The 124,060-nt window shown below is 39.1% G+C and overlaps 1 protein-coding gene across 1 annotated transcript; it reads left to right on the top strand.

The window, feature by feature from the left end:
* Positions 1-36,201: 36,201 nt before the first annotated feature.
* On the top strand, positions 36,202-101,560 carry LOC129726094 (titin). The gene is made up of 6 exons (XM_055682713.1): positions 36,202-36,870; positions 71,136-71,327; positions 99,424-99,704; positions 99,775-99,942; positions 100,099-100,934; positions 100,998-101,560. The coding sequence occupies exons 1-6, from the start codon at positions 36,778-36,780 to the stop codon at positions 101,018-101,020; spliced, it is 1,593 nt and encodes a 530-aa protein (XP_055538688.1). The 5' UTR covers positions 36,202-36,777; the 3' UTR covers positions 101,021-101,560.
* Positions 101,561-124,060: the final 22,500 nt, after the last annotated feature.

Below are 124,060 nucleotides of genomic sequence, written 5' to 3' on the forward strand. Positions count from 1 at the left end.
GTCGGTGTGTGGACCGTGAGACCCTATCACTGGTCTATACATCACTTCCCTACCAACCTGGACGTTCATGTCCCGTGGCGAGCGGATGTCGTATGTTGCCTCCAACAGTGCGTAGAACGAATACTTCTCGTTGTCAGGTCTACCTTCGTACGGGTAGTGCACTTTAATGATGCTATAGTTGGAGAAACGACCTTTAATCCTTAACAAACACATCCTCTCGTTGATCGCCATTCTGCCCAGCACACAAAAACCCGTTCCCAGCTCGTTGGTTACTCCACCGCTCTGGTGCAACTAGGCCTTTGCCACAGATGTCAGATGCCGAACTTGCGGGGTTCTTACTTCAATATAGCTATAAAGAAGGTTAATTGAAGCTGTTGTGCCCTAGACGTTTTAATTAAGGTTTAAACAAATTGTTGTAAAAAAGCAATGATTACAATCATCGGAATAACAATGTTTCTCGGGTACGAAAAGTCATATATAATATGACATCAGTGGAATACGATGATATAAAATACGTTTCAATGCTACAGACCTATTTATGTGTGAGTTATTTAGTGTAAATCGTCTATATCCAGCAAAATAAACAAAAACAAAGCCCTGTTTTGTTTGCATGGTACGTTTTGAGCAGCTGGACAAACACTCAGTTAGACGCTTCTTGCATGTCTTAAACTCGGTTTTTAATATACCTACTTCATATCCGTGATTTGGAATCGAAAAAAACTGTAGCAAAAGTGATAAAAAAATGGGATGATACCAGATCTCGACGCTTCATTCATTTGTAAGGCAAAATCGAAATAAGAAAAACCTAAATTAATCCACCTAGCGGTGAGACCCAGCCTTTCTCCTTCGAACTTATAATTTGTTAAAATAGATTTACTCCAACACTTAAAAAACACACCTTGTTTATTTCTGCTGAATTTGTTATTCACTCTAAACAACAAATTTTTGGTAGCCAACAGCAGAACTATACCGAACATTTGAAATTTAACATATCATCGGCTTCGTGCAACACTGGCACAACTCAAAATTTGCATTTTTGAGTTTTTGATGACAAACAATGCCAAATACTGTTAAATTTCATCACACGAAATCCCATTTCGAAAATCACGAAAATTCCAGAGTTATGAGTAGAAGTGCCTTTGCAGCACAAATCGGAATTTCTCCATAAAGTTAGTAAAAATAAGGTTTTAACTTGGACAACGTGAGCACGTAATATGTGCATAATAGACTCAAAGGTGTTAGATAAGGATTGGTAGTCTTAAACTTCAAAGTTTTCTCGAAAATCGAAAAATAAATTTTCGACGCAAATGTTCAAACGCGTTTTTCTCGAAACTATGTTTTTTGAGTTGTGCCAGTGTTGCACGAAACCGACGGTATGGATATAAACTAACACATATACATGCAAATAACATTAAATTCTTTCGACTATATTATACGATTTTGTTTTTGATTGTGGTATAATCGATTTGTACTCATATACTGCCTATAAATATTCGGATTCTTTGAGTCAACGTTAGTCAGTAGATTTAAAATAATGTATAATTAAATGTTGTTCCTTATACATTAATTTGAATGATCTTATCAATGATATTGAAATTCTTTAACGCAGTTGATATTACTGTCCGTTTCTGAGAGGCATCCAATGAATGGCCAAATACCAATCAATATGGGTTCTTGAAACCTGGACTACACCCAGTGGCCAGAATCCGACCTAAAACCCAATTTTCAATCCAGATGACCACTTCTGGTTGCCTGATAATCATACTATCATAAAATTCATCATAAAATTGCCGAACTGCCTAATCAGGGTATTTCTATGGCGAAGATGGCGACAGTTTCCGATCAACAGCCTAAAGAGACAAATATCATCCAATACGATTTGAAGAAGCGGTATGATACCCTGAGGCCAGAAATCATCTTCAGACGCCATTTTAAATTTCTAGACAGTAGCTTCCGGTTTCTACCAGTCTAAAAGGGACAAACATTATCCAATGTGAGTTTTTCAGTACCCGGGATGATGCTCAGAGACCAGGAATCAACTTCATACTTCATTTTGAAATCCGAATTTGCGACACCTGTTTTCTTTGAATAAGTCGTGTAACCTTCGAAAGAAGAAATTTTCAATATTTTTACAATTTAACACATAATGGATTAAATAAAAGTCCGATTACACTGGCCAACACAAGTGTTGCCCCGAAGGTCAAACTAAGAAAAAATGAAAAATTATAGCTTTTCCTGTGATTTTTTTTCTTTCTGGGGCAACTATTATCAGCTTTAAAACAGCATTTTTTTCGATTTTGTGTTTTTACCAGTGTTATAATCAAATTAAATGGGTACCAATAAAGCAACTAAACCTTCAATTTAAAACTAAGATTGTTTAAATCAGTGATGCCATCTTTGGCAAAACGAGTGAATTTGATAAAGTTTTCTGAACACGTTTCTTTTCATAACTTTCGAACTACATGTTCAAATCATCGTTCATTTGAAACCTATTTTGTTCAAATCGTTTCTGAGATAATGGAGTTTCATAACTTTCACATTTTGATACATAACAGACAAAGTTACAGTCCGATTATAATAAAATTCAATAGAGTTTTATCAGGCAACTAGACCTTTCTATTTCAACTTATTTTGTGAAAATCGGTCTATCCATCTCTGAGAAAAGTGGGTGAGTTCAAACAGTCTTAGAAACATGTTTCTTTTCATAGCCTGATTTCACATTATTATACATAACGGACAAAGTTAAAGTCCAATAACAATAAAATTCAATAGGGTCTTATGGGGCAACAAGACCTTCCATATGACACTTATTTTGTGAAAATCGGTCCAGCCATCTCTGAGAAAAGTGAGTGAGTTTAAACAGTGTTTGAAACACGTTTCTTTGCATAACTTTTGAACTACAAGTACAATCATTATAAAATTATTTTACAAATGGTTCAAAAAACAAGCCCGTTCTTTTGATACCAATTTTATTCAATTCGGTTTTGTAGTTTCTGAGATAATTAAGTTTTGTGATTTTCACATTTTGATACATAATCTCGAAACTATAAATCTGAATACAATAAAATTCAACAGAATCTTATGGGGCAACTAGACCTTTCATTTGCAATTAGTTTCATGAAAATCGGTCCAGCCATCTCTAAGAAAATCGAGTGAGATTGGGAGACCGTTACATACATATACACACACACACACACACACACACACACACACACATACACACACACATACAGAAAATGCTCAGTTTGTCGAACTAAGTCGATTGATATACGAGATTCGACCCTTTGGAGCACTTTTATACCTTTGGTTTTTTCAGTGATTGCTATACCTTTCTAGGAGAAAGGCAAAAATCGATTTCGGAAACTCTATGTACGTCAAACTGTAATCGCTAAGCGAAGTACAATTGAGCTCAAATTTTGCATGAGGATTTTGTTTCGAGAATACAAAACTGTTGAGCTCTACCACTTCTTGAAATTCGATTTTCTTCGGCACCCTAGTAGGAAAGGCATTTTTTTTAATTCATGGTGAGATTTCATGGAGGTCTGAACCAAAAACTTTCCACTGGATCCAAAGACGTTACAAATTTACAACCAAATGTTTATTTGTTGCAACTGCTAGAGCAGGGAAATTTTTAAATTTTAGGATAAGGAAAATTACATAGACTTGCGAAACAAAATAATAAAACAAAAGTATAGCAAACCAAACTAACGAAACCGTTCCTTATCCGCAATGCAAAAATCACATTTAGTTTAGTCTATTACTGAACCAACACCAGAAAGATATCTTTTTTTTTTCGCGTGGTGTTATTCATTCGGCACACGTTCTGTGCTGAAGACGCACTGCAAATATTTTCAAAACATTTGTTGGTTAACCAGCAGAATGTCCGAGCATCTCGCAACTAGAACGTGCGTATTGTTTAAAGTAAACAGCAATTTGTGTTTTTATTTACTTATCTATTAAAAATAATAATGGTTGCTTAGTCTGCGACTTTCCTGAGGCCAAATTTTTCCTGAGGGCAAATTTTTCGGACAAAATGTTTGGACATGTTCTACAACAGCGCTAACGAGCGATTGAGACATATTAACTAGGCCTTAAGGGTGCGAGCGTGACAATAATCTACATAGCAAAATTTACTTTTATTTATCGAATTGTTTTCTTACAATGATCTCGTCCCCATTTCATCCGGAAGGAAGCATTCATATTCCTATGCTTTATCAATACTCATCATATCTGCATATAAAAAATTGAAACTAAATATATTGTCAATATTGTAATATTTGCTCTGATTTACTTAATACGAATTCCAAATCAAACGAAGACCATCGATTCATAACGAAGTAGCGTAACGGATCCAATTTCGTTTAGTAACTGGATGTCGCAATGCGCTCGTTTGCGGACTTTATGTTTCAATCCATCGAATCCCCTGCAGTGGAAACGACGTCGATTAAAACCTCTACAGCAATTGGATGACTGGCAGCGCATGTCGTAACGTTTTTCTTTTCTCTCCAACTGTAAAAACAGTCAGTCCATTTCCATGCAATGCACCGCGAAATTTTCATAAACTTTTGCCCGGACGACGGTTGAATGGGCCGCAGTTGTTCCCGGGTGAGAGCCGCATCATCGCAGATGGTACCTAAATTATTCTTCTAAGCTTTGTATTGTTTGCACGACTTTTGCCACCGCCTCGACCTCACTTATGTAAGACGCGCCGGTCAATGCAGTTGTTAAGTCGCTTGCAGACGACGACGCTTTCGTATAGGGTTATCTCGACTCATCATCTGCTTCATCATCATCATTGTTCTCATCATTGTCGTCATTACCCGAAGGGGGGCTCACCTTTAGCCTCTCGTTAAACCGAAAAGCAATTTTTCATCTGCCATGGAGTTCGGCTTAAGCGAGGTAACCTTTGCCAGCGCGTAAAAACTTAAGTCTATAGTGAAGTGAAAATAAGCCTAAGTTTTGCCTCACTCAAACTATACAAAGTCAAGAATCTACGCAATTCGCAATCAACTGGCAGTTAAGCGAAGGCTTCACTCCCCTTTTGGAACGGAATGGATTATGGGATGCGCTGTATCTAGGGTGGTTTACCGGTAAAACAAAAACCGGTAAAACCGATATTTTTTTCAATACCGAAATACCGGTATTGGAGAGACGAAAAAACCGGTATTTTCGGTATTTTTCTTAAAATGGAAAAAAAACTTCCCACAATATTCATAAATCTTTGTTAGGCTAATGAATGCTTCTCACTTAGGTAGTCGTTACAAATCCCATGACGATGTATACAGGGTGTAAGGTAGCTCACTTTTAATCAAATCCTTCAAGGGATAGAGGACCCTATTTGATGAAAAAAATTCTACGCATATGGTGAAAATTTAACTACTGCAGAGTAATTCTCTTCTTCTAGTTTTCGGTTATGTTTACCTTTAACGAGGTCTATCACAAGAAGTATGATAGCTAGCTCAATTCTGTTGGTTTTCTTGAAAAGCTGAGAAAATTTCGTAATCAATAGTGTCTCAAAAATGTCGAATTAGGAAGAAATCAAATATTTTTGAGAACTTCACAGCAATTTTCTCTCTGAAATGTGTAATAAACATGGAGTTTGTTGTTAACCAAATTAAACATTGAAGTCTACTCTACTAGTTGTTCTCTGACACCAAGCACCTAATCCTTTTAGTTTAGATACTATTTCACTTTAAAAGCAATCAGCTGCGCCTTCGTTTAGTGTGGTAGAATTCACAATTTTCTGCTCGATTAAGGCAAGTGAATAACTCTGCAGTAGTTGACTTTTGACCATATGAGTAGAAGGATTTTTTTCATCAAACATGGTCCTCTATCGCCCCTTGAAGGATTTTAAGTGAGCTCCCTAATATAATAAATACATTTAGACAGAAGCAACATTATATATATTAATTTTCCCTCACCTATTCACCAACTTTTGTTATCTTTTTGTTTGTTCTGCTCGGATTCAGACAATGTGTTTGTATGTATCGATAATTTGTCAAAAAACTTCAATAAAGCATTTATATTTTAAGTATAACAGCTTATCTCTTCACACACTCATACTCACAGAGGCAACGCGTGGGTAGGTTCAAAACCTACCAGTTTAACTACAAATTATGAGGCAGTAATTACAATTATGTCAGCGAAAAGACGCAAGACATTATTCATTTTGTGCTATTCAAAAGTAAAACTAATAAAAATATAAATAAATATAAATTTGGATTAGGAATTTATTTTTTGTTGAGACAAAGTGTTATAATCAACCAATAAAGATTTTATCCTAAAAATTACTGCTCCTTGAAAAAGTGAAATTTAAATAGCTGTAGCATGGTCAAAGCTTCGTCGCCCGTACCGCAGCGGGCTTTTATTAGCAACTAGCTGAATGTACCCGGCCTCACTCGTGTACAAGTTTCTGCTTTTTCTATTTCAAATATTAATTTCCATTTCAGTTATTTCAAATATTTATTTCTATTTCAGTTACAAACTTGTTCATATGCCACATTTTTCGTTTCTCCATTAGAAGCTACACCCAACGCAAACGGGGAACATTTTATTACTTTAGGGCAATTTTTTATTACTTTTTGTGTCTTATGACTGCGCATTATACACAAAAAGTAACAAACAAAAAGTAATAAAAATTATGACCGCCACACGCTTGTATGTGTTTCTGCAGGAGAACATACAGCCAAGCACCGCAATGCATGTGTTAGCAAGACTTCACTCGCTGCATTTGTATTGATGCAGCGATCTGGTTCATTTTTGTCTCCTTCATCCACACATAATCAGAATCTCAACCGTCAACCTCAAATGTCTAATTAGAAACACTTTCGTTTCGTCCCCCAGTGTTTACTTGAAATGGAAATATGTAATACTGTCTGACCAGAGTTGCCGAAGTTGCGAATATTGTTCTGGATGGGCACGAGTTTTGTATTTTCAAACAGGTGCAAAAGAGTTTCCATGAACCAATGGGTATGTGTTTTAGATATCTTGCAGGAAAGCGAATGTTTTTGTTTATCTCTAACGCAGTTTACAGATCGTGATGTCATTTCAAGACGCATTTCAAGTCTTTGAAATCATCAACGTTTGCATACTCTATGGCGGGGAAAATGCTGCTTGGCAGCTCTTGTCATATTTTTCCTCTACTCCGTATGCATACAACGAGCGAACTAATACACGCACACCGGATGAATTGGAGATTGAAGAAACTTGTAACATGTACTACATATGCAACGGTGTGTGATTTTTTTTTTACTTGAGATGGAAAGGAGCAGGTTTCGACAGAAAAAAATCCTGCATGTGGTTGAAACGACCATTATTAGATAGTCGTACTTCCGTAACACGTGCTTAATATATGACAGTATGTGTTGTTACTTGAATGGGGAAGAATTTTATTGCCTTTTAAGTAATAGGTTTGTTACCTAAAAGGCATTTTTGCGCTATTGCTTCTAAAGTAATAAGGAAAAGTTTTGCGTGTAAAATTAATAAAATAATAATAATAGTAATAAATAATTTGGACGAATTGTTTAAAGAGCATCGAACAGAATAAAAAAGTATTTACCTTCGATTCATTCGGATTCGTAAAAAATGAATTCTGGTCTGATCGTGATTTCTTTTTTTTTAATTCATTCATATACTCTTCTCAACAGTTTCAAATATTGTTTTTCTACGAAATTTATTGTTGTTCGTTAATTTGAAACTAAGTTTTGCGATGTGAAAGAAAATTTAAATAAATATCAGCATGTTTTTTTCGTTATTACATTAGTTTCGAAATTATGTTCTTCGTAATCATATCACTAGATTCATTCATTGGAGTTTTTTAAACACTGTTATCCAGTGTTGTATCTGGATCGTATACCACAAGAGATCAAAATAATGGTTGCAAAGGTCCTAATCTTAGATAAAAATCTGGATCGTAATGAAGCAGAGGTACTCATAAATGCAAAAACATAATCATGCAGCGACACGTCCATACATAGATGCAACCTGAGACGCTAAGCAAAAAATAAATTTCAAATCCAAATTTATGTAGATAACGATTTCGGCAGTGGCTTACTTCGGCAGGTTTTTGCATAAGACTGCGGCAGAAAACCACTACCGAAGACGTTCGACACCCCATATCTTTAATTATTTTTCAGTTTTATTTTTAAATAGTACAGGGAAAATGACTTGCGTTGTTTTTCTTCGCGGACAATCATCATTACTTCCCCGAACTATGATTTTAAGAACTTTGTAGTTGAAAAAGTAGGTTTAAAGACCACGAGTCACCCCTGGTTTGTATTAATCCGAAAGAAATAAAAATACCGGTTTTTTACCGGTTTTATCGGTTTTTATTTTTATGAATACCGAAATACCGGTTTTTCGAGAAGTCGGTAATACCGACCACCCTAGGTGTATCGCACCGTCATTGCCGCGCCGTACCGAAGCCGTAGAACAATTATTGGGACGCAAGAGAAAAGTTGATCGAGCCGAGAACAACACATTCCGCGTTCAAGCAAGACTGATTTTTGTTATGTTTTCCGTACTCGTATGCTAGTATGTATATGGTGCCGGAAACGTGCATATCTGTTTTTATTGCGTCTTTTATTTTCGCTACACTCTTGTATCTATTTATAAACGGTGCTAATAACAGAGGTAATGTTGAGTGAGATTTCGCTAGTTTTTTTGCCTTCCCCTTTAGAAAGGTATAGTAATCACTGGGCAAACCGAATCTTTCTGAGATTACATGATCGATTTGAACTATAATTAGTGTCAAATGAAAGATCTGTCTTATGAACCCTTAATTAATGAATTTCATAACTTCGAGAGTTACGAAATGAGTTTGTAGCACCAGTGGATGAGGAAATCAATAATTTGTCTCTTATAAGAAAAAAAAATATTTAGAGAGTCTATAATAGTATGATAACAAAAATTCTCTGTAGCAGCCCAACAATTGATCATATTATAGATCATATTTATAAGAGTTACAAAGATCTGAAGTGGATGGGGGTTTACCGATTATTTCATTAACACTGATCGAAAAAAGTGAAAACAAGAATTCCGCCGTGGTTATCAAACTAGAAAAATAAGAGAGATTATAGCTTTTTGACCTTTCCTGGGAATTTTGGTGTCCTTAGTTTGGTTAGAAATGCGTCAAAAGGTCGCAGAGTAATCGCTCGCCGAATTCGTCGATTTCAACGTTTGCTTGCGGGATCTTCATTTAAGTTTCTGAAGATTTTACGCACTTTCGATAAGACCACCATATAAAACAAAATTAAAATAAGTGGAAGATTACAGCTATTAAACCATTCCTGAAAAGATAACTTTTTTAGAGACTCAAATGAGTTTTCCTATAAACACAGACCAACGTACTCTGCTGCACTTTGACACACTTCTGCATACTCCAGGGGCATCAAAATTCACAGGAATGGTTACAATGGTTGTGTTGCATATGACGACTATTTTTTTATTTGCGAACGTTTGGCTTGAAAATAAGAGCACCCATCTCGAAAATTGCTATCGCCAGAAAACTGAAGCGATTGATCATTTATGAGTCGAAAAACAGAAACAGAAACCGCGTATGAAAACAGTCATATCACGCCGCTGAATGAATTGATTCATTTTGTCTTCTCTTTTTTTGCTATGAGCTATGAGTATCCACACTCCAAACCTACCAAAAACGGCAATAATTACTTTGAAGACAAGCTTGAACACGTCATCAATAATCTAAATTTTGAATTGATTTTGAAAAGTCAGTTCGCTTGTCAGTTGTTGATAGTCATTTTGCTATTTTTTCGGCTGGAGCAGAAAAAGTATGGAAACTCTGCCAAAGAACAAACATTTTCTTTCCATGATCAATGATGTAAACACACATTATGACCCTGTGACTTTGAATAAACTACAATTTCCTAGCATAGTTATAGGAACCAGTTTTACCATCACTATAACCAATCACCGATCATAACCATAGGAGCGACATCACGGGGTGTCATTCGGGTAATTTTGCAAAGCAAAATGATCGGTCGGTGAGGTCAATGTATTGCGTGGATACCACTGCGCTGAAGGGTTGGACATACTCCAAAGCCAGCGGCTCTTCGTAGCCGGTAATTTTATATAATCTTCGATGTGGAACTCTGGCTGAAGTGGACTCGGTCCCCGGTCCGTGCGCTTGGAATGGGTGACATTTTTTGTTTTGTGGTGAACATTCAATCTGCTTCAATGAGCGCACCGAGTAAAGAGCGATTACTTCATAATAATCAAAGTAGTGCATTGAGCACTACGTCAAGCTGACTGTTGCTGTTGCTACTACTGCGGCTGTTGATGGTGATGATTATGATTATGATGGTGGAAGGCAGCGGCGTACCTGTTGGGATGGAGGGTGGGGTGTTTTCCAATTCGCTGAAAATCAGTCATTTATCACATCCATGTCGGTCGCATGTTTTCCAAGGCTGTCGATCTGGCGGATTGTGTATCGTATTGTGCAGAGAAACAAAGACAAAAAACACACGGTGTAGAAAGCATGCTGGAAATTATAATATCTGATAATAGACCCAGTTTTGTTCGTAGCCGCTTGGAAAAAGAAAACCGTAAGCCTTTACGCCATCGTCATCTGCTATAATAATTGCGCAAAGGCAACATGCAGTCTGATTGTGCCCGACTAAGATAGACGGTGTCAGCTAGGGTGGTCGGTATTACCGACTTTTCGAAAAACCGGTATTTCGGTATTCATAAAAATAAAAACCGGTAAACCGGTAAAAAACCGGTATTTTTATTTTTTTCGGGTTTATACAAACCAGGGGCGACTCGTGTTCTTTTAACCTACATGTTCAACTACAAAATACTGAAAATCATAGTTTGAGGAAGTAATGACAATCATGTCCGCGAAAAACGCAAGTCATTCTCACTGTACTATTTAAAATAACACTAAAAAGTTTACATGAATTCTAGTTTTAAATTTATTTTTTGCTCAGAGTCTCAGGTCGCATCTATGGACGTGTCGCTGCATAATTATGGTCTTGCATTCATATGTATCTATGCTTCATTGCGATCCAGATTTTTTTTTTTTGTAAGATTTGGACCACTGCGACCATTGTTTTGATCTCATGTGGTATACGATCCAGATACAACACTGGATAAATTTAACAGTGTTTGGAAAACTTCAATGAATGAATCCTGTGATATGATTACGAAGAACATAATTTCGAAACTCATAGGAACAAAAAAAAAATGCAGATTTTTATTTCAATTTTCTTTCACATTCGCCAAAATGAATAACTTCAAAATTCTTAGAGAAACAATATCTGAAACTATTGAGAAAAGTAAATGAATGAAGAAGAAAATTAAATGATGATTAGACAAGAATCCGATGGAACCGGAGGTAAATACTTCTCTATTCTGTTCGATGTTCTTTGAACAGTTCGTCCAAATTCAGTTGAACCCGAGAAAGCATTTTTCTCAGCTAGAAGTATTGCTAATTAAATCCGCTGCGGTATGTGCGACGAAGCTTTGACCATGCTGTAGCTATTTAAATGTAACTTTTTCAAGGGGCAGTAATTTTCAGATGAAATTCTTTATTGATTGATTTTTTCATCCAGTAAACACTTTGTTTCAAGAGCAACTGGTCCATAACTAGGTTCAACCTGTGCAATGCACATGGAGATGCCAAACATAAAATAAATTACGAATCAAAATTTATATTTATATATATTATTTTTTAGTTTTAGCTTGAAATAGCACAAAACGAATAATGACTAGCGTTTTTTCGCTGACATGATTCTGATTACTACCTCAAACTAGGATTTTCAGAATTTGTAGTTGAACTAGTTGATTCGAAACTCACTAGTTGCCCCTGTAAGTATGAGTGTGTGAAAAGATAAGCTGTTTTATTTAGAAAATATATTTAAATTCAATGTTGCTTTTGTCTAAATGTATTTATTATATATACCGTTATGTGATTTGTAACGCCTACCTAAATTGGTAGCATGCATTAGCCCTATAATGATTTATGAATATTGTGATAAGTTTTTTTTTTCAATGTTAAGAAAAATACCGAAAATACCGGTTTTTTCGCTTCTCCAATACCGGTATTTCGGTATTGAAAAAAATATCGGTTTTACCGGTAAACCACCCTAGTGTCAGCCCAGTCGACTGAAGTGCAAATTATTTCTGAATATGGAGGAAATTCAGAAATTGCCACTAGGCGAAGCTTTGTAAACCCCGGCTCAAAAGTAAATATTGTCGAAAGTGTGACTTGGTTTTGATTCCGAAAGTAGCTCAAACCGCAGCAGTTTGCCAAACTCGATTTGTCGATTGCTCGCTAAGTATTCTCCGATTTCGCAATGAATATATTTTTAGGTCTTAAAACTCAATTAGACTATCGGATGTCTCCGCTCATGTGAATGCAATTTCTACAAATGTAGTACTTAGATTGCCCCGTCATAAAATTTGATTACGTATTAAGGAAAGTATCATGCCGATTCTGTGCAGTTGCATACGATTGGTGACGCCCTCGCAACTGCGGGAGTATAGTAAATGAAGCAAAATGAAATCCTTTTACTGTGGGTCGAGTCGAATCACGGCGAAAAGGCTTTCAACGATTGACTGCTGGTTGGTTGCGGGGTCGAGTCTTACTCTCGAGAGTGTATTGACTGACTGGCATTTTAGCAGAGCAACTACTACAGGAAAGTGACTAGCAATAACAAAAGTTGTCGTTGTAAACAAGCGATTGATGGTGATGGAATGATTACGTTTTATTATTCGATATGCCAAGATAATCCTATAGGGGGATTAATGTAAAATAGTGATTTAAGTTTACAATCACAACATGTGTTTCGAATAACACAATAGTTGATTGAAATCGTTACATGAATGTAATCTAAATTCTCTGTCCCCACTTCACTATTTTTTTTCTCTTTTACTGTAAACATTCATGGTTGTAAGCTAAAACCTTCACGTTGTTCGCCTTGATTACCAGCTGCTCGTGATTTAGGGCGCATAAAGACAGATTAAATAGAGATAAAACGTGTTACAATTACACTAGAATATTCACATTAGTAGAATGGATACATTTTCTAATTGTTTGCGATTTATATAAACTATGCACATAAACTTATTTATTTATTCTTGATTATTTATTTGACTTTCCGTCATAATGACATGGCCTGATTAACGAAAATTCTCCAATTCACTCCGTTATTGGCTGCCACTCTCCAATCCCAGGGATGAGTTAGAAAAAAAATTGAAAGCTCTATCAGTCAAACTCTAACTGTGAGGGCGAATAAAATGAAGCTTCTCCGTTCAGAAGTGTGCGCGTTTAAAAAACGGTACCCCGCCGCGTCAAAACGGACATCGTGAGGCACTTTGTGGACGCCGGGTATGCCCGTTCCGGCATCTACAACATCTTGACATTATTGAACAACGACCAGAGCATTGAAAGAAAACCCGGTTCGGGACGGCCAACCACCCTGAGCGACAAGAAGCTTCAAAGGATGCTGAAGAGGAAGACCGAGGGAAAAGTGGCTAAATCGCTGCGTGCACTTGGCCGGGAGGTTAGTGCATGCGGTAAAACAGTGAAAAAGTATCTGGAGAACATGGACATACATGTCAGGAAGCGGCAGTCCCGTCCACTGGTCTCGGAGCTGCAGACAATAACGCAGCGACAGCGGTTGAATAAGATGGTCAAGTCGATTTTCCCGGCGAATCGTGACGTGACGGTGGTGCTGGACGACGAGACATATCTCTCCCTGGATGGCAACGACTGGCAGGGTACTTCGTATTTCACTTCTCCCACGAAGGAAGTGAGCTCCGAGGTGAAATTTATTTCACACACCAAGTTCCCCAAGAAGGTGCTGTTGTGGCTGGCAATCAGCGAGAAATAAATGTCAAAGCCGCTCTTCTTCCGCTCCGGACTGACCGTGAACGAAGAAATTTATAGTACAAAGCGCCTGTCAGTAGTTGCGTCGTTCATCAAGAAATACCATAAGGGCGAAGACACAATGTTCTGGCCAGATTTGGCGTCGGCCCACTACTCAAAGCGATTGTTGGGGGAAATGGAGCGGCTGAATATCGATGTGGTTCCGAATTCGGTGAATCCGCCCAACGTCCCCCAGCTGCGTTCCATCGAGAATTTCTGGGCAAACTTGAAGCGCAAGATCTATTCCAATCATTTTGTCGCAAAAACGGAGGAGGAATTAATGAAAAAGCGAGAAAAGAGCTTAAAACATGCCAAACGCATGTTTTCGTCCGCCATGGCGCATTTTCTGGTTAACTGCCGGAAGGCCGCTCGCAAGGGCGTCGATTTTATTTGCAAATAAAATAATATAATTACCTTTAATGGGAAATTTATCCAGCTCAATTATCTGTCTTATTTTTTTTTTTTTCATCACCATCTGAAAAAAGTTCATTTTTTACCGCAAACGTTATCTTGCCCGCTGCACCCCTGGTCGTCTTCTTCCTACAGAATTCGAGGCAAACACCATATTCGCAGGGTAGTTGTCCGGCATTCTTGCAACATGCACTGCCCAGCGTATTCGTCCAGCTTTAGCGACCTTTGAACACTGGGTTCGCCGCAGAGATGCGCGAGCTCATGGTTCTTCCTCCGCCTTCATATTCCTTTCTCATGCACGCCTCCAAACATCGTCCTTAGTGCCCGTCGTTTGAAAACTCCGAGCACACGCAGGTCTTTCTCGAGCAATATCCACGTTTCATGCTCGTGGAGAACAACCGGTCTTATGAGCGTTTTGTGCAGGTTACACTTCGTACGGGGGCTTAGTCTGTTCCACCTTGTGGAGCCGCAATACGCCTCCGGATCTCACGGCTGGTATAATTGTCCTCAGTTACCAGTGAGCCAAGACGGACAAATTTGTCGTCTACTTCGAACTCATCGCCGGCGATCGTAATGCTATTGCCAAAACGTTGTCGGTCGGTTTCGGTTCAGCCGACTAGTACATACCTTGTTTTAGATGTATTTATCTGCATCAAATCTCCACTGTTACAGTCTAGTGTATTGTTCTGCCACCACCACAGTTGTTCTGCCGACAAAGTCCATGTCATCAGCAAAGCAAACGAATTGGCAGGATTTTTTGATAGTGTCGATAGGGTCATACGCGGCTTTGAGGTTGATGAATAGGTGCCTGGGGTAGAGCTGCACCGAATATTCGGCCGGCCGAATATTCGGGCCGAATATCAGCAAAAATTGGATTTTGCCGAATATTCGGCTCGCCGAATAGTTAGCTTATTATTCGGCCGAATAGACCGAATAAGCCGAATAGTGGCCAATAATTATCAGAGAATAATATTATAGTATAGTGCAAAGTTTTATGAACGGGGGTAAATGAAAACTGGAGATGTAACTTGGGCTCAGAAAGGAATATATCTCATTAAAACGGAACACGAACCAAAATCTCCACACAATAGTTAATGTCTTGTCCGGATGAAGTATATTTTTTCTGAGCCAAAGTCACATTCTCAGTTCTTGTTCATTTCGCGCATTCTATACATTTGCATGCACTGCTTGCTTTGCAAAAACACTTAAAATGTAGTTGTAACACAAACTTTCAAATTGTGTTAACCATAATCCTTAAAAACATTATTTTTAAACGACAACTCAAATAAGAACAAAAGTAGGTGCGCCACGGATTAGCGTGCCTCATTCCATAGGCGCAAAATTAATTATTTCTTGTGCAATAATTCGGACAATTTTCAATCATTTTCGTACATGAACAGTTGAAAAGCGAAAGAAACAATTTAAACTTCGAACAATGACCATTTGGTTATTTTGTTCTCCTACGATCAACGTTGTGTTCAGCCGAATATACGGCGGAATATTCGGCCGAATATTCGTCTCACCGAATAATGGAAAAAAGGTTATTCGGTATTCGGCTGAAGGCTATTCGGTGCATCTCTAGCCTGGGGGTTCTGTATTCACGGTATCGGTCCGTCCGTCGTAGACCGCCCTTCCACGAAGCCTGCCTGATAACTTTCTACAAATCTGTCGGCTAGCGTTGAGAGTCGGCGAAAAATGATTTGGGAAAGCTCTTTGTAGGCGGCATTCATGACGGTGATCGCACGATAGTTCCCGACAAAGGACGCCTTTCACATACATAGGGCAGCTAACTCTATTCTTTCATCCCTATTCATCTTCATAAACTCCGCTCCAAAGCCTGCTTGATGGCATCCTTAACTTCGACTGTAGTTACATTCGCCGATCTTCATTACGCTGAGCTTTCTTTACCAAGTCCTTTTTCGACAGCGCATCTTCGAGCGAATGCGCGTAGTTTTCGGTGACGTTAGACTGCTTCAGTCGTGTGAAATCTAACCTAGTCGGGAAATTTTCGGGTAGGTACATTTTAACCATCATCAGGTCAGTCAGCATCAGTCGACGTCAGCGCTCCTATAGGATCTAACTACGATGATGTCTGAGAAGTGCCGACAATCAATCAAAACGTGGTCGATCTGTGTTTCTGTCATAACCTTCCAATCACCTATTTCCTCCTCCTGGCCGAACTTGTTTGAAATCCTTGATGACGATTTCCATATTCCACCCATCACTATAAAAGCATTCCCCAGCTCATGCTGCCGCAGCTTTAGTAGGTTGCTTAGCCATCCCAGAACGAACGTACCATTGAACCCTTCCAGCACTCCTTCTGTAGTGCTACGACGCCGAACCTGCTTTCAATACTTCGGAGCATGCTTGGTTTCGCTTTTTGAATACTCATTAGGCTATAGTTTGTTGAGGAGGCAGATCAGATCAGATTACAATTTTCTGCATTTGGACGGGTGTTTAGATGACTTTCCAATCGATTGCCGCAAAAATGACGGAAATCGGTTTGAAACTGACTGAGTTTAACACGTTTGAAAGTGGACAATTTTCGTGACACTCTCGATGTGTTCGGTTGTTGGAATTGGATCTCTGTATTGAAACTGGAGCCCTGTATATGTTGCCGTAAGACATAATTCTACGTCAAAAAGACAATTTAGATTTAAAATCGATCGTCAAAACATGTACCCCAAAGTACTTTTCTGAATTTCACTTTTTCTTTTTATTACGTACGTAACTTACGTTTTCGAATGATACCTCTGCAATCAAAAATGAGCAATGTATCGTACATCTGTCCCTTATTTTTACGTATATCACGTAAATAATATGTTAAACCCATAAAAGATTCCCAGACAAATGATATCTAGATGTTGTGCAATAGTAAACCGTGGGTAAACATAATTGATGGGGAAATTAATAAAAATAAAAATGAAAACTCATGGGTCTGGCGTTTAGGTTACTTTTTTGTCGCCTAAAACTTATTCAAACATGCTTTTCAAACCATCTTGGAATGGATAATATGCTACGCAGTTTACCATTTTATGTTTCTATATGAAAAATGGCGTTTGAGACACTTTTGCGATCAGTTATGCCACATTCGTCGTTTATGTGTAGTAGCTTTCATCAATACTAAACATATTTCGTGTTACACCAATTGAAAAAATGGCCTGAATGGCTGCTTTGATTTTCGTCCCGCATTCCCATACATTCAACAAACTGCGTCGTCAGCTTGTCTACTGGTGCATAGATTTTGCGATAATCGAGACTAGGTTTCTAGAGGAACCCTTTCACGACCAACTTTGCCTTGTACCGCACAACATTTCCATTTTTTTGCCTCAGAAAATCTCCCGGTGTCGGCCAGGATTGAATCTAGACCAACTAGGCCCCCGCCTTCATTGGGTGACGATGGATTCGGTTTGGAAATCAAGTAACTTACCTCCTCCCGTTTGCTGCGCCATGCGCTGACTCCGGACAATGTTCGCTTGTTAATTGCGAAGGGAGCACTCCAGGGTTAGTTTCTTACGATGTTTTGACTTTTTATGAAACACTTCATCGTCGGATTAGAAACTTCATCATCAGGATTTGGGAAAGATCGGGATCACTAGAGGGACTTAACATGTCTGTTGAATTTGCCTAGTGTAAGGGAAACGTTCTTCGTTGGACTTGTCTTTTTTTGCAAAAACGATTTTGCTCACCAATTTGTCCAAAGCTGGTACCAATTCGTAGCGTAGCCAACCATTACTATCTCCCGGCTTTTGGGGTCTAATTTCGTTTCTCTGTTAGTTCGGGATACATATGAGCCGTTGAGAGCAAAAGTGGTACATGTGCAAAAGTGGTACAATGGTACAAATTGATGCAGAACGTAGTAATGTACTAGTATGTCCAAGAAAAACCAAGATCTGACAACCTAAACCAAAGTTATAGCCAAAACAATTTTTGGTAAATAACATAATCACCATTTCGTTGAGAGCAAAAGTGATACATGTCCAGTCTGTGCATGTTAGATGAATTGTAAGTCGAGGATTTTAGGCTATAAAACAATCATGTCTTCAGCAAAGTTGGTCAAGTGGTTGAGTACTTTCAGATGAAGATCTGTCTGCTTTGGAAATTTCTCACTACGTGGCGCTAGTGTTTCACCTATTTCAGTATCAAATTGTACGCTGTTACCAAATACATATACACTAGCGCCACGAAGAGACAGAATTCCTTAACAAACAGATCGTCATTCAATAGTACTCAATCACTTGGACAACTCTGCTGAAGACATGAATGTTGTCTTCAGATTAGAGAGCTATAATGCATCTTTCATGCTCACACTGGACATGTACCACTTTTGCTCTCAACGTTTTCTGGTTGTCATTATTTTTCTCATAGAACAAAAGTGGTACATGTTTTTCCATTAAAGTTTCTGTGAGTTTCTCAACCAGAACTCGTTATGTTTTCATGTACAGTCTGTTGAAACCTTTCCAGCAATGATTTGGTGCAGTTATGTTGGAAAAAAATGTTGAAAATAATTTACTATTTGAGTGTTTCCGTTTATCGCGTCTCCTGAAAAAATTTACCTAATGGCACATGTACCACTTTTGCTCTCAACGGCTCATATGTCATCGTATTACATCCGATATCCGTTACTTATCAAGGTTTGGTTTCACGTTCATCCTCTTCTTAGTAGGGATTACGTTTACAGCCAAAGCCACCGTAGCATCAGGTTGAAACGTTCAGCTATCCCGTTTTGTTGTGGGGTTCTTCGATTCTTACAGTAATTGAATTGCTCATTCGAAAAAAAATCTAAAGTTGTTCAGGAGGTGAAGGGCTTTCAGTTGATGCACAGTTTGTTTCACAATTCAGCCGCTACGCCGCTATAGTTTTGAGAATTATGAATACCGAGATCTGACTCATCATCTCGTGGATTCCAGCAAAGTTTGGTATGCAACTCAGTAGCTACGTAACACTAGTTTACGAGAAGTTTTCAGTATTTAAAAATTTAGTATTTAGTAAATAGGTTCATCCACTTTGAAAGTTTTTGCCTCCAGCAATGTTGTTCAAGAGGTCAAGGTCCTTTAGTTTTTAGGCAAATTGAATGAAAATAACACTACTACTTTCAAGTGCAATGAACTAAATTTTGCTCAGCGATTAAAATTTCTCAGAAGAAATTATATAATTTCAATAATTTTGCATTCACTTTCCGTATGAACGATTGATTTACTATTTTTTCTTATCAATTTTTTTATTACGGCTGTTGACATGATAACCCCGGGTATTGAATAGGTTTTTCAAGCGTTTTCTCCCCAAATTTCCAGCAAGCACTGCCACAAATGGTAAAGGGTTTGGGACCGTATCTTCTTCAGCTGACGGTCCAGCTCACCCCAAGAAGTTCGATTGGATTCAAGTCAGGAGGCCGAGCTGGCCGCTGTATGTCCATGTTCAGTTTGTCTTTTTTTGACGTAGAGTACGTATTACGGCAACAATTACAGGGACCCAATTTCAATACAGGGATCCAATTTCAAAACCGAAAACATCGAGAGCGTCACAAAAATTGTCCAATTTCAAACGTTTTAAACCCAGTCAGTTTTCAACCGATTTCTGTCATTTTGCAGCAATCGGTTGGAAAATCATTTAAGAACCCGTCCAAATGCAGGAAATTGTAATCGGATTGTTCAAACTATTGTTATATTGAAAATTGTTGAACATTGTCGAAACGCAAATGTCGACTTTTGATTGGTCGCTTGCTGCCTTTCCTTAAAAAGGACGACAGAATGGAGTACCTAGTTAGCCGGGAATGCACTCTTCGGGCTGTATAAGAGACTGTTTCTCCTCAACCAAATCAGTGTACTAGCAGCATGCAGCAGCAGCGGACATCAAAGCCGATGGCAGTAGGCGAAGCGTGGCTTGCTATATAACGTGCGGCTAGCGTGCGTTGCTTGCTATATATGCTATATAGTTTATAGCACGTGTGGCTTGCTTTATAACGTGTGTGGCTAGCAGAATAGCGATTGAAATTTTCATATATACATATATACATAATTATCACTGTAAATCATCTAAAACTAGATAAAAAATTTGCCACAATTAACCTCAAAGTTTATCTGAAGAATTTCTAAGCTAGTGAGCCTGAATCACATATTTTTTCGCGCAAGTCTTACTAATTGCAGCAATCAGTTGTAAAATTATCTACGCTATCGTAAAATGCAGAAAATTGTTATTTGAATATCATAGATGGAGAATGCGCTATTTGCCCTTGTCTATAGCCCCTTCGTAGCCACTGCCCAAATTAAGATATCTTAGTGCAACTTGATACAAAAGACAGCTACAAAACAATTCAATTTTATTCTTGTTTTGGATACGGCAGCAAGTGAAACCGCGGTGCCGGCTACAGAGGTAAACGTCATCTGGAGCAAAAAGACTATTAAATTATTTAACCTCAATTGAGTGTATTCCCAAACCTATTCCAAGAAAAACATTGACATAAGACAGGCTGTCGTATTCTACGTTACCTCTACGGTCGTGCCTTATAAACAACCTCTTCAACTTTTTTCCAGATCGCCCAAGCATCTACGATAAAGATTTGGAAGAGTGCAACTTGTTACGCAATCTGAATTGTGAGATTAGTTAAGGTCTAAATATAAAAAATTTCGTGGATTCTGCATTAAGCCGTCCATCAGAAGCACCTTTCAAACAAGTTGCCTGAAGACCACAAATTTCTATGCCGTCGAAAACACGAGCCTTTTCAATGTGATGCTTAATTGTATTTTAGACTGAGCTGTCTCAAAAATGCAGAACGATTCGTTTACTAGTATTCGACGTTTCGTCTCTGACCAGTGACATCTTCAAGGAAAATATATCTAGTTCCCCTGAAAATGTCACTGATCACTGACGAAACGTCGAACAGTATGAAAATAATCGTTCTTAATTTTTGAGACTGCTTTCTATCTATCTACTTTCCTCATAAACATAACCCGCACGAAACTCCAATCAGGTGCTTCTTCACTTTCGGATTTAGTATTGCCTAACGATTTTAGAGCATCACCTGTAAATCCTAATGACTACACAGGACAGAAATTTATTCCACCTTAAAAACTCACGGAAATTTCCGAGACGTAAAATTGGAATTGTTTAGCATAAATCGTTGCTCTATATTGGATATATCATCACCTTTGCTCTATACCAACCAACCAAGAACAATAATCCATTCGAAATTTATATTCCTGTGTATCGAGTGCACAATATTATAACGCTCCACGAAACAGATGAAACGCTTGGAGCAAAAGCCAGAAACTCGTTCTCGAATAAGCTGATGCTAAAAATATATTTTATCTCCAAAATTGTCTTCCACTCGCGCTATTGGGAAGAAAACTTCATTCTTTCATAAAGAACCAATAAATAACTAATCGGAATAAGTTAAGTTTGAGATATAATTTCGATAGGAAATCCCGTTGTGTCGAGTATATAAGAACAGAATCTGACAAATATCAGTGAAAATCATTCGATCAACCTCTATACGTGACAGGGCGAAAGCTTCAGCACAATTTATCCATAACTGAATTCAAATAAGTCAACCTGAAACATGTTTTTTATTGGGTCGATTTCAGCGAAACATGGAAAATGTTTACCCAGAATAATCATGCACCAAAAGCCCCTTCTCTCTATATGATGCCAAACAGAAATATAAACCCATTTCAGCGAAAACATCCACTTCCATGTAAAAATAGAGACTGCATAACTCAATAACACCGACACCTATGTAAACACGTGTTCCACCAGTGCAGTTGGTGCAATGTACAGCGCATCGCCGCCACCGCTACGATGCGCCATGCTGAACTGAATGCCTTCGTTAGTTCGTGTAACACGATTTTAATCGAAATGCACAACTATCGAGACGTTCGATGACGACGGTGGCCGTCCCGTTAGCATAAGACACGATCGTAGAACTTTACCGTGAGTCCAATCGAATCGTCAACCTCGATGCTCCTACTCTGTGCTACTCGGGCCCACATAATATGATGCTCCACAGTCTCAGGCCTCGACCAAACATGGACGGGGTAGTAATTGCATTTACGACCAGAAACACTTGCGTTCATAAAACCAAAATGCATTTCGCGATCGTCTGGCGGAATACGGTTAACTGGCTTGTCCATGGAACCAAAATGAAAAGGGAATTCGCATAATTACAGCGATGCAACTAATTTAATTTTCAATAAAACTAGTTAGTGACTGCAATAATCGGCGACGCGATCGGCGGTTGCCCAGTACAGATTCATCAAGCGGTCAGTTATCTCTCGCTCGGTCCTTTCACCGCAGCGGATAATCCCCTAAGGTGGTGCAGGGTTTTGAACTCGTGGAAGTTACTGAACAATCCAAAAGTAGTTGCCCAAGTCACCCGAGTTTTTCAGGTTTATCTTCTTCGCTCCACTGTAACCAATCTCGGGTCAATTCGAAGCACAAAAACTGTTCTCGCGAATTATTGACGTTATGCATAATTGATGATTTCTACCGCCAATGAAATGATCAAGATTGCTTCACTAAAGTGCATGCATATATATATGGAATCATGAAGGAAAACTAGTTTTCTCGTTCAATCGAGGAGAAAAAAAACATCAATTCACACAGAGCAACGTTATGACAAATTGATTACTATTCACATATGAGTGTGATCCCTATCCCAAAAAAGACTAGAATCACTTAATGACTTTTCTAAACATTTCGTAACAAATAGTGAAATGTAAAAGGTTTTTTTTTAAACAATGAACATTACCCGACTATAAGTTGCTTTATTTATTGGTCTCGTTTGGAAATTTACACCACTAACTTTCCTCCCTCAAACCATTTCGTCAGGCGGAAAAAACTACTAAAAGTGCAATGTGGTTTCGATTCGAACTATCCGCTCTTATTTTCCCTTTCCTTGCGACCTGTTATAATGGTATGGTTATATAGTTCCAACCGCACTGAAGAGAGGCCCATAAAACGAAAGGGAAAGGAAGACCAGTTGTGCATCTCACAACGACGGCCGATTGCTTCATCTATAACACGCTGATTGTCGTCTCCGTTATTTTCATTCCAGACCCAATGGTCCCGGGCTAGGTACCTGTCCCCCGCGGAACGTAACCCGATCACCCGCTCGGTGCAGTGCAGTACATTGTGGAACCCTTTAGGTACCCGAGGGAACAAACAAAGCAGCACTCATCGCACACTGTGTGCCATTACTGTGCCGAGTTTGACTTGTTTACACGAAAGACACACGTATATGGAAGCACACTGTTTATATGTTCTTCACATATATAAAGTCATATCATTCCGGGTTTTAGTACCTGGCGCTCATATAGTACGTAGGTACCAGGTTTGACAGTGTTGCTTTGTGGGTACGTTCGAAGTGTTGTTTGGTTAGGCTGGTATAATTGGATTATCACTGAGGCGAATGAATGCTACAGCTAATAAATTACGTTACTTGTTCAAAGTACCAAAGCGTCTCAAAAGCGGAAGTGCTAATTTGAGGTGAAAATAAATTAGATTTTTCCTCATTGAGTGGTCATCGCACATGCAACAAAATAAAAATTTTTTTTTGTTTAAACTGGATTTTCCTCCATTACGTAAAAGCCTTTCCTTTCGGTTTTCGGACTCAGAGGGAAATTCCGGAATAGAATAGCCATTTAGTTTCCAAAGAATTTTTTAGAGCTCCGAGCACCTCACTGATAAAAATTTCAGCTACATGTGGGCCAAGCAACAAAACTGGATTAATTAAAGTTTTATAGCGCTGTTTTGGCTGTATTAAACTCTATAAAACTCTGGTAAAACCAATAGTGTTACTAGGGGGTGAACCAATTTACTTCGAACACAAGTGACAACTTTTGATTTTAACAGTAACTTATAGCTAACTTTAGATTGAACAATTACCTTGTTTACTCAGACTGCCTATTGAATGTAAGAAAAGATTTTTGTAATTCCATGAATATCCTCTAAACTCTTTCAACTAACCAATGAACAGCCTTTTGCCATTCAAATATCATTACTTGTTTGGAAGCTTTATTCCATCGACATCAGCAAGAAAAGTTTCATTGTCAATATTAATATCAATCCTGAAAACACCCCTTGTATTACCTTTGTTTTTTTTTCTAATTTAAGTAAAAAAATCATTGTTATTTTAGCAAAAATTGGTTTATTGGAGGGTGTTGCTTGTGGTTAAAGTTCATATAATGCTATTTAATGAAAAATAAGGGAAAAGTGTCAAAAAATCATTAACAATTTGATTACGTGCCTTATGGACGGCCCCAAATAAAAATTGGATGCCAGATTCGTACTCAACACCCCAAAATTATGTAAATACCATGTTTCTGTCTCATTTACCGAAACTTTTTTTGCTTGGCCAGCCTTTGTATAGAGTCGCCCCACTGTGCATAGACTCAACAGACAACAGTTGTTTCTGGGGTGATTTTGTCCAAGTTAGTTTAAATTATCTTCCGCAATTGCTGGATGCTCGTTGGTTTTTGCCCCTGGACTTTTATTTTCAGAATTGACAAAAGAGGCTAGATCGGCTTAGTGTCGGGAGACTTTTCTGACCACTCCATAACCTTGGCACGCTTTTCCTTGAGTAACCGCGAAACCAGCTTGCGGTGGGTTTTGAATCTCCGTCTTGATGGAACGTATATCTGCAACCCAACTCTAACTTTTGAGCCAACGATGATAGTTTTCGCTTCAATATGTCCAAACAAACCTCCTTGATCATGATTTCATCGATTAACTTAAGTTCTCCAACGCCATATGTAACCAAAGTTCCCCACACCAAAACTACAAATGCAAAAACAAAGTTAAGCTCAGTTGGTTGAAAAATCAATGTTAGTAGAATAACTCACCACCGCCATGCTCGACTACAAACACTTCTTTTTCAAACTTCCACCGGTTCGCTGCCATTTTCTTGTGATAACATCAGACCAAATAGGGCAGACCCGCGTTAATTCAAAAACCTGCGTAGAAAAACTAGTTAGTTTTAAAACCCTCGTAAAAAAACCGCGTTATTTAAAAATGCGTAAAGCCAAGATATTATTTAGAGAAAAAAACGCGAGACGCTTTACGATAAGTATTAATCCTATTCTGCGGTCATTCGGGAAACTTCGTAGAGCGGAGGTTTTCTTTTTGAGTCTTTTACTCAACAAACACTTTGTCGCTTTTTGGTTTTTTGGTTAATTCGAAAGTTTTAAGCCCCCCTCTAGAATTTTCCAGAGAATGGTTGTATTCAATATAAATACATTCCATACTTCTTAATAGAGCATCAAGCATTTGGGCTGTGTTTCTCCAGTTTCCCAGACGATCCAGAGACTCATTACCCGCAAGTCTCTATCAATCTGGGGTTGTGCAGGGTTGCTGAAGAGAAGTGATTTCCAAGGCTTGTCGGCATTCTTACGACGGACCGGCCAACCGCAACCTATCGACTTTCGCCGAGTGTGCAATGGGGTTCTCTCCAAGCAGCGCGTGCAGTTCATGATTCATGCACTGTCGCCATTATCCGTCGTCCGTCTGTACTCCCTTAGACCTTAGTCTGTACCTTAGATTAAAGCCCTCCATCAGAAGCGTCGTTATATTGATTCCGTAGAAGACTGCCGGTCGTATCAGGTACATCGTCAACATTATGCTTCGTCGCACTAGACTCGATTTTAGCATGCTGCTTTACTAGGGCTGCGATGCCTAGTCTCGCGACGAGGCCACCGCATTTCTTAGCGAATAGCGAATTTCTTTATTCCATTGTGTTCGGGTAAATCTGCCAAGTAATAAAGAAACGATATCGCAATTTACGACGCATATGAGAAAGAGATGCCAGATAATTGTTTACGAACTAAGCACATGCGGTGGCGGGTTGAAGCTGACAAATTTTACAGTGCGCTTCGGGCAGCACGCCAGGTCAATGCTGGGTCAATATCGAGCAAATAAAGAAGAGTTTTGACAGCTGTTCGGTTGCTTGCAGGTCAAAACGAGGTAGGCTGGTGGAATAAAGAAATTCGCTATTAGTTCAACAGTCCGCTGCGGATCAGCCACTGTTTAAGCCGCTCCTATCCTGGGGAACAGACGCTCAAACAAGCTGCTCACCAAGGAGAACAGCTACCCCTTCCTTGTCAGCATACGACCAAGTTTCCACCGGTTCACCGATGTTCCCTTGGTTATTCGTATTCCAGTCGGTAGTACGTAGAAGTATTTTTGAAAAAGCGTTACGCATTGACGCTATGGTCAAGATATTCAATACATTTTTGGAGATTCAATCCCGATTGAAGTGATTTTTTCTACTGTTGCGACACTATTTTATTCGTTATTAAATTAGCGCATTTTAACTCTTTTTTTCTCCTTTTTTCAAATGAAATGTATGAAAACTAGTCCCCCCTAGAAATTTTCCTTAGTTGCGCCCATGGTTTTATCTTTGGTAATACGAGGTCGAGCGTTGTCATGCAGTAGAATCACTTTTTCGCATCTGCTAGTATTCAGGCCGTTTTCCGCGCAGTACTCGCACTGATTACATCAAGTGAATTCGATACCGTTCCCCAGTGATAGTTTCGTTCAGTTTCAGTGGCTCATAATAAATAACGCCGACCTGGCCGATATGAGCTGACCACGATTGTGAGGAGAACAAAACGCCAGCAAAAGGACAGAGATCGTGGAGAGCTGGAGCAACTGTTTCGAGCTAATGACACACGTAAGTTTCACGAGAAAGTGAACCAATCCCGGAAGGGCTACACACTGACTCCAGATATGTAAAGTGGTCGACCGGTGCAAACGATTTTTTTTTTTTTTTGATGAGCACCTCAATAGCGGAGTAACTAAAGAAGCAGAAGAGAAGTTAACCTTGGAGTGGAGTATGATAGCATTGTCCCAGTTTCCGATATCCTGGAGATCAAACGTAAAATTGGGTCACTGAAGAACAATTGAGCCGCACGGCAAAGATCAGTGCGTATCGAACTGTCCTACAGATCAGACGTATTTTCGGTTGCTTGTGGACTGGTCTCTGACTGCCTATAGCTTCAAAGTTTGTGTTTTGTCAGTGTGTCTTTCAAAGACTACCTGAAAGTTATTTCCCATCAGTCTTTCTCAAGACTACCTACTTTTTGATTTAACATTTGTTTTAACTTTTTTCGTATCACCTGAAATGGCAGGACAGAAAAAGAAACCTCGCATCGCTGCGAGGAGGAAAAGAGAGGCATCTCTTTCTGACACTTCGAGTGTCTGTAGTTACAATCCTTTTGATATTTTGCCTGAGCAAGAAGCTGGTGAAATGGAAGTTATGAGTAATGAAACTATACAAAATGTCAATTCTTAAAAAAAGGAAAAAGTTCCACCTATTGTGGTAACTATTTCTTCTGAATTCAATATTTTCAAAAAAGGACTTTCAACGTTCGTTTCTGACGTTAACGTTACCTATCAAATTGGTCGTAGAGGCGAATGCCGCTTATTAGCCGACTCTATAAAGGGTCGTTATCGTCTTATTCAGTATTTAATTGAAAAGATGTATAAATTTTTTACAAATGATACTAAGAGCGCCAAGCCGTTCAAGGTCGTAGGTCTCACCAACGATCAAACCGTTGATGAGATCAAACTTACTTTAACAGAATTACTGGGCATAGCCCCTACCCAAGTAATTCTAATGCAACAAAAATCACGAGGCGAAAACAGTCAGCGAACTAGAACTTCCCTTATTCATTATTTAATTCATTTTAGCCGCACTGAGGTTAACAATTTGAAATTTTTTGACAATGCACATGCTATTTATAATGTGCGAGTGTAAAGGGGATTGTATCGGAAATTTGGCGGAGGTGAAAAGCATATCACCCAATGCCGTATTTGCCAACGTTATGGCCATGGTAACATGGACCAAAAATGCCTTATTTGTGGAGACTCTCACAAAAAGGACACATGTCCTGTGAAAGAGAGTAAAAATTTTCGCTGTGCGAATTGTAACGGCAACCATATGTCAAATTTTTATCAATGCCCAGCCCGTTTAGCAATTGTTAAGGCAAGACAAGGTAAACAAAATTCAAAACAAACTTCAAAACAATATTCTCCATGCGTAATAGTACCACCCACTTTCTCAACTCCTTTGCATACTCGTTTAACATATGCACAGGTTACAGGTAGTTCGAACATTCTACCGCCTAATGTTGGTAGTTCGAAAATGACCGTTAATATGGCAGGTAAGCAAAACACGGTGGAAAATAAATGTACACCTATTACCCCAGCTAATATTACTACCGAAAACTTTTTTCTAATGTCAGCTGCATGGGGCCTATTACGACAGGTAAACTTTCTTTTCTGCAACAAGCAATGTTCTATCTTATGAACGCCATGTTGCAGGCAAAATCAATGTTTGAAGCCATCCAAATAGGTTCAAATTTTACAATTAAAATTGTTTCTAATTTAAAATTTAGCAATGATTTTAAATAAACCAATCAAAATTTTAAATTGGAATGCACGCTCATTGAAGGCCAATGAGAATGAGCTTTTTAATTTTTTAACAGTAAATAATGTGCATATTGCAATTATTACTGAAACATTTTTGAAACCTAACATCGATCTATCGAAATAATTCGATTTACCTTGGGTATATGCTGTATGTATCGAAATAATTCGATTTACCTTTGATATATGATGATTTGTATGTGTGGGTATAGTGTGCGTAGTGAAACAAAACTTCAATTACCTTTTATTCGAAAAAGATTGTACAGATTCTATTTTGGAAAAACATGAGAATCCATGTATTTGGGAATTTGGGAAAAGCCTTTTCGGGCAGAAAAGTATTTCCCGTAAAATATTCACAGTGGTTGAACAGATCGACTCAAGAATACGACTTAAGGTGAAACGGTATTGATGTCACAAACAGCCGACTTCGAGCCACCCTTTCCCCCAATTTTTAGAAGCACAAGAATCGGAAATATATGATGCGTTCCCTGTGAACGTACCGCCCAATACCGCAGCAAATATAAAATAGCGTTTTCATAGGTGACGCAGTAACTGCTACCGAGTCTTTGAAAATTCGAAAAAGTGGCTTTAAGGCCAAACGGTATTAAGCCATTTTTAGGCTTAATACCGTTTGGCCTTAAAGCGGTTAAACGTTTCGCAAACCTCGGGCGAGGGTAAGAAACCTGACAAATTCTGGTATTACAGCTGGATTTTGGACGAGTAGCTTGTCTGCGAAATTGCTCTAGTCGTTCGTCACTCAGCTGTCGCCTGCCAAGTTTTACTCGCATTTCCTAATACATTTTGCTGACCTCGTCAGTGGTTTGCGGCGAGGCGAGTTGCTCATCAGCACTATTCGGTTTGGCGCTGACGTCACAATATATGAGTGATTCATGCTAAAACCCAGCTATTAGTTGTTCAAGGTTTGCGAAATTTAGTATCAATATGTCTAACTGTTTTAAAAGAGAAAAAAATATAATACAATTTCTGTTATTTCGAATTAATATACCTGTCAGCCGCAAGGAGCAGAAGGTTTTTGAAAAGTTAATTTTCATTTAATCTTGTTTATTAAATCGAGCTCAATCTTTGCAAGTTGCTATGAAATCTGATTATACAGAGAGTAAAAAGATAGATACATTCTGTGCCGAAAACGCATCAGTATCGGACGTGTTTGGTGATCGCTCCGATAGAATATAAAACAAAAGACGTGTGAACAAGTGTTGGCATTGTTTGCCTGGTCGAGTGAAATAAATCCGGGTTCAAGGTCGCGCCTTTGTGCAACTGTTTCGCATCGTGACTACCAGCTGGTGCGTAAGCCGATTTGGCTGCTGGCTGAATTGTGCTACAGCAGTGGACGAGACACAAAAGAGGAAAAAGAAGAAGCCATCAGTTGACAGTTGAGTTGTATCGCTGTGTGGAGTGATCTCACACCTGGCTCGCTGCTGGTGGCTGTTTGGTGCTGCTGGCTGTAACGGCTGCAACTTCGAACGATCGGACAACCAACCTTACTGGAAGGGAGAAGTAAAAACGTACGTGCTCTTGTCAGCGCTAGTGCGCTAGACTTAGCGGGATGGATGTAGATCCCTCGCCTCCCATGCCACCATCCCCGAACCCCTCTGACCCTGACCCTTCTGTTACCCTCTCCCCTGTTCATTCTTCAGTCCCCCATCGCCCCGGGCTTTACCCAGACGGAGCCCAGGGCAGCTATACTGTCTATTTTCGGCCAGAGGCGGGACCGAAATCGAAACAGTTGAACCTCTTGCAGATTTCGAAAGACCTGACGAAGGAGTACAAGGGCGTGACCGAAATTTCCAAGGTCCGGCCTAACAAGCTCCGCGTCGTGGTCAGTAACCTGAAAGAGGCCAACGATATAGCCTGCTCTGAGCTCTTCACACGCGAGTATCGCGTTTACATACCCGCACGAGACGTGAAGATCGACGGTGTCATAACCGATTCGAGTCTGTCCGTCGAGTGTATTTTGCAAAGTGCTAAAGGGTGCTTCAAGAATAGCACATGTCCCGATGTGAAGGTGCTCGACTGCAAGCAATTGCGGTCAGCATCGATCATCGGTGGCAAAACAGTATACACCCCGTCAGACTCGTTTCGAGTTACGTTCGCCGGGTCAGCGCTACCAAGCCACGTTTCGATCCACCGGGTTCGTCTCCCTGTGCGATTATATGTGCCTCGCGTCATGAACTGCCTGAATTGTAAGCAGTTAGGTCACACCGCGGCCTACTGCTGCAATAAGGCACGTTGTGGCAAGTGTGGGGAGAATCATGCGGATGATTCCTGCAGTAAAAATGCTGAAAAATGCATTCACTGTGGGGAGAGTCAGCATGAGCTCTCGACATGTGCGGTGTACATGCAGCGCAGGGATAAAATAAAGAGGTCTCTTAAAGAGCGTTCGAAGCGTTCTTACGCTGAGATGCTGAAGAAGACCGTTACCACTTCTCCTCCCATTACATCAAACCCTTTTGATCTGTTGTCCTCTGATGAAACCGATTCTGACGATTCACCAGCGGGAACATCTTACGCCAATCCTGGGGAGTCTAGAAAGAGAAAAAATATTTCCTCTCCTAAACTTCCCCGAAAAGGTCCTAAGATTTCTCAAAGTGAAATGAAAGTTACAAACAAACCAAACAGTGCTGCGGAAAAACCGAAGTAAACTCCTCCTGGGCTTGCAAATTTAAAGTCCCAAAAGGAGTTCCCAGCACTGCCAGGAACATCTAAAACCCCAGTTGTTCCTTTTGCACTTCCAGTTGATGAAACAAACTCTGGATTAGTGAAATTTTCTGACATTGTGGACTGGATTTTTGAAACTTTCAATGTACCCGATCCAATTAAAATTTTTCTTACAGCATTTCTCCCAACAGTTAGATCATTTTTGAAGCAGTTGACTGCCCAATGGCCCCTCCTTGCAGCGAGTGTATCCTTCGATGCCTAATTCAACTGCGTATATGAAGGATTCTATCTCTGTCTTACAGTGGAATTGTAGAAGTATTTTACCAAAAATTGATTCGTTTAAAGTTTTGATAAATAAAAACAAATGCGATGCATTTTCCCTTTGTGAAACTTGGCTTACTTCAAATATTGATCTCAACTTCCATGATTTTAATATTATTCGCCTTGATCGGGACACCCCATATGGAGGAGTACTTTTAGGGATTAAAAAGTGCTATTCTTTCTATCGTATTAACCTCCCCTCGATTCCAGGCATCGAAATTGTCGCATGTCTAATGACAATACAAGGTAAAGAGCTTTGTATTGCCTCAATATATATTCCTCTCAGAGCACAGGTTGGGCAACGGCTGCTCTTTGATTTAATAGAACTTCTTCCCTCGCCACGTTTGATTTTGGGAGACTTCAACTCTCATGGTGTGGCTTGGGGTTCCCCCTACAATGATAACCGCTCCTCTTTAATCTATAACCTTTGCGATGACTTCGACATGACTATTTTAAACAACGGCGAAATGACACGTATCCCGAAACCTCCAGCGCGCCCAAGCGCTTTGGATCTATCCTTATGTTCGACGTCGCTACGGTTGGATTGCACATGGAAGGTAATCCTCGATCCTCACGGTAGCGACCATTTGCCTATTCTTATTTCAATTAATAACGGGTCAACTCGCATGCGACCAGTTGACATTCCGTATGACCTCACACGGAATGTCGATTGGAAGTTATACGAGGAAATGATTTCAAAAGCGGTCGATTCGATTCAACATCATCCACCACTTGAAGAATACAACCTCCTCGCGGGCTTGATTCTCGACGCCGCGTTGCAAGCCCAAACGAAGAAATATCCCGGCGTAACGATTAAAGAACGGCCTCCCACTCCGTGGTGGGACCAAGAGTGTTCCGATGTCTACACGCAAAGATCCGACGCGTTTTTGGCCTACCAGAAGGGAGGTATACCTGGCGACTATTTACGGTATTCGGAGCTTGATACCAAGCTTAAAGGCTTGGCTAAAGCAAAGAAACGCGGATATTGGCGTCGGTTCGTGAACGAGACGTCGAGGGAGACATCGATGAGCACTCTTTGGAACACAGCCCGAAGAATGCGGAATCGCGTAACGGTCAACGAATGCGAGGAGTCTTCAAGTAGGTGGATATTTGATTTTGCCAGGAAAGTATGTCCGGACTCTGTTCCTGAGCAAAACATTGTTCGCGATGCGTCTCCGGGCCACGACGCGATAGAATCACCTTTTACGATGGCAGAATTTTCAGTTGCCCTCCTGTCCTGTAACAATAACGCGCCTGGGTTAGATAGAATCAAACTCAACTTGTTGAAGAATCTACCCGACAATGCCAAGAGGCGCTTGTTGAACTTGTTCAATAAGTTCCTGGAGCAAAACATTGTACCGCAGGATTGGAGGCAAGTGAAGGTGATCGCCATCCAAAAACCAGGGAAACCAGCTTCTGATCACAACTCTTATAGGCCGATTGCAATGCTATTCTGTATCCGGAAATTGATGGAAAAAATGATACTCCGTCGTTTAGACTCAATTTGGCTTCCGCCGTGCCAAAGGGACGAATGATTGTCTTGCGTTGCTTTCAACAGATATTCAGCTGGCGTATGCTCGCAAAGAACAAATGGCGTCTGCGTTCTTGGACATTAAGGGGGCTTTTGATTCCGTTTCTATTGACATTCTTTCGGGCAAACTTCACGGCAAGGATTTTTTCCAATTTTAAACAATTTTTTGCACAATCTGTTGTCCGAAAACCACATGCATTTTACGCACGGCGATTTGGCAACTTTTCGCATTAGCTACATGGGTCTTCCCCAGGGCTCATGTTTAAGCCCCCTTCTTTACAACTTTTATGTAAATGACATCGACGAATGTCTGGCAAATTCATGCACGATAAGACAACTTGCAGACGACAGTGTATTCTCTGTTACAGGAGCCAAAGCTGCCGATTTGCAAGGACCATTGCAAGATACCTTGGACAATTTGTCTGCTTGGGCTTTACAGCTAGGTATCGAATTCTCTCCGGAGAAAACTAAGATAGTAGTTTTTTCTAGGAAGCATGAACCTGCTCAGCTTCAAACACAATTAATGGGTAAAACGATTTCTCAGGTTTTGGTACACAAATATCTTGGTGTCTTGTTCGACTCTAAAGGCACCTGGGGTTGTCATGTGAGGAATCTGATAAATAAATGTCAACAAAGAGTGAATTTTCTTCGTACAATAACCGGACAATGGTGGGGAGCCCATCCAAAAGACCTTATAAGGCTTTACCAAACAACGATATTGTCTGTTATTGAATACGGGTGTTTCTGCTTCCGCTCCGCAGCAAACACACATCCGATCAAACTGGAGCGAATACAATATCGTTGTTTGCGTATCGCCTTAGGTTGCATGCAGTCGACCCATACGATGAGTTTGGAGGTCTTAGCTGGAGTACTACCATTGAAAAACCGCTTCTGGAGCCTGTCTTCTCGTATTCTTATCAAATGTGTGGTCTTGAACCGTCCCGTGATTGAAAATTTTGAAAGGTTAATCGAACTTAATTCTCAAACCCGTTTTATGACATTGTATTTCAATCACATGCCCCAAAATATTAACACTTCTTCGTATATTCCAAATCGCGTCGACTTATCAAATACTTCTGATTCTACTGTGTTTTTCGATACATCCATGATAGAAGAAACTCGTGGAATCCCGGATCATTTACGCGTGCAGCAGATCCCTAAAATTTTTTCCAATAAATATCGAAACATCAACTGCGACAATATGTACTACACTGACGGATCACTTCTTGATGGGTCCACTGGCTTCGGTATCTTCAATAACAATTTAACCGTCTCCCATAAGCTCGATAATCCAGCTTCTGTTTACGTCGCAGAATTAGCTGCAATTCAGTACACCCTAGGGATTATCGAAAAAATGCCCACGGACCATTATTTCATCTTTACGGACAGTCTCAGTTCCATTGAGGCTCTCCGATCGATGAAAGATGTTAAGCACTCTCCGTATTTCCTGGGGAACATCTTAGTGCTTTATCCGAAAAATCGTTTCAGATTACCTTAGCGTGGGTCCCTTCTCACTGCTCGATACCGGATAGTGAGAAAGCGGACTCTTTGGCTAAGGTGGGCGCAACAAACGGTCCTTGCCTTTAATGAATTTTTCGCACTTGTACGTCAGAATACGATCATCAGTTGCCAAAATGCTTGGACCAGAGGGGAACTGGGAAGGTGGTTACATTCCATAATCCCCAAGGTGTCGACGAACCCGTGGTTCAAGGGGTTGGATGTAGGTCGGGATTTCATTTGCGTGATGTCCCGGCTTATGTCCAATCACTATAGATTTGACGCGCATCTCCGTCGTGTTGGGCTCGGGGAAAGTGGTATCTGTGCCTGTGGTGAAGCTTATCACGACATAGAGCATGTGGTTTGGTCATGCCCTGTACACCGTGACGCCAGGTCTAAATTAATAGCTTCCCTGCAGGCCGAAGGTAGGCAGTCGGCTGTTCCTGTTCGTGATGTCTTGGCAAGCCGTGACCTATCCTACATGTCCCTTATATACGTTTTCCTGAAATCCATCCACGCCCCAGTTTAGTCCTACCCCCTTCCGCCTGCATCCAGCCTAACGACAAGAACACGTTAAGACCCCGGATCCGGGAACAGCAATCAGACCCGCACGATACTCTCAAGGCCCGAGGGAGACAACCCAATAAGCCACTCCGTAATATCTTGGCCCAGCAGCGGAACATGTTCTTACCTATGGCAATGAAAACCATCATACAGTAAACCAGTGCTTTTAATGCAAAATATTATAGCTTTAAGTTAGATTTAGTTTCAGCTCGTAGTCGGCAGCGAGGATGAAAAATTGCTTTTAGTTATTAAGATACTCTAGAAAGTAAGCTACCAGATATAATTGGCGCCGTTAAACATTAAATTGTATTTGTGCCGTGTCAAATAAATTTTAGATGAATAAAAAAAAGATAGATTTTTTTACAAGTGCTCAAAATTTAGATCGCCATCTAAAATTCGATCAACAAGTTGAAAATTAAAAAAAAAAACATTTTGTTCTGATTTCAGATTTGTTACAATAACAATAGAAAAACGAGGTGGTATAGTTTCGCTTATATTGCTGCGAATCATATGTCTGATAAACAAGAGTTCTAGTTGCAATTGCAGAATATATAACCTGGGCTTTATTACGTAACCATTTTGTAATAGTAGCCCAACATATCAATCCTAGGAAGATACAACTTTAACCCATAACTACTACATTCTTGGTAATATCAAGATTTTTTTTACTCAAGCAATAACCACAATTCGCCCAGCCTATAGCACTCTGCCCTGCCTGCCACCATCATTACGCACCAGCGAGTTTGTCTCTACGTTTTTGTGTATATGCAAACATCACGATCACGATCAAAGCATAGTCTGTGCTGCTGTAGCGACTCTACACTGCCGCGGAGGTGTACTTTAGGAGAGACCGAGGTGCTGCGTGTTTGCTCGTCTGCTCCAGGCATTGCATAAACCCACTGCAAGCTGCATCGGTGAGTGCTGCCATATTATACCTACTCGTAGTCTCGCTATCGTCGTAAGCTTCGCGCGCGGCCGTCCGTATGCTGATGTGAGTGCTCGATCGCGATCGACGCTGTTCGCGTGCGGAGTACTAAAAAGAAGGAAAGGAAAACACGCCACTCGCTTATTATATTGTTCAAGAGTTATTTCAAAATAATTCAAACGTTTCGCGACTGTTCACCAGTACGGACGTCCCATCAGCTGCTAACCTCTGCTTAATTCCGCCACAGCTAGTGAAAAGGTTTTATAATCTCTGCGCGGTATCGTGTTACACTTCCTTCGAGTGTTCAAAGTGCAACGAAAGTAGGAAGGAAAATAGTCGCTTGCTTGTCTAGTTAATCACAAGCTCCTGTTTCGAAGATATCCGGTTTATCGTTTTCAGCTTTTTTATTCGTCGTTTTTGTGTGCTCGTTGCTTCAGTTTTTCTTGCCCGCTTAAGGTGCCCCCGGAAATCGGATAGTGTTGCACAGTCAGTGAACGTTTTGTTTGTGTCACAGTAGCATTGAAAAACGCATTTATCCAAATGATGGAGAAGGAACCCGATTCCATGGCGGTCACCATGAAGCAGGATTATGCTGCCAGTGAAGTCTACAGCACCACTAGCGAGGCACCACCTGTAAGTGATTACTAATTTTACAAATTATTAAAATGTGATTTGTGCGTTTTCCCCCGTGAAAAATACAGAAAGCGGAAAATCGAAATTAAAAGCTTGCTTCTTTAAGAGTAACGGGAAAGTAGTCACTGCGATTAGGTTCGAAAGATGAAGCCTCTGAATGGGGTATTGTTTTTTTCTGCGAAAACAAGCGGATGCAAAACGTTTCTGCCAGCCGCGATGTTCTTCGAACCGATGAATTTTAATTGTTTTGTTTTCCGATGGAATTAAGGTCGGCCGGTAGTAGTGACAGCCAACGTACGCTCTTGCCGGGACTCGGCACGGCGACGGTGATGCTGGCTGATGTAGACTACCTTGAAAACTATCCCCCGTTGTACCTCTTTCTTCCCCAGTTCAGGTTTGAGGTGGATCGGTTCTCAGTTTGTTATTTTAGTATGGGGTTTAATCACTCAAACGATTCATAGAAAATTACAAAACGTTGTCTGCAACTGTTAAAGACCTGCTTTATTCATAGTCAATCTACTTGTTTTTTTCGAAGCAATCTCCAGTAAACTGGAAGCATAATTACCAATAATTTGGCTAATCATTTTTCGATTATACGGTTTCGATTCATTCCCGATACCAAAGCGCGGTGAATTATTCTCACTTTCCTCGGTACATTTTCCTAGGGCAGATTATGACTTGTTTCCTTTCGTTTTATGCAAACCGACAATGAAACAACGTGCACCTAAAACACTGGTGAAAGTTCATTGCAATTAAAGCAGGAAGCCTAAATCGTTCGAGTTTGCTTTGTCTTAATTCTGTTAATATGACTGTAGAAATTTTATTTTTGAAACTTATCTCATTCGTTCAATAGCCACGATTTTGTTTTACTAAACCTATAAAGTTTTCTAAATTAACTCAGTTTTTTTTGTCGGTATAATACAATATATTTTTCAAAGTTGGATGCTTTCTCTAAATATCAGCATATCTACAAACCCAACGAAACCGTCAGTGTTATTTTTCTTCCACAAAGAGGCAGTCACATAATTAAGATGATGCCATCATCAGTTAACGAACGAGTCATCTTTCCTATGCCGAATTTGGCAGTATGCCGGATCGGTGCGAAACGAAGGAAAAAAAATCACCTTTATAACCGATTCACACCGCAGCAATTAACCTTTCTCTAATTTGCCTACAATGACAGGAAGGTTTGTTGTGGCGCGCACACAGGCCAAAATAAAAATGAAATGACCCTCTCCCACTGAATGCGGATTTCAACGACAGTGGCAGGTTCGCCGGGAGTGGGGTCAAAGTGTCGTAACGCTTGGAAAGTTTTGCGTTTTACGATACTGCCAAACCCAGCACTGATGTGGGAATTTACGCGCGTGCTGCTTTTCTTCTGCAAATAATTGTATTCCAAGTTTCTTATTTTTGCTTAATACCCTTCTCACGACACTCGGTTACCTAATTAATCAAGCACGACACGCCAAATCGAAATCCAATACAGCACAGTTCAGACAATTATTTTGTTTCTTCAACTCCGGCAACCCACTTTCCGAGATCTGCACGATTTGCACGTTGTCGGCACGCTCGCAGACCTCTGCGCATCGCTTTCGCACTCGCCGTACAGCTGACAGAGCCATGTAGTAGCTTGAACGAAAGAGACACTTTCTGCTACGAACATGCGTCAGTGCGGGGATTTATTTGGGAAAGTTGCCCAAACTGGATAATTTAACCATCCGCTCATTTAAAATGCAAACATTATTAATATTGTGCATCGCGATTGGATATGGGTTCAAAGAGTCGCTATAAAGCTTTTTTGTCCCATTGGGTCTCCAGCCATTCAAATCATGTTTTCGAACTTCGCCGATTAAGCTCAAAAAATAATTCGCTGTTCACAATCAGTCTCCCCCCGTTACGTTCGCAAATTAGACGCGGTGATTGTTTACGCACTTACGCACCGACGCGCTCAGGCTAATTGTACTTCGCGTAGCTATTTCAACCATTTCGCAGCATCTCACATAACCACCTCCAAAGCGGTAGCCGGATTGCAATGAATTCCGTACTATACGGCATTGTTTTTTTTTTTCTCTACCATAACAAACTAGACTGTCCACAGAAAGCGAGTTTTGCGTGTCGTTTCGCTTGTGGAAAACCATCATCACCGACGCTGGTAAGCTTTTTGGGCTGACGAGGTGAAAACGTATTTGTTAAAAGTTTTCCTTGAGTTACCGCTATCTACGTCGTCATACAATGGCCATTGTTTGTTTATGCACCAATGTGGAAGGTTGCAGCCTTGTTAAGGTGATCTGCATCCAGCTCCGAAAGTAACAAGCTTGCGAAAGCTTCGCACAATCCACCTAACGGGTTGCGTGACAGTTTTGTTTAGGATCCTTCCGAGAAAAAGAAATAAAAATATCAGCTGCTAATTGAGGGACACTCTATCTGACACAGTTCAAGTTGGCGTTTTTTTTTTTTTTTCAACTACCAACCAGAGGGGAGACTACGTAAGGTTCGCCGCTTCGAGTGCTGTTGAAATCTTTCGTATATGAACAGTTGCGTCAAAATGGCAAACAACAAACTCTCGGTGGACACTTGGATGGCCTTTTACGACTTGTATCTCTCGTAAGCTTCTGAAGGGGACACCTCAGCTGGACGCACTCTTCAGCTGTGAAATAAGCTTGTGGTTTTGGATAATAATTTAGCTTAATTTCGAACTAGCAAAGCGCTGATGGGAGAAGCGGTTGCGGTTTCAAAATCTTTTTACGAGGATGAGTCAACGGTAGTTAATTGCTGGTGGAAACTACCGAAATGAATGATACGTTTTATATGTTATATTCAAATAGGCGCTTTAGAAGATTAGTAAAAAAAAGTCATTTGAAATCACGGCAGGAAGAGGTTTAAAAGTAAGAAATATTGTTGCTTCTTCAACTCTCTTATGACAGAGAAAGTTTTATAATAAAAGCTCCGGCCTAGATCATCGTTCTTTTTAGATTCATAAAACGAGTCTCAAACAAGATTTTTTTATAGCTGCTTTCACTCAAAACCCTTTCGTTTTGGCAAGATAACTTTGTGCGCTTCAAACCTCTCTCGTTTTTTCAACCATTCTGGTATTTTACTACACTATTTTATTTCCATCCAAGATTTGTATCTAGTTACAATAAACATGGTGAGTGGCTTTTCCCATGTTAACTATCATTTGCGCGTATGGAATACATTCAACGTAAGGGAGAGTAAAATAGAGTGAATACAATGTTTGGCACTGTTACCATGAATTTAAAATGAAGACTTTTTTGATAACTCTCAACAAATTTTTGTTCGACTTTGATGAGAATTTATCATAGCCTCAGATTTATTTTTTACGCTCTTTGTCGACCATTGTTGCAGTTACTTACTTTACTTTACTTTTACGGCGACAGACCGATTATCGATCCAGTGCCGTATCCAGAATACGTCGCCATGTCACTCGGTCCTCCTCGTCGATAGCACACATCCAACGAGTGCGGGGCCTACCTCGAAGTCGACGATCTCTATAGAGATTTCTGCTTAAATATGGATTGTAGTATTAACAAGAGCAATACATTCATTGGATTGCGTCTTAAAATTGCCAACCAAAGGTTCAACAAATTTCCTTTTTCAGCGTCACGAAAAAACTTGCCAACTTTTGTTGGTAACCAATTAATATTGTCATCTGCAAAGCGCAACAATAACCTATTATTAAACTTTCATTAATTTGCTAAATCCTAATAGTAATATTTAAAATAGTTTAGGAATGTGGTACAAAAGTTTTTTTCTATTATTCAGAGATGAAAGATTAATGTTTCTATTTGTCGAAAGTTCTAGTAGCTGAAGCAGCGCTGCATTCAATAAATCAGCCGCCCACTTTAAATCAGCCGCCCACTCTGAATCAGACGCTGTCCTGAATCGCCCCATGAATTGAATTTTTTGTTTCCACAAATTGTTCTGATTTTTATCATCAGATTTATCGTTATAAATTTTTGATATTGAGCTCGGTTCATTTAGAATTCAAAATTAGAAAACCAGTTGTATCTCGGGATTGGTAAAAGGTACAAATATGTTGTTTGAATATGTTATATAAGTTAAGTCCCAGTGCTGGAGGAGCCTCGGAGATGGCAGGTTAGAAAAGGAAGAGGTTTTGACAAGTTGTAAAATTATCAACTTCAAATAAATGATTTCGGAATGCTAAAAAGTGCCACTGGTGTACCAACAACATATGACGCAGGATAATTCTCGTTTTCTCGTTATTCTAAACAATAATTCTTTTTCAATTGAATGGTAGAATGAAATAATTTACTTGGAGCTTTTGTATTTCAGACAGCCTCAGTTCGTGTAGACACAGCGTGCTTCGCTAGCACTCTAGGCAACAGCAAACGTACGATAGTCTAAACTTCACTAGCATAACTCTCGTTACGATGCTTCTTCTTCTTCTTCTTCTCATTTCTATAAACTTCAATTGACGAAAAACGAATGTGCTTTTGTGCACAACATTCGTCTGTATACTGATAAACAATGTGCAGCGCAGTGGTCCTCTTTTTCAAATTACCTCATTCTATCTCCTACGCTGCGCCACCTGATTGTTGTCTGAGTCCTCTCCTTACCTCCGTTACCTTTGGTAATGTCGACAAAGAACTAATGTATTTTAACGCATAACGGTCGTCCTACAAACAATGCACAGCGTATTCCGTTGTCTTTTTCAAATTCCTTCATTCTATCACTTACGCCGCGCCACCTGGTTGTTGTGTTAGTCCCCTCCGTAGGTATTCGAGACAATCACACGGGTGGTTTTTTATCATACAAGTGGCAGTTTTGTTTATCGTCGCATCATTTGCTCTGCATTTATAAAGCACATAAACGCAATTGTGAAACCTTTCGAGGTCTGGTCTGCAAGTCCTAATGAGGTAATACATTTCATACGAAATTGATTACCAAATTAGAAGAAAGAGTGCGATATGAGAAGGACTATCACGTCTAACAACAGTGATATGTCTGCTACTAATATCTGGACTAAAGAAGAGGCATACCATAAAAGATCAAAACAGTGGTCGCGGTGGTCTTACAAAAAAAAATCGTCACATCGCAATTCCAAGTTTTATCATCTGGTCGTGACAAAGGAGGCAAAGTCAAGGGTAAGACAAAGTCCTGTTCATCTCGTGCTGGGCTTTAATTCACGGTAAGCCGAATTCATCGTCTACTGCGCAAAGGAAATTGTGCGCGTTAGTGCTGGAGTACCTGTCGATCTGGCGGCTGTAATGGATGGGAAACGCTGCTAGAGATAATCAAAAACGAGAATCAGGAGAGCTCCGTAACCGCGAGGTTATACAGAGAGTGGACGCTTTGACAAGCTTAGTGAATCATAATAGAGTCAGGTCACTTGGGTTATCAAAAGACTTATCATGGGTTTATTCTCATGGCTCCCCACCACACACTTTTCCTTCAAGCCGAGCTCTACGACTTTTCGTCTAATAAAAAAGTCCGTCTTATAATTAAACTGGTCTAAGTAATAAATAACTGGTTTCCTTCAGGAAATTGTAATTGTGGCGCGATATTGGCTGAAGGAACGAGGCTCCGATTAGACCTTTTCCTCTTTACAAAATAACTCCTTTTTGTAGTAAAACTGAGTAAAGGAATATTGATCCTCTCCAAAAAATTGTTGTAATTGCGGTATTTGCACGGGAAACGATGATTCGATAAACTACTTCCTCTTGACACAATAAGTCTCTCTTCAAATAAACCTGGCCAGAGAGGTGAAGTGTCTCTCCAGTGAAATCTCCAGGGTAGAACCTCCCACACAAGCACGGATATAAATGATAAGCGTATCACTCACTACAATAATGATACCGCTGTATACCTCCAATAATATGAAGAACTGCGTACAGAAAAGACCAAGGCACGGGCTTGTTATTCTTCTCATTAGATGAAAAGGACCGAGTGAATATTCATCGCTCACTTCTTGCCCAGCATGAACGCTGCGTTCTTTCTGCTTTGTGCTGTGTTTCTGCCGCTCGCATAGAAAAATATACACTTGTTGCTTAGTGAAACAACAGTGGTGAATCACTCTAGTGAGAATACAAAGAAATACACTACGATGCGCACTGCTTTGAAAATTCCGAAAACATTCGAAAAGTAAACATGTGTGACGGGTGGCTGGATTTATTTATTTTTGATGCTTAGATGCTTAGCAAACAACGCAATCAACTTTCCTACCTAGATGCTCTCCTTCAGACCTGTAAACGGTCAGCATTTTCATTTGATTTCGATTCCTTAGCGTTCGCCACTGTAGGCTTTCGCTCGTAAATGTGGAACAACCGTCGCCTCTTACACAAAAGACAGGATGGTCATTAGACACTCGCGCTTCAAAGAGATGCACACTGTCATTCGTTTAGCAATGTTATTTTGGCCTGCTTCTTCCTACTACTTGTTGAGAAATATTATTACAGGGTCAATGATATAGGTAATTTCCAAAATCTCTGGACACAACGTGCGTAAATCTCATTTCTAGAAAAAAATATCAAAATACGTTTGCGGAAAAAAAACGTCGTGATAGCGAGTACTCGTTTGACATATTTGTTCAAAAATGTATTTAGATAGCGAGCCTTGCCACCGTCAGAGGAAAAAGAAGACGATTATCGCAGTGACAAGTGGTTCTACCGTGACCATTTCGAAGCCTGCTCCTCTCATTTTATATATGCTTAGGAGACACACAGTAAAAGCAGTGAGCTCTGTGGTGTAGTTAAGGTGCGTAATGTCCTTTTGTGTGAGAAAGCTCACACCAGTTTATTTTCTCTCTGGAGAGATAAGGAGATTACAACGTTATGTTTTTTGCAATCTCCTCAGATACACGCGATTCGCTGCTCTCTTGAAGCTAGTGCGTCGCTAGTGCGCTCACCAGTGTGAGAGCAGTTGTTTTCGCAGTGAAAAATATTCTCCTACATGCTAGTGATTCTCTGAGGAGAAATGATAACCTTACTCAGACAACACACAATAGATCAAATATCTCTGAATATTGTACCGTGTCAAATAAATGGTGTGTGGACAAAAACAAATTTCTCTGATCGCAGTGATGAGTCCACATAAAGAAAAAAAACGAGAATCATTCCACGTCATCTGCAGTTGTTGATTCGGGATTGAACAAACTTCTATCCGGCATTACTATTGCCCAGGCAGTTGTTCTGCCGAACATCCAAGCTGTTTTGCTTCCGTAGAAAATGGATGTTTGTTAAAATTTAAACCAATTGTCCATTTAAGAACAACCACACATTGAAGCAGTCAAAATGAGTTTTCCACAACCGTAAGGGCACAATTATAAATTTTCTGCCTGGAATTAATCGCTCAACCCCAATCGGATGTATCCTACGATCTATTGCAAAAAATACATTGACATAAGACAGGCTAATCCTATGTTATTTCTGTGGTCCTGTCTCTTTACCTGTTTTCGTACTACTCTTTTTTATACATTTTCGAATTCATTGTGTTATTTGTGATGAAAAGCTTGTTTTTCGGTCCACAGCTGCAAACCCGTTGCCAAATCAAGAGCTTCCTGGTACATTTATCAGCAAAAACAAACAAATGAAAAGTGATTTTGGCACCTAAGTGAATAAAACAACGACTTTTCAATGACTTCGTGGCGTCCACCGAACAAATTTGTGAAGCCAGTAATGTAGTACTTCGTGATGTTTCTTTCGTTACCGCATATCAGTATAGATGTTGTAGCTGCTGCTTTACGTAAGCTCAAAATCCATACGCTGTTGGGCCAGACGGTATTCCTTCTGCGGTACTCTCAGTTTGTCTGTGCAGCAGTGTAAATTCCCCGACCGATGAATGTTTTCATATCTAATACCGATTCACAAAAAAGTTTTTTGAAATTATTGTGATTGACGCCTCGTTTGCCAGCTTTAAGTACTATATTGACACTGAGCAAAACGCAAACCAACGCAATTTACCTGGACCTGAAAGCAACCTTTGATCGGGTAGACCACGAAATACTGCTCACCAAATTAGAGCGACTCGGTGTCTCATCGGAATACGTATGCTGGTTTAAGTCTTACCTGACTGATCGAAGTGTGTGCGAAAGTAGGTTCAGCCGTTTTTCTAACATGTCAAGAGTTCCTCAAGGTAGCAAATTGGACCCTCTACTCTTCTCCGTTTTTATAAACGACGCTTCACTATTGCTACCACCTGAATGTCGCCTATTTTATGCGGATGATGCAAAAATATTTAAAATAGAGCTGCAGGAGAATCTGAATACACTTGTCAATTGGTGTGCAACAAAATGCAGTATATTTTCTTTCAATAGAAAGGGTGTGTCTATCGAATTTGAGTATTCCATATCATCACAGCACCTTCACCGTGTGCAATGCGTGGAATATACTTGGATAACGAGTTGACCTTCAAGAACCACTATAGCAACTTTATCGCCAAGGTTAACCGACAATTGGGATTCATATTCAAGATTGCCGATGAATTCCATGACCCATTATATTTTATATTTTTTTACTGTGCCTTAGTGCGAACGTTTCTCGAATCTAATTCTGTGATACCTGGTCCAACAGAATGGAAATAATACAGAAAAAATCGTACGCTATGCTTGTCGTTACCTCGCATGACTAGATCCACTGAATCTTTCATCGTACGTGGACCGTTACCGACTTCTCGGTATTCAACCTCTAGAGCTACGTCGCCATATTGCTCAAGCCGTTTTTGCTTCCAAATTACTGACTGGCCACATCGACTGTCTAGCCTTATTAGCACAGCAGAATTTGCTATGCTCCTGAAGGTTGAATTTGCTGCGCCAAAGAACTTCCTGCGCTTGGATCCTCGGAATGGACTACATGGTTGTTATGATTTAATTCGTGTGATTTTCCACCGTTTAAAACAAATATATAAGAGCTCCGCATATAAAACAGGTAAACAGCTCGAATCAGACCAAAAATTTGTGATTACGGTTAAAAACAATTTTCCTATCTGAATAAAATAAATACAATCGGCGCTGTGGATCTCGTCTGTATATTTTGATAATAGAAATAGTATGAAAAGTGGTATAAAAATCAGTAAATGAAACATAAAGCTAATACTACCAGCAACGTCCTAAGAAATGACTCGTAATTTACTGACTCAATTTGCCTTCAACACCTGCAAAAAGTTTCGACTTCTCGACCCAATATGCTCCGTCATCGAACGACCGACACGGACGGAACATGTCATGTAATACACTTTAGAAAAATAATGACTAAATTCCACCGCTCAGCCGTAGCAGTCAAGTCATAGCATAACGAATCAGGGCTGACGTTTTTTTTTTCTAGTGCTGCTGCTGCTGTTATGTTTCTCAAAAGAATAGCGACACGGTGCATTAAACATCGAAGTCTAGCAGTTGCAAATGACCGGCCAGATTCTCCCTCGAGTGCACAAGTTGAATGCAATCTTACAATGACCCCCTCCTTCCCCGCTGAACAATCTGGCGGTCTGTCCTTGGACGGAGACGATGCCAACAAACATGGCAAATCGAAGAGCCCTCTCGGATGACCCAGATTTCGTCCGGGGGGAGCTAATGAACCTATCCGTCAAGTTTCGCAGCCTCGAACGCGAGGTTGGCACTCCAATAGAACGTTTTTGAAATTCAATGGTTCCACATCGATGGTGCCAGATATGTATGCTGTAGCAGTTTTTTTTTTCTCGTCATCGTCGTGAGGATCGTGGCTAGTAAAATCTACAAAGTCATCAGGACGACACGGCAGTTCTTCACTGTGGGAAGATCTACAACCGGCACGATTCTTGACTAATGAGATTCTGCCGTGAGCGGAGATCGACGGGACACGTTTCGGTGCGGTAAAACGGACGCACTACTTTTCGCAGCTTTCAACAGTACGACGGTTCTAACGTCTATTAGTGTATAGGACAAGTACGACTGAGCGGCCAAGAATTATTACCGTTGAACGGAGGTTTGGTGGTTGCCAATCAGCAGCCTAATACGGCTCTGTTCACGAATGCTGATGACGCTTCCGAGGATGCGTTGGTGGAGAACGTTGGTAATGAAGCACGAATGCCAAGTATGGTTCAATTTGGTTTAATTGGATGATCACATGTTTCGATGGCTCCAGTATATTCTCGTTCGCATCTCTATAGGCCCAATTACGCACGCTTACCTAATGTTTGCATACAATTACTATTGAGCATTGAGTTAAGTTTGTTGCTCGTATTGATGAGTTTACCAGTATAGAACATTCCAAAACAGCTGCTTTATTTATGGCCCTGTTAAAGCTTTTTGAACGAACATCAGCACGGTCTAATAAAAGCAGTTTCACTCCATTGTTCTGGGCCCTGTTGACAGTTGGACTCACGTAAGCGCGCCGCTCGTCAACCAAATTGCCACAAAGTGAACGTTCGTTATCAGACAGGTGATGAGCTTCTGGAAATTCCATAAGAACACCCTCGGTATTCCCATTACTGTGGACGGAAGAAGTGGCACGCTGCACCGCGGCTGTACTAATGGCTTTCCAGTCACATAGGACGAACGTGACCGAAAATAAACAGGGGATAAAATGTCACGGTCACCAGGAGCGCCATTTTTATTCCGCTAGTGGTTCGTTATGCAAACGAATGATTAATTTGTGTTGTGGTTGTCAATACGAGAATTCAAATGTCTTTCGTTATTTATCTTACGCATGTAATAATAACCAAAAATGGTAAAAGAAAGTATGGTTCAAAAAATAAAAAACGGATATCACAAAATTTATTGGTGAAAAAAAAAACGAGAGTAAGCACACAATTTTGTCATCCTATCAGCCTTCAGACGTGCCGTGTAAAAGTAAAAGTCTTTTCTTTTCAATGGGTGAAACTCCCACGCTGCCAGCAGCGTTTGTCGAGCACCCGGATCGGTGGCCAGGCCGGCTGGGACAAGGTGGCCGTGTGACCGGTTTGCTGTTACCGTGTGTGTGCGGTGGCTGTATTTTGGAGTGCTTAACGATTTCGAATTTACTGCTGCACCGTCGCCACGATGGCGAGAGGTTTCGCGGACGAAATCGAGAGCGAAAGTGCAAATACAATTTATGCCCCAGGAACAGAAAAAAAGCTGGCACCGTCCTCCTGTCACCCGGCTGTGTGCCTGGTGCAGTATAAGCCGTGAACCGGGATCGAGCTTCGATTGCAATGGTTTTGAAGTTTTATGAACAGCAATTCGAGCATGACTGCTTACTTTTGAAAATTGATGACAAACATAAATTAAAGATCCTTAACCTGGTAGAAAATTCTACTGCAAATGATTTTGCTGAAACGTATTTTTATGCCCAATAGCAAAAAACGAAAAAAAAATTTCATTCATATTTGAGAAAGTAAAGATAAAAGTAGCGTTTTTCTGCGTTTCGAGCAGAAAGCGCCCGACAGAATATCGTAACGCAGTTTGACACCAATACTAAATTGGGTAAAACCGGTTGAATAGGGTCATTAGCATAGCTTAACATAGAAGTCAACTGAAAAATAACAGAAGATGTAAAATACTAGGGGGATAGCATCAACGCCGCATTGAGGCTAATCGTAAAATAATCACATTCATAACTATCCCGTGTTGAATTCCGGGTACAGCATGTGACATTTTAAAGATAAAAAAGATAATCAAATTTCATTAAAAATGCATTATTGTTTTGGATCAGAAGCAAATGAGTTCTGTTTTTAAAAATATTTTTCGCCTGGAAAAAATATTTGTTATCGTTCATTTACTGCTGACTAACAAAAGTAACATCCATCCGTTACAAGAGCTAGAATAAACATCAATCCCAGAGTTTATTTTATGGCCACTATTCTGATTTGCACTTGTGCTCAAACACACACTCGCATATATCAATCAATTATCACCCGGCTACAGAACCCACAGTAGGAGACAATTCTAGGCATATTATTCTAAGTTGGATAGCAGCACGGATCTCATCAGATTCCAAAGAATTATCGGAGAATAGTCGGCTCTACACAAAGCAATTAGTTGCTATAAATCTCTACCGGAAAACATAAAACCTTTCCGTTGACTTAACTTTTACAAATCATCTTCACCTTAGCGAAAACGCGATTTACGACTGTAATTTTTTTAATTCTATTATCTGATCCTCCAGTGCACGGGCAAACACTTGCACTACACACCGACACGTTTAAGTCAATTTATGCCCATAAATTAGTCCACCCCGAAGAATAAGCTTAATTGAAAATAAATTAAGTTAGTGTTATTGTTAATTTATTTATTATTTCATGTATTTCTCCGTCTTTATGGTGCACCGTTCTGTGGTAAATTTATGATTCAGTTCAGAGGCGCGTGGAGCGAACACGTTTTCCTCACTAAGATAAGCATTTTTTAACACAAAATTCAAGTATAATTTACCTTCTTTTTATCACATGGGTAAACTTCTCTGTAATTATAATAAACATCTTTTTTCACAGTTTTTAAGTGATTCGATTTAGAATAATGTTTTCAATCTCGTGAGGCTTTTGGTACGATTTAGCTTCAACAACTAAATGAAGTAAATTTGCGTTAAATTATATTCAAGTCAAGTTTTCAATTGCCAACTCTGTCTGAGCAAAGTTTGCTGCAGTGAATAACACATTAAATGAGACAATTGAAAATCGGGGATTTATTTTCAATTATTAACATTTAACTTTGCTTCTTTGGCTTTACTAAAAACTCCTTTTTTCAAGATAGTTTCACTCCGAACGACGGATAGATTAAAGTTTCTCTTCGAACGGTGCCCGGAAACAATAAAAAAAAGTTTCTAGCTGCGATCTGCCTGTTCGTTTGAATGTTAAATAGTAACGGTAAAAAAGAAGACCTCGAAGGTCGTCAACTTTGTTTGAGTGACGTTCCCAAAAAGATAGCGTTTAGATGAGATGATAGGATAGTTTCATTCCAACTGTAGTAATTTGTGCTTCGAAACTGTCATGTCATCGTTTAATGAATTGGACTTTTCTTTTCAAAGTTGCTAACGCTATTAAAATTCGTACAAGTTACATAAACACACTCTCAAAACAACACATAGGCATAGACTAATAGATGAAACTCGAATGAAAATGTTTGCCAACACTAAAATTACCATAAACACACTCTGGCGGCAAATTAGCTGCACTCAAACAGCCGTCCATCCGTTCGCTTGCGCAGTATCAGAGAATTCATCGCCAAAAAAACGCGACAGCCAGTTAGCACCAGCTCTAACCGGTCCCTGCAGCGAGATCCGGCAAAAGGGGGCTAACCCGATCAGCGCCAGCATAGTAAATGCGAGTCCCCACAAGAGTTGACACTATCGCGATCTGTAAAATGTAGATTGAGTCACTAAATAAAAACAAACAGTAATAACAACAGTCCATCAACCTCTTAGCTGAGCGGAGTTTCTTGGAAAATGTTCTGCGGGTGAGGCTTTTCCGGTCATCTCGTGAGAAAGCAATTTTAAAACTGTGTTGATCTTTTTAAAAGTTTAAAAGTGAGTTGGCGGAGTTGTCATGCATGAGCCCAATTATGTCAAAATTACTTCTCTTTTTTTTTCTCTTCAAATTCGCAATTAAAGCATAAGCGGAGTAATGCTCCGCTAACGGTCTGTGGGAAACGAGTGGTTAACCAGCCAGGAATATACGCTGGAAGCCGATGTAAACAATGTTGGGTGGAAAATGAAAACTAAACGCTGTTGTGGGAAACCACAGTTTTCCTGCTTCCTACCTTCCGCACCGGTTGAAGCGTACTTTGGTCGAAGCAATTAATCTCGTTTACAATATTGAATATCGTGAAATTCAAACAAGCTAATCGAATTGACAAGCCGTACTGGAGGAAATGGGCATTCGAGAAAAGGGGAGGAAATTTGCAACCGGTTTCACTTTGCTTGCGATCGCTTCCACAGCGTTTAGTTTTGTGAGTGAGGCATCCTCTTCTGTTGTGATGATTGCTGCCTAAAGCTTAACAACAATAATGCATCAATATTGGCTTAGCATAATATCGCATTGACAAACCGTAGACCAATGCTATCTTTATATAAAAAAAACGATGATAATTACGTAAATAATTTACCCAGCTAAAGGTCACCCAGCATACAAAACCGCATGATTGCGCAACCGGCCGAGAGCTGCGCGTGTTCCGAAGAACGTCACGAGACTTGTAAATGTCAAATCATCACAGCTAAAAAGTAACCAAGTAAAGAGCCATCCGATTGCGACGACGACGACGACGACGCGGCGGCTTCATTGTTTTTCTTATTTCCCTTTTTTGCTAAGTCCCCCGAAACTGTCCGCACACCGCAGCAGTAGGCAGGCACTCTTCGAATTCGGTCACTCTGGAAACACGCTGCCCGATTGAGCATCCTCCGGTGGTGGCCAATTCGGTTGGACTTCACATAAGTGCCGCGCGGTGGTTTTGTTTTGTTTTGAGCTGTGCTGCCGATCGACGGACGGTAGAAATGCCATCACAATACACGTAGAGCTATTGCAAAAATTATGAGCGCGCCGGTTTGCTGCGTAGAATGGTTTGCCCGGCCGGCCGGGGGGAAATCCCAGGCAGGGTTGGCTGCTTAGGATGGTCAACAAGCGGCTGTCAGTTTTTTTACGACGAGATAATTAAATCGAATGCTGCGAAGATGCGCCATCTGAATGTGAGCTGACGGTATGTTTCTTATGATCGTGAGATGCAAATTCCAAATGAAGAAAGAGCTCGCTTTTTTGCTCATTAGTTTTTAGGTCCGTGCCATACTTATGGCCTAAATGCTAAAAGAAGAGTGGACAGCCGGTTTTTTTCTCCTTTTTGCTATGGAATCGTTCCATGGTAATAAATAGTTTTTGTGTGCCTAATTCCTTTTTTTCTATTGAATGCTCATACATATCTAACAGACGAGTAATATAACAAAATAATGACTATTAAACTGAACAAACATATAACAGAGGTTTGAGTGGGAAAGAAATTACTATGTCATCATACTACAAAGGATGGACTTAAATTTTTCCGTTTTCTTTCCTCTCTAGTCTTTTATAGCATGGTATACCATTTTTGATCGATTGTGGTTACCCGTGATTGATTAGAACCCCCTGAAGTTGCACAAAGAACCGTCGAAATGATGCCTTGGAGTAGCAAATCACTCGCAGTGTACAACTCCTGATGATTTGACTTCGTAATGATCAATAACGTAGCTGGTCTTGCCTAGTGTAGATCAATTGAGGATGGGATTTCACGAATGATTGTTTGATACTTGCTGCTTTTAGAGACCGTTAGACGCATTTGAATATCTCACAATTGTACTGTACGGATATTGAATATTACAGCTCTTCTATTGGAATACTAACACTGGGCACAATCATAGTAGCGCGTCCACAGTTTTATGCATTCGAAGCCTAAAAACCTTAAAACCTTGTGTTGATTCGGCTAAGATTTTACAATAAATAATAGCAAAACTAGCAAGTATTCCTTTCTCGGTTGCGTTTTTTCGCACCGGAATGACTGTCATGTGTTAAATTAACAGTTCCTTCAACTATCACGGCTTAAACGGAGAGAAGGATAAAACATCCTACTCTCCTAAGAAAATCTACGAAAATACGAAACTTTTTAAGAGTTTTGAGAGAAAGATGTTTGGCCGCCCAGTAGTTTTGACCTTTATCCACTAGACTATTTCCTGTGGGGTATTGTTAAATGAGATATTACCAATCGCCTAAAGTTCGAAATTTCGTCAAGGAAATAGATGATTTTTTCGAAAAATATCAATCAAATATATTAAATTGTCTGAATGACAACGATTTGAAATAAATTTATTGAGTAATAGCATTTTTTACCTCATGTTAGTAGCGTGATCCTTTAGTCCAAAAATACCACACGCACCCTGAAGAAAAACTATAGAGACAAAAGCTAAGCAGAATATTCAATCAACAGATTTCGGCCATTTTGTGCATGTACACTGTTTTCAATAAATTCAGACACAATTCCAAAATTCCACAATGATATGATGACGTCTTTGTCGATGAAAACCAGTGGGTAAGCTTCTATGGCACGCTTGCAAACTGCCTCCCAAACCATCACTGGAACTACACTCTGGAATACAGGAACACTCCTTCGGAACTCCGAAATATCATCATTTTGAGCATTGTGTGGCTGCTCCAAGACAAATCGTTTCTCATCAGGAAAAATGAACTCCGACCGAGCGTACCGTGGAAGTATGATTGGAATGAATGGACTGAAGCTAACTTATTCGCCGGATACACTCCCTCTCGATTTCAATGACTTGCGGTGTTCTAGCAAATCGTGGCCGACCGGATCTTCTATGGTATTCCAAAGAGGATGTCTATTTGTATCTTTTGATAGCTTTACAAACGAAATCTCGTTTAATTTCAAACGAGTTTCGACGTTTTAATATTATGCAAGAGCGGTTACCAGTCAAACACCGCTTTACTACGACTTCCCGAAATTGCTTCATCATTCATTGCGCGCATCAAAAACAAAGCCCAACTGACAGACAACCAACACTATGCGTATTTGTGAGTGCATACATAGCATACTTGTATTGGAATATATTAGAAAAAGGTTTACCAATTATCTGTCTAGTTTTAAATTACGACATCCGACTCATCTGGAAAGAGTTAAATTCATCTATTCGATTATAGACTCGAAAAATCACACAAGTCTTCAAAACTACACGATACATATCTCCAAACAACAAATGACTGTAAAACGAGTTCCAACGAATGACCATTGTACCGAAAAACAAAAACACTCTCTCATATTTTGATTTTGAGAATCAAAGCAATTACCCAAGCAGCACATATTGTTGCATTTAAGCAAATGCAACTTTCAATGCAGCATTCTAAGATTGTAATAATTCGCGACCATAACTTTTATTCAACTTGTAAGCAGCCTATATGCGACTAACAGTGCCATGTGAAATCATCATCAGCATCGATAACTGCTGCAGCAAAGGAGGAAAAGAGAGGAGAAGCAAAATTTGATTTTATTTACCTTTACTCTCATTGCTCTTCGGTGATTGTGTCGCGAAGTTTGATATAATCACATACATTATAGAAAATCCGAATCATTCAAAAATTTTGATTTTTTTTTATAATTACACTTCTGATAGGTAGGTATGTAATTCTATTTGCGACTAAAAATTTACCGTGCAAAAATTGTTTTTACTTCGTAATAATTCACGCGTCTCTTATGAAATATGTTTTGAATAAATTTTATAATTCAAACTCGTCAAATTTTAAACAATTTATTGGAAAAGATAGTTCAGAAAACCAGGCTCAGTGGATATTCACACTGCATATGCGAGATAAAGATAACAAAACCATATTTCAAACAAGAATCATGTATCATTCATTTATATTAAAGATTGCTGTTTACTGTGTAATGTTTTTTGCAAATGCATGGTTCAACACTTGTTGCTATACGTTTTCACCACTAGGTTGCTTTGCTCAGAAGAAAACATTTGTAAAACAACATAACAAACATCATGTGGCATTATCGTTATTTAAAAGCATCATGAAATATGCAGTTGGAACTAGATTACAGAAAACTTCGAATCAACTTTCAGCGTTGAATTACGAGAATGACACACGTAAATAACATAATGTTGCTCAGTTCTTTTGAATTTTGTTAGAGCTATTGAAAATGTTTTTTTTTATTCTCGCTTATTTTCTGTCGGTCTAGTTCCGTCACTGTTGTTGTGCCATTCACCGACGCCCAGGAGACGACTCCACCCAGGACCCTAACTTACGACGCGTTGATTAACGGACCGGCACCAACGGCTTTACTTCCTCATGCGATGGAAGGCGTGATCCCAGAGATTTTTTGCCTCAGAAAATCGGCTAGAATGGAATCTAGACCAGTTGGGTTGGTTGTGAGTGGATCTTGCCACCCCATGGCTGGCAGAGACGTTAACAACCACGCTAGGCCCCCGCCTTAAAATGTTTTTGCACCAATAAATAACATTCAAAACAACAAAAATTGACTAGTATCATTTCATGTTGCATGTGCTGCTTGGGTACGTAATCATACTGGACACAATCATAATAGCGCTCAATATCGTTGTTTAAACTGAGAGCTACGCGGTACTCGGTTGTTCAATTTTCATCCCATGAACTATTTTTGAGTGCGGATTGCAAAAGAAATATTTATTATATCGTGCTCACTGATGTGTTAACGTATTTATATATTCTCAGTCATTCTTGCTAGTCGACGCCAGTGTTGTTAATCTCGGTCATAAACAGCAAGGAGATTTTCATTGCTACCGATATCACACACTGAAGTATTCTCCATTCAAGCTATTACTCGTTCTTTTTCGCTTTCTTCTTTGCTCTCATTCGCTCCCGAAATCATATTCACACACTCGCGTCACTCTCCTACTCGCGTCTACTTCCCTACTCGCGAGCACAACCAGCCGAAGACAATTGTTTCAAGATGCATTGCGATTATTGCGGACGGACCAAAAAACATTCCGAATAGGGTATCGGACCACTTCGACAGCGATTTGCTTCAGCTGGTTATGCATTAGACTGCTGTAAATACCTTAGCAAATCTGTCCGATACCCTACACGTTCCAGTATGCCATACTTTACTGATTCTTTTCAGCCCCTCTCTCAGCTGTCGGTACACGAAGCAAAACCGGGTAAATGAAGAAAGCATTTATGTTTTCGGGCACATTTTTGTCGCAAGTAGGAATCCGCGTACCTTTCGCAGTCGCTGAGTAGGAAGACAAAAGAGTTTTTGCGTGCCGGTGCACGTTGGCTGCTGCTCTGACGAGTGCGTGAAAAATAAAGTGTATCTCGAAAGCGGGTGTGCAAAATGCCTGAGAAGCGTAGTATATATCTCGTTCTTTATCAGAAAGGAGCAGAAAGGTTTTGCTTCTTGCTCGTTTTACACTGGTCAACGCTATTTCATGTAGAGGCATTCCATGGAAAATAGGTAAAAAATATTTTTTTTTTCAGCACGTCATTTCCGATTTTGCTGAAACTTTTTACAGTTGCTCCTATTTGATAGAGAGGTCACTTTATAATATCAGTTCTTCATGTAGACTGCTGTTTCGAAAGGGCCTACTGAAAAATGTGACTGATGGATAAAAGTTATATCAGAAAAACGGCCCGTTTGATTGAAATGGTGTCTTCAGCAAAGTTGTAGGTAATAAAATTGCGAGAGTTGATGTTTGGCCTCAAAACATTACATATCTAGAATCCGAAATCACCCATATTTGGTTAACTTCAGAATTGTGTCTGGGGACGATTTCTGGCCTCTGGATATCATCTTGAATCCGAAAACACCAATATTGGATCTTGTTCTGCCTAGTTTTTAGCTCTGATTTGTCGAAATCTGCGTTCAAAAGAAGGCTCTGCATTTTTCAATAGTACAATAGTTAACATCATAAGATCACAATTTTTCGCATTCCGATGAACGCTTAACTAGTTTTTCAATCGATTGCAGTGAGAATAAAGAAAATAGTATCAGAATCGCTATTATTTACTAGGAGATTCATGCTGTTAAATTGAACCGATCGTTGGAGTTAAAACTGGTTACCTTTCTTCTAAGAAGAATAAAAACATAAAGTAATATCTCATTCAATTAAGCCCATCACTTCAACCCTGTTGAATACTGCTACCGGCGGAATGTAATATGGAAACACATCTCATGTCATCAGTATGCGGATCACGTGAAGACGTTTCATTTCAATTGTGTACACGAATGCAACTCGCTCGCTCCTCGCGCACATTTCTGGCGGTCTGTTGATTGTTTTCTGAATGTTTCATCATCGGCGCATCATCACATCGTAGTCATTAAGTGAAGATTTTTTCAACATGTAGAACGCGGGCGTTGCAGCTCGAGTCCCCACTCTCTATCTGTCCGCTTAGATCTCCAAGACTCAGGCGGGTAGAATAGAATACATTGTCGTTTAAGGCATCAAAAGCAGACGAGAGCTGGCATTATTTTTGTTTACAATGGCCGTAAATGAAGGTACTCCCCTGTAAATTATTCTCGAGGGGGTTTTACCCGACAGCCCGCTAAATTGGTTGAAAAGAGTGCTAATCAAGTTAAAAAACGGAGTTAATTTTTCAATATGTTGGTTAACATACTCGTTCGAAGAAATGATTAGCAGCTCATACGCATGCAGGCATTCGGCCACAATGACCTTCAACTTAGATCGACGCTAAAGTGCAAATTTCCATCCAAAATGTTTCCCCCGGTAGCCGAACAAAGGAAGCAATTAGTTTTGGCCGTAAACAGTAGTGAAACTCACGCTTTGGCTGCTTTGGCGGAGTGATTTATGAACGCCTTTGACCAACAACCGGTTCAATCGGCCTGTCTCACCCTTGAGACCCCCTCGGGTACCGCGTGGTGTAGATCTCACGACTTTACCGGCAGTTGGACAATACGATCTGCACTGTCTTGACGTAAGACAACAATACCGAAGCGAAAATCGATTTTTTTTTCCTCCATATCGCTGTATAACTTTGGTTGATTCGGACAAGTACTTAATCGCCACAGCCGCGAGGGACACTTGAATACGTCACTCACGACGATTGACGATCATGTTTTGTTCCCTACGTTGCCAGCACTCTCGACTCAACACAAAAGCTCACAAAAAGCTAAATCACCTCAGGATGGGGAGTTTCACCGCATCATTTCCGATAATCGATTGATTTCCTCCTCCCTCCGGTTACCGCCTGTAAAGCAATAATAAAAGGGGAGCTGGATTTCGACCACTTACGTGGTTCGGTATGCCTACATATTATCGATCAATAAACATTTTACCCGCACAAAAAAACATAATTCGACCGATTCAAGTTCGCTAATTGACGGATAGATATAAGACTTTATTTTGATTTTTTTTTCTTTTGCAATAAAATACTGTTGTGATCGTGAAATAAAAATACCAATCAAAAATTTCCGCGTTCCAGACCTTTCATCGCAGTTCATTTTATCACTTACTTGATGTTATTTCGTTTTTTTTTTCTGCTTTCCGCCAGCATAATAATAACATTCGAACATAATCGACAAAGGTTCAAATCGTAACTCACTCAGAGTTCCATCCCTCGCAGGGGTGAATTATCAGTATTTATCTCGTAGTAGACCCCGTTCCGCAGCTTTATAAATCAGTCGCCGTCATCGGCAGCCAACGTGAAGCGGAAGCAATCGGAATGAGAAAAAAACGCTAATTCCTGGCGCAGCCACTGCAGCAGCTCTGTTGCTCGCCGCATGGCTGATTTATGGTCCACGTTCGGTACACCAAATCATTATTCGGTTAGTTAGGTTGAATAATGATAGTGGCTCGGACTTTCAGATCCTGCCAACCGACGAAAACATGCGATTTTTTCCCGCTCGCTTACCGAGCGGCGGACAATCCGTATTTGACATATTGCAAACATGATTTAAACACCCATGTACTTCGAATTGAACATGTTCCGCATGGGTGTACCGGCAAAGTTGGGACAAAACAACGCCACTACCGCTGTTGGACCGCGGTCGGAACATTCCGTTTTGCGTGATTGCTGCCATTACTCGGCTCGGGGTGGTTACCGAGATGAACCATCCACTTCTGATAGCTAGAGAGACGTAATCGCTCCATGAAAAGGTGAGCGTACTGGTTTATAGCATATCTCACGCGATTGAAAGGGTCCGCCAGTATCGGACAAATCGTCCCGCCTTCGCCTGCGATTGCGGATGTGGAGCTGTTGTTATTGTCGAGAAAGGTAATTCGTTTTAAATTTGCCCAGCAGGTAGAAGCTCCGACACTTTTGCACCTTCTGCGTTCTTTCTCTCAGATCATTGCCCAACCTCGAAATAATTGATGCTGTATGTATTCGAGACTAGTGAATTGCGTGATTTGCCCCGTTTCCTCCTCCGGCAGTCGGCACTCACCCCGCGAACCACGATCCGCAATGTTTACGAAAGTGCGGATCACTGTTGCCGCTGATAATACCGATAGCCGTGGCTGTGGGAAGCTATGGGAGGGTAATCATGACGAGATGGTTTATAAAATTTAATACAGCCTGCTTAATTGGCCATCGCCGGGGAAGCGCAATCAGCCGGCTATATTACCGTGAAAAGCAGTTTGATCATCATCGCATTCCGAGCGCGAAGTTGCCGCTTTGTTGCCGGCCTGGTGCGAGTCCAAATCTACATTTGGCTACGAATGGTTATTTATTTTCATTCTCACTGTTTCGATAATGTCAGTCATAGGCTTTTCGTAATTCCGGCACCGTTGTAGATGTAACTTTTATGGCTTCGAAATCGAATGAGTGATTTGATGATTGTTAAATGATATTGTGAATGTTTTGTTCATATAAAACTTACCGCAAAATTTGTTAAGTTTGAAAACAGTATGTACCTACCATTAATCGTTGAATATAAACGCTAAACATCAACTGAAAATTCATTTTTTCCATTATGAAGAAACAAGAGGTAGTGAAAGATTTACAGGAAGCAAAAAATGGCAGCTATTTGCAATCAACAGAGTTTTATTGACAATAATGAGCTATGCTAATTTCGTACACAAAGATTTTTTCAAGACAGGTTACGTTCGTGGTTTTAAACCACGTTATAATTATTTCCTTAACATTATGCTATGGTCAAAATGAGGTCGACACCTTTACAATACTATTAAAATAGTGGCATCATGATTTTTTTTCGAATCGTTTTAATCTTGTGGACACGTTATGCACGCGAACTGCAATTTCAAATTATGATCAATTACAGATGAAGCTGCGGAAGGGTGTCATTATAGTCAATTGTCATTACACAAGAAGCTAATCGTCACAGAGATTCTTTATGTGTTCGAGAAGCCGAGAGATTCTCTAAGTGTTCGAGAAGACACAATTAACTCCATCGAATGACCGTATTGAATGTGTCTGTGGGGACATCTTCCAGTTATGTTTAACCTCAATTTATTTTATTTTAAAGGGAATAGTAGTTTCATGTTTTTGAGCATTTCTGATTTTGCTTACGCGTGTGTGAATCCCACATCTGCTTATTACCACCAAACAAGTGACATTCAATCAAAATTTTTTATTAAATTCTGTTTGAGTAACCGCCTTCAGCATCAAGACTTGACGAAAACCGATGAACGCGGAATCACAATTTTATTTTATTTTTACATGGTTGATAAAACCAGTGACCGTTTTGGGATTGGTACTTTATACCAGGTATTGAGAGGTAACTTCCGAAAAGTTGAACCTCGATTAAGCAAGAGCTCCGCAAAAGCAAAGCAAATGCGCTGAGCTCCTAGTTTCAGCGTTGCAACAGCGGCAATTGTCGATTGGGACATTGCCGATTTTTTTTAAATGTGTCCAGTGAGGAGTTCCGTGATGATGCGTGATTCACGTTGAGTTAAACTAAGTAGCCTTTAGTAAACTCTAGGTTGGAGTAGACTGTCTGCAACCCTGCACATGTTGCCAATGAGATGCTATTTCTAGCTTTTCCCATGTACTTAGTTCGCCTTTAATGGGGGATGTGGAGGTACCCAGAAATGATTAAGATCCAATGAGTTGCTGAGCAGATTCTTGTTTTGCTAGATTGTCGGCATGTTCATTACGTTATGTTCCACAGTAACCGGGTACCCAAAGTAGCATAACTTTGTTGAGACGGGAAAGCTCCCTGAGTGTTGCAATGCACTTCCAGACTAGTTGAGAAACACATGTGGCAAACTTTACAGCAAAATCTAAATTGAAGTCAGACCCAAAGAGATTGTGGCCTTTATACCGGGTTCGTAGACCCCTGATCTAGTCTGGAATCCAATTTTTGAGCCATCCATGTAGAAACGGATGGTGTCCGATGGAAAACTCAGCCATCCATTGCTCCACACTGAGCGATCTGTGCCAATCACCTTATATGAAACATCCATGTTTGGCTTCGCATTCATCCAGTCCGAGACTGTTGTTACTAAAGAAGTTAGCTTGAACTCCTTCCCGTTAGGTCACCTTCGAGCATCGCTGTATTTCTTCGCATTTTAAGTGCACCAAGCTCTGCTTCATTCTTCACATGGTGATGTAGGGGGAGTAGGCAGTGCATGGCTTCCATGGCTGCAGTCGGGGTTGTGTGCAGGGCACTGGTAACTGAAAAACAGGACAGTCATTGAAGTTTTACCTGAGCTGTTGTTTGACCTACCTTAGACCACCATACGAGGGCTGCGTAGGTTATACATGGCCGAGCAATGGTTATGTAAGACCAGAGCGCTAGTTGTGGTTTTAGCCCCCAGGTCTTGCCGAACAATGTACTGCAATCCCAGACCGCTGGAGTTACCTTCTTGATAGCGTAGTCTAGTTGAGCAGTGCAGTTCAGCTTCCCATTCAGAATGATTCCAAGATATTTGGTCTCCTTGCTGAAGCTCAGTCTTACGCCATTTAATAGCGGATGAGTTATTGAATGCATTCTTCACTTGGTAAAGGGTATAATGACTGCTTTAGCGGGGTTAATGTTTAGCCCTTCTTCAAAGCACCACTGAGTTAATAGTCGTTTGCATACGGCTAGATAGAGTTTCATCTAATTTTATACGAAGAATGAGGAGAATACGTCATCAGCATAACCAATGACTTCGTAGCCTAGCTGCGAAGCTTGGTTAGAAGTACGTCTACAACTAGTGATCATAACAGTGGAGATAGAACTCCCCCTGAGGACACCCTTTTGCTGCCTCTGTTGTAAAAGACGTATCTCTAAATGCAGCTGTGGTCTTTCTGCTCGAAAGCATTGCATGGATCCAGTTTATTGTAGTATTGTCGACTCCTTTATTTTGTAGAGCTATGTAAATTTATGCAAGGGGCGTGTTATTGAAAGCTCCCTCAATTTTAAGAAAAGCGCAGACCGCTGTCTTTCAAATATCTCGGTGACTTCTCGATATTTGTTACTAAGCAATGCAAAGCAGTTTCAGTAGATTTACCCTATTGATAAGCATGTTGATGTTTGTGCGATGGTAAGTCCTTCAGAAACTTGTTACGGATTTAACTATCCGTAATTTTCTCCATCAACTTGAAGAGAGTTGACGTAAGACTTATACACTGGGGTCGTTTTTCACGCGGATTGTTTTTATGCGTTTTTTTGAACGTGATATTTTTACATTAACGCGGATTATTTCTACTCGATTCAGAAGATTGTTTGTACGCGGTATCAAATAAGTTTAGTATAAATATTTCTAATCTAATCTTTTAAATGCGGTACAACCAACCGCGTTAAAAGCGACCCCAGTGTAGGTATGAAAACTTTGGGCGAAGTTTTGTCTTTTTTACCCGGCTTTGGTATAAACTTCACATTAACATTCCGCCAGCTGTCCGGAATGTACCCCAGAGTAAAGCTGGCTCGAAAAAGGTTGATGAATTCAGACGTGTTGACTCCGTCCGATTTTCGAAAAACGATTGGTAGAATGCTATTCAGTGACGGTGACTTCATAGGCTCAAAAGAGCTTAGTGCCCAGTTGATGAAAGTATCTGTAAACAGTCGACGATTGAGCACTGCAGAATCACATGACGTCATACGTCTGGATTCGAAGGTGTCAGCTCTTCAACCTTCGACCCAGAGGTCACTGTCGGGCCAGAAAAGTGAATTTTCATAAAAACATCTAAGGGCCTTTTGCAGGTCCTTTACGCGAAGTACACGAAGGTATGCTCCCTTCCACAGTTTGGAAGAAGATGCAGTGGCCTCCAGCCATCTGACAAAGTAAAGTTGTAGGAGGCCGTTCTCGGTAGCTCTTGGCTTAGTAGTCTCTTCAGGCGCCGCCGTTGCGATTGGGAGAGCCGTTCAACAGAAGCCTGAGATGATTCTGGTTTCTCTCTGTCATTCGGCTGCGTCTCCGGATCGGGAAGAGAGTCCGTCGGGCTCTCCTGTTTTCCGCTAGGCGAACCAAGGATTGGTTATAAAACCGGAAGCCCTCCGTCGAGTGATTCCAAGTCAAGGTTAAAGTTTTCCTCCAGTTTCATCTCTTCGATTCTACCTGTTGCGTGCGGTCTTGTAGGGCTGCACGTCAGGGAGCTTGTTAACTGCATTTTTTCGGCCGATTAAGGTTGCTGGGTTTGAAGTTAGTTGTTTTTTTATTCATTGAGTTCATTTTTGACCCCCCATTTTGCCACGAATGAGAGGTCCACTGCGTGACACGATAGCCTAACTCAGTAAGGGTAAAATACTGTGCAGGGCACAGGGTCCGTTAGCGGCTGGGAATTTGTTGAACCCCCCTCACCATTCATCTCACGACACGGGTCACATTACACCTTAGTTTAGGGATTTTACTATTTACCATTAAGAGCTATTACAACCATCCTCCTCTGCAGAGGCTTCAGTTCCTCAGTTGCTCCCGTTCTCAATAATTTGAATCTCTTCGTATAGGTTAAACTAAGCTAAAAAAACCGTCACAGGTGAAGTATAAACCCTTATTCAAATGTTTGCAGCTGAGCCGTATTTTATAGGAAAAATACCTTATCTTTCCTACCAATTGATTTCGAGGTTTCTTAAGGTACACTTCTGTGCTCTCTTTGTTCTGTTTGTTCAGTAGTGATTTATCTACTGTCCAGTCAATCCATTCTTCGTAAAAAATGTGCGAATTTTCAATACATTAACTTCAAAATTAAGCTTTTATAACTTACTTTTCTAGCTGACCCGACAAACTTCTACCGCGCTTTTCTACTCATTTTTCTTTTCTGGATACTCCTCTCCTTTAAAATTTGTTAATGTGAAATATTGCTCTTGATGCCAGCAATCAGCAAACACAGACACGTACTTATGCCTTCAACTCATAGATTTACTCGAGTTGATATAGCTCTAATGCGAAAATATTAAAATTATACAGCCCTCAGATTATATGAAATGCTGACGTAGGACTAAATATTGTAATTAGAGTGCTGTTTAGTAATGAAGTTACAGTGTCGAATTCAACTAGCCCGTAGTCGCAGGTTTCAGGTCGTTTGTCTAGTGGCTTGCGCATATTAACTCTCAAGCTTCCGTAAATCCTACAACACCAGAATGAATTTGAATTACACTTTTCGATATTGTGTCTATCGTGGTTGCTAACGGTTTTTACAAGTTCGAAAACCAAAAACGAACAGCTACAGTACAGAAGTGTAGATCTAGTGCAGCTACACCGCATACATGAATTCAGCATCAATAAGACAAGAAACTGCTGTTAAACAACGCATGTTTGAGTAGTTTTATCATGCAATCTCATTGCAAAGAATTCATGATGATCAACTTAAAATAAACGCAAAATAGATCATCACTCGATTTCTAGACTAGCACAAATCAAATTTTACAGTTTTATGTTATTGGCGGTGAACGTGGCTTAATACTGTTAAGTCTCATTCGATGGAAACTCGTTTCAAAATCAATAAGAAGTCTAAAGTTTTTAAAAGAGATATTTGCTGTGAGGCGCTGTCCTTCATTCGTTGCGTGCCGATCCGAAGACGAGCATCAATCACCGAGTACATGTTAGATAGGCAGCAAGAGTTACATTTTAGCTCTGTCTGGAGTCTCTACGGTCTAAGTCTGGAGTGCTCTATGGACTCTTTGAACCAAAACCGCAGGGTTACTTAGTTATGTTTTTCTTTCCTAAAACCACGGGGTTCTACGAGAGACAAGATGTTGAATCCCGCTTCAATACCTCTGACGAAGGTTACATTGCCGAAGGCAAGGGGAAGGATTTACCTGATGATCTTTCGATACTGCTGACATTAGCGGATTTTAAATAATTATACCACTAGACTTCCAGTTGGTCTCGAGGTACGATGCTGGCCTAACAAGCCAGTCGTCGTAGGTTCGAGTCTCGACTCGGGAGAGACTGTAAGTGTCAGTAGGATCGTAGCGCTAGCCCCGCAATTGTCCTGTACATCAAACAGTTGGCTGCGAAGTCTGTGTATAATAAACAGAAGGTCAAGTTCCGAATCGGAATGTAGCACCAAGGCTTTGCTTTGCTTTTCACCACTAGACTATTAGATGGCAAATTTCCAACTTCTCCTTTGTCCAGGGTGTTCCCCTTCGCCGGAGACCCTCGATCCATCGTTGATGATTTACGATTGTGTTTTCGACACATCCGTGGGTATACTGAGAGTGTCACACCAACTAAAGCCAATCACTTGTCTTTCTTGTTTTAATAAAACACGTAACATTGCAAAAATAAATGAAACCTCAGACAGACGTTAGAGCTTGTGTGGAGTTTTTAGTCCTAGCAATACTTAACCAGATGGTGCTACCAGTGACGCCAGCCTCGTACACCTGGAAAAAAATATTGTAGCAATACAGGGTGCGCCATAGTTATTGCAATAAGAAACAGAGGACCATTAACCACGTTTCTGGCAACTAACAGAAAACCTTTGAAATTAAAATAATTCATTGGATAAAAACCGTTAAAAACAACAACTTATTCAATGTGACTTCTTCAACTCGTTCAAACTTGTGTGTTTTCGTGAGCAGGCCTTGCTCTTTTTTATTCCAAAAGTTTCCTCGTACTTCCCAAAAACACGGTCAACGGTCCTCTGTTTCTTGTTGCAATAATTATGGCGCACCCTGTGAGGTCTCCATGCGGCACTAGTGTATGAGTGAATTATAACGCATTTCTCTTTGAAAATTTACACGGAATTTTTAAACAATGTTGTTCTTACTTGAACGTCTGTGTGTGATAAAGCCTTCATAGCGGAGGCTACCGACGCTCAAAATGTTTTCCTTTCAGACACCAGTTTTAGTAGTATTCTCACAACAAATCATTAAATTGTCAACTAATAGCGATTGCTACAAACTTTCCAGAAATGCTTTACCTTCGAGACATCAAAATAATCTAGGATAATGGAAGTAAACGTTAGTTAGTGTCTACTCATAGTCTCATAGTCTTTTGCTACTGAGCAATGGAGTAATACTGGTAACTGACAGGGCACAAAATTATCCATCTTTTAGAAAGAAAGAGCACTGCGATTCTTGGTGCAAAGAAAAACAGTAACTTACACATCTTCGATTGAATAGGCACTGAATTTAGTTCTGATTGAAAACCCAATTATTATTTATCCAAACTAATCCTTCGTAGAATAAAACTACTCTCAAATGATACAGGATTTCCTTTGCCTTGCCTGAAAAGCGCAGCTGACAACGCTTGGCTACTGTTAAACATTGATATATTAGCATATATACAATATCAAAAAAAGATTACTTTGCCTCCAAATAGAGAGGGAGAGAAGTGTCGAGCTATCATTTTTTGCCACCAAAAAGCCTCATTTTCAACCGAAGGAGGAGTCTCAAATCATCATGAGCAGGCTTGTAAACGGTCCTCATCTTTATTTGATCTCGCTTTCTTAGCGTGCATCACAGTCGGCTTCCGCTCGTAAATGTAAAACAACCAAACCATCGCCGCTCAGCTCACAGAAAGAAAAGGATAGTCAAACGACACTCGCGTATCAAAGAGATGCACACTAGGGTGGGGAATCGTTATATGGAAAAAACGAAACTTGATAGCAGAAAGCCAGAACCAATTTTTTATGTTCTATTTGGAGCCCCAAACAATCCTTAATTTATCGGAAGTCGATTGGTTAAGTCTCCGCTTGGCGCTTTCAAATTGATATGGAGATTTGTATGGAAAAACCAACGGTTTTGCATATTCCTTTATAAAGAGCCCAAAGTGGTTCAAACCATAGGTCTCATGACTTCAAATTGTAGGTTTTTTGATGCCTAACAACTTGGCCCAAGACATCAAAGAGCTTGGGTGTCCCAAAAAAATACTGTAGCTGTTTAAAGTTGAGTATGTCGAGATTTATGTTGCAAATCATTTTTTTCTGCCAACACTGCCAGTGTGCCGGCGTTAGTCAGATTTCCATCAGAAGTAACCTCTGAACACGTTGTAGATTCTACCTACGCCTAGAATATTGACCTGAATTTGTTTGTTTGATCCAGCTAATTGTATAAACTCATTACGACAGGCTATTTCTGATGGGAATCCTACTGGTGCCGGTACATTGGTAATGTTGGCAGAAAACAAAATTTTCTGCATTTAAATCGGCATACTCAACTTTGAACAGTTATAGCTCTTCCTAGAGACATCCTAGCTCTTCAGTGCGTTCTGCAAAGTTATTAGGCATCTAAAATACTATACTTTACGTAATTTAGTGCATTATTAGATCATTATTGAGCTCTCTAGAGAGGTAAATGCAAAAAAGTTGGTTTTCCCATATAAATTTTCATACAAATTTGAAATGCAATGCGCCAAGCGGAGACAAAACCAATCGACTTCCGGTAAGTTTAGGGTTGTTTGGGGCCCCAAAAGGAACCAAAAAAAGTTGAAGAGGTTGTTTACAAGACACGACTGCAGAGGTAACGAAGAATACGACGGCCTGTCTTATGTCAATGTCTTTCTTGGAATAGGTTTGGGAATACACTCAATTGGGGTTAATTAATTTAATAGTCTCTTTGCTCCAGATGACGCTTACCTTTGTAGCCGGCACCACGGTTTCACTTGCTGCCGTATCCAAAACAAGAATGAAATTGAATTGTTTTGTGACTGTCTTGCACTAAGATATCTTAATTTAGGCAGTGGCTACGAAGAGGCTATAGACAAGGGCAAATAGTGCATTCTCCATCTATGATATAACAGTTCAAATAACAATTTTCTGCATTTTACGACAGCGTAGATAATTTTACAACTAATTGCTGCAATTAGTAAGACTTGCGCGAAAAATTATGTGATTCAGGCTCACTAGCTCAGAAATTCTTCAGATAAACTTTGAGGTTAATTGTGTTTGTCAATGGCATTTATTGACAAGTGAACATTTTTCCAACATGGCAAATTTGGTATTTGGTTTTGGATGATTTACAGTGATAATTAAATTTTACATGAGGTGATTTATTAGCAATTTATTAGTATATAAGAAAATTTCAATCGCTATACTGCTAGCCACACACGCTATATAGCTAACCACACATGCTATAAACTATATAGCACATATAGCAAGCCACGCACGTTATATAGCAAGCCACACACGCTATATAGCAAGCCACACAAGCTATAGACATGCATAGACACGCTAGACATGCACACGCTTTATAGCAAACCACGCCATAAACATACACACACGCTATATAGCAAGCCACGCACGCTAGCCACATACCTTATATATTAGGGACATACGCTACAGATATTCACACACGTTATGTGCACACACCCTATATATATATACATATGCTGGATGATGGTGGCTTCTCAAACCACCTGGCGGTGCGAGTCTCTTTCAGTTTCGGGTTATATTCACCCAACGATATCTGAATCGGATTACCGCTGGTGGGGTCCAACTCAAATCGAAGGGAAGCCGAACTGAAAGAGGTATGAACTGCAGCTAACCACTACCACCGCTGCTGTTGCCCGATGCTGATCCACTTCGCCTACTGCGATCGATGTTGATGTCTTGATGGCTTGAGGAGAAACAGTCTCTTATATAGCCCGAAGAGTGCATTCCCGGCTAACTAGGTACTCAATTTTGTCGTTCTTTTTAGGGAAAGGCAGCAAGCGACCAATCAGAAGTCGACATTTGCGTTTCGACAATGCTCAACAATTTTCAATATTACAATAGTTTGAACAACCGGATTACAATTTTATGCATTTGGACGGGTACAAATGATTTTCCAATCGATTGCTGCAAAAATGAAAGAAATCGGTTGGAAACTGACTGGGTTTAAAACGTTTGAAATTGGACAATTTTTGTGACGCTCTCAATGTTTTCGGTTTTGAAACTGGATCCCTGTATTGAAATTGGGTCCCTGTAACTGTTGCCGTAAGACGTATTCTACGTCAAAACATACAAATTTTCATGCCGACAGGTTAAGAAATTTCCCGACAGACAGACAAACCTTCACTTTTATAATTTCAATTTGCATATTATTCTAAAAAAATAAATTTAGATAAAAATAAAATAAAATAAATAACATCGAGGAAAAAAAAAACAGAATAAAAAATGTCATGCAAATTTCAATGCAAATTGAGCATATACGCTGTTGAAAAACCAATAATAAAAGACTTTAATTTTTTTTCACCTTCCAATTCTCAAATGAACAAGTAACAAGTAACAACTCTCAAAATAAAATTTGTACCGGCCTAATTTGTTTTTTTTTTGTGTGAGATAAAACGATAAAACAAAAAAACATATGAAGTTACTCAAAATTTGCATAGAACCATAAACCTCAATTTGATCCGGAAAACATGGCTTGAGAACAAATTTTTACTTTCAAAGTTATGGTTTATCTGTCAAATTTTTCCTCCGAGCAATCAACATCTTGCAAAATTGTTGTAAACGGTTGGTAGTTTTATTTGGGGATCAAAACAGATGTTCAAAGCAGAACGGAACCAATTGTATTTAGATTTCGAAAAAGGCGGTTTAAAACTTGTTGACGTAGAGTCTAAAACCGAAGCTTTGTTCATAAAACATACTTTAAACTTAGGAGGAGATCATAACAATGAAGATTCAACCATGCTGAATCATCAGAAAATGCAATCTCTGAGGAGAAACTCCAGAGAATGGTTACAGCTTGTTATGCGTGTTAGTGCAAATCCTGCGCTGGACTCGGTAAAAAAGTTATACCTACTTATATATAGTGGATGGTCGGAATATTCGACCAAAAATGAAAACCTACTTTTGGAAAATATATGGGAGAGTCCCTCACATAATTTTATTTCAAGTGAGTGTAAATCTCAAATGTTTCAGCTGTACAACGATTCGATAATTATTAAAGATAAGTTAGTAAAATACAACTTCGGAAGACTTCCTAATGATCTTTGTGATACCTGTACTGTATCAGAACCTAACAGACACATTCTAAAGGAATTGAAGGGATTAAAAAACCGCTTGAAAAAAGTAGCAACGAATTCTGGATATTCTAAGTTGGAAAATTATTACAAAAATTGGTGCCGATATGTCAATATGTCAATATGATGAAAATTGAGAGAATAATTAGTAGAAAGGAAATGATAAAAATCGGTTCAACTGACTATGTGAAAGTAACCAGTTGATATTCGAGATCCATATAGATTCTTTTTACACTATATCATCAACTCAACACCAGCCTTAATATGTTTAGGTCCCATTACAATCAGTTACTGAGCCGTTCCAGAATTTTTTTTACTACTCCAGAGTTCTACAGAATAGTGTAGGTGGAATTCGAATGGACTTAGAATGAAAATGGCAATCTTTTGCGTAGTCGGTGAAACCGGTTCCCATTTTTATTTCTCTTCGACCTATAACATTCAACTGAATAATAATTATTTTCATTAAAAAACCGTCTAGGAATTGAATAAATTACAAATGATTCTGAAATTCGAATAACTTACAGAATAAAAGCGAAAGTAGAATATACTATAAGATCAACAAAAGAACTGTTTTGAATGCCAAAACGTGATATTTAATTACTACAAGGTTCTGCTATTTCCCTTTGCAATCTACCGCATGAGAACCATCCCGATTAACATCGCATAATGCATCGTAAATTACGCTGAGAAAATGAATGCGCGATGTCAAATATATTAAAACATTTTAATACGTCTCTGTATGTACAAACACAGATTAAACGTGCGCATCGTAAACCGAGCACCAATTTTAAATCAACAGCTTAAACAATCGAAGTCGTTTCACTGGCTGTGGCAGCAGCCAGATACACAAGTGTTCATCAGCTGCCTCCCGTGCGCTCGAGAGCCCTTGGGTACCATACTAAACCGGATTCTGCCAGCCGTCGATAAAAGCGGCAGATTAATAACATTTAAGCCCATTTCCATAACCACCGGAGCGTTTGTCATAAAACTTGCGGCTGCGCATAGCGAATCGGTTTCGAGCCGTCGCTGCCGGTAGCTTTCCAACCAACCAACGAACGACGCTGCTGGGAGAAAATCTTGGAAGACAAATGTTTTCTGTTGCGTGCAAATGGCGAAATAAAACTGTCGAACCAAGTCCAATCGTTGGAGTAGGTGGATTGAAAACTTAATTACCGCCTGCTCTATGCACAATCCGCTTTGCTTGATTCTGGTGTACCACCGGAGCAGGTTCCGTCAATTAATCCGAAAGCGAGTGCAATCGAGAGCTGGTTTGTCTCAATCCTTCGTTGTGCACTCCCAATGGCGTTTCATCTCGTTAATTCAATTAGAAATGCGAACATAATTGCACCATTCAAACAGTTCAAACGCAGCTACGCAACCGTCAAAGAACCGATTACTCTCAATTAGTTAAGCGTAGTGTATTTACCATCACAAATAAAAAAATGACACAGTTCGAAGCGGGGGAGAGTTTTCGAATAATATAAACCTTTACTGAATCCAATGATTAATGATTAATTTTTTGTTTCGTTATATTTTTAGGCATACAAAATTCGTCAGGCCAATTCCGTCAAGATTGCCAGGATTGTGGCCCTCACGGTGATCGCAGCGTCCTTCATTCTGGGCTCGTTCATGCTCGCCTCCACCTACCTGCAAGCGAAGCAATCCTGCGACCAGATGCAAACTCTCGATGCTGTCCTCAACAAGGAACTGATGCTGGAGGCTATGCAACAGGTAAGGGCACGAGCGGCACCCAGTAACTATGGAGACCTCAAACCGCAACGGTCTCATTGCGACAGCGAAACAACATTGTGCAAAGTGTTTTCTCGCGTCAGCACCTTTGTTTATCACTTGTAAAGTTTTACTCCGGACAGACGAAGAAATGCACCGAAGCGTGAAAGTGAAACACCCATTCTTGACTCGTTAACCGCGCGGGTTTAACTTATGAGCCTTTCCTTTCACGTATCCATCATAAGGTTAAACAGTTGGCGCTGCACAGGGGAAAGATTTGCTGAGCTGGAAAAGTGGTTCACCATTGTGTGACAGCAATACGAGGTTGCAAAAATAATGCATAAAATGTATTGCATATTGAAGTGTGGTTTCGAGCCACTAGAGGTACATTGAAGCGGAGCCCGACTACGAAAGGCGAAACTTGGTTCCAGTTTTTGAAATGTTTTCAAAGATGAGAAAAGCGCTAACATGATGAAATTAGTTCATGACTGGTTTTGAAGTTTCTGGTAAATCCGATTTTGGTGATAATCTAATTCACATCCTCGTGCAAATTAACCGCCAAGTTTCACCGACGTAGAAGCGATTGACCTGGTGCAGTTTTGGCAATCCTATGTTAAAAATCAGTTAACACAATTAATTTAAATTTAACGGCAATTTATTTTCATTTTATGTTTTGACTGCGGACTTATCGTATTGATTTTCAAATTAAACATCGAAGAACACTTCCATTCTAAGATTGAAGATAATTGATTACATGTGAGCGATCAGCACCTTCAAGCTACGCAAATGTCCCTACTTTGTATGCAAAACGAATCCCCGGAGGGCATCGGTAACTAATAGCATTAATGTCAGCTCCTCCACTCAACATTTGCCTCTTCAAACGGTTAATGACTTAACACACCAATTATTCAGCCAACCGACCAATCGACTGCGATCGCAATATTATGTAGATCAGCGGATGCTTTCAGCGGATGGAAAACACCGCAAGTTCCTCCGTTAAATTACACGATTTTGTTTTTTTCCTCGGTTCCCAATTCATCACCCTGTTCTATTGTTCGACTATATTTACAAACGATTGTTAGCTGTTTCCCAAGATGCATCGCTCGCAAGATTATCATTCAATAGAGAGGGAAACTGGCGATGCGTCCACTGCGATCGCCCTTGGGCACGTTCTCAGCCTGCAGCGGGCCACGTGAGCTGGAGATAAGCCACGTGCACCTGATAATTTTTAAACGGCCGAACTGTCACAAACCGGCGCCTTTCAATCGTTCCGTCATTCCCGCACGTAACCGATGGATCATCGATTTTCCGCAGCAGCAGCAAAGCCGACCACTGATTTCGTGCTAATTTCGTTACTTTTAAGGGTGTAAACCTGAAATTCTAGTTTCCTTTCGCGTTTACTGCACACAACGTCAGTAAAATGGTGGGAAAGGCAGCGCAACTGGTGAAGATCGTAATCATCCTGTTTCGGTATAAATTAACGTAGAATGAAAACGATCGCTCGCTGCTGAAGGTCACTCGAAAGTGACGGAGTCACCGCTTGTATGCGGTGATCTGGCGAATATTTTTGTATGGAGCTTAGCTTGAGCCGAGAACGAGTTGAACGAAACCGATTGTGATGATGAGATGTTTAATTTATGTTTGCATCGTACCAGTGAAGCAGCAACAGGTGAAGAATGTCCATCTAAGGTATTAAAGTGCACTCTGTGTAGCTGCTTTGGTAGCAAAAATATCATTTGTTACTCAAACGAACATAGAAGTTTCCTGGGTCAACTAGACGATAAATGAAAATATGTGGGAGTGAGTATAGAGAACGAGAAGAAAACATTAATGTAGAGAAGAAGAAGAAAACAATAGAAACAGAAGAAGATTATATTCTGCTCTTTGAGAACGCCTAATTTATTCGAACGCAGCCTTGAATAAGCTGAAGCTCCTTTTGTGAAAAACTACTTTCGGTTTTTGCAAAAAAGAGGTATAATTTCGCCTACTATATTTTTCAATGACTACAATTATTTTTGAACCGAGAAAAATATTTGTTATTTGCTATTTGTTATTTGTTATTTATTGTTGTTAAATCATCTGACACATTGGTGGTCTTAATGATAATATATATTACTAACTAAATGCTAATTAATATTTACAAACGATGAGAAACACTTTTAAAACATTTGAAACACGCTTTAAAAACAATTAAACATATCGTCTACGAAGAATTTGTTTGAATGTTGTTACTGAGATGTTGAAATCGAATGAATCTGCTACGACGTTGAAGCTAGCTGACATGAAACGAACGGGGTCGTGTTGCCCATATGATGCAGTGCGATGCGGTAGCGATAGAAAGTTTCTCTGCCTTAAAGACCTTTCCGGAGCATACAGGATTAACTGCTGCAGGATTTTTGGGGCGTCGATTTCACCGGTTAAAATTTTGAAGACAAACACAGCCTGTGTATCGAAACGTCTTTGCTGCAGTGTTTCCATGCCCAAAAGCTGGCAACGATCAGAGTACGCCGGTAGCTGCTGCGGTTCTCGCCATGGAAGAAAACGTAAAGCGTACCGTACAAATTTCCTTTGCACGGATTCAATTCTTGCAATCCAGTTTGCGTTGAATGGACACCACACTACGGAGTTCGTTTCAAGGACAGATCGCACCAAAGAGTAGAATAATGATCGGAGGCACAGTGGATCATTAAAATCCGAGGCTACCTTGAAAATAAAACCGAGTTGTCGGTTCGCCTTTGCTATGATCTCATTATAGTGTGGCCTGAAGGACAGGGCTGAATCCAACGGAACACCCAAATCTCGGACCTGGTTAACCCTTGTCAGAGTTTGACCAAGCATAGTATAGCTGAACATTTCCGGAACATTTTTCCTATGGAACGAAATCACACAGCATTTCAGGATACTAACTGTCAACAGGTTAATGGAGCACCACTTTAAAAAAAACGTCGACTAGTCGCTGAAGTTCGAGACGTCGTAAGTATTTCTTATTGTCTTGAATAACTTGACATCGCTGCAAAAAACATTCGGCAGTTTTCTGGCAACACTAACGATACATCATTTATGTACAGTTAAAGAGCAGTGGTCCTAAATTACTGCCCTGCGGAACGCCTGATACATTTGGAAAATGAGCAGAATGTTGCGATCCAATCTTCACGTAGAGTGTATGATTTACCAAATAGGGCCTCAGCCATTGCACCAGAGCGGGGGCCATTCCAAGTTTCTCCATCTTAGCGAGCAGGATACCATGGTCGACGCAGTCAAATGCAGCTTTCAAATCAGTATAAAAAGCATCAATTTGGGCTCCTTCGGTCATATTCTGCAGGCACGTTGCAGTGAATTGAACGAGGTTAGTAGCGGTAGAGCGTTTTGGATAAAAACCATGCTGATCGATCGAGATATAGTGTTTACAGCTAGCGAAAAGAGCATCATAAAAAACGATTTCAAATTCTTTTGAACAAGCGCTAAGAGAGGTTATGCCTCTGTAATTCTGCACGCTGCGTTTGTCACCTTTTTTGTGCACCGGGAGCATGGTCGATATTTTCCAACTGGTTGGGAAAACACATCGACGAAGCGACAAGTTAAATAGCAAGCATAGTGGACGTACGAAAACAGCTTTACATTTTTTCAGGATGCAAGAAGGAATGCCATCAGGCCCAGGAGCGAAAGAGGAATTCATTTTGTCGATTGCAGCTTCCACTTGGTGGTCGGTTACTGTGAATGAGCTGAAGTCAATGACGTCTCTAGGGATACCATCTAAAGCTGAATCTATTTCTGTAGTTGTAGCAGTAGAGCAGCGGAAGATCTGCTGAAATGTTGAGCAAACAAAGCGCACTTTTCGAATGTCGTGTTTCCTTGACGATTGTCCAAAAACATGTTCTTTGGTAGACCTTCTTCTTTTCGTTTGCTGTTAACAAACGACCAAAAACGTCGGGGGTTTCGTCTGATACAACTCTGCATCCGAAGAGTATACCGTTTGTACAGGTAGCGATTATAAATCCGATAGGAGTTACTAGCATGATTAAATGTTTGTTTCGTTAACGGGTTACGAGTTCTGCAATATTTGCGTGGCGCCAAAGACCGCTGTCATTTCAGTTGACGCAAGCGAGTGTTAGACCATGGAGGCTTAGGTGCTGGCCGGCGAACAGGAACACACTGAACAAGTGTAGTCTTGATGGTGTCATTAAAATACCCAATTGCATCATCGAGGGAGGGTCCACACTCCAAAAATTGCCAGTCGATTTGGGAAATTAAATAGCTCAAATGGTCGAAGTCAGCTCTGCGGATATCTAAACTTTGTTCGGTTGGACAATTCTCAAATTCAACGGGCACTAATTGCTGGACCGTGATAGCCAGCGCAGGGTGGTTAGAGTCTAGAGGTACTAGCGGCTCATCTGCCTCAGAAATTTTACACAGGGTATCATTATTAGTCAGAGCCAAATCAAGGAGACGGTCATTACTATTAGTCACATAATTCATTTGCGATAGGTGGTGTAGACTGAATCCATCCAACAAAGCAGAACTCCCAGCTGAGATTTGCGATTGGATATAGTCAATGACTGGCATATAATTATTCATACGGCTCCAAACCAATCCAGACTGGTTGTAGTCACCAAAAAGCAGTCGATGATAGAAAACAAAAGTGATATTGCTGAGGTAAAGGTTTGCAAAAATCTTCACACAATGTTGGGATATAAGAAAACCTGAACAGAATCGTTTTTAACTGGAAATATTTCTATTGTTATAATAATCTGCACATGCTAAACCAATTCGTGAAAGCTGCGAGTTGCATTCTCGGTTGAAAAAGAATCTTCTTATGCTACTTACAAAATTTGATTATTCTGAATCATCTTCTATTAATTCAACTTGTTCACTTACCTTGCTTTACTTTTGCGGCAACAGACCAACTATCGATCCAGAATAAGCGGGCAATCTCGGCATCACATATTCAACGAGTGCGGGATCTACCCCGAAATCTACAGCCTATATCGCGATTCCTGCTAAATATAGCTAATGCTTGTCATTCCTCCGGCATTCTAGCTACATGTCCAGCCTACAAAAGTCTACCAAACACCATTTTTCAGTTTGTCGCCAAGGATTGAAGTCAAGATTCCACGTTATGAACACCAAGAGCGATCAGCCTCTTTGAGTGTTCTTGCTTCATGGCCATAGAGGCTCACTGGGAGAATTAGCGTTTTGTGCAAGTTTTGTTGGGTTTGCAAGCTGCGAGACCTTAGCCGGTAATCGGTAGAAGCCCTCGTTTATGGCTGCTATCCTTTTTATCTCACCGCTAACCTCTTTGTTGCACGTCACGAATGTAACCAGGTAAATAATTTTGTCAACTACTTCTAATGACTTTCCACCCCATCTATCATCGCCGCAGCACTAACATCCATTTGGCAGAGCTTAGAGCCTTGTCTTGAAATTCTCGCAGCTTCACTCTTGAGAGGTCCAAAGTTCCTTCCACCGTTCTACGGTTAATGTCAATGATGTCAACATCGTCCTAGGACCTTGGAGCATGTGCGATTTCATAAAGATGGCGCTCCGTATAGCACTTTCCAATGCGATGTTGAACAATAAGTTTGACAACCCGTCACCCTACTTCAAAACCTCTAACGTCGGAAAAACTTCAGATATCTCACCGGTTACCCTGACGCTTGATGGGGATTCGTCAAGGGTGGCACATCTAAGTCTAATCAGTTCCGTTGGAGAACCATGGTCGAGCATAATCCGCCATAACTTGTTTCTCTCAACTGAATTATATGCTGCCTTGAAATTTAGTGAGCGGTGAGTCTGCAAGTTAAGTTCTCGAAATTTATCGAGGATTTGCCACATAGTGAACATTGGGTTCGTAGTGGAGTGTCCCCTTCAAAATCAGGTTAGTATTCGATTATAGAGGTTTTTCTACAACGGCCTCAGACGATTGATGGCAAGATACAGCTGTTAGCTCCCGATTTTAAAGAGTTCACTGAGAATGTTGTTCTTTCCAGCTGCCTCGCAGTGTCTCAGCTCTTTCAGTGCTTTTTCACTACGTCCATTGAGGTTAGATCCATAACTTGTCTCTCATTCTCAATATTCATCCTACGACGCCTCTGTCGCTTCCTAGTCACTTCACAGCACACTAAAATATTGTTTCCAACGCCTGGTGACCTCTGATTTATCGATAATCAGGATTCTCTCCCTGTTGTTGCACATGACATCCCAAGTAACCAAAAGTTCGGATAAAAGGAGATTTCATAGTCTAATCAGCCAAGCTATCGATCATGAATAGAATTCTATTCAGCTCGATTTTTAAGTAACTAACCGTACTTTCAAGTTCTCATTTGATAAATAAACTTCGAGTAGCATGCAAAGCAGCTTCTAAACCGAACTAGAAAGTTCACATTAAGTTCGGTTAGGACGCTGCACAGAACGCTATTCAGCTTGAAAAGAAAACTTCAAAACACTCAAAATAAAAGAAGCAACTAGCATTTTTTTAAATTATTGTTTCCCTTTTTGATTATTTGTGTTAGTTCAATTCCATGATAAGCATCGCGCGCTGGATAAATTCTTGATCAGAAGAATAATGCCTGGCTTTATTTATTATTGAATTTCATGATTTTTTTGCAACTCACTACCACACTAAGCTTCGAACTCGAGTCCTTTCTCTTCGAAGCCTAAAATCATACCCCTGCTCCGTTCCCGCTATATGATGTCAGCATCGATTTTAGTTGATGTGCTGATTTCTCTTCGTTACCTACATGTTCATAGATAGGAACATACCTGGCCTCTCTTTCAGCTTGGAAGTTCAGATAAAGTACACGTGGAACTTCATGCGAACTCAGAAGTTCAGAAAAGGCTGACGTGGAACTTTATCCGAACTTTCAAGTTTAAAAAAAGTACACGCGGAACGCAATATGAACTCACGTCTGACACTTCTCTAGTTTGTTTTGATTTTGCTGCAGTTTTTTGGTAATGTAATTGAAAAAGGCTGTGTAAGCAATATTTTCGGTTCAACCGTTTATTAAAAATTATTCTGGTAAGCATTAAAAACAAAATATGATAATTGTTCAAAATCGATTGAAACTTTTCGGTCAATAGATATGCCGTTTGCCGTAGTTGAAACGACTGAAAAATGGATTCGGACCTCCAATACCCCCCAAACCAAACCTCCAAACATAATGCTGTGGCCGTACGTAAAGAGAACCCAAGATTTGGACAAAATGCACAGGGATGAGAACATCACGCCCAAACAAGTGTATATCTTCTTCTATCGGGAATTCACAGCTTACATCCGGTTTAATTTTTCTTTCGACGTGCACATCCCAGGGCAGCAGAATTTATAATTGATTTTCTACAAGGCAACAAATGAAAATGTTTAGATATCGAAAGCTTTTATGTACCTAAATATTACCTATTGGAGTGATAGCCTCGTTTTCTTTTTACGATTTAGATTAAACAAATATCCGATCATAATAATATAAACCCCTTTTCGTTATTTTTTTTAAAAACTCATTTTTATCACTAATTCTGAAGCAGAACTTAACATGAACTTTGAAGTAGAAATGAAGTACGACATAGACTTCTTCGGAACTTTCATGCTGGAAAAAGTATGGATAAAATGTTAACCGAACTTTAATTTCCCTGGTTTGAAGTTCACGTGTGAACTTTATGTGAACTTCAAGGTTCCGATGAAGAGGAGCAAGTAGCTTCTTTTGAACTTTCGTGCTGATTAGAAGTACGGATAAAATATAAACCGAACTTCAATTCTGGTGCTTTTAAAGATCACGTGTGAACTTTATGTGAACTTCAAGGTTTCAACAGAGAGGAGCAAGCAGCTCTTTTGAACTTTCGTGCTGTTTAACAGTACGGATAAGATGCTAACCGAACTTTTATTTCAGGGGGTTTGAAGTTCACGTGTGAACTTTATGTGACCTTTAAGGTTCCGATGAAGAGGAGCAAGCAGCTTCTTATGAACTTTCAAGTTGCTTTCAAGTATCGACGTTACTTTATTTAGAATGAAGTTCGGTTTGTAAGTAATGTGTCCTGTTGTTCAGCAAGAAAGTTCCGCGGTACTAAATCTGAACTGTATTTGAACATCTAAGTTCGTTTGTTAAGTAAAATTCGAACTTTTGGTTGCTTGGGATGGACTGGCACATTTCAGCACCTGGAGTTTCTTTTCAACAGCTCTAGCTGCTCTATATCTCCCTCCACTCTGACGCGTCACGGTTTAGCCAACATGTTACCTCTGGCACGGTTCCGTCGCTCGTTGGCACCCAGTGCAAGCCACTCCTTGGACGTGGTTGCTGTACTCAGCACTTTTTGCGCTTTGGTGCTGATCGTGGGTATGCCTCCAGGTCCCCTCTAACATGCTCATCGATCAACTTTTTACGAGTACTCTGCAGCCCAGCTAATGACCACTGAAGATTAAACCGTATCTTCGTCATTGTCTTTGATTGCGATACGTTGGACGGGTGCGGATCTTGCATACCACGAGATAGTATTCCGAGTCAACGTGTGGTCCTCAACAACCTTACGTCTGTAACGTTTGAAAATGCGAACCATCGATCAGAATATGGCCGATTTGAGAGCAGGCTACCCCATTTGAGTGCATCCAGGTGTACTTTCGGATATACCGGCGTGAAAAACACCTCTAACTTGAGCAAAATTAACTAGGCTCCATTGTCGCATTATCGTTCGTGATAGATGAGACAGAAGAAGTCCTCCTACCCGCACCTGTACATCTGCATGATTTTGATATATTTTTCTAGGAGATCATAGAACTTTTGCTTCCGGTCATTGGGTTTATCATTGGTCTGTGCATATACATTAGATTGTAATTTACCATTAGTTCTCAACATGCATGCATATACATACAGTTACTGATCGGCCTCCATTTTTTTCCTGTGTGGACTCATCACTGCGACCAGAGATTAGATCTGTTGTGATATTGTTCAGGTATTTTCTGTACTCCGCACTTCATATTATTGGCAGTTTTGAAGTAAGTGATACGCTTATCATTCATATCCGTGCTTGTGTGTAAGTTTTACCTTTCCGTTTCAAGCTTACTACTCTACTATACCGAGCCTCTGTCCTTCCTAACATTATCGCCCAATTACGATTCCCTGGAGATAACTTTCATACGTTACTCACACCAGTTTTATTATAACAGGGACTTATTTTTGTTAGAAGTAGAGTCTAAAGAGACTAAAATTCAAACTAACGACCACCCGCTTATCAAGACGGACTCTGTAACCTTGCGGCTACGGAGCTCCCCTGATCGGCCTCCATCTAATGACACAGATTCGATTCCTCTTTCTGCTATTACCCCACCACTGTAGTAGATGTGGTATTTAAATGAAGTGTCCGCAATAGAATCAACTACCCACAGTCCGCGTCCTTCCGTTTTCGACCAACAGACCTCCTGGATAGCTGTGAAGTCCACATTTACCTTCCACAGTTTTCTGGGTTGTTCGTAGTAATTCATATTAGGTATATTTCCCTCACCAGATCTGCGATACCTAGTCTTCCGACCGAGTTTCCGTCTTAGATATAGCTGACAAGGCACCGCATGTCATGATTAAGCCGGCCTCTTCGGGTCAGACTCAGAGCTGTACACCGCCTCTAAGACTGATAACTTATTAATCGCGGTAAATCGCGTTGTTGATTGAAGATCTGGCGATAAAATCTCTTTTCAGCAGCTCTAGCTGATCGATATTATCCTTCACTCGGACGTGTAACGGCTTTAGCCAACATGTAATCTCTGGCGCGGTTCTTCTCATCCGTCGCTCGTTGAAACTCAGTGTCAAACCACTCATTGACTCTATTATAACAATATGTTTATGTCAATAACTTGCATTTACCACTGAAAAAACTCTCTGAAAATAATCAAAACAGCATCTGGGATCAATTTTTGGCTTCTGTACATCAGCTCGAGTACGGAAATACCCTTACTTACATTTCCAATCAGCGGCCGAAGTGTCCCTTGCTGTTCGAAGAAGTCGTCTCCATTCAATTCGATCCATGGCTGCAGCTCGCCAGCCATTTTGTCTGCGCAGGCCTCGGAAATTCCCATATTCGGTCATTTTAGGCTATTTTCCAGAGAGCGGAGGTTCTCATCTTGGATTTAAAAATGGCATGTGTAGTCAAGTTCTAGCCTCTGGGCATCATTCTGATACCGAAATTATTTATATCGTGTGGTATTCAACCATTTAGGGCTGTTCTCCAAACCCGGAATTCGCCATCTAATAATTTAAAATGGTGTAAATCGATTTTTGGCTTCTGTGTATCATCCCGATCATTTGAGGTTATTTTCTGGAAAAAATTGGTGAAAATGTGTGGGACTATCCCTCCCCCTCCAGAGTAAAGAGAGATGTCTAGACTACTTTTTTAGAGACTTAAATGAGTTTTCTCGAAAACATAACGTTGAAGCAACGAACCCACCGATCAATTACTATGCGATACTTTGACACACTTCTTTATACATTAGGGCCTCCAAAATTCACAGGAATGGTAAAAAAACCTCAATTTTTCTGAGGCAATCTCTAAGGAACTTTAGGGCCGCATATATTTCCTCTTTTGTCAACCAGTGATATAAAACCACTATAACAACATGTCTTGCTTTCAAAAACCTCCACATGCCAAATTTGATTCCTGTTAGTTGTCAAGTTATGTAAAAATTTGTTTTTAATTTGTTGCAGCCCTCCCTTCTAGAAGAGAGAGGGGTTTCGAGCCATCATTAGAACCTTTCCCGACGTCATAAACCAACCCGACAGATTGATTCTGAACTTTCCAAGTCTGCATGGTGCGGCAGGAAAAAATGCAAAAAAGTTTAAGCCTTTATACTGGGTCAATATGTAAAACTAACGACTTGTTTTCGTTAACAGTGTACTTGGTTACATGTATATTTAAGAGGTGCATCAAAATATCGGAATTATTTCATCGCAAATATGTGAAAATGTACGCCAAAGAAGCTAATACGAGTTCGCTGCTCGCCCAAAAGACGCCAAAGGAGGTGTCCAGGGCGTTTTTTGACCACAGTTTATTGCATCAAAAAGTCTCTACAGGATGATCCTAAGCTGCAAATTTTCGGAAAGTGGAGGTCTGCACGTACGGTAAACGTGATCCAATCGGTCCGCGTAAAGATTTCCAGATTCCTCACTATTCAGTTCGTTTCATCAGAAAACTTGCAAAGGAAGCCAACATATCACGAAGGAAACAGCTCCTTATTACGGAGCGGGAACAGAAGCTACGAGAGACTCTTTCGAAGAGAGTGCTTTTTTGTCGAAGGGCAAAATGATAATCCTGTTCTCTGTCGAAGGGCTTTTCAGCAATTATATTCGTAAAACTTTACAGACCGGTTCATTTCTCTGAAGATATTTCCGAACATTCCGGAAAAAGTGATATTTACGTTCCAAATCGAACATCGGGCGGATTCAATGATGTTTGGCTTGGTGGTGTCAAAGATGACTAGAAAAAGATACCTGACTTCCAGTTTTTTCATACATTTTGCCCACGACACCTTTACAACGGTTAGTGCTGCCATCTGACCATAGGGTAAAACGGTATAAAACGCCCCCCCCCCCCCTAAGCAAGAACGTCGATATTGCAGTTATGCTTATCACAAACAACCAATCTTTTATATAATTAAATACACCATTTAGTTGGTAATGCACTGCAATTGTTTTGCTTTGTAAAATATGTTGTACGAAATCGCTACATTAAAAACAAAAATTACATTCAAATCGCAGACTTTGAAATCTGCCGGGGCAAAACGCCCCAGATTCAGTATAATATGCCCCGATGCAGCTACAAGTGTTTGAATTAACTAAAATATAGAAAATTGATTTTTACCAATTGTGGCTGTAAGCGTCAACCAATTGAACAATTAACAACTAACCAAATTAATGACAAATCTTATTTTTAAGTCAACGTTTTTTTATTTTCTAATCAATTCATTTAAAACACAACCATTTTGTTTCTGTTGCAGCATGATTCTGCTTGATATTCTTTTTTTTATTGTAAAAAAAAAACAATTTTACTGGAAAAAAAACAAAGAAATTTGTTTGACAGTACCTTCGTCTTGCTTCTTTTTACCTGAAGTGAACAATTTAAAAAAGTGAAATATAACATCCAAGAGCATAACATCACTCTATATACAGTGCCGACACTCGTTTCGTCAACGTTGATAACCCTACTGGGTGGGTAAGGATGCTCATCGAAGACCCGTTCCAGCAGATCGAAAAACTGCACAACACTTCTCAGATTGAAGCCTCTTGCCCGTGCGATAGAAGTGTTTTCCGGTGTTCGAAGGGAAATGTTTGGATGACGCTGAAGACAACTTTTTAGCCAATCTGGCCCAGCTAGTTTGAGTTCCTTGTCAAATGGATGCGGAGGCCCATTTTTTTCAGCCATCTGATACGCTTAGCTTCGCATGTTCCAAGTCGTTGATCCGTAGAAGCATTGACGCATTTCGATCGCGTACGCGGCCAGCTGCTCCTCCTGGGGTGAGAATACTTTGGCGAAACTTCCCAGTCGAGCTAACTTTACATTCTCTGGATGTACCGTTGAATCTAAACACCGCCTCAAAGTACGTTTGAGAATGCCGTATTGGATTGCTGCTTGAGTTTAAGACAAACCGAGGTGTACGGCTTTCATGGTTCAGGACAGGATTAAGCACAAATAACGCTAGCTAAACTATATTATTTAACAAAAAACCTTACGTAAATGATGCTGAAAATTAGAGCCGAAGCACTTCAAACCAAAGTTGTTTTTTCTTTCTGTTTGGTTGCTAGTGACAACGTTAAACTAACATAGTATACTAGTTACATACATACACACTAGGGATTCTCAACATTTTCGTATTTTAATATTTGCATATTCCCGAAAAAAAGGACTGGGGCGTTTCGCCCAGGGGGGGGGGGCGTTGTATACCTCTTTACCCTACAAGGATATTGCCGTCGCACAGTGGGGCAAATTGGTCCGTTGGCGCGACAAAACCTCATAACTCCTTAACAGTTGTTTCCACAGTGTTCATAACTTCGGCAATGTTGTACACCATAAAAACATCTTATTGAAAAACGTTTTCAGGTAGCTTTTTTTCTACAGATGGCGCTGACATCTATCTTTTGAATAAATGGTGCTAGCCATTTTGTTTCTTAGGAAAAGTTTTTTATATCATCAATTGGCATAAAGTTGTCGAACATATTACAACTGTAGGACTGACCGTTAACGAGATAAAATTATTTTCATTATTCATAAATTCAAAATTTCAGTAATGAATTATAACTGGGACTTAAGTACATATGTTTCAATTTCAGATATATTCGAACTTTCGAGTCATTATGAAATGAATTATTGAAGGTTTGTAGTTGCCTTTGTATAGTTTTCTGTCAACCTATGATGTGTCATCATATTTGAGATAGAATCTAAAATATAGTTTTAATGTTATTGTTTGTGATAAAATGTTTCAAATAGGAACATTGTTCAATTAAAGATTAGTTGGTCATGTTTTCTTTCTGAAAGCTCCTCTTGTTTAATTTTATACCATTTAACATGAATACTAAACGCTTACTTTTGTTTAAAACACTGTTCACCCAATTACAAATTGTTCCCTAATACTAATAATTATTTCCGAGGGGTCTTAATACTACTGGACGTCAGTTTCGAAAGGCCCCCGAACACAATCATGGTCGTGTTGCATACATCGGCATTCAGCAAAGCGTATTGTAGAAAAAACATTGATACGGACATTGCTGATTGACGATTTTTTGCATGAATTGACATGAAAACAATCGTTGCGAAAACTCGAATTACTCGGTAAGTCGGCAGATCGACTTGAACTGTCCTACAGTACGGTCGCATTTTACCAACAGCTCGAGGCTAAGTCTTAGACTATCGAGAGATATTAAAATTTTGTTTTTCGCTTTCAACAGGCAATCTTTCTAAAAGTCTACCTGTTGAAAGGCAAAGTAACGAGTGTTTAGTGAATAAATTTGGTTTGAGATATTTCTAATTAAATTCTATAGTGAAGTGAAAGTGTAGTGAAGTTTTCCAGTTATGCCTGGAAAAAATAAAAAGGTCGCTTTGATGCGGCATCAAGGAAACGTGAGGCATCTCCTCCAAGTGACACTGAAATTTCGACTAACAGGTATAATATTCTTTCTTCTGTTGGGGATCTAGAATTCCAAACTTCTCATACTGAGCATAAAGCCGTTATGAAGAAGGTTAAAGTTCCAACTATTGTGGTATTTGTAGCAAATTTTAAAGCATTTCGATCAAAGCTTTCATCGTTCCTGTCGAATGTGAAAGTTAATTTTCAAATTGGTCGCCAAGGCGAAATTCGTATTTTGGCCGAATCTTTTGATGTCCATAAACATCTTTTACAGTATTTGAGTGAAAAGATGTATAAATTTTACTCTTTTGATGCCTAAAACGAGAGACCGTTTGAGGCTGTGTTGAAAGGTCTCTCAAATGATCAAAGTATTGATGAAATCAAAGATTGTTTGTCAGAATCACTTGGTTTTGCCCCCAACCAAGTAATTTTGATGAAACGAAAGGCAAATGCCAAAATTAATCAAACTGGAATACACCAGGAAAATTACTTAGTACATTTTGATCGTACCAAAGTACATAATTTAAAATGTTTAGAAAAAGCACGTGTTTTATTCAACGTGCGAATAAAGTGGGAAAATTTCAAGAGACATGGAGGAATCCATAATCTTACGCAATGTCGGAATTGTCAAGCCTATGGTCATGGAACTCGAAACTGCCATATGGCTGCAAAATGTATGATTTGTGGTGACACTAGTCACACGAAAGATATCTGCACCGTGAAAGAGATCACTAATAGTTTCAAATGTGTAAATTGTGGGGGAAATCACAAATCTAATTTCTTCAATTGTCCTGTAAAGTCAAAAATTATTGCTTCTAGACAACGTAGGAATTCTAAACAACCTGTTGTCAATGTGGGTAATCAAAAGACTTTCAGTACTGTTCAGGCATCACCAGCACTTTCATTAGCGGGTGTGTCTGTAGGTAATAATTTAAATTCAGATAACAAATTTCAGAAAAATAATCCTGTTCAGGCAACACCAGGCTGTTCATATGCCAGTGTCCTTACAGGTAATATTTCAAATTCAAACAGTAACAAACCATTCGTGCTTGGTGCTGAAAAGTCAGCCAGTATTAATTTAGGTAATCTAACTTCCGAAAAGATTGATTACCTGCAACAATCCATGCTGCAGCTAATGTCCGTTTTGTTGAACTGTAACTCAATGTACGAGGCTGTTCAAGAAGGTATAAAATTTACAACTAATATTGTTATGAAATTGAAATTCAGCAATGATTTTAAATAATGCTGTAAATTTTCTAAATCGGAATGCTCGCTCTTTAAAAGCGAAAGAGGATGAATTTTTCAATTTTTTAACAGTCCACGATGTGCATATTGCAGGTGTGACTGAAACGCTTTTAAAGCGAAATATTAAACTAAAAAAGAACCCAAATTTTATAGTCCATAGGTTTGATAGAATTGATGTTGCCAGTGGTGGAGCTGCAATAGTTATCCACCGTCGAATAAAACATCGTGTTTTACCCCATCTTGAAACCAAAGTTATCGAGAGTTTGGGAATTGAAATTGAAACAAGTATTGGCATTTTATTTATAGCCGCAGTGTATTTGCCTTTTCGATGCACTGGTGAGCGAAAAAATATTTCAAGGGAGATTTGTAAAAACTCACAATAAATAAATCTAAATTTTTAATCATCGGTGATTTTAATGCGAAACATCGATCTTGGAATAATGCTCAAAGCAATTCCAATGGAAAAATATTGTTTACTGATTGCTCGGCTGGATTTTATTCAGTTTTATTTCCAAATGGTCCTACATGTTATTCTTCTATTAGGAATCCATCTACAATTGATTTGGTACTAAAAAATCAAAGCCATTCATGCAGTGATTTATTAACTCATGCTGATTTTGATTCTGATCATCTTCCCATAACATTTTCTGTTTCCCATGAAACTATTTTAAATCCCACTAGATCTGTGTTGAATTATCACAAGACTAATTGGGATAGATATCGTTCTACGATCGAGGAATATTTGAATGATGATATTATTACAAAATAGTGCTGACATTGACAGAGCATTAGAAAATTTCCTAAGGCAAGAGTGAAATTTAATGCACCAATTATTGACAGTGAACTTCAACTTCTTATACGTTTGAAGAACATACGGAGACGTCAATACCAAAGATTTCGTGATCCTGCTTTGAAAATTACAAAAGAAAATTAAACATAGATTCACTCTCTTGCGAAATGAGAATTTCATGAGAGAAGTTGAACAACTAAAACCTTATTCAAAACCTTTCTGGAAGCTTTCGAAGGTTCTTAAGTAACCCTCGAAGCCCATTCCAGTCCTTAAAGAAGGTGATTGCATTTTTCAAACGAATGAACAAAAATCTCAAAAACTTACTCAGCAGTTTGAGAGTGTTCATAACTCCAATTTGAACGTAGTAAGTCCTAATGAAAATGAAGTAAACCAAAAGTATGTTCAGATCACCACTCAAGAATTTCTTTCCGAAGAGGTATTGGAGACAAACTTGAATGAGGTGCGAACTATTCTCAAAAAATTCAAAAACAAGAAAGCACCAGGAGATGATGGGATTTTCTATATCCTCATCAAAAGACTTCCCGAAAACTCTTTAAATTTCTTGGTAAAAATTTTTAACAGATGCTTTGCACAGGCACATTTTCATACGAAATGGAAAAATGCCAAAGTCACTCCAATTTTAAAACCCGAAAAGAATCCAGCTGAGGCATCAAGTTATCGACCAATTAGTTTACTTTCCTCTATTAGCAAACTTTTTGAAAGAATAATTCTTAATAGAATGATAACACATATTAATGAGAACTCACTTTTTGCAACTGAGCAGTTTGGTTTTCGCCATGGGCATTCCACTACTCATCAGTTACTTAGAGTAACAAATATTATTCGAAATAAAAAATCTGAAGGCTATTCGACTGGAGCTGCTCTCCTAGATATAGAAAAGGCATTCGACAGTGTTTGGCATAAAGGTTTAATAGCTAAAATGTCAAATTTCAGTTTTCCGCTTTACCTTATAAAAATGATACAAAGTTATTTAACAGACCGCACTCTCCAGGTTAACTATCTAAATGGTAAATCTAATAGATTGCCTGTTAGAGCTGGTGTGCCTCAGGGGAGTATCTTGGGCCCAATCTTATATAACATTTTTACTTCTGATCTTCCTGATTTACCACCAGGTTGTGAGAAATCTCTGTTTTGTGACGATACAAGCATTTCCGCAAAAGGAAAAAGCCTTCGTGTTATATGCGGTCGGCTACAAAAAAGTTTAGATATATTTTCTTCATACTTGCAGAAATGGAAGATTTCCCCTAATGCTTCTAGAACACAGTTAATTATTTTTCCTCATAAGTCAAGAGTTTCATTCCTCAAACCCACCCATAACCACGTTATTAAGATGAACGGTGTGGTCTTAAATTGGTCTGATCAAGTTAAATACTTAGGGCTAATTTATGATAAGAATCTTACTTTCAAGGAGCACATTGAAAATATCCAGTCAAAGTGCAATAAGTACATCAAATGTTTATATCCTCTTATCAACAGGAATTCTAGACTTTGTCTCAAGAATAAACTGTTAATTTACAAACAAATTTTTAGGCCAGCAATGTTATATGCAGTTCCCATCTGGACAAGTTGTTGTGCAACCAGGAAGAAGACACTTCAAAGGATTCAGAATAAACTTTTTAAAATGATTTTGAAGCGTCCTCCCTGGTTTAGCACGAACGAGCTATATAGGCTCACTAATGTAGAAACATTAGAAAATATGTCAAGCCAAATTATCAACAAATTCCGACAAAAATCGTTGCAATCCTCAATTGCAACGAATAGCTCACTTTGTAGTCAGTAAGATAGTTTTAAGTTTATTTTAAGTTTCGTTTTATTCTCTTTATTCCTTTTTTTTCTTGACAAGTAATTAATAATAATAATTTTCCTACAATTACATTATCTTAACTGCGAAAGCTAATAACATTCAATAATACTAAAAAGCGTACAAATATATATAATAGTGTTGAAATGTCACCATTTCTGGCAGAACACACAATACTAATTCTGAATAGATATTTTAGTACATAAATAAATCATTACAAACTCCCCCCTATTTAAAAAAAAAAAACTCGGTAAGTCGCAACTAGTAGCAGCTGATTTTTGGGTTAGTACTAGCCAATACCTTGTATTTTAGTACAATAATAGTGTCGTAGCAGAACAACGTAGAACTTTATGTTTTTCATATTGCCGAAAATGAGGAAAAATTACAAGAAAAACTTGTTTTACACACTATGCCTCCTACGAACCTATTTTCATCAAAACTGTCTCAATATCACATTACCTATTCGTTTTTACTCTGTTTTATGAGGATCATATGAGTTAGCTAATTAATTTCCAAGTATTTGCATGCCCTACTGGAAAATATCTGTGAAATTTTTTTCTTCCATTTTACAAGCCTTGTAAATTCTCACTTTCATAATATTATAGCACATTTTCTAAATTATTTTTCAAAGTGAATTATCATGATTTCCTGTCGATAACATGTCTACTGCAAATGCAAAGAAAATAAAATGAGGCATGAAAACTGAATTTTATTTTTTTTAGTTTTGTCGCGACTTTTCTGGGTTCTGCTCCACAGTGCGTCGTCATCAAATTACCAGTATACAAATTAGTTCGTCTTTCGTTAACGCGCAGCGACAATCGTGTCCGCTAGGCCGACATCACCAAAGATGTCCAACTTTTTGAAAATACCCTGTTCTATGACTTGTTATGTAATAAATTTTATACAAAAAAAAAATGTTTTTTTTTGTCTAGTTCTAACACTATCTTGTTTGCGTTTACACCAATTCCATATCATTCCTAACACCACAGCAACTAGTCATTCAGCAAAACTATGTTTTGCCAATTTTATCCAAATAATTCATTGCAGGAGCAAAACATCGTTTGTAGTAGAAAAGACAGTCACATCATCGAGCTCACTTTTAACTTCTTTGTTTTTCCATTCCTTTCATTAAAAAAAAAACAATCAAAGCAGTTAAGGCCTTTTGGAAAGCTTCTTTAGAAGTTTTTGCACAAAAGTTTAAAAATCTTTAGTAATTTTACCCGCTCAAAATATTCCTAAAAGTCATCGATAGAAACAGTGGTGATAAATCTATGCAGAATACCGGAAAATGTCGATTGATTTACTTGAAATAGAAACCTTTTCGAAGAATGTACCAAATAAATTGTTTGTAAAATTTGTCTGCACCATCAATCTCTTAGACTTCTTATTTCTAAGTTAATGTGCTTATGAAAATACCAATATATGAGCGCTTTTAGCTCTTTCGAAACTGAAAATAACCGCTTGGGTACAAAAATGGCATCGAACATCATATGGACATTCAATTTAGAAAGTTCCCATCATTTTTTTCATTGTGACATAAAAGCGAATTTTAATTTTAGACTGACAGTTTACGAACAAAAATAATCTTGCATCAGAAATATCGTCCACATATGTCCACCAATAAACTGTGAAGTGGATGACTCTTGGGGGATTTGTTCGGTTTGCTTCTATAATTTCCAAACAACTCAAACTATTGTAACCTCCACTACCAATATTATTATTGAGTCAGCTTTTACTAATAAAGACCATTGAAAAATATTAATGTTTAGGATGATAAAAAGCTAGTTAATTGCTAGCAATAATATTTTCAAGCAAATACCCATTCAAAATCAAACTGAATGAATAGTTGATTTTATGGTTTTTCAAACTAGGCAAGTTCTCGTATCCAGCAACAATTCAACACTTTCTTCGGAAATTTATGTTGCAGTCATGCATACAATGGCCGGTAACATCACTTACTCGCTCGTATAACAGCTAGGTAATGTGATCTTGGCAGGAAGACAACAGTAGTGTACTGCATCATACGCCAACCGGTAGTTTGATCGATTACGCTAGATAGATGACGCTATCAGCCGGCGCATAATTCGAGTCCGTATCGTAATGAACGCCACATTTATGGTATGTTGGTGGTATACGTTACGTACCGTGCGCCGAAGTGTATTGAAATGAATTCGAAAAATTAAGTTAATTACATTAGGTATGCCTGTAAAAGTTATGTCGTTTTAACATAATATCTATGAAAGCCAATTTTTTCGCTTTCATTCAAAACTCCAATTTCACCACATTTAACGGTACGATAACATTGTACCCGTCCGGTGCGTACGGTACGCGTAATTGAAAATCGATTGGTTTAGGATGTTGGCGGACTGGTGGTCGCGATCAGCGCACGCTTCTGGTGTAACGTAGTTCGTTTAGGAGCTTGTGGTTTGACAACTTGCATTAACATGCGAAACGATCAACTATTACAAAAAGGGTGCATTACGCGGCGGTTTGAGAAATCGCTATTGAACACGTCAATCGCGCTGGTAGAGATAGTCAGGGCCGATTGTCGAGCAACTAGTTTTGTTTGAGTAGGTAGTACTAGTTTGGTTGTCCAGTTGTATGTCACAATTTTTATTCACATTTTCGATTGCACCCACCTTACCCCAGCAGGGTAAATTTTCCATTCATGCAACAGTAGGTACATTAATGGGTGAAATGGAAATAACTTCTAATTTACGACTCGGACATCATTATCATACCATGTGGTGTCTACAAAGTAAAAGATTGCTACAGCATTAATGTAGTGCGCCACCGCCGACCAACGCCGACTTAACGAACAATAAGCAATTGATTTCAGCTATTTTGCACGTTCATAATGGCGAAACTTCGAGCGCCAAAACCAACCACCGCCGTATTTTCGCCATCAATTCGCGTTCGTCTTCTCTCTCGATTTCTAACCCACCCGGTGACTCGAACCGGCTATTGGGTAATCCCTATGTATTCAGTGCGCAGCCGTTGTGGAAGAGCCGTTGTTTGAGTTCCACCGATCTATTGTGTGAATGCATAAAACTTTGAAAATGCACAATGCCGTGATTGACGCCACCCAAGACGCTGCTGTCGGCTGATTCGGGTGGATGTAATTTCAATCGCGGTTTGTTGCTGTTGTTGTTGTTCATCTCGCGCAAGCATGTCACGAATGAAATGATGCAAAAATTTCCCATCAAACTGCCGCTGGCGCTGTGCTGCCGTCAACGTCGGCAGCGTCGCGAAGAGATTTGCAATTTTACTCTGACGCATCTGGGGTAATTACGTTTGACATGGTGGCGGCGCGGCGACCCGCAAGCAGAGATGCCAGACTTTTTTTTGGCAAGTCTGTATAATCCATAAAAATGTCTGTATAAGTCTGTATACCGCTGCGAAAAAAAGTTACCGATACATTGATACCTAATTATTTGTCGACCTGTCAGATTGTTTTGTTTTATTGCTTGTTTTGATTGTTCTTTTTCGAGTCTATCATAGTTGGTCGATTAATCGATAACTAATTTATCTTTTAAATCTAAGTAACACATAGAAGTAAGAGTCTTTCCCGTGATAAAAATCGTCGTTCGTCGTAATGTAGCTAAACTGATACATGATGGCAGAAGTCTCGCGGTTATAAAAATAGTACCTTCGAGGTTTGGGACATTTTAAGCAATTCTTCAACGTTGGATATTGCTCCGAATAGAACAAACGGTCTTTTCATCAATATAACCTGCATGGCAATCGATCGAGACAGTCAGCTGTTTGTTACTGGGAGCGAAACAGGCAGATTAGTGCCCACGGGGCCGATAAAAACCCCGATAGCCTGACTCGATTCCCGTTGTCATGATTTCACTCTCAAAAACGCAAGATTAATATGTTCAGCAAAGTGTTCAGTTCCTAGTTCACTTTTTCCAGCAACGGCTACAGTGACTTTTGGTTTTGTGTTCGTTTTTACAAACCATTATGTAGAATATCAGATATCTGTGTAATATCTGTATTATACTAAATGTCTGTATAAAATCTGTAGGCTTATGCGTGTCTGTATCGCAACACAGAAAGTCTGTATAATACAGATTTGTCTGTATATCTGGCATCTCTGCCCGCAAGTGCCAAATTGCGCAGCGAGTTCGATAATGGATTTTACGGTACAGTAGGTAAACTGACTTTTTGTATTGACTTATTTCTTTCTCTTGGCGCTTGCGAGGAAAATTAATGGCCAACGGTATTTTATTTTATTAAAAAAAACATCCTGTTATTCTTTTCTCAACCAGAGTGTGGAGTTGCAAATCTACCTCTTCATCAAGATTAAAGTGGCATAAACAATGGTCCAGAAACCAAATTTTGACGAAAATTTAGATCTAGAGCCCGATAGAAAAATTCTAGAGAAAAACTTTCTTTTTTAAAGTTGATTTCTGGACCATATTTGCAACCAGGGAAACACAAAATAGTTGTTCGGGACTAAATCTGGCGAACACGAAAAATGAAGAACCAGTTCAACTTATCAGTCATATTGCGAGAAAAATTACTAGAAACGTTGTCTTGGTGAAAGAACTTTTTTCTCTTCGCCATATGCGGCATTTCCGCCTTGGTATCAGTGTTCAATCAATCTAATAATGTACAAAAATATTATTTATGGATTGTTATGCTATGCACAAGGTAGTTTTGGTTTGTTGTTGCGTATTTGGGTGCTTCGGACGACTCTAACCATGCGAAAGTTAGGATGAATGTAACATCCAGTGTCAAATCACTGCAAAAATTCGTTGGTGTTTGTGATCAATTCGTCCCCTTAATGCTAGAACTAGATAACTCGAAATTTGTCGATTTTGAGTTAAGTATGCCATCATATTTATCGCGTCCAGCTCTATAACATATCCAAAACTCGTTGAAAAACGATTACAAGAAAAAAAGTTATTTATCAATTAAAAAACTAGATATCTCAACGAAAAACAAGCGTATTTTGTAATAAAGCTAAATAACTTGGGTTTTTGTTGATTTTTTCGTTGCTATAACGGGTCTGAAACGATATGGATGCATTTCATAAAATCTGAACCTTTAATAATTGCATTTGAATCGTCGTCACCAGAATAGGTCAAATTTTCAAACTCGTTTTTCTCGAAACGTCAATTTTCGAGTTACAATCGAATCCCTCTATAACGACACTTTTTATAGTGACAAATCTCGCTATAGCGACATTCTCAACAGTCCCTTCTGTTTTATACTAAAATTCTTCGTTTTACTGCGACATTTCGCTATCACGACCTTCCTCTATAGCGGTATACCAAAACTAATACTTGTCATTCTATATTGCGACAATAGTACAGTCGAATCTCTCTATAACGACATTCTCAACGGTACCTTCTGTTCTACATATGCAAACATTCTTCGTATTATTGCGACATTTCGCTATAACGACAGTCCCTTGCGATGTCGCTATAAAGGGATTCGACTGTATCTAGTTCTAGCATTAAGGGGACGAATTGTTAAGAAATGCGATCGAAATGCAGCTTCTTCCTGTGTCAACATTCATGAATGATATGACCAACGCGTTCCTCTGAGATGCCTACGGCCTTAACTCGCTCACTCTATTTCACTTTCACTTTTGACGTAGGACTACGTCTAACCGCACTATATCGAGATACATTCCGCGAAAACTAAAACCAAGATGTAACGTCGGAATGAAAGATTTCAAACGGTTATACTGATGTAACCACATGATGGATCACAATAATCAATATGTCGTTGGATTGATAAAATGATGGACAATTTTGTGATTCTTCAATTTTCATTATCACTTCATTGTTTAACAGTGAAAATTGAATAAAAGTTCAAGGTCGAATTTTCACCAACAATGTACCAATCATATGCGAGCACGCCTGGCACAGACTTCATGAATAGACACCAACTGCCTGCTGTGATATCCTGTATAGCAGTGGCAAAAAAAAATTTGACAGAATCTCCCCGTCCCAATAGGTCAACTAATGTTAGCTTCCATGAGCCTAGACTATTTTGATGTCTTGAAGGTGAAGCTTTTTCGGAAAGTTCGTAACCACCTCCACTATCAGACAGTATTACGTTCTGCTGTTAACAAATATCACGGTGCTCCCACAGACCGTTATTATAAAAAAATGCACCAAAGAATCTGAGAAAAGAATTCGATTTGTTATGACGTCCAGAATCTCTGGTCAAAACTTCAAAATCATCGTACGGTACATTTTTGAGTAAAACCCTTTTGAAGGTCGTAATGTGATATAAAAAAGACGAAATACTTATTGTAAAGCACGTTTTTCAACCACCATTTTATGAAATAACATCCAAATTAGTTTCAACACATTCCAAGGGTTATATTTAGAGACATTAGCAATTGGTGGAAAGATTTGTTTGAAAATCCCACAGTGCACAGTGGTCTAAACTCGAAAAATCGTGATCGTTTTAGATTTGACTGTGAAAAACTGATTTTATGTACTCAATGCCTTCAGCAAAATTATTCCATAGAACAAGGCCTTACTTCTGGCGTTTTTAGTTTTTTGATCAATCCACCTAACAGTTAGAACAAAAAATTAGTTTTTCTAATTTTCAATATACCAGATTGCTTCTTTTAGCAAAGTCATGAAAAATTTTAAAAGAAAAACAATTGCTGAATACTGCGATGTCCTAGCTGTACGTTGAACACGACAAAATAGAGCTTTTTGTGAAACACCCCTCCTTAAAATCAGTTTTTTGTCTATAATTTTGTCTGTAATGGTGTAATGGTATAACCCTTGGAATGTGTAGAAACTATTTTGGAAGTTATTTGGTAAATAAAATGGTGGTTTTTAAATCACTTTTTTTGTACTTCACGACCTTCGAAAGGGCATTACTCAAAAATGTACCGTACGATGAAATGGTGTACTCAGATTCTTTGGTGCATTTTTTTTTATAATAACGGTCTGTGGGAGCACCGTGAATATGTTAATGTTAATAAAACAGATGTCTTGAAAGAGAATTTGATGGCACAGGCACTCTACACTCTGCTTTTTTCAGATTTATTTAAATAACTGAATAAAGGGTATTTAAAAAACAACAAAAAACCAAAATGCACCGTACAGATCTTTGAATAGGTAGTTAAACGAGTACTGATGATTATATTTTACTAGCTAAATGAAGTGAGTCCCATATGACAATACTAGTTGCATCCCGCGTTGGCGGTATAGAAGAAAACGAAATTCATTTCATCTTGATATTGGAGTTCCGACATTAGTATTTGTATTTTTCCATTTTTTTTTTTTAATTAGCATTTGCAAGAAAATATTACTTTCCATAACCTTACTTGTAATTGAACAACGCTATGCAAACATTAATTGCTGAAGCTAATGTTGTGCATCACTCTAGCCCATTTTGTTTTCGAAGATAACAGTCATATAACTTTCAAATATGGTATCTTCGTTGTTCTTTGGTATCTTGAAACTGATCATTTTTTTCTGATTGATTCTGTATACTGATAAAATGTTTTAATTGACCTGAATTGAATGTTAACATGTTCATAAAATTTTATGTCAATTTCAAATTTTCGTTATTTTCGTTTCGTTATCGATATTTTTTCCACGAGCTTGTAACTGCAGGAAAAAAATTTATGTGAGCCAACTTCAACAAGACAAATAGATAAAGAAGGAAGTTTAATTTCTACTAAATCGTACTTAATTAAATATTTTATAGAAGGTTGCCTTTTCGCGTATTAGAGTAAATTCACTGTATTAGAATGAAAGGTATTCATCAATGGTCCAGGAACCAAATTTGGGAAAAATTTGGGTCTAGAGCTCTATAGCAATATTTTAGAGAAAAACTTTCTTCTACAAAGATGTTACATATGATAAAGCGCTTATTGAAAAAGTATCAAAAATTAGGGTGACCAAAATTTTCGATGCTATCAAGTATCTAACTTTTTTATTTTTGTAGATAGAAATCCTTGTTTTAAAATTTTATCGCTCCAATAACTTTTAGTTAATTTGTAAAAAAAAAGTTTTTCTCCAAAACATTGCAGAGCTCTAGACCCAAATTTCCCCCTAAATTTGGTTTCTGAACCATTGTGAATGTTAAAAAGAATATTTTTTCTTCTAAGATAGAGTGCTGCAAAGAAATAATCAAAATACAGACCCCAATCGATCTTGGCAACACGCCAGATTTTTTTCTGTTGCCAAAATCAAACCATGCCAATAATGAACGGTTCTTTTTTCATGACTTTTTTGACTTTTTAAATGGACCTTAACAGTAGAAATGGCCACCAATAAACTAGTTTTAGTTCCAAGTCGTTTAAGGTGTCGCTTGATGAATTTGGGCTGCCGACCTACATACTTGTTATTACCACCCGAACTAATTACCTTCCTTTTGGAAGATGTTGAGCTTAAATTGGTTAAAATAAATCAAGCAAACTACAAAAGTAAAACGAGCTCAAGTCAAACATAGCTTCAAAATTAAAATATAAAATTATTGTAGTCCTACGTCAACTATGCGGTCGTGTCTTGGATACCACCCTCCTACTATTTTATGGATATTTTCTGGCGTCACTACCTCATTTGGCCTTCCTGAACGTGGTGCATCGGTTGTAGAAACTCGGTCATAACGAAACTGAGCAGCACATTACGGTTGAATTACTGGAGCAGATGTTCCGTAACACTTATCAAGCCATTGCTGCACTCGACCAGTGTTTTTCCCATCAGGAAGCACTGCTCGATCAAAACAAGAGAATCACTGTTTTCCATGGTAACCAAAATAACAGAAGTAGCATTCAACTTTGGATTGGTAGAATCGGGCAACCTCAAAGTTTTTTTTATTTGCAACGCCATCTTTGTGTCAGCTCATGTAGTAGTATTTTAACGATCTCTCCCAGCCGAGCGTCAAACATGTGACAAATAGCTTGTTTTTTAACAGTATTTTGCTTAGAGAACAACTGGAAGGTAACCAAAACGATAGAATCAATTATAATTTCCTACCACCGTATCCAAAAATCCTGTGTACAGCTTGGCTGTAAACTATAAATAGAAACATTTTGAGCCTCTTAAAAACATTCGTGACTCGCCGTTTTACGCCACCAACTCCTAACGATCTTAATAACACCAGTAGCCCAGAAATGAAACGAAAGCAATCAGCCGAGAATTGCATAATTTGGCATACAGACACACAGTGGCTACTGCGTTGCCCAACCGTTCCCCAAATTGCCCACATCGTATGTGTGTGTGTGTGTGTACAGCAAAATACACAGGAATAGTCAAAGACGGCCAAACATGGTCACCGTAACAACCGATCATCATCATTAACTGCACATGTATGTATATATGTACGTGCTTGGAAGCACAGGCGGAAGCGTCAAAACAAAACCCGGCAAAACATGACTCACAGCAATAACAACAACGAGCTTATGGAGAAAAAAGTACGCTAGCCTCTTCGGAAATAACCATAACATAACCAAGTATCCATTATCAGTATTTCAACTAAGCGCAAAACAGCCTATTAAATACTAGCTTTGTCTGGTGTCTGACTTATGTCTATTTTTGCTTCGTTAAGTTATGAGCTTTGAATGCTTCGAAGGTGTACCAACCTACCACCTATAGGTAATATCACGACAAAGCGAATGGTTAACCAGCTGTCACAGTTGACATTTTCAGGTCAATCCATAGCGATACAAAAAAAAAGATGGTTTCGGTTGCATCATTTGCCACCTTAAAAGGCCACGACGTAGTTACTATGATGGGGTGAAGACGTCAGAAAAAAATATGGCGAACAGCATTTACTTTTGCGATAAAATTGATTTCATTCTATCGACGTATAACATTTTGTTTTCATAGGTAGAAATTTTGATGTAATATTCTGTCCGTCTCCGAACGCCCCTATGTTAGTCTCAGGCTGTTCGTTATAATAATCCTCACCGAAAGCCAGCCGGCTCGGATGCATTTGCCATGGCAAAGCATCAGAAAAAGAAATAAAAAGTGAACCTAGCAAAAGTGAAAGTGGTTATACCATACTCAAGATGAACCCCCTCGAAACCGGTTACAGCTTCCCTCTCTGCCATTTCGCTGTCGTCCCACCCGCTCCACCGCGTTGTTTGAGCTCTTAATTCTAGCACTAGTCATGTAACGGTACTTTTATAACATCTTCTCATCTCCCCGTTCTTCCCCAGGAACTCCCCAAGGCCCAAGCTTTGATTCAAGATCACCTGTCCGCTGACGAAGGCAATCTGCAGACCATTGACCGGGAAGAGAAACAGGCGTCGAAAAGACCAGAGGAACCGGAGAAGAAGGAAACATCCGAAAATGCAGAATCCGATGACGATGACGACTCGGCGGCCGATGGCGAGAGTGACGAGAGCGCGGACATGAACAGTAACCGGGTTCACATCAAGCTTCCACTGGATCTGAACCTCAGTGAACTCGCCCACGCCATGCTGAGAGAAAACCAAAAGTAAGAATTGCTAAGGGGACCCAAAAACAAACATAAACGAATAATCTTAACTTTGATTGGAACATTTCAGATCGAAAATGAACTGCGTCGTGGAGCGTCGCCGCTCGGAAGAGATGGTCGATTCGCCCTCCAAGACGATGCGGCTACCATTCGGAATGGAGTTTAACATGGAACCGAAGAAGCAGAAGGTCACCGGTGAACGTATTGCCATCTTCTGCGAAACCGGAAATGAACCAAAGTGAGTACTAGTAAAGTAGTAGACAAATCACATACTAAATCCAATTTAAATTAGGTCTTAATGCAATTCAAATCTGAACTGTGCACAAAAATGCGAAAATTTCACGAAAAGTATTTTTCATTAAAAAATAAATTCTTGTAACTTTTGTCCTTCCAGGAACGAAGACGCCGAGCCTGTCCGCCAGGTGCTGATTCCGATTCCCCCAGTGCGAGCTTTCGGCCCAATCACCCACCTCCCGCAGCAGATGCCACCGCAAACGATGATCCGCCAGATGCCGCGACCGATCTTCCCGATTCCGATCATGAGCCACCAGGGTCCCCAGATGCCCCCGATGCCAGCGCAGATGATGCAAGCCCCACACCCAGAAGGCCCCATGATGCGACCAAGCTTCCTGGCGCAGCCCCAGCAAATGATCCAGCCTCCACAGGGTCCCCAGCAGCAGGTCCAGCAGCCGCAACCGACCTTCCCCCAACAGATGCAGCCGCCACGCGCCGAAGTTCGCATCCAATTCCAGCGTATCCCCATCCCGGAAATGCTCCGACCCTTCCTCCCACCCCAAGTTATGCGCAACGGACCCGAACAGCCCGAGGTGCAGATCCGCGAAGTTCCACTTGAAATGGCTCTCCAGAAAGTTGGTTTATCCGCTGATGAACTGAAGGACATTCACGAAATCGCCGCCCAAAAATTCACCGAACAGCTGAAACAACTGATCGGAGAGATGGCCGATTCTGAGGAGAGCGAGGAGGAAACCGACTCTTATCGTACCACTCCCGCTCAAGAACCAGCTTCCCAACACTCCGAGGAACGGGAACTGCAGGAACAGCAACCACCACGCCCTCAGGAACCAGAATCTCAACCCCAGAACAACGCCGAGTCGCAGATCCTTCCCATGGGACGCTCCCAATATGCTCGCTCCCTGGTCAATCCGATCAATCTTCCCGGAAAAGTTGTAGAATCCAACGTTTCCGAGGAGGAACCAGAACGTCCACACTGTTAGTTTTGTAACATTTTTCAAATCTTCAAGAGTAAAACATGTTTTTTTTGTTCATTTTCAGACGTTCAACCACGGTCGGTCTAAAGGCAAAAAGGCCCGTACAAAACAGAACGCGCTAATGTTCCCCAAAAAACATTCCTGCACGTTTGCTCATGTGATTGTAAAAAAATGTGAAGAAGAGAAATTTATCACAAACTGTTGATGAGTATTAGCCTGCGGTAGCTTTCCGACAGACGAGGAGAAAATTTTAAGCATACATAGAATCTCAACCAGAACGAACGGCTTTCTCCAGAAGTTAAGAGGCAAAAAAACTGAAGTGTAAATAATTCGAAAAAGTCAGAGAAATAACCACCCTCCATCTGTAAGCAACAAAATGCCACTAAAAAAGCAACACACTGGAAACAGGCCTTCACCGGCTGGAAGTCTTTTTTATATAGTATTCTTTGAAAATTTTCCTAAGTAGCATTAGTAGAGTATAGTAAAGCAAAAGAGAATATATTGTTTGTAAAGATTTTTTAACGAACTTGACCGTAACATAAAATTTGGATTAGTATTAATCCAGCTAAATTTTACCATTTGAAGGAAACAAAGAAAAAAAACAACAATAAAAACGTTCAACATCAACGGTGCTGCGAGTTTTGACTGTTTAACCTACTTCATTCTAAGGGAAGAGCGGGTACTCAGATTCTACTTCCTCATTCTCAACACTGTTCTATGTAAAAAAATAAATTGGTTGTCTAGCATCTTGTTTCTTACACTTTATCTAGAATCAACGAAACCATAGAGCTCACCTGTCAAGCCATCTGATACTGAATGTATGCTTAATAGGGTGGGACAAAAAATAAATGTTAGCTCCCATGCACTTTTCGTGTTCCTTTTGGGTCCCATAACAACTGTGTAACTTTTCAGATCGATCGGTGAAACGCCCGATTTGCGCCCGATTTTTAAAGTTTCCATACGATTTTATATGGGAAAATTCACTTTATCAAAACTTATTCTCTTGAAATTCCCAGTTGGGTCCTAAAAATATATCGATTTATGATATTTGTAGGAAATTTTCCTGGAAAAAACTCTTCTAAAGACCGTAAGGCGCTACGTTGCTTGTAGAAACAGCTATTCACCCCAAACTGATTGAATGTCTGACGGACGGCTCACAATTGAAATTTTCCAGCAACACTGCTACAGCATTGCTTAAGTTACATAACCCATAACATAACCTCTAAAAAATTTGCACGCAGCTGAAAAAAAGCTTCAGAAACAGGAAATGACAAAAAAGTTCACTTGTAGTGACAACTGCTGTGGTGCACTTGTCTAGGCAAACAGCGAAATGTCACTTATTCAGATAACAGCGTCCCAAGTGACCTTTTCAATTCAATGACTAACTGCAAGGACATCCTGATACCGTATCAATAAAACTACGGTCAAAGCATGTTCGAGGTTCTTCCACAACCAAAGGCTTAGAGCTCGAACCATTCAAAAACCATATGTGACATGCATACAATTTTGTGATTGCTGGAACGGTAAATAATAACACTATTTTGATTATCATGGTCATAAAAGCGAAAAAAAAGTTGCCCAAAAGCTCAAACTGGAGAAAATGAAAGATCATAGCTTTTTAATCATTCCCATGAACTTTGGTGCCCCTAGTGAATGTACAAGTACGTCAAAAGGTCGCAGAGTAATTGCTCGCTGGGTTCGTCGCTTCTACGTTTGCTTACTGGAAAATTTATTCAAGTCTCGAAAAAGTCATCTTTGCTAGGGCACAAAAATTTACAGGAACGGTTGAAAAATATTCTTGCTTTTTTTCAGTTTGAGCTCTAAGGCAAAACCTGTGTTTATCAGTATAATCAACGAGCTGATTCATTTCTGTTTCATCGTGAATGTATTTCTGTTTTATCACGATCTTTGAAGGCTAAAGGTTTTCGCCTTCATTGTAGAACTATGAAAAGTCTTTAAAACCTTCTAAACCGAAATATCGAGGCTTTAATAGTTTGCTTCGTCAAAATAAACCTGTAAGCAGAATAGCATGCTAATTGCTTTTCAAAACCCTTATAAATTTAATTGAACGCCGAAAAGAAATTGTTGATTGAGATATGCTTCTCAGGACCTTTGCGAGAACGCAGCAACTTTTAGCATTTTTCAATTGTATTACGTATGGTGGAAGCGATATCAACGAAACTGCCTTGACCGTAATTTTATTGATATGGTTTCAAATGTCATTGAATTGAAAGGATTCTTGGGGCTGTTATCTGAACAAGTGACATTTCGCTTTTCGTCAAGACAAGTGATATTTCACTTTACAGCAGTATTCACATCAAGTGAACTTTGTTGTCGCTTTCCGATTGATAACATGCTATTTGTCGTTAAAAACCCTGATAAATTGAATCAAATGCCAAAAAGCCAGTTAAAAAAAATTAAAGATAACCTTACTGTGAAGCAGTCTCAGCTGCCAAAATTTTGTTTGGTAGAAAAGGGTGAACAAGTAAAAGGTTATGGTGTTTATTATGGGAGTTACTTCACGGTGAAGCCCTATTACGGGACTCACCTAAAAAAACGAATCAGAATTTGATTTACAAATCAAAGTTTCAACATTTTGACCGATGAACAAAAATGCACAGGTTCATGAAATTGCTGATATCGAGTTATTTTTTTGAAGCCAAATGTTTTAAAAATGCGGAAAACGTTGAGATCTGGTGTTATCTAAAAACGGGATAAATCGACTCTCTGTGACTTTTTGAGTTGCATTCTCATTTCACTTGCCCTATTCTCAATTTCAATTCACTATCAATCTCACTTCACGGAGCTAATTTTTGTCACCTCACTTTAGGTGGAATCGAAAATAGGTCTCAAAAAGTGAAGTGGGCGTGAGAGTGAAATATATTTCACCGTGAAGTGACTCCCGTAATAAGTACCTATATCTGACACACCGCATAATTGACGTAGGACAACGAGGAGCTTACTTTCAATAATACATAATACAGTGGGCAAGAGGATAGAAAACTAAAATTACCATTTCCCTCACTCGACCAGTAAGTTTAAATCCCTACGAATGATAAGTCCTAATTGCGAAAGCAAACAAATCCTAATAATTAAAATTACAAATTTCTAACAGTGTTGAGAAGTCACCATTTGTGATTGGCCGCACAAACTCATTATTTATAAATATTCATCCTGAATACTTTAGCTACTAACAAACCCCCCTTAAAAAAAAACTAAAATCACCACATCCCTAATTGTATCTTGCCAAAATCATTGATTTCAGTTTCATCACAACTTCAATATTATTAGCTCGTTGTAACTGTATATTCAGCACATAACTCCACCCCCCCACCACCTTACGATGAACGGATATGTTGGTATCGTTCATGTCTCGTTATGTCATAAATTGAGCTCTATTCAGTATAGTAGAGGACAGACATGTTATAGCCAAAATGCAGAAATGCTCACAAGCTTGAAGAAAAGTGCACTAATATATGGTGGTTGAGTATTGGCACACTAGAAAGGAGAAAATCAACTTTCTAGAAAGGAGAAAATCAACTTTTCAGTTCTATTGGTCTTGTAGAGGACAGTGTTCCAATGCTCGAGCTATTACCACCACAAAATATTCACCACTATGTGTAAAACCAAAAGAGAAAAGTAGGAGGGTGGTATTCAAGACACGACCGCATGACGTTGGACTACGGTATTCTTATATTCCATTAAAACAAATAATAGAGAGAATTGCAACTCTAGTATTTGCTGCAATTTTATCTTACAGTGCATTTCTGAATGCTGAGACGTTAAAACGTTATAAATAATAATATATACTAAAAGAATGGATATCTTTTATTTAATCGCTGTCATTTCATACATATTCGAATCAACCCTTTGTTTGCTGCACTACCAAGACAATCATTTAATTGAGCGAATTGGTAAAATTTTCCTATCTAAGCAAAAAGCAAACTTTACGAAACTATCTGAAATTGGAGCCCAGAACGATTCAACCGAAAATTTTAAATTTGAAAATTGTTTGACATTTAATCGATAAAACTCATGCTAGGTTAGTTCCAGCCCAGCATATAACTTCATGTATTTGAAAAAAAAAACGTTTGGTTCAATAACTCAATATAGCAAGAGCGACGTTTTTCGGTAGTTGTTATCAAGGTTTGGGCGAGTGACAGGAAAATATCTTAACTTCTTCAGTTGTGATTCAGAGCATTTCTAATTGTTTTGTTATTTTTCACGATAGCGACAAGTTTGTTTCTTTCTCTGTGTGCGAGAAACAAAATCAAAACCGCGCGCCGAGAAACAAAAACGAAAATTTAATGAATGCTCATTGAGAAAACTTGCAACTCTTTTTACCAATAACTTATGATACTCAAAAGAACCCGTTTTGATCTAAATCAAATTTCTAGTAAATAAGTGTTGATCATTCATAGGTAGTAATCTTTCCTCGATGAATAAAGACTGGCTGAAGAAGTTAAAATCGCTGCTGTAAAATCAAATTCACAACTGTGTTCGTTAAGACGTTTTAATATTTTCAATGACAATAATAATCTTCGATAAACACCCTATAGTTATTCACACACATGCTATAACTATCTAAACACGCGTTAAAACTATTCATACACACGCTGTAGCTATAGCTATCCATACACACGCTATTCCTTTCCATACATTCGATACAACTATCTATACACACGCATAAGCTATCCAACCATGTGCTATTACTATCCATACATACGCTATAACTAATCATTACACACGCAGCAGCTATCCACACACAAGCTATAACTATCCGTACACACGCTGAAGATATACACGCAATAGCCATAATATGCTACACATGCTAGTGTCTTACACACGCTATAGCTAGCCATACACACGCAACAGCGCCATCCCTATCATCGCAAATGTCATAGCAATACAGATGCACATACGCTATATGTGCACACTGCACACACACCTAACGTTTTCACCCAACGATATCTGAATTGGATTACCGCTGGTGGGGTCCAACTCAGATCGAAGGAGCACCGAACTGAATGAAGAAATGCAGCTTCCCACTACCTCCGCCGCTGGAATCAGCCACCGCTGCTGATTATACAAGACCGGCCTGGTGGCCTTTCACTTGTTAACTGATGACTGCTATGAGACGACACAGGCTATTATATAGCCCAAAGCAAAAATCCATCCGCGAGCAAACAAGAAGCGAGCTTGTGATTGGTTGAATGTGCACGACTTTTAACACAACTTTTAACTAGTTTAGTATCGAAAACATATTTAAATTATTATATGACAATCTTGCGCAATATTTCCCCTATCAATCAAGCCATTGGTGTTTAGAATCTGTTCAGTGGTAATGATAAAAGAAGCATTTTGAAACGGTGTTGAAACACCTGTTGCAGCTACCGAAAGCGAGCTCGTTATTGGTTGAAAGCTGTGAGACTGTTTACAAAGTCAGATCGGTTGTATCCGTTAGTGTCGACTGTGCTTGTGAAGAGAGGTGGTGATTGGTTTCTCGGTATGATTTAGACAATCGATGTGATTTATCAATTTTTCAATAGTGTATCTCGAACAATAGGTTATTTTTGTTACATAAATTCAACCGTAAAAGAATTTCTGATCGGTTGATGCCAAAACCTCGAAATTCTGAAAAGAAATGACTGATATATAAGCGCTCAAAACCTGACCACTTTTCCCTGGTTTTCCCCGGTTGAATTACTAGATTTTCAAATTCAGGTGCCTAACTTCGATATAGACGTTAGTCCAACGTCAAAAATAAAAAAAAGGTGGAGCTACATAGGTGATGGAATGGTAAGGAAAAATTTTTCTTGAAAGCTGCGCCGGCCGCTGTCGTAATATTAACACCAACACAAACATGCATTTATGCAAGGTTTTTTCCGCTTGCAGCAGCATTTGGTAAAACAGAAAATTCAATTAGCCGCTTCTGTAACAAAATTTCGAGGCACCAAAAGGGGCCAGGTGCCGAATATATTTTTGTTTTTGGTTAGTCCGTCCAGAATTCCAGCCATTTTAGTATTTTGCAGTGCCATTTATTAGTAACAGCCACCAGCATAACGAGTAAAACCGGCACGAGATGACCGGTACTCTTGTCTTTCCTTCTTTTAGCTGCTATCACCTAGCATCCGCATGTCGCTGGTGCAGTTTTGGAATCAAAATGATGGGGCGCCGGCCGCTGTCGTAAAATTAACACCAACAAAAAGATGCATATTTGCAAGGTTTTTTCCGCTAGCAGCAGCATAAACATCGGAAACAGAAAGTGACCACAACAATAACAACAAAGTCAGATCGATTGTATCCGTTAGTGTCGACTGTGCTTGGGAAGAGAGGTAGTGCTTGGCTGCGCGGTATGATTTAGACAATCGATATTGATTACCAATTTTTCAATAGTGTATCTCAAAAAATAGTTTGTTTTTGTTACATAAATTTAACCGTAAAAGAATTTCTGATCGATTGATGCCAAAACCTCGAAAACCTGATTATAGATGACTGCAAAATAAGCGCTCAAAACCTGACCACTTTTCCCTGGTTTTCTCTGGTTGAATTACTAGATTTTCAAATTCAGGGGCCTAACTTCGATATAGACGTTAGTCAACGTCAAATACATTAACTTTGCAATTGTAGATTTGTTTGTCCTGAGAAGGACAATGTTTGTATTGGAACAATAACCCCCAATCATTAAACAGAAACCGAATTTCGTTTCGGTCAATAGTTAATGAGCATTCTTGCTACTGCTTTCACAGCTGCCACCTTGTCTATTCTACAGTTGGAAACTGTTTCCTGCTACACGAGAATTGAACCAAAAAAAATCATGCACAATCCGATCCGGTTGCCTTTCACTTCTCTCGCCCTTTGCACCACGGTTCCCCATCAGAATTGTAAATTACAATTTGTGATGAATTGAAGCAGAAGCTCCAGCAGCAGTTCTTGAAGATCTTCCCAAAGATGATGCATATGAAGCACATACAACTGTACAACTTTTTCTAGCAAGTTCACAAGAAACGACCAATAACCTGGTAACGATGCTTGTGAGGTGTAAATTCAATATTTGGTATATTTTTTGCAATATCTGTGTATGGGAAGTGTTCGGAATAACTGTGTAGAACCATACGAAATAGATCGCGCAACCCTGCCACTTCGCCTCAGTTAATGCCACAATGGCTATTGTTCAACACTTCGGAACGGAAACGTATTCAAGTATAGTTCTTTTTGATTAGCTATTCGCTGCGCGAAAGACGCAAAGTTCTTAAAGCTATTATACAAAGTTATTGAATAATAAATACCTATCTAATTAAATAAAAAATCGGAAAATAGAATTCAAATACCTATCTAAAGTAAGTGTTGTATATAAATATATTTGGAGAGCAGTGGATTTATATAGAAATTAAATATTTAGTTTCATGCAAGCATGGGATAACCTAACTAATCGATACACATGCACTCAATTAGATATCTATACCATTTCTTATATTCAACAAGAGAATTGATTGATTGAAGTGAGTATTTATACTATCCACCGCGTAATATAATTAAGTAATTCACACACTTTGATTTAGTTGATAAAACGGTGACGGGAGACTGCGTAAATTAGCAGCTTAGTTCCGGACAAGGAGTGTCTTCTTGTCAGCTGAGAAAAAAAATGGAAGATAACTAATTGTAAGTTTTTCAATCCAGCTTCTTTTATAATAAATAAAACTATTTTAGGTTCAAGCTGTTAACATAACAACTGCTCTGAGGAAAGTTTATCTTTTATTGGAACATTCATGAAAAATTATTCTCAGATAACCTCAAAATGGCAGAGGGATTAACCTCAGTCGCGGAAGAAGATCGAAATAGCGATCACAATTGTATGCTGTGTGAAGAGCATGATAGCATGGACGATATGGTTCAATGTGATGTATGTGATATATGGGCCCACTATCGATGTGCGGGTGTGACAGAGGCTATTAAAGAGACTCCGTGGACATGCTTAAGGTGTACGAATATACTGCTAGCACCAAAAATCGTCAAAAAGGGATCTGCCAAGAAAATATCTGTTAAAAAAAGCGGTTCAAAAAGTGATACCGGCCTGGATTCTGGAAAAGTAAGCACCGATGCAATCGTTTTCGAAGAGTCGCTAGATCTGTTACGACGTGAGCAACGCGCTAAAGAAAAAGAATTGGAGATGGGAAAAATTCTTCATGAAACTCGGATGAATATGGAAAGAGAGATGTTGGATAAAAAACGGTTGCAGCAAAGAAAGATGTTGGAAAAAGAACTTGCTCAAGAGCAAGAGATGTTAGAAAACCAATTAAAGGACGAGCAGGAATTTCTACAGCGTCGTCAACAACTTCGAGATCGTTTCTAAAAATCTAAAGTGGACCTGTCCCGACAATATGAAGATTTAGAAGACTCCGAAGATATAGACGGGGAGGAAATGGATAACGATAGAGCTAAGAGCTGGGTAGAATCTGTGGAGAGCGAACCTCGTGGTGCTAACTCAAAACCACCGCGACGGTCTGAAACGGTGCAACGCTCAGTTTCTTACCCGGTCATCGCAAATGAGATGCTAAGTGCACTAAAGAGGCTTGATAGATCCACGATGCTTAACGAGCCGGGGACCAATCAAACATCCATTTTAAATAAGGATTCGCGTCGAGGAGTTGAGAATCGAGAACAAGAAATCGATGAGTTTCTGCAGGAATCGGACCTAACGCCAGAAGAAGAAAATAAGATTCGAGCCATACTCAACCGAAGAGGACAAGACAGGTCGTTTCCGAGAAACGACGTAAGTCGTGGACCGACACAGGAACAGCTGGCTGCTAGACAAGCTGTATCCAAACACCTTCCAATTTTCCGAGGGGAAGCGGAGGTTTGGCCGCTATTCATAAGTTCATAAAAATCAACCGAGAACTCCACGAATGGCGTCTCTGCCCGTTCAACGTTTGACCCCGTACCAGCGCCCATTTACCTTTGTCGGCATTGACTATCTGGGACCAATAGAAATATCAATAGGACGTCGTTCCGAAAAAAGATGGATAGCTTTATTTACACATGTTTGGTAGTACGAGCTGTTCATCTTGAAGTGACCTACAACCTTACCGCCCAATCTTGCAGTATGGCAATACGGCGGTTCATTTCCCGACGCGGACCAGCAGCTGAGTACTTTTCTGATAACGGTACCAACCTTAAAGCGGCATGTAGAGAGTTAATTCAACACCTGCATGAAATAGAACTCGAATGCGCCGATGAATTTACAAGTGCACGTACGAAATGGCATTTCAATCCACCCGCCGCTCCCCACATGGGGGGCGTATGGGAGCGCATGGTAAGAACAGTTAAGAACGTGATGACGGTTTTTGATGATGGTAGAAAACTTACCGACGAAATTCTTTCGACCACTGTAGTACAGATCGAAGACATGATCAACAGTCGTCCATTAATGTTATATTATTAAGTTATTGAATAATAAATACCTATCTAATTAAATAAAAAATCGGAAAATAGAATTCAAATACCTATCTAAAGTAAGTGTTGTATATAAATATATTTGGAGAGCAGTGGATTTATATAGAAATTACATATTTAGTTTCATGCAAGCATGGGATAACCTAACTAATCGATACACATGCACTCAATTAGATATCTATACCATTTCATATATTCAACAAGAGAATTGATTGATTGAAGTGAGTAATTATACTATCCACCGCGTAATATTATTATGTAATTCACACACTTTGATTTAGTTGATAAAACGGTGACGGGAGACTGCGTAAATTAGCAGCTTAGTTCCGGAAAAGGAGTGCCTTCTTGTCAGCTGAGAAAAAATAGAAGACAACTAATTGTAAGTTTTTCAATCCATGTTAGCTTCTTTTATAATAAATAAAACTATTTTAGGTTCAAGCTGTTAACATAACAACTGCTCTGAGGAAAGTTTATCTTTTATTGGAACAGGCAGCGTGCACGGTGTTGTTTTTTTTTTTTTCAATAATAACTATTATAACGTAGTTTGTCGTACATATGTGCATATGTGTCGATTTTAACATCGATGTTACATATAAAACGTTTCACAAGATGCCGGAGAAATCTCAAAATGGACACTTACTGGAAGACGTAGTTCTACATCAAAACTTTGTGAGTAAACCGCGCTGGTGCATAATTCATATTGTAGTACTACATTTTGCACTATTATATTGTATATTTTACCTCATTATTATGGCTTATTCCCTGACCACGCAATCTGCCTCTCCGCTTTTCTTTTCAATAAAAAAATCTTTTGTTGCAAATCAATCAGCATCTAGGTAGGTATTTTAAATTCAGTAATGTTTCAGAACAAAGCTTAGACCTAGTAGCATTTTACCTCGCTTTTCCCAAACTTTTGGTTATCACTCAAAAGAGTTCAACTATACTTTAATCATTTGATTGATTACCACAATAAATTCTGGTTTTAAAATATATTCGCTTATACTATTTACCCATTTTAGTGTTCCTTTTTTCCTAGTACTGAATTACTAATTTACTTTCAATCACGACATCATCGCGACCGTTTATAGATCGTATGCCAAATCCAGAATACGCCTTCATAAAACTCGGAATTAAGCTGGTCCTCTCCAATCGCCCCTTACACTAGCTGCATCCACACCGACAGCACACATCCAAGGTGTGCGGGGTCTACCTGGAAAACGTCGGCCTCTATCTAGCTCTGTGTCGAATAACATCTCTGCCAGTCGTTCATCCGCCATACGTGTTACGTGGCCAGCCCACTGTAATTACCTTGTTTCATCAGCTCGACAATATCAGCGTCATTGGTCTGCGCCTCACTCTATTTTCTTGTTTGTCCCCAAGCATTGATCGCAGGTTTCTACTCTCAAAGATCCCCAGCGCTCGCCGATCGGCCGCCTTCCACATCCCCGATTCATGTGCATAGAATGCCACTGGGAGGATCAGCGTCGTGTACAGCACAAATTTTATGCGGATTTGTAGGCTGTGGGACCTAAGCTGACTACGGAATCCGTTATAAGTCCTGTTCGCTGCCACAATCAGTCTGTTAACCTCGCGGTTCACAGACACTTAGCAATAAACCACCAACTTCTTTGCGTAGTTGTCACTGCCATTCCTTGTTCAATTGCAATAGAATAAACGGAGAAATAAATGATAAAAACAAATTGGAAAAAAATGAAAACAAAAAAGAATGAATAATGAGCTTCTATTTTTACTGAACTATTGTACGAGTAAACAACATTTTTTTTAGGACCTCATCAAAGTTTGACACAAGCACCATCCGTATTGTTTTGTTTTAGAATTGAAAATCGTCTATTTGTTTTACTATTATCTTAAAATTGATTGCAATATGCTCTTTTGAGCGTGTGGGTGAAACGGACATGATAAGAAACACATATGAAGGATATTTTGAGGGTTTTTGTCATACTGCGGTAACTTCCATTTTATCAAACTGGTTGAGTTTTGAAACAAAAATGGTCATTCGTTATGCAGTGAATTAAATCTTGAACAATAATCAATTTCAGACAGAAGTTTAAAACGGTATCCCTTGTACCTGATGTCCCAGTTTCTATTCGTTAGTATTGTAATCCGCCTCTTCAAAGTGGTCCTAAGAATTTCGTATTTCATTTCGAGTCTAGCAGCGGGTACATGCCCTTTTGTAGAGTCGAAGCATACCCTCATTTGAAGAGATAATATTATAAATACTGCTCGTCTTACCAATCCTTGGTGAACTGTCTTAAGTCTTAATCAAATGAATAGGGAACGTATAGAGCAGCTAAACTTTGGATCCACGTGTTCAATCCTAATTCATCAGTTAACCCTTAACTAACCCGTTCATCTGCACACTTTAAAAATTTCGCCGAATCTCGGCATTGTTTGTGCCGAGATTTTGACAGCCGAGTGCTCGGCAACAATCTCGGCTGAATCTCTTTTGCCGAAAATCTCGGAAAACCAATATTTGACAGATGTCAGTTTATGCCGACAATCGCGGTACACAGTTGACTGTGCTCTCGGCAAATCCAGCCGAGAAGCGGCAAACCAGTCTAACGACCTTTCGGTAATATAAGTTGAATGTTCGGCACAGTAAAGAGCCGTTTTTTCAGTGGAATCCAATCGCAGAAAATAGTTTTGCTGTGAATCAGGTAGTTTTCTTTCAAAAGATAAATTATAAGCTCGATGAGTTTTAGTAAGTAAAGAAATTTATTCATACTAAATCTTGAATACTTATCTTTATCTTGCTCGCCAGTAGGGCATTGAGCTAAACATCTAATCTAAAATTACGTCTAATGCCTATCCCTAAAACAAATAAAATATTGTGTTCACACGATTTGAAACTACACTTTTTAAGTTCCAGCCACTTCCCCCCAAACTGTACTACATTTTTTCTGCTACCGGATTGTAAACACTTGTAATTTGCACAAATTCCAGCCAAACTTGTATCCGATTCCTGTTTGCTCACCCGTAACACGCATAAATTTGCACTAAGAAAAATGGCGGCAACTCGTTCATGAGAATGACAGCTGTATTGCCGAAACACGGCAACGAGTAAAATTTGTGCCGAGATACCAGTGATGTTTTTGCTGACCTCGGCATCAACAGTGTTTAACGATAAATTCGGCAAAAAATAGAGACGAGATTCGTCAAGCTTAGTTTTTTGGACGAAGTCTCGGCAAAATGATCTGACAACTGTCGGCAACCGGCATTTTTTTGCTGAAATACCGGTTGAATCCAAAGTTGCCGAGTGAACTCGGATGTGTTTTGCCGAGCTCGAGATCCAGTTTTAAGTGTGTGATATCAACATTGTTCAAATCGGTTGTGTAGTTTCTAAGATAATGAAGTTTCGTGATTTTCACATTTTGATACATTACAGACGAAGTTACAGTCCGATTACAGCAAAATTCAATAGGGTGTTATGAGACAGCTAGACCTTTCATTTGACACTATTTTTGTGGAGATCGGTTCAACCATCTCTGAGAAAAGTGAGTGAGTTTATTTAGTCTTTGGAATATGATACTTCTCATAGCTGCTTTAACATCTTTAAACATAACAGACAAAGTAATAATCCGTTTGCAAAAAAATCAATAGGGTTTTATGAGGCAACAAGACCTTTCATATGACACTGATTTTATGAAAATCGGTCCAGCCATCTCTGAGAAACATGAGTGAGATTGAATAGTCTCCAGAACACGTTTCTTTCCATAACTTTTGAACCACATGTTCAATCTTCATAAAATTTAAAAGTTACGGGTTTTTTAGAGAGCCCGTTCATTTGAAATTAATTTTGTTCAAATCGGTTGTGTAGTTTCTGAGATATTGATGTTTCGTGATTTTTACATTTTGTTACATAACCTCAAAACTATAAATCCAATCACAATTAAATTCAACAGGGTTTTATGGGTAACTAGACCTTCCATTTGCAATTAATTTCATTGAAATCGGTTCAGCTATCTCTTAAAAAATCGAGTGACATTGGGAGAGCGTTACACACACATATACACACTAGGGTGGGACAAAAAATAAATGTTAGCTCCCATGCACTTTTCGTGTTCCTTGTGAGTCCCATAACAACTGTGTAACTTTTCAGATCGATCGGTGAAACGCTCGATTTTCGCCCGATTTTTAAAGTTTCCATACGATTTTATATGGGGAAATCCACTTTTTTAATACTTATTCTCTAGAGATATCCAGTTGCCTATTAAAAATATATCAATACATGATATTTGTAGGATTTTTTTCTGAGAAAAACTCTTCTGAAGACCGTATGGCGCTACGATGCTTGTAGAAACAGCTATTCACCCCGAACTGATTGAATGTCTGACGGACGGCTCACTATTGAAATTTTCCAGCAACACTGCTACAGCATGCTGCTATTGCAAACTGGCTAAAGTAGGGTAAGGAACGGCTCAAGCAGTAGCGCCTATTTTAATCAGTCGCACGAAACAGGCCTCAAACTCCTGCTCTTTGTTCAATATCGAAAATTTCAATGATGGAAACGAAAACTTTGATTGTCTAGCTGTCTTACGAATATAAGAAATACCGTTAATCACAAAGAAATCGGTGAACAAACACCATTTGAAACAAATCGACCTATATTGCAGCCATTCAGGAGCCACTTTGGGTGCTGCAAAAAAACGCCTGCAAAACAGATGGAAACTGCCTAAAATAGGTTCGGGGTGATTGGAATAGTGTCCCTCGATCGGTAACTTTAATTCATTATTGCTGAAGTTTGCTAACTTAGTTTCAAAATCTGAGAACAAGTTCTGACAGAGAAAACGATAAAGAACAGATTGATAAGCTACTGTTTGAATTTCACCCAACACAATTCGTGTATTATGGAACGGGGTGAAATTGATCAATTTTTATAACAATTTCAAATTAACTAGCTTCATGTACATTTTTCCCAAAATAGCATAATTTTAAAACAAGTACTGGTATGTGCTCCAGTAAACCTCTATAGCTCTTGGTGCAATTTCTATAGTTTACTTCATGAAATAAATTCGATAATTCTATAAGGTACTATGAGGTAAATTGGGGTGAAATTGATCACCATTGCAATGTTTTGGCAATGTGTTTTTTTTTCGATATGCTCAAGATAAATGATGATTTCTGTGCTCAAAAATATCATTTACAGCTAGTTTGGAAACAAAAATAACGATATTCCAGGTTAAAATTTGTTTATTTTAGTCCACGAACTGCTTGTTCCTAAATTTGCTCTTATTTGATCGTCTTTAGACCGATGTCAATTCGGTTTGTTGCAAAAGCTCAAAAACTAGCTATGAAAATAAAAACTCTGTGGTTTCCTACGAATTCATCAGTATTTATTTTATGGTATGGCATGATCATTGTTGGAAATTTCATTTTTTGAGCTTTTATCAAACTTTACTCACTTCTCCAAATTTAACGTAATTAACCCTCAACTAAGATTACTTTAAGTAAATTCATTATTTTTTGACGTTGACTAACGTCTATATTGAAGTTAGGCACCTGAATTTGAAAATCTAGTAATTCAACCAGTGAAAACCAGGGAAAAGTGGTCAGGTTTTGAGAGCTTATTTTTCAGTCATATATAACCAGGTTTTCGAGGTTTTGGCATCAATCGTTCAGAAATTCTTTTACGGCTAAATTTATGTAACAAAAACAAACTATTGTTTGAGATACACTATTGAAAAATTGGTGATTAATATCGATTGTCTAAATAATACCGCGCAGCCAATCACTACCTCTCTTCCCAAGCACAGTCGACACTAACGGATACAATCGATCTGACTTTGTTGTTATTGTTGTTGTCACTTTCTGTTTCCGGTGCTTATTTATGTTCCTCGTCATTTCATTATCTACTTATCTCCTCCTTCTTTCTAAGCCTTGGTATAAAAGGTACCGTTCGAACATTTCACCCCATCAGTTCAGTTTACTAGCAGCAGGCAGCAGCAGCGGACATCAACATCGATGGCAGTAGGCGAAGTGGACCAGCAGCAGGCAACAGCGGCGGTGGTAGTGGTTAGCTGCAGTTCTTACCTCTTTCAGTTCAGCTTCTCTTCGATCTGAGTTGGACCCCACCAGCGCACAGTGTTTTATTTTGCTGATTTCGTGCGAAAAATTAATAGCGTCTTCAAATTTGATTTTAGTGATATACTTTATTCGAAAAAGTTTTTATGTTTTTTATTGTGCTTCTTTTAATATGTACGATTTAGTGATTAACAGTGAGATATACAGCTGAGATCGACAGCTAGTGTCTTCAGAAGAGTTGTGGAAAATGGTTTTACTAGCATTTTTGTCCAAGGTGTCGGATTTCTATCCCTTATGTTAAAAAAGATATAAAAAGTTTTATATGCAAAGTTCACCCAAATCATAATTTTAAATATAACTTTTTTCCTGGATTTTCTACATATTTTATACCTTCCGCAAAATTATTAACCAAACAGAAATACACCTTTTCGCTAAACATTTGATCTAGCTATGGTTCAAAATAAAAAAGTTACTCAACCTTTATAGGTTTTTCAAGGGTTAGTATAACTTCAATTTACTCAGCCGTACGCAAAAATACGCAGATAACTTTATGATTTTCTGAAAGCGTGTCTATTCTACTTCCAAAATAATATAAAATCATTTGTCTAATAGAGTCTATTCGATTGTTTCAATAAAAAAAATCTTTTGCATGAAAATTCTGACTTTATAAATAACTTTGTTATTTCTAAATATAGCGTTTTACAATATTCAGCAAAAATATAAATCCAATAAAATGTAATTTTCTAGAATGTCATAAAAATATAGAAAATAATGGAAAAGAGTTATAAGAAAAAAATATGAATTTTTGGTCACTGTTGACTGTCGTCTTTTCTGTCTTCTTCATCGATTGTTTTAAATTTCGTTGTAGAGTTTATGAAGCTTACGGAATTCTTATAAGCGGCTGTTTTTATAAATAAACTGTTGATAATTATTAAAAAATTCTCAGTTAAGTCGCGAGAGAAAAAAGACAAACAAAGTTTGAATAATTCGGAAAAATTAGAAAAAAAAAATTCGAGCGTTTTAGCAGAATCGCTTCACAGCATTAAGAAGAGAAAGATATTATAATATTGAAGCTTTCAGCTGCTACTGTGTAGAGACAGCCCGTTTATTAACACTATTGTATCTTTGGTATTATCTACCGTCGAGCGTGCATAGAGTACTTATGCACGGATCGGCGGTTATCGAACACTTTTTGGTCCCTATTGGACAGCTGTCGGAGGAAGCACAAGAGGCAAAAAATTAAGAGTGGAAACGGTAAACATTCACGCAAGTTCTTAATTCATTCGGTGATTTATTTTTTAATTAACAAATATCAAGAATACCACACCCGAAAAATATCTAGAAAGTGTGCGAATGAGGATCTCATGCACTGGTTGCTGGTTTCTTCGGATCCAATGGTGACGGAAGCTCGAGGTTGGCCAAAACTTAATGCGAAAGAGTTGTCAGAAGATGCTAAAACTCTCGTTCAATTCGAACAAGACAGTGGAGAAGAAAACGAAGAATAAACTGAAAAAATACGATTTTTGATTCACTTTAGATGATGTCATGCGTTGAACTTTGACCAAAAATTCATATATTTTGTTATAACTCTTTCCCATGATTTTCTATATAGAAAATTACGCGATTTTATTGGATTAATATTTTTGCTAAATATTGTAAAACGCTATATTTAGAAATAACAAAGTTATATGATAAAGTCAGAATTTTCATGCAAAAGATTTTTTGCCTTTCTCCTAGAAAGGTATAGCAATCACTTGCAAAACCGAAAGTATAAAAGTGCTCCAGAGGGCTGAATTGCATATATCACTCGACTCAGCTCGACAAGCTGAGCATTTTCTGTATGTGTGTGTGTGTATGTGTGTGTGTATGTGCAGATTTTTATTCTCACTCACTTTTCTCAGAGATGGCTGGACCGATTTTCATGAAATTAATTGCAAATGAAAGGTCTCTTTGTCCCATAAGACTTTATTAAATTTCATTGTAATCGGATTTTTAGTTTAGAGGTTATGTTTCAAAATGTAAAAATCATGAAACATTATTATCTCAAAAACTACACAACCGATTTGAACAAAATTGATTTCAAATGAACGGGCTACCTGAAAAACCCTTAACTTTTGAATTTCATAAAGATTTAACTTGTGGTTCAAAAGTTATGACAAGAAACGTGTTTGGAAGACTACTTAATCTCACTCATGTTTCTCAGGGATGGCTTGACCGATTTTCATAAAATCAGTGTCAAATGGAAGGTCTAGTTGCCCCATTAGAACCTATTGATTTGTTTTGCAATCGGACTATTACTTTGTCTGTTATGTTTAAAAATGTGAAATCCAGCTATGAAAAGGAACATATTCCAAAGACTACTTGAACTCACTCACTTTCCTCAGAGATGGCTGACCCGATTTCCACAAAATAAGTGTCAATTAATAAGTCTAGCTGCCTCGTAACACCCCATTGAATTTTACTGTAATCGGACTGTAACTTCGTCTGTAAAGTACCAAAATGTGAAAATCACGAAATTCATTATTCATTATCTCAAAAACTACACAACCGATTTGATCAATATTATTATCAGATGAGCGGGCTAGTTAAGAGTTAACTGATGAATTATGATTAAACACGTGGTTTAAAGTTTGGCTGCCCTATACGTTCCCATTTCATTTGATTGTAATTGAACTTAAGCCACCGTTATGTATTAAATTGTTAATAAAACAATGAAAGTCTATTATTTCACATGACTTATTTGAACATAACTAGTGTCATACGAACGAGTCATCTCTCCAAACTTACAAATAACAAACTTCATAACATTTTGATATGTGGCTCAAAAGTTATGGAAAGAAAAGAAATTCAAAGACTATTTAAAACTATACCTGCTTTGATTGATATATTTATGTGGCCTCAACATAATTTAAATGTGGTATCGTACTATTTGAACGTTCCAAAGTCATTGATTCCTTGCGATGTGTTCAAAGTCTGCAAATGCACGACGAATCGGCCATAGGTTATGTTCAAAGTCACAAGACAAATCGTTTGGTTTATTGGTTTTATTGGTTTTATCGAAATGACAACATCCTCGACTTTTGGCTTCTGTACATCGCCCTAATTCAGAATATATTCATATTGGGTGATATTCGGTCATTTTCAGCAAACTTTCTGGCATCAATCTAACACCGGAAATACCCATATTGGGAGGTATTTAGTTATTTTGGTTGTTTTCCAGAAACTAACAGTGGTCGTCTTTAAATTCAAAATGGTGTCAAGGATCAATGTTTGGTTTCTATGCATCATCTCGATTACGGAAATATCCATGTTGAGTATTATTTGGTCATTTTCGACTGTTTCCTATAAGTTGCCATTTAGCGATTCAAAATGGTGCCTGAGGTCAATTGTTAGCTCATTGCATCATTCTGGTTCCAGAGATACTCATATTGGATGGTATTTGGTTATTTTAGGCTGTTTTTCACAAACCGGAAGTCGCCATCTTGGATTTCAAAATGGTATTTAATATAATTTCTGGCCTCTGAGCGTCATTCTGGTTGAAAAAACACCTATATTGGGTGTAATTTGATCATTTTCGATTTCAAATGCTGTGTATCATTCTAGATCCGGAGATACTCATGTTAGACGGTAATCGGCCATTTTTGGCTGTTTTCCAGAAACCACAAGTTGCCATCCTACAATTCATAATGGTGTCTGAATTGTGGCTCCAGTGCATTATTACGATTCCGAAAATACCCGTATTGGGTGGTATTTGGTCGTTTGCCACTGGTTTTCCGTAGCCGGAAGTCGCCATATTAGAATTCAAATTGTATCTGTGGTCGAATTCAGCTCCTGTGTATCTTTCTTGTGGTCCCCGTGGTTCCATTTAGTTGATTAGTTCGCGAGATGTGCCTAAATTTGTGCAGAAACATGTGCTTCCATAAGAGGGAGGGGCGTCGAACCATTATGGACATATTTATTACCCTTGCAAACATCCACATGCCAAATTCGGTTTCATTTGCTTGGTTTGTTCTTGAGTTGTGCAGAAATGTATGTTTCATTTGTATTGGACCCCTCCTTTCCAGAAGAGGGAGGGGTCTCAAACTATCATAGGAACCTTTATCGGGACCAAAAACCCCTACATACAAATTTTCACGTCGATCGGTTCGGTAGTTTTCGAGCCTATATGGATCAAACAGACAGACAGACCGGACTACATTTTTATATGTATAGATTACAACATCAATTTTTTAGAACCTAAAGAGTGACATACATTTATTGGATTGAAGCGTTCATGTAAATCTATTTTTACAAATAAAAGTTTGAATGAGAAAGGCTGGGTCTGACCGCTAGGTGGATTAATTTAGGTTTTCATTAAAACAATCGAAAAGACTCTATTAGACAAATGATTTTATATTCTTTTGGAAGTAGAATAGACATGCTTTCAGAAAATCATAAAGTTATCTGCGTATTTTTGCGTACGGCTGAGTAATTTGAAGTTAAACTAACCCTTGAAAAACCGTTAAAGGTTGAGTAACTTTTTTATTATGAACCATAGCTAGATCAAATGTTCAGCAAAAAACTGTATTTCTGTTTGGTTAATAACTTTGCAGAAGGTATAAAATATGTAGAAAATCCAGGAAAAAAGTTATATTTAAAATTATTATTTGGGTGAACTTTGCATATAAAACTTTTTATATCTTTTTTAACATCAGAGATAGAAATCCGACACCTTCGACAAAGTTGCTAGTGAAACCATTTGCCACAACTTTTCTGAAGACACTAGCTGTCTATCTCACTGTCCTGAAAATATAAATTTTCCATATCACTTCTAGGTGAATTAATCGCTAAATCGTACATTTTAAAAGAAGCACAATAAAAAACATAAAAACTTTTCCGAATAAAGTATATCACTAAAATCAAATTTTAAGACGCTATTGATTTTTCGCACGAAATCAGCAAAATAAAACACTGTGCAGCGGTAACCCGATTCTGATATCGTTGGGTGAATACAATCCGAAACTGAAAGAGACTCGCACCGCCAGGTGGTTTGAGATACTACCATCGTCCAGCGTATGTCTTTGGGCTACATAAGAGACTGTTTCTCCTCAAGCAAAGCAGAGGGACGAATGACCGTTTGGGGTTAAAGTCCCTTCAAAAGAAATCAATCAATCAAACCTCATCAGTTTAATTACCAAACCGTACCGGCTACATACGGACTCTGGGTGTTAGCAGCTGGAAGGAGGAAAGACAAAATAGTACTGGTCATCTCGTGCCGGTTTCACCAGTAATGCTGGTAGCTGTTAGTAGTACATGGCTACTGCAAAATACTAAAATGTCTGGATTTCTGGACGTACAAGAATAATCGGCAACTGGTACCTTTTGGTGCCTCGAAGTTTTGTAATAGAAGCATTGCAATTCCCTCTACTATTTGTTTTAATGGAATATAAGAATACGGTAGTCAACGTCATGCGGTCGTGTCTTGAATAACACCCTCCTACTCTTTTTTCGTTATTTGGAAATTTGATTGTGTTTTGACTGAGTTAGAAGAATTTTTCGAAAATATGAAAAATTGCACCGGGCATGCAAGAGATAATTTTGACAGGTATGTGAATCATGCAAAAGTTGCGTTTAAGGACACGTTAACATTGCCTAGTGTTGTAAGAGCTATATCTTTTGATTAGTATTTTGTATCACGAATTTTCATGTGATCACTTTCACCCCATTCCACGGTATTTCGTCTGAATACACAGGCGGTTCCTAAAGCTGCTTAGAATATGTTCCCTACCATACGAGAAATAATTTCGCGTGGAATTAATTTTCAAAGTGTGATTTTTGCTCATAGTATCTTCGGGGAAGCCTCCAAGATAAATTTAAGCGATATCATTTCTTATCACATGGTTGAATTTGCAACAGCAGCATGCTGCAGCAGTATTGCTAGTTAAATTCAATGGTGAGCCATTCGTCAGATATTCAATCAGTCTGGGGTGAATATCTTTTTTCACAAGCAAGGTAGCGCCTTGCGGTCTTGAGAAGAGTTTTTCCCAGGAAAATTTCCTATAAATATCATGTATTGATATAATTTTAGAAGCCAACTGGACATCTCTACAGAAAAAGTTTTGAAAAAGTGGTTTTTCCCATATAAAATCGTATGGAAGCTTTAAAAATCGGGCGCAAATCGGGCGTTTCACCGATCGATCTGAAAAGTTACACAGTTGTTATAGGACCCATAAGAAACACGAAAAGTGTATGGGAGCGAAAAAATAACACCATCGCTTTTTTCCCATATAACCGTGTCTCAGTCTAGTATCCATATCGAAGAAGATAGAGTTCTAAGTCGATTCAAAATATGCCAAAACGATAACAATCGAAATTCAGTTGCCATGCCGTCCGACGAGCTTTCAACATAAATAAATAAAAAATGTCTATATGTTTTAACATTTGTTCAAAGGCTAGAAAAACCATAAATCAAGGGCATAAAACTGGACAATACGTCCGTAATCGTCCGGTCATAACGCGAACGATAAATTTCGAAACGGCTAACTAAAAACGCATGAAGTATCCCCTTAGACTAGAAGACGTAACTTTTCGAACAAATTTTCAATAAAATCGTCGTTCAGGCTGATACCAGTACTTCACGTTAGTAACACTAGCACCATCTGCTGTCGTGTTCGCGCTGCGTCCTGTATTCCGACAACAGCGCGTGTACGTGCATGTGTTAAATTTGGAACTACGAAAAATGTATGAGATAGCATGACAGTGACTCAGGTGGCGTTGTCGCGCGGCGACTGTTATAATCTATTTAGTTGAAAATTGTAGTTGTCGACTGGCGACAATTGATTTTACTCGCATGCCGCACATTATACCTTACGTCGCAAATAGTGCGCTGTATAGCCCATCTGATGTGCTATATAGCGCACTACTTCCCACGTAAGGATATTTAAAGTCGCAGCGAAAAGTCGCGCGCAACAAAAGTCGCGATTTCGATTTAGTGCTGCGACGTTAATATTTGAATGAAAATTTGAAATAACCGTTTTTTGGTTTCAGTGCACACTGGGCCAGAAATGGAATCTAGCGGAACGAAATTAATAGTGCTCTCAGGGTTTGACCAATCGGTTTACAGTCTTCTACAAACTTTCTTGGTATAGTTAGGGCTTCATTTTGGATGTTTGAATTAGTTCGGAATTTAGCCGCAAAGGTGGCGTTGCGATGCCAACTTCTTTCTCTTACACGCTAGAGCTTTGCGGTATTCGACAAAGTTGTAAATCTCTAAATTCCATGAAACTTTACAAAGTATACAAAATTTCTAACTCTTCTCGATAGAAATTAAATAAATACGTCGTTTTCTTCCGAGCACAGAAGTTTTTGAAGTACTTAAGTTATAATATTACACAAAATTTGAAAAATTAATTTTGTGAAGTAGATATCTCAGCGGGTAGCAAGTATTAGCAAACCTCTTCATGTTCTGAATTTTTAACCCGAATCAGCCCAGAATTCCCCCGTGAATATTTTTCGCTGAAATTTTCAGACCGAGCTACAAGGTACAGTCGCTGTTCGATAACTGCATGTCTTTTAACTGCAACGCTTTTTAACTGCAAGACCGATAACTGCAACAACTTTGCAGTTATCGGACCGCAACCCGTCAAATCTGAA

This window comes from Wyeomyia smithii, chromosome 2, assembly GCF_029784165.1.
Source record: "Wyeomyia smithii strain HCP4-BCI-WySm-NY-G18 chromosome 2, ASM2978416v1, whole genome shotgun sequence".
In the NCBI taxonomy this organism is placed as follows: Eukaryota; Metazoa; Arthropoda; class Insecta; order Diptera; family Culicidae; genus Wyeomyia; species Wyeomyia smithii.

Coding starts and splice junctions, on each gene's coding strand:
- LOC129726094 (XM_055682713.1), top strand. CDS start 36,778: ATGATGGAGAAGGAACCCGATTCCATGGCGGTCACCATGAAGCAGGAT. Junction 36,871..71,135: donor CCACTAGCGAGGCACCACCT/GTAAGTGATTAC, acceptor TTATATTTTTAG/GCATACAAAATTCGTCAGGC. Junction 99,943..100,098: donor GAAACCGGAAATGAACCAAA/GTGAGTACTAGT, acceptor TTGTCCTTCCAG/GAACGAAGACGCCGAGCCTG.